We start from the raw sequence: 144,179 nt of genomic DNA, 5'->3' as shown, positions 1-144,179 counted from the left end.
CAAAAAAGAGAAGAAAGAATAACTATATATATGGAAAAAAACAGTCCAGTTAACAGAGCTAAATCACGATAGAAGTCCAGTAGAAAAAAAAAGTGAAAAAATAAAAAGCCAAGCCTCACTGTGACGTTTCCATTTAAAAACAGCCGCTTACTCAGTTCTGTCAAAACTTTTACAGATTTCCCTTTTTTTTAGGGTGTCCTTTAAGTCTCAGAATAATAGTTAAAAAAAAAAGTTCTCACCCAAGCCGACACACTTTCTCTTTCAGTCTCTTCCATTCCAGAGCTGTCCCAACTTCAGCAGCTTAATGGCTGCCTCTCAGCCGCTAGCAAAAGGGCTTCTCCTGGATCAACCAGGGACTTTGCGATGTCCCTGGGATCCACAGGATGTGCCCTTCACTATCACCATCTCTACAGGACAGTTTAGGTCCGTTTGGACCGACCAGGGGCTGAGATATCGGCTGCAATCTTGGAGCTTGATTGCAGACCATACCGCCACGACGCCAGCTCCTCCCCTCTCCCGGGTTGGTTTTGATTTTTGATTTACTGAGGGAAAACCCAGAACTTTCAGATTCGGGTTTTCTCAGATGTGCCAGTATGACTTTTCCAATAAAAAGAAACTTTGAGAAAATGCCTGGCTCAGAGTTGTTGATTGGGATCTGGTTTTGCTGGAATGCTGACATTAACCCAAATCACTAATTGTCAAGCAGCACCCTGAAAGGGTCCAGGGTGCTGAGCCCCAGTACTGACCTGCTCATTGGGCAATGCAAAGACTCAGCAAAGATGGAGAGAAAGAGAAAATCATAGAAGGAGCCATGTAGACAGATACTGGGGGAGCTGATCAAGACCCTGTATTCTCCTTCTGAAGATGTGGTGCAAACCATTGAAGCTGCAGCGATGGCACAAAGGATTGGCACTCAGCCGAAGGAGATGGATTCCTGGAAAAGTTGCCAGTCTGATCCAACTCCAGAGATGGGATGAGTGGAGAGGCCCCCTGAATGTCGTTTCAACTCCAGCCCAGTGAAACCATTCCATGATCCAGAGTGGAGAGATAGAGCACTGGAGTCTGACTGCTTCAGGGACTGGAACCTGTTGCTTCTGTCTCAGAGCCAATCATTGAAAGGTCTCCTGGAGCGTTTGAGTGACTCGAAGAGAGAATGTAGAGGTCTCAACCTTCTCAACTGAGATGGAGCTTAATGCAACCCATGTTCACTTTTCGTGATCCAAGACATGGCAGTGGAGCTAGTGTTACATCAGCCTCTTTATTCTCAGCCAGAGATGACAGAGGAATCAGTCCAGGACAGCAGGGCCAAGCCGTAGATGGGAGACAGCAGATGCAGCCGGCGTTTGGAATGCTGCAACCCCCAGCTGCTTCAACTCACCAACCTGCCTTCATGCTAACTCCCCCCCTCCCCCCACAAATTGTATTTTCCCTGGCTGGGGCTTCTATCCCAGTCACAGATGGGTTCAGTGCCAGTGAATGCCACCACTGTTTCCTGGACCACTATGGGCTCATTTAGTCCCAACAGTCTTGCCGCAAGAGTGGGGTCTGATCCAGCCACCAGATGTAGCACACACACCAGTTGCAACTCAACAACCAACACAACTACAGGTCCCTGCCCCACCACAAGCTGCGATATAGCTGCCAGCTGCAGCACCATAACAGATTCATGCTCAGCCATCAGCTGAGGTCCCGCCACCTGTCACAGTACATTAGCAGGTCCCTGCCCTGCCGCCAGCTGCCGTGCATCAGCAGGTCCCCACCCTACTGCCAGCCACCACACAGAAACAGGTCCCTGCCTGCAGCCAGTCACCATGGCTGTTCTGCCAGCTGTTCAGCCTGCACCCCCAGTAAGGCTACTACTCCACGAGTTAGAGCGACGTTTGATGGAAAACCAGCTTATTTCCTTAGCAGAGTCTGGGCTCTCATAGATCAATTTGGAGAAACAATACAAGACAGATTGTGATCTAGTTTCGGCTATTTCAGAAGTCATGAATGAAGGGGATGCTTCTGACTGGATAGCCCAGCTACACAATGAGGGGGCTGTAGAACTAAATGACACTGATGGATTCGTTGAGCTGATTTGGGCAGATATGAAGACCCTGACCGAGTCAATGAGAATGAAACCACAATAAAAGTGATGAAACAAAGTAATCAACCCATAAAAGATTTTGTGTGGGATTTTAGACAGGTCATGGGGAATCTTGGACATTGGCTGACAGAATCTTTCTGCACTATTTTAAAGAAGCCATTGATCAGGAAGTCAGAACAGCCTGTGGCATCCAAGGGATACTAGAGCAGCTGCAAGACTGGTATACCATGTCTATAGCTCTGGATAGAGAAATTCACCCACATCACAGACCCTCATCCAAAAATCCCCCGAGGAGAGCTTTGGCCAGACCTCCTTTAACTAAGCATGCAGAGGCCGCTTCTGCACAGCCTACAGAAGTCATCAAATGCTATCGTTGTGGTCAAGCAGGTTATTGGTCTTCCGAATGCCTAGCTCCTGCACCAGTTCCTCAACCACAGCCAACTGCAGCTGTCAGAGGCAGAAGGGCTCCACATAAGCCCCTGGATGCCAGCTGATTTGCCAGACAAGCCGTAGAGGTTCCCCTCCCCACAGAAGGAACAAGGTACCTCCGGCCAAAGAAGCTCTTCCCAAAGAGGCTAGTGAGGAAGATGACCTGATGGTGAGTGCAGCCACCACCCCTTTTTACAGTTAAAGTGAAGTTATCAGTGCCTGAGACTGGGGAGCAAGGAGAATTAGAAGCAGTAATAGATGCAGGCTGTACCCGGTGTTTAATTGGTATCCCAATCATTGAACAATTAGGAATAAAATCTAGAAACCTAAAATGGCCAATCAGATTTGAACAGGGGGATGAAACTTTGATTGGTGGGACCCCAGCCACCCAAATTACAAAACTGATTAGATTGGAGATGGGAAGACATTGTGAACTTATATGATTTGTAGTTGTAGGAATCTGTAATATTGGGCCTTGCGTTGCTAGACAAATGGGCCCCTACTATTAAATAGGAGGATGAATCCAGAAAAATCATCATTGGCATTGGCCCGCTGCCCCCAGTCCCTCCTAACAAGAGACTGCTGATAAATAGGGGCCAGCGGCCAGAAACAGCAGCTATCGTTTCAGACTCTTCTCCGGATGAGACCCCTATTCCTAAGGAATATAGAGACTTAGCTAAGACATTTAGTGAGGAGGAATGCAATATCCTGCCCCCACATCGAGCTACTGATTATGCCATCAAATTAGAACCCAAGCAAAATTGCCAAAATCATGTACTCCATGATGCCTGCTGAAATGACTGAGTTGAGGAAGTACATCGATACCACCTTAGCCAGAGGATTCATCGAGATGGCAAAATCTAAAGTGGCAGCCCTGGTATTATTTAAAGAGAAGAAGAATGGGGTTTTAGATTATGTATGGATTTTAGGAGGTGTGTGAATGGGATGTGTGTACAAAATGCATATCCCCTACCCCTAATGAAGGACTTGCTGAATCACCTGTCAAAAGGCAAGGACTTTACCAAGCTAGACCTAATGGAAGCCTATTACCAAGTCTGCATAAAAGAGGGAGATAAGTGGAAAACTGCATTTAACTGCCCGCTGGGGAGCTTCCAATTCCAATTTTGGACTCCAAGGGCCATCACTGTGTTTATGCAGCTGATCAATGAAGTGCTTCATGTGCACCTGTATAAAGGAGTCCTAGTTTACCTGAATGACATTCTTATATTCAGTAAGACTCTGGAAGAGCATGTTAAACTAGTCGGACAAGTACTGAAAAAACTAGCTGCTAAACTTTACGTGAAGCTGTCAAAATGCAAATTCCATAAGGAGTTTTGGACTACTTGGGCTACCAAGTCTCAAATCAGGGGATTGAAATGGACCCTGGAAAGATGAAGGCTGTATTAGATTGGCAACACATAAGCAACTTCAAAGCTTCCTGGGTTTTGCAAATTTTTATAGGCAATTCCTTCCTTCCTTCGCAGAGTTAGTACTCCCTTTAAGAGTTACTGAAAACTGGTCCTTCTCCAACCAAACTGAAACCTAGCCAACCTCTTGCTTGGACAATGGACTGTCAAAAATCCTTTGAAACTCTAAAGCACCTTTTCACGATGGAGCCTTTCCTCCAACATCCTGATCCAAATAAACTCTTCATAGTCCAAGCCGATGCCAGTGATGTGGCTGTAGCAGCTGTGCTACTTGAAAGGAACTTTCAAGATGAGCTGATGCCTTGTGCTTATGTGTCAAAAAAGTTGACACCAAATGCAGATGGGCGATTTGGAAAAAGGAGGCTTTTGCTGTGTGATGGGCTTTCCTATCTTGGGGACATTTTCTGGAGGGAGCTAAGGAGCCCTTCAAGATGTGGACTAATCACAAAAACCTTGAGGGTCTGAAGACTCCTTGGAAACTCAACCCCAAACAAGTTCACTGGGCTCAGTATTTTAAATGCTTTAACTTCAAACTAAAATATATTTGGCTGATGTTTTGTCCAGAAAACCCCAATTTGAGAGCCGACGAGAGGAAATAGTGCATGCCATGATCTCCAAAGCCCAGCCAGCAGCCCAAGCAACCACTAGAGCACAAAACAAGCATTGTTCCGACCTCCCCAAAGACAAATTGATAGAAGATTTAAAAGCTGCACTGTCAAATGATATGTGGTTTAATGAAAACCAAACAGACTTAACTTTGAAGGAAGGATTGGCTTGGAGAGGAAGTAAAATTTATGTGCCTGACAACATGAGACTAATGGTGTTAAAGCAGAGTCATGACTCTTGGCTAGGGATGCATTTTGGATTTCTAAAACCCTCCATCTAGTGGGGAGACAGTTTGGTGGCCAAGGATGAAAACAGACATAGAGGACTATGTAAAAAGTTGCTCGGTTTGTGCAACCATGAAAAATAGACCAGGGAAACCACCTGGGTTTCTCCAACAGGTTGCAGAGCCAACAAAACTCTAGGAGGAGATTGCAATAGACTTTATTGTTGAGCTCCCAGATAGCAGTGGGAATACAGTAATTTGGATGGTCATCGACTTATTCTCCAAGCAGGCACATTTCACTGCTTGCAATGGACTACCTTAGGTGGAGAAGCTGGCAAAACTTTTTGTGAAACATATTTACAGGCTTCATAGAGTTCTGTGGTAAGTAATTTTGGATCGTGGGGTCCAGTTCACTGGTAGGTTCTCGAGGGAGTTCCTAAAGTGCATTGGATCGTCCCAGGGGCTTAGCTCTGTATTCCATCCAGTTATGAATGGATTGGTGGAGTGTGAGAACACCATGGTGGAACAATACATTAGATGTTATGTAAATTATCAACAGGAAAATTGGGCTGACTTGTTACCATTCACAGAGTGGCTTATAATAATGCTGTACACAGTAGTACTGGTTTGACACCTTTTCAAATAACTACTGGCATAGATTTTGTTCTGATGCCTGAATTACCTAGAGAACCACCCAGCTCCATGTCCCTAACAGAATGGATGGACTGGTTAAAGAAAGGACGGGAAAATACAAATAAAGCTTTAGTAGAAGCAGCTGAAGAATTTAAAAAACAAGCAAACATCAATGTCTCCAACCACTTTTCTGTGTGGAAGACAAAGTATATTTGTCAATATAAAAAATACTGTATAAAAAAAACCTATGATTAAGGTTACCAACTAAAAAACTTGTACCGAAATTCCTATAGTGAAAGTAATTAAACCGGTATTGTTCAGCTTAGCCTCCCACGAATACTAGGGAAAATACATCCAGTATTCCACAGCAGCCTATTAAAACCAGCAATAGGTTCTACTTTAAGATCTATACCTGCTGTTCCTCCAAAACCTGTGGTAGTACAAGGTGAAACACATTATGAAGTTTAAAAAATTCTTGACTCTCGACTGCAAAGGGGCCGGTTACAATATTTAGTTCACTGGAAAGGGTAGCCTTTGTCAGAAGCTACTTGGGTGAAAAGTTGGAATGTCAAAGGTGATAGATTAGTTAAACAATTTCATGATAAATTTCCTGACAAGCCAAAAGGTCCTCCTGGGGGATGGGGAAAGAGGGCTAATGTGTTTTGTCTATTTTATTTTCTAGGACATGGTTTTCTCTTCAGAGTGGGGAGCCTGTCAGCTTTGGAAGCATATTAACACCAGAAACTTCCACGCCACCACATTCCTGTGCCTGGGAAATTTGGAGGGGGGATTTTTAAAGTGTTAGTAATTAGTCACAATAGCATTCTTCTTTTTGGTCAAGATCATGTTATTCCTGCACCTGGAGAAGGAGTGGTTGAAGGGATGGCTCAAGTTGGAACAGATGGTGATTGGACCATGTGATGGACTGGTGGGTGTAGGGGTTGGCTTTGATTTTTGATTTACTGAGGTTTTCCGGAACTCTCAGATTCGGGTTTTCCCAGATGTGCCAGTATGACTTTTCCAATAAAAAGAAACTTTGAGAAAATGCTGTCTCAGAGTTGTTGATTGGTATCTGGTTTTTGCTGGAATGCTGACATCCCTCATGTATGCCTTAGTTTTTGCATAGCTGTACAACAATTATGTAAGCAGCCAATATGATGAAAACCAAGATAAATGTGTTCTACAAAGTATGGAAGGAGGATTATTAGCATGAATTGGCATGCATGCTCATAGATGCCATTCTGCCATGGTAAAACCATCATGTTTTCCCAGTCACTACCTCTGCAATCTGTAGGCCAAAGTCATGGCAGAAACACCAGTGGGAGTTATTTTTTATCTTCTCTAGAGCCCTTACAGGATGTCTATGGAGATTCTCAGTCATTCAGGTCATTGTAGTCTCAAAAGTGCTTTTTCAAAAAGGCAATTGGACTATTTTTTCCTTGAGAAGGAAAACTTCATCAGTTGGATAGGTTTTGACAGGATGGTGGAAGGGATAGAAGTGGGGGATGGAAGGATTCTAAGCAGAGGGTGCTTGAATGGAGGGTGCTTGTGCACTCCACTAATGTGTCTCAGCATTCCAGTGAAACTCCCCATTTCATTCAGTACTCAGAAACAAAATTCATCCAAGTAAGAATTTATTGAAGAAGTCATATTGGCACATCTGGGAAAACCCAAATCTGAAAGTTTTGGGTTTTCCCTTCCCAATTGAAAATCAAAACCCACCCCCTGCATCACATAGTCCAATCAACCATCGTTCCAACTGGATACATTCCTCCAGACACTCCTGTCCAGGTGCAGGAAACCTTGTCCTTGACTTTTGAGAAGAATGTTGTTGAATCTAATCTTACTCCTCTCTATGAAATCCTCCCAAATTCCCGGGCACAAAAATGTGGCAGCCTCAAAGTTTCTAAGTAAAATATGGCTTCCAAGGCTGACAATGTGAGCAGTGGGCCCTTGTGGTTGCACAAAGCTCCACACATGTGACCAAAGGGCACTTGTGCTCACACCCGAAGCTCCATTGATGTGAATGGAGCTTTGTGCAAGATCACCCTCCACTTGCGTAAGTGGAGCTTTGCACAAGTCAAGAGCCCATTGCTCGTGCAAGTGGGCTGTGGACTGTAGTGGGTTGGGGATCTCTGTTCTAGGACAGTATGATGTTACCCATCTACTTCCAGAATATCCCATGCACTGGTCCTTGACCAGATTTTGGGATGAGCTAGGGATGGGCTAGGGATGGGCTTTGGCTGGCCACAGCATGTTGACACATCATAGTTTAACTTTCTAGCCTGAATATTTCTTCTCCCCACAGCAAGAAAGCCAAAGATGCAATTTGATGGTGTGTGATATGTGCAATGGTGGCCACCAATATTATTTTTTCTTTTCCATCTTCACATACCTGGGTTGCTCTTTTTTGTTGTTTTGTTATTGCTCTGTTTCTCTGCTCTGCAGACCCCAATTAGAAGTGTCTGAAGCCAACCTTACACATGACATTGTTTATAGATGGAAGGCAGTTGTTTTAGCACATTATGGACATGCAAAATGCTACACCTTACACTCACAGCCATAGTGTCCTCTGCTCTGTTTAGGCTCTATTCAACAAGATTCAGTTCAATGGTGGGAAAAGTAACGTTCTGCAGTTAGGCAAGAAAAACCAAATGCACAAATATAAAGTAAATGGCATCTGCCTCAACAGTAGTAACTGTGATACTACCCGTGTTTCCCTGAAAATAGGACCCTGAAAAAGACACCAAATCTTATTTTCAGGGGATGTCATTCACTGACTCACCTCACTTGTGCTTGTCGCCCCCAGCCTCCTTTTTGCTGTCAGAGGCCTTCAGGAACTTTTCCTTCTGCAGCTGGCAAGGCTTTCCTGAAGGCTTCCGTACCAATAACAGAGCTGCAGCTCTTTCCTTCAGGAAAGCCTTGCTGGCCTTGCCGGCTGAAGAAATGGGCTGGCAAGGCAGAAATGGGCTGGCAAGGCTGCCAGGCCTGGCTGAAACTGTCCAAAGGAAATTAGTATGGCAGCCCCACCCCCAATCCCCACCGTAGCTTAATTTTTACCATGCATCCTGGAGTGGGTAGAGTCTTAATTAGGGCTTATTTGGGGGATAGGGCTTATATTGGGCACATTTGTAAAAATCAAGCTAGGACTTACCTATCGGGTAGTTCATATTTTCAGGGTAACATAGTAGATAGGAAAGCAATGAAAACTCTAGAATGAGGGAGCTGCCCAAAGGGTTGGGAATTTGGGTTATTTTCCTCAGTAAAGCAATGGGCAAACAAAATTTGGTTTATTTGGCAGAATAAATGTCACATTGGTTCAGAAAATAATTTATACCAATTCTGAATTCAGGAGTAAGTAATTCTTGTTTTTATGACAATGAATAGATTTATTTTAGAATCTAACCAAGCAAAAAACAAATAGAGTCAATTCAACTGTAATTTTGGTCCATGCAAAACAATGTGTATAATAATTTTATCCAGAAATCTACTTCTAACTCTATTGTATAGTTTATTTGTCCCAGACTTATTAATTGTATTATTAAAATTTATTTATTTGTGAAAATTTATATGACCACTCAACTCACTTTCATAACTTTGGGCTGTTTGCAAGGATAAAAACCCAAAACAAAAACAACAAGAAAGCAATACCACTTCCCTCCGGTAACAACATTCACATGAACCATTTGACAGGCTCCATCCTACTCTGGGGTCTATGTCTTCATGGCTTTGCAAAAGAGTGTCAAAGTGGGACCAATCTTATATCTGTTGGAATGATGTTTCGTAGGGAGGGAGCCACCACAGAAAAGGCTCTTCTTCTTGGTCCTGCTAGAAGGACCTCCTTAGGAGAAGGGACCCGTAATATTCCCTGCCTTCTTGTTTTTCTAGGTCGGGTAGATGTGCTGGGAAAAGACAGTCCTTTAAATAATCTGGTGTCAAACTATGTAGAGCTTTGAAAGTGACAAACAGCACCTTGAATTATGGCATATTTTAGTAGCAACAAGAACGAATACTTCATGTAATCCAGCTACTGTATTTCATATTTCCACTGTAATATTGTAGATAATCCCCACTTAATTTTAGCAAACATGATCAAATTAGTTAAGCAATAATTGAAAGGAAAAGTATTATACATGAGAAATATACATTCAGGAAAGAACAGTAGGGACAATAAAAATATTGCTGCAACCCAAATGCAAGTTTGATCACACCTTAGAAAAAATACCCCTTCTTGTGGTTAGATGGGACCTGCTCAACTCCACTTTATAAACAATACTCCCAAGTAGTAGAAAATAGCTTATTCGCTTCTCTCAGGGCTATTGCCCTCTTACCAAAAGCTGCAAAGCTTTTGGAGTAGAAGAGAAAATAATAATCACAAAACAGTACAGATAAATAGTTTGCAATCAACACTTCAAATGGATAAGAGTCTGAGAAGAGGCACACATTCTCCGCATGCCATTGCAGTAACATTTGGTTGCTGCTGTCACTTTTGAAAGAAGTGTATTCTCTTCCTTGAGTTAAAGTACCATTCTTCCAGGAAGAAAATACCATGGCTTTTGTATTTAACAAAATCAAGAGAGTGAGAAACTGTTGCTAGAGTATGCACATCTGCAAGGACATTATCATTATTGTGGAAATGATCTGACCAATAGTTTGGAATTTAAATACCAAATCATGAGTTTAGGAAGAGATTAACAGCAAGAAACATAGTTCTTTCAGCAGCTATCAACAGGCTGTGGGGTGGGAATTTTCCCATTGCTTTTTGAACAGTATAATGCTCCAGTGCAATGCAATTGTACTGTATTATAATAGATTAATATTATTATAGTTGGTCACATATTCAACCAGATGTTCAGACTGAATTTGGCATTTTTATCCACCTATCAAGTCCTCCCCAAGGACCTGGGATATGTAGATGTGGATGTTTGATGGTGTTAAAGGTATCTGAAATGTTTGATGGTGTTAAAGGTACCTGAAAACAATATTGAGTGATTATGAGCAGCTAAGCAAGAAAGTAAAGGAATTAGGTACATAAGTAGTTTTTTCATCTGCGCTGTCAATGAAAGATTAACATCCAGTAAGAGAACAAAGGATTCTAGAAGTGGAACCACTGGCTAAAGGGTTGGTGTCACCAAAGGACTTTGGATTTTTTTAAAATAAACTTTATTCAATTTTCCAACAGTTAAAAAAACCATTAAAAAGTACAATTGTATCGACATTGAAGACATCATTTACATTTCTTAATCATATTCTTAATTTTCTATTACATTATTATTATTACTTATTACTTTTCCTATTAATTCATTATTCCTTACTCCTTATATATACCACTTGTTACATAGTACATTTTCTATTAATTCTACATTCAGTATTTATAACTTTATATCCTTTAATTAATTACAGTGTTACTTTTCTTTCTATTCTCAAACCATGTATACCAGGCATACCAGACTGAATAGTATATCAATTTATTTCTATCCTTTAACTCTAAAGTCAGCCTGTCTCCACAGTCTAGAATTTTCCTTATCACTGCTCCCTCTTGTGGTATATCTCCCTGTTTCCAGTGCTGTGCATATGTAATCCTAGCAGCAGTTGTTATGTGTAAAATAATATATCTATCAGTTTTACTATATTTTCCTTTTATTATGCCCAATAGAAACAGTTCTGGTTGAAATTCAATTTTTGGTATTTCTTCTAACCATTTTCAAATATTACTCCAATATTTTTTTTCCTTCTGGGCAGGTCCACTACATATGAAAATGTGTTGTGGCTCCGGGCTTGGATTCAGCTCCTGTGACTGATATGAGTTCAAGTGAGGAGGTCATGGCAGAAAAATATGAGCCGGCATGGCTCAGTGATTGGACTGGTAACCAGGATGAGGAGATGGACGTGACAAAGGATGACAGACCTGATGTATTAGAATTGTCAGGACCTTTGACCTCCTCTGGTTCCTTATCTGATCAACAGCCGGGAATGGCTGACAGGGAAGTTTTGAGAGTCTTCTAGTGGAGGTGAGAACTTGGAATATTTGTGGTTAAATGTAAAAAACAGAAGACATTTGAGAAGGCAAAATCAGCTGGAGCGAATGAGGAGAGCGAGTCAGTAAATTAGCACGTTGCCTCAATGAGTATAAAAGGACACAGCTGGGCTGGTACATTTTGCCAGGAACAAAGTGACTATTTGAGTGAGGACGTTACAGCAAGAAGTTCTGAGACTGGAGATTTATTGCCAGGACTGGTTTGCCAGACAGAGTAAAGATTTATGCTGTGGTTTCTGCCAGCCGTTATCTTGTAAGACTTCTTTCCGTTTGATTTAATTGTAAAACGGCTGCTTTCTGTTTTGTTCGTTTGAATTTTGAAGGGGAGTCATAACATTATTGTTCCTGGCCACAAACAAACCATCTTTAAAGCAAGATAGATTCAAATCAACTGCAGCGTTTGGTAGAGCAGCAACAACAACAAATTAATCAGCTACTGCAAAGCAATGTGACGCTTCAGAATCAGATAACACAATTGCTGAATTATGTTTCCAGCTTACCAAGCCCTGCTGCTGTTCCCCCTGCCCCTCCTGTGAGGAAAAGCCCAGTATCCATGCCGGAGAAATTTTCTGGGCAAATGGACAGGTTCCCGGCATTTATGGGTCAATGCCAATTGTTTATCTCTCTGAGGCCTGAAGACTTCCCAACCGACCGGTCTAAAGTAGGATTTATGATCAGTTTATTAACCGGGCAGGCTGCTAATTGGGCTACTCCCTTGTTAGTTCAAGATAGCCCATTGTTGAACAATTTCCAGGGTTTTCTCCAACAAATGATGATTGAGAACCCAATTAAAATACAAACTGTGGACAGACGGTTACGGGACATTTCCTGACAATTTCGTTTGCTGTGTATGGACTCTAACTGGAACGAACCGGCTCATATGGCTGCATTCCAGGAAGGCTTGTCTAATGCCATCAAGGATGAGCTGGTCCATGCAGAGCCGGCTTTAACTTTGGATGCATTGATAGTTCAGTGCTTACGAATTGAAGCTCGTTTACAGCAACGTGGACGCAAACGGCTCGTTATTGAACCATCTTCGTTTTCTCGTGCACAACCCACGCCACTGAGAGTTTTCCAACCCACGGTTAATGCTGAGGAGCCGATGGAGTTAGGCGCACTCCGCCCTCGCTTAACGGTGTGAGAACGTTCGAGAAGGTTCCAGGAAGGCTTGTGCCTTTATTGCGGGGGTCCGGGACATTTTGCAAATTCCTGCACTCGGAGAAGGACTCGCAGACCTGTGCCTGAAACCACTCCTGGCCCGTCGGGAAACGGGGTAGGCCCGACCTCAGGGAAACCTTAGGTCGGGCACATCCTCCACCCCCATCCCAAATTGCCGAAGTAAATCCTGGTCCTCCTCGGCATTTACTTTTGGACACTTGTATCTTCTTACAGTCCCAGACGGAAGGAATTCCTGCCGTTGCGCTGGTGGATTCAGGGGCTACAACCAGCTTTATGGACTGACATTTTGGAATACCTTTGATTCCTGTGAATCCACCCATTAAGGTGGAAGCTGTAGATGGGCGTGAACTCAAGTCATGACCCGTTCGCTGCGCTACTCAGCCAGTGCGTATGCTTATTGGGGATCATGAGGAGGCGATAAGTTTTTATGTCACCTCGAACCTCCATCTCCCTTTGGTGCTCGGAATGTCCTGGTTGCGTTTGCACGATCTGTTGGTGGCTTGGTCGCAGAACGCCATTTCTTTTCCAAGCCTACAATGTGTGGACCACCCGAGGCATGTTTGCGCTGGCCAAGATATCGCCGCTCCTGCTGTCTCAATTCCTTTGGAGCTGTCGGACTTCTCCGATGTTTTCAGCGAACAGGAGGCAGACTGATTACCCCCACATTGTGCTTATGATTGTCCCGTGGACCTGATACCGGACGCTCCATTGCCAAAGGGGAGATTATACTCCATGTCGGAGCCCGAGTTGGTTGCACTCTGAGAGGTTTTGGATAAAAACTTAGCTCGGGGATTTATTCGACCCTCGTTGTCCCTTCTTTCGGCTCCCGTTCTTTTTGTTAAGAAGAAGTCGGGAGAACTGCGTCTCTGTTGTGATTATAGACAACTGAACTCTATCACCGTGAGGAATAGCTATCCCTTACCGCTCATTCCAGAATTGATGGAGCAGTTGCGGGAGGCTACTATCTTCATTAAATTCGATCTGCGTGGGGCCTACAACCTGGTTTGGATGCGCAAGGGGGATAAGTGGAAGATGGTGTTTGGCACTCGTTATGGTCATTTTGAGTAGACCGTCATGCCATTTGGTCTAACCAACACTCCCGCTGTACTCCAGCATTTGATGAACGACATTTTTCGGGACATGCTGGATCGGTTTGTCGTGGTGTATCTGGATGATATTTTAATCTACTCTCGGTCCAGGGATCACCACCTTCATCAGGTCCGTCAAGTGTTGCAGCGTCTTCGGGAGCATAAGCTCTATGCCAAACTGGAGAAGTGTTTCTTTTTTCAGTTGACGATAGAGTTTTTAGGGCACATCATTTCTCCCGAGGGCATTGCTATGGACCCTTAAAAGGTTGAGGCATTGTGTAGTTGAGAAGCCCCTCGTCGAGTCAAGGACGTCCAACGTCTTTTGGGATTCGCCAACTACTATCGGACTTTTATCCCGGACTTTGCTAAAGTAATGGACCCCATAACTCAGCTCCTCCGTAAGAAGGTCCCGTTTGTGTGGGGGCCCCCGCAACAACAGGCTTTTGACATTTTAAAGAAAACGTTTGTAGCCGAGCCGATATTGAGGCATCCTGATCCGAATCGTCCATTTGTGGTCGAGACAGATGCCTCTAATGTCGCTATCGGAGCGGTACTGTTACAAGCTTTGAAGGATGGCGCGCCTCTTTTCCCATGCGCATACTATTCTAGGAAGCTCACAGCTTCAGAGCGCAACTACACCATCTGGGAAAAGGAGTTGTTGGCCATTAAGGCTGCTTTTGAGACCTGGAGACATCATTTAGAGGGGGCTCGGCACAAGGTAGAGGTTCGGACAGATCACTGAAACTTGGAACATTTGACCACAGCTAAGAAATTGAACCAACGCCAGATTCGGTGGTCGTTGTTTTTTGCCAGGTTCAATTTCTCCGTTACTTATGTTCTGAGTGGACAGAATCGGAGGGCAGACGCATTGTCTCGGAAGCCCAAGCTCCTGAGGATCCTCTTCCTCTACGAATGGTGTTACCACCAGAATCCTTGGCCGTATTGCAAGATCCAGTAGACTTGCGGGCTCGCATACGAGAGGCGCAACGATTGGATGCGTGGACGCAGCAGAGACGGGGGGACGTCGGACCTGATTCTCCATGGTCCATTGAAGAGGACTTGCTCCGACATCGGGGTTTATTATACGTACCTACCAGGTCGTTGAGAGCTCTCATCATGACACAATGTCATGATGACCCCGTTGCTGGCCATTTTGGATTTTATAAAACCTTGCATTTGGTCACCCGGACTTTTTGGTGGCCTCGGGTTCATCACAGATGTGTTCTCTTACGTTGCTTCCTGCGTCCAGTGTAGGCAAGCAAAAGCGGCATCGGGTGTGCCCCCTGGACTCCTCCAACCATTGCCGACTCCGGGCAGACCATGGGGAGCGATCTCCATGGACTTTCTCACGCATTTACCATCCTCGTCGGGCTTCACGACGGTGCTCGTGGTAGTTGATATGCTGACTAAAATGGCTCATTTCATTCCCTGTCGGAGATTACCTTCATCCCGCACTACGGCTCAGCTATTTTTACAGCATATCTTTTGTCTGCAAGGACTGCCAGATAGAGTGGTTTCTGATTGTGGGGTTCAGTTTACTGCGCAGTTTTGGAAACAGTTAATGGCAGCGCTACAAGTTCAGGTGTGCTTAGCGTCAGCGCACCATCCCAAAACTGATGGCGGGACTGAGAAGGTGATTGGCATTCTTACCCAATATTTGAGGTGTTTTGTTAATCAGCGACAAAGCGATTGGGCGAAATACCTCCCATTGGCAGAATTCGCTTTTAATAACTCGCAGCACACCTCCACTCGGGTAACACCATTTTTCGCAAATGTAGGTTATCATCCGCACTTCTTCCCATTAACTTGGATGGATTCACCGGTTCCTGAGACACAAGATTTTCTGGAGGAACTACAAGCGGTCCACTGTTTAGTAAGACAACAACTTGAACGAGCGAAAGAGGACTATAAACGGTTTGTGGACTGGTCACGAGCACTGCCTCCATTAGCTGTGGGTGACAAGGTGTGGTTGTCCATGAAATACCTTTGGATCGATTGCCCAATTAGGAAATTGGACCATCGTTTCATCGGTTCATTCCCAATTGAGGCGTTATCAACCCTGTGGCATACCGGCTCACCTTACGCGCCCATGCGTATTCACCCTGTATTCCATCGCTCTCTTTGGTTCCTGACTCCCGGACTGTCCTCTGCGTGCTCCAGCTGGTACGACTTCCCCATCAACACCCCGTGAGGAGGCGGAGGTTGATGACACGGTGGTCAGCGTTACTGATTCGCGTTGGCTCAAGGGTCGTTTCCAGTATTTAGTTGGGAGGAGAGTGGATGACTCGGAAATTTGCTCATGGATGGATGCGTCTGCAGTTCATGCTCCAGACATCATTCAGGACTTTCATGAATGTTTCCCTTCGAAACCGCATCCGGATCGTCAGACCCGGGGGAAGGGCCCTGCGGTGAGGGATAGTGTTGTGGCTCCAGGCTTGGATTCAGCTCCTGTGACTGATATGAGTTCAAGTGAGGAGGACATGGCAGAAAAATATGAGCCGGCATGGCTCAGTGATTGGACTGGTAACCAGGATGAGGAGATGGACGTGACAAAGGATGACAGACCTGATGTATTAGAATTGTCAGGACCTTTGACCTCCTCTGGTTCCTTATCTGATCAACAGCCGGGAATGGCTGACAGGGAAGTTTTGAGAGAGTCTTCTAGTGGAGATGAGAACTTGGAAAATTTGTGGTTAAATGTAAGGAACAGAAGACGGTTGAGAAGGCAAAATCAGCTGGAGCGAAGGCAGAGAGCGAGTCAGTAAATTAGCACGTTGCCTCAATGAGTATAAAAGGACACAGCTGGGCTGGTACATTTTGCCAGGAACAAAGTGACTATTTGAGTGAGGACGTTACAGCAAGAAGCTCTGAGATTGGAGATTTATTGCCAGGGACTGGTTTGCCGGACAGAGTAAAGATTTATGCTGTGGTTTCTGCCAGCCGTTATCTTGTAAGACTTCTTTCCATTTGATTTAATTGTGAAACAGCTGCTTTCTGTTTTGTTCGTTTGAATTTTGAAGGGGAGTCATAACAAAAATATGTACCCCATTCATTCTTGCATTTCCAGCATTCTGGGTTTTGGTTTACAAACATTTTTACCAATCTGGCGCAGGGTAGTTGCCACCTATAAAACATTTTGTACATATTTTCTCTGTATGCTGTAGATAACATTAGTTTATAATCTCCCCCCCCCCATTATTTCCCAATGTTCCAATTCTATATTATGTCCCACATTTTTCGCCCTTGCTACCATCATTTCTTTAACTACCTCTTCTTCCATTTTAAAGTTCAGGGGAAAAAAAAAATTAGATATCATCTTTTTCTCTGTTCCTTGGATAATTTTATCTAATTGTTGTTTGTCTATATAAAATCCATATTCTTCCTTGTCCTTTCTATACCTTGCCTATACCCCCATATAGGACCACCAGTCAATGTCTATATTTTACTGTTTTAACTCCTGTATTGTTTTTAATCTTCCTTGTTTATTGAGCAAATCCTTGTATTTCCTCATTTTAGCCAGTTCCATTGTGTTTGGGTATATTAATACCTCCATCATTGACAGCCAACTTGATATTTTAGTATAGTGGTTCTTCTTGATTTTATTCCATACCTGGATAAGTGCATCTCTAATTTGGTGTCTTTGAAAGTAGGTGTGTTGTTTGTTTTTCCCTTCCAATAAAAAACTATGTGTGATGACCCAGGGTGGGATACAAAATAAACCCAGCCACAAAAAACAGGTGAAGCCCCTTTTATTCCTTCACTTTGCTTCCAAGCTCCAAATAACCTTGACTGGAGACAAAAAAACTCCCACACAAGCAGTTACAAGAAGGAGGATATGCCATTTAAATTAAAAATGCCGTTTAAATTATAAAGAGTAAAAAACAACACAAACCAGGCAAGATAAGGGCTTGAAAATGTCCATGGATATCAGAACACACACTGGGACAGATGCCAAACTCAGAGATTAACAATAAACTAGAGATACTTCCACACTTTGTTTCTAGCACTCACCAGTATGCATGTCCATCCTCTTATCCAATTGTCACAGCTGCAGCCCATGAAGAGGATCAAGGCCCTCTCCTCCTGAGTTGACCACATCTCTCCCTTATCCTTTCCTTCCTGCATGCCCTAGGATGGAGAGGGGAAGGGCCTGGGTCCTCCTCTGACTGCCCAGCTGGCCTCTGCCCCTCCCCAGCCTCCTCCACAACCTCTGGGGCCACACTTCCACTCCCTGTCAGCTGTTCCTCCTCTCCCTCAGAGTCAGTCTCCACCAGGGGCATGACACTATGCCACCCTCTTTGCAGGTCATGTCCTTCTATTAATAATATCCTTTTATTCTCTAAGTTGATCCAATTTTATCCATACCATAGCTGCTGCCTGATAGTATGTTTCCCAATCTGGAAGTAGGACTTTGGATTTTTAAAAAGTTTGTTTATCAAACATGTACAAGATAACAAGTATAGGTATGAACATCAACATGAACAAAGGAAGTAAATACAGATAAATGGGGACAGTAAGACAGGGATGGTAGGCATCCTGGTGCACTTATGCACTTCATGGACCTCTTAGAAATGGAATCAGATCCATGGTAGACAGTTTGAGATTGAAGCTGAGAGTGTTTGAGGCTGTAACAACAGAGTCGGGTAGAGCATTCCAGGCATTGACCACTCTGTTGCTGAAGTCATATTTTCTGTAATCGAGTTTGAAGCGGTTTACCTTGAGTTTGTATCGATTGTTTGCCCGTGTATTATTGTGGTTGAAGCTGAAGAAGTCATTGACAGGCGAGAAGTTATAGCAGACAATTTTGTGAACTATGCTTAGATCAGACTGCAAGCGATGCAGTTCCAGATTGTCCAGGCCCAAAATTTTGAGCCTGGAGGCATAGGGAATCCCATTGTGAGTGGAGTCGAGTACTTTTCTTGAGAAATACCTTTGAACTCACTCAATTGTGTTAACGTCCGATATACAGTGCATGTTCCAGGCGGATTTGTATTCGAGAATTGGTCTGGCAAAGGTTTTGTATGCCCTAGTTAACAATTCAATGTTGCCTTGCAAAATAAGGTTAACAATTCTTAAAGCCTTTTTGGCAATGCTGTTACAGTGAGTTCTGGGGCTTAGATCGTTTGAGTTAAGTACTCCTAGGTCCTTGACAGAGTGAGGGTCATCAACAAGATTGCTTCTCCTAACTTGTATTTGGTGTTCTGATTTTTTTTTTTTGCCAATGTGTAGGACAGAGTATTTGTTAGTTGAAATTTGGAGTTGCCAATTGCATGACCATTCTGACACATAGTCAAGGTCGCTTTGTAGAGCAGCAGCATTGTCAGTGGTATTAAATAATTTTACGCCATCAGCAAAGAGGATGCAGCTGCTTTTAATGTTGTCACATAGGTTCATTGATGTAAAGTAGAAAGAATGTGGTCCTAAGACATGCCTTGGGGGACACCGCTATTAACTGGTGCTGGATTTGAAAGGGCCTTCTCTATTTTGACCATTGTTGCCTGTTTGATAGGAACATGGCTATCCACGTGCAGGGGTCCGGAGATGCCATAAGAACTAAGTTTCAGCAGTAGTTTGTCATGCAGCACTGAATCAAAAGCTTTGCAGAAGTTATGTAAATTGCATCTATTGCTTTACCCTGGTCTAGATGTGTGGTCCAAATGTTTCTGCAGTGTATGAGTTGAAGATTACTGGACAAATTATTCCTGAAACCAAGCTACTTGTTAGAAAATAGGTTATTTGTTTTACAGGTGATGCAAACAGTGAGATTGGTCTGTAATTTTCTACTAGACTAGGGTCTTCCTTTTTAAAAATAGGTATGAGCGTGGCTAATCACCATAAGTCAGGCAGTTCTGAAAGATACTTCATATTGTGCTTAGAGGTTCAGCTAGCGCAGTGGCAAGGTTTTTCAAAAAGTAGGCACATAATCCATTAGGGCCAATAGATAGGGATGGCTTTAGGTTACATAGTTCTGTTTCAACATTAACTGCTGCAAAGTCACTATGTAGTAATTCTTTACAATTTGTTGTGATGTGACTAGGAAATGGGGGGAAGTAGCCATTGCTGTTGACAAAAAGTGAACTGAAGAATGTATTAAAGAGGTTGGCCTTTACAGCTTTATCATTACAGTCTTCCCCGTTAGGCCCTTTTAGGGGTAGGATAGATTTTGAGTCTTTAAGTTTGGCTTTAATGACATTATGGAAGGCTCAGGAAGGGTTGGAGTTTAACAGTTCTTCCTCTTGCAATGGTGATTGGTACATTTGGTCTTTATCTGGTGGCATAAAGTTTTGTAAAGGTTTGAAAGTTAGCTATGTAGCCAGTTTTGTTTGCTCATTAAAGAGATTTTTTCTTGGATTGTAGATTTCTTATTGATATGGGTAATTTGTTTTTATTTTTGGCTTTAGGGGTTGTTTTTGGTACATATAGATTAATGACTCTATTGACTTTAAGCAAAAAGTGTTATAATGGTTTTCTGCAGTATTACAACCTGTGAACAGGAGGTGCCAATCAAGAGATGTGAAGTCGGCAGCTATGAGATCATAATTGGCTTTTTTATAGTTATAATTTGGAATCCCATCATTATGATCTGTCAGAGTATATTCATGAACTAGAATAGAGCATGGTAACAAGATCAGCCAATGAATAGGCATAGCAACTAAGTCAGCCAATGAGGACTGTTTGAAAACTGAAACTAGAAGTAGTCTAGGTGTGGCTCTATATTAAGCTCTGCAGCTCTGAAGCTATGTTAAGCTCTGAGTCTGTCTATTGAAAATGAAACTGCTTCTCTCCTCTTCTGCGTGACTTGCTTGCTTGCTAAACTAAAGTGCTTTTTAATGTCTGCTAAATTATTTCTTTTTAAGTATGAGTAAATAAGGTTTGACTCTTTTGTTTTCTTGGGAAACAAACCCCTTTTCAGAGCAGGGGTTCCTTTTCTTTCCTTGCCACTTTCCTGGGATTTCTTTGGCACAACTTTATCTTTTCCTCTCCTCTGGGCTTTTTAAAGAACTAACCTCCCTCCCCCCACCTCTCTCTCTCACACACACACATGAACAGTGGTTGGATCTTTCTTCCCTCCTGGCTCATACAGGCAACACCCATGCAAATGACAGAGTTGGCCACGCCCACCCAGTCATGTGACCACCAAGCCATGCCCACCCAGCAAGTCACAATCACCCAGTCACATGACCACCAAGCCACATCCACAAATTAAGCCACACCCACAGAACTGGTTATTAAGAAATTTGAATCCCACCCCAAAAGTTTTTGATACTGTCTTTTATCAGCTTGTTCCTTATGAGCCTGATGAGTATCATCTAATGCTTTACGGGTAACTGGCCAGGTAAGCTGGAGTTGGGTTCCACTCAGTCAATGACAGAACATTGAGTTTCTCTTGTGGAAGTTTGGGTATGGGTACAAAGTCTTGCCCTAAAGCTACTTTAAATGGGGTAAAACCAGTATGACTGTGAACCGAATTGTTATACCCCACCTCTGCAAACGGCAAGTGGTCAGACCAATCATCTTGTTGATAATTTATACAGCATCTAAGCCAGGTATTGTTCCAATACCAAGTTAGTTCTCTCATAAGCCTTATTAGTTGGTGGGTGGGTGGGCAGAGCTTAAACTCTGGGCAGAGCCCAATAGTTTCAGGAATTTATTTGTTCAGGAACACATGTAACCTATAGACATGTAAGATAAACAGTTTAGCTAAGGTTTTTGCAGATGGTATTTTTGCACAATGTATGAAATGTACCTGCTTGGAAAACAAGTCTGTTACTACCCAAATAACTGTGCTTCCCCCACTTTCAGGTAATTCCACTTAATTTAGCAGGAATGCATAAATTTGATGAAGAACTCCAATTTCAAAATTCAACTCATTTTCATGTTCTGCGGGATGGAAAACATTGGATATGTACATGATATTCAAATGCTACCTTTTCCTGAGAAGGTTTCACAAGGCATATCTCAAAATGGAAGTTCAATGTCAATTTAGCAGCAATGTATAACTTTTGAAGAAGCGCTTGGATTTCAAAATTAAGCTCATTTTCATGTTCTGCGGTGTGAGAAACATTCACCATCCACATGATGTTCAGGCGCTTGCCTTTCCTGAGAAGTTTTCACAAGGCATATCTCAAAATGGAAGGTGAAAATCAATTGAGCAGCAATGCATCTTTTAAGGAAGATCTCGGATTTCAAAATTTATCTCATTTTCATGTTCTTCTAGCTGGGAAACAGAGAATATCCAGATGATCTTCAGATGCTAGCTTTTCCTGAGACGATAACACAAGGCATATCTCAAAATGGAAGGTCCAACTCAATATAGCAGCAATGAATAACTTTTGAAGAGGTTCCGATTTCAAAATTGTTCATTTTCATGTTCTGCAAGGTGGAAAACGTTGACCGTCCACATGATACTCCGAGGCTAGCTTTTCCTTAGAAGTTTTCACAAGGCATATCTCAAAATGGAAGGTGAAAATCAATTGAGCAGCAATGCATCTTTTAAGGAAGACCTCGGATTTCAAAATTTACCTCATTTTCATGTTCTGCGGGGTGGGAAACATTGACCATCCACATGATATTTAGACACTTCCTTTTCCTGAGAAGTTTTCACAAGGTATATCTCAAAATGCAAGGTCCAACTCAATTTAACAGCAATGTATAACTTGAAAAAGCATGGATTTCAAAATATACCTCATTTTCATGTTCTACTAGGTCGGAAACATTGAACATCCATACGATGTTCAGAGGCTAGCTTTTCCTTAGAAGTTTTAACAAGGCATATCTCAAAATGGAAGGTGAAAATCAATTGAGCAGCAATGCATCTTTTAAGGAAGACCTCGGATTTCAAAATTTACCTCATTTTCATGTTCTTCTGGGTGGGAAACATTGAACATCCATACGTTGTTCAGAGGCTAGCCTTTCCTTAGAACAGGCTTGTCCAACCCGCGGCCCATGGGCCGCATGTGGCCCAGGTTGCCTAGTAATGCGGCCCAGTGCCCACCCCAACCTTCATGCCAGAGCCAGCGAGGAGGAGGAGAGGCAGGCGCGAGGCGGGGCAAGGCGAACGCCAGGCCAAGCAGCAAGAGAGCTTCACCGCCGTCAGAGCTCCACCTTCTGCTGTTGCCCCCACCGCCACCGCCGCCGCTTCTGCCCCTGCCGTCGCTGCTGCTGCTGCCCCCGCCGCCGCCACTTCTGCCCCCGCTGTCGCTGCCGCTGATGCCCCCGCCACCGCCGCTTCTGCCCCCACTGCCGCTTCTGCCCCCCCACCGCCGCCGCTTCTGCCCCGCTGCCACTTCTGCCCCCACCGCCGCTGCCCCGCCGCTGCTTCTGCCCCCACCGCCACTGCTCCGCCGCCACTTCTGCCCCGCCGCCGCTTCTTCCCCGCCACCGCCACTGCTACTGCCTCGCCGGTGGCAGGGAAGCGATGGTGGGTGGTGGCGGGGCAGCAGCGGTGGTAGGGAAGAAGCGGCGGCGGGGCAGAAGCGGCGGCGGGGGCAGAAGCAGCAGCGGTGGCGGGGGAAGAAGCGGTGGCGCCGGCAGGGGCAGAAGCCACGGCGGGGCAGAAGCAGCAGCGGTGGCGGGGGAAGGCTTCTGTCCTCACTGCTGCTGCTGCTTCTGCCTTCTGGTCCTGCCTCATCCAGCCGGGCCATTTGCAGGAGGAGGGTAGTAGGTGCGAGGCGGGTGAGCTTTCTCCCCGCCCCCCGCCCAAAAAAATTTGGCCAGAAAATAAACCATGATAAAAAACAATGCATAACTTTTGAAGAAGCTCTCCAATTTCAAACAGCTTATTTTCATGTTCAGGGTGGGAAACATTGACCATCCAGATGATATTTGACACTTCCTTCTGAGAAGTTTCAGAAGGCATATCTCAAAAAAGGTCCAACTCAATATAGCAGCAATGAATAACTTTGAAAAAGATTTCAAAATTCTACTCATTTTCATGACTAGGTCGGAAACATTAAACAAACATTGTTCAAGGCTAGCTTTTCCTTAGAAGTTTTCTCTTGAGATTCTGTGATAAAAAAACTCTTTGCAGAAACGCCTCATTGAAAATAGTTATTTTGTTTCTGGCAAAAGGCACCAGCTCATCTAAGGCAACGTGCTAATTAACTGGCTTGCCCTTCATATGAACGTTTCCTGGTTCTGACGTCAATCCACGATCTAACAGTCATCAGATTCAAACCTCTTAACAGGACCAATCCTTCCAATCACAACAGCAATGTATAACTGAAAAAGCACGGATGTTAACACAAAGCACATCTCAAAATGGAAGGTCCAACACAATATAGCAGCAGCATAACCCTAACCCTAACCCTAACCCTAACCCTAACCCTAACCCTAACACAAAGCATATCTCAAAATGGAAGGTCCAACACAATATAGCAGCAATGTATAACCCTAACCCTAACCCTAACCCTAACCCTAACACAAAGCATATCTCAAAATGGAAGGTCCAACACAATATAGCAAGCAATGCATAACTTTTGAAGAAGTGCAGATTTCCAAATTGAGTTCATTTTCATGTTCTTCTACGTGGGAAACATTGAACATCCATATTATGTTCAGAGGCTAGCTTTTCCTTAGGTTTCACTAGGCATAATGGAAGGTCCAAATCAATTTAGCAGGAATGAATAAATTTTGAAAAAGCGGGGATTTCAAAATTGAACTCATTTTCATGTTCTTCTAGGTGGGAAACATTGACCATCCACATGATATTTAGACACTTCGTTTTTCCTGAGAAGTTTTCACAAGGCACATCTCAAAATGGAAAGTCCAACTCAATCAAACAGCAATGTGTTATGTCTCCTCTTGAGATTCAAACGAACAAACACAAAGCAGCCGTTTCACAATCAAATCAAACTGAAGGAAAATAACAAGATAACCACTGCTAGAAACGGTTAAAACTCCTCTTCAAAATTCAAACAAACAGAGCTCTCTTTGCAGAAACGTCCTCATTCAAAATAGTCATTTTGTTTCTGCATTGCTGCTATATTGTGTTGGACCTTCCATTTTGAGATATGCTTTGGTTAACATCCAGTTATACATTGCTGTTGTGATTGATAGGATTGTTCCTGTTAAGAGTTTTGAATCTGATGACTGTTAGATCGTGGATTGACGTCAGAACCAGGAAACGTTAATCTGAAGGGCAAGCCAGTTAATTTACACGTTGCCTTAGTGGGTATAAAAGGACACAGATGAGCTGGTGCCTTTTGCCAGAAACAAAATGACTATTTTGAATGAGGACGTTTCTGCAAAGAGATCTCTGTTCGTATGAATTTTGAAGAGGAGTTCTAACCGTTTCTGCCAGTGGTTATCTTGTTATTTTCCTTCAGTTTGATTTGATTGTGAAACGGCTGCTTTGTGTTTGTTCGTTTGAATCTCCAAGAGGAGACATAACACATTGCTGTTAGATTGAGTTGGACTTTCCATTTTGAGATGTGCCTTGTGAAAACTTCTCAGGAAAAACGAAGTGTCTAAATATCATGTGGATGGTCAATATGTCCAACCTAGAAGAACATGAAAATGAGCTCAATTTTGAAATCCCCGCTTTTTCAAAAGTTATTCATTCCTGCTAAATTGATTTGCACCTTCCATTATGCCTTGTGAAACCTTAGGAAAAGCTAGCCTCTGAACATAATATGGATGTTCAAGGTTTCCCACGTAGAAGAACATGAAAATGAACTCAATTTTGAAATCTGCACTTCTTCAAAAGTTATGCATTGCTGCTATATTGTATTGGACCTTCCATTTTGAGATATGCTTTGTGTTAGGGTTAGATATGCTTTGTGTTAGGGTTAGGGTTAGGGTTAGGGTTAGGGTTAGGGTTAGGGTTAGGGTTATGCATTGCTGCTATATTGTGTTGGACCTTCCATTTTGAGATATGCTTTGTGTTAACATCCGTGCTTTTTCAGTTATACTTTGCTGTTGTGATTGGAAGGATTGGTCCTGCTAAGAGTTTTGAATCTGATGACTGTTAGATCGTGGATTGACGTCAGAACCAGGAAACGTTAATCTGAAGGGCAAGCCAGTTAATTAGCACGTTGCCTTAAAAGGACACAAATGAGCTGGTGCCTTTTGCCAGAAACAAAATGACTCTTTTGAATGAGGACGTTTCTGCAAAGAGATCTCTGTTCGTATGAATTTTGAAGAGGAGTTCTAACCGTTTCTGCCAGTGGTTATCTTGTTATTTTCCTTCAGTTTGATTTGATTGTGAAACGGCTGCTTTGTGTTTGTTCGTTTGAATCTCCAAGAGGAGACATAACACATTGCTGTTAGATTGAGTTGGACTTTCCATTTTGAGATGTGCCTTGTGAAAACTTCTCAGGAAAAACGAAGTGTCTAAATATCATGTGGATGGTCAATGTTTCCCACCTAGAAGAACATGAAAATGAGCTCAATTTTGAAATCCCCGCTTTTTCAAAAGTTATTCATTCCTGCTAAATTGATTTGGACCTTCCATTATGCCTTGTGAAACCTAAGGAAAAGCTAGCCTCTGAACATAATATGGATGTTCAATGTTTCCCACGTAGAAGAACATGAAAATGAACTCAATTTTGAAATCTGCACTTCTTCAAAAGTTATGCATTGCTGCTATATTGTATTGGACCTTCCATTTTGAGATATGCTTTGTGTTAGGTTAGGGTTAGGTTAGGGTTAGGGTTAGGTTAGGTTAGGGTTAGTTGTTAGGTTAGGTTAGGGTTAGGGTTATGCATTGTTGCTATATTGTGTTGGACCTTCCATTTTGAGATATGCTTTGTGTTAGGGTTAGGGTTAGGGTTAGGGTTAGGGTTAGGGTTAGGGTTAGGGTTAGGGTTATGCATTGCTGCTATATTGTGTTGGACCTTCCATTTTGAGATATGCTTTGGGTTAGGGTTAGGGTTAGGGTTAGGGTTAGGGTTAGGGTTAGGGTTAGGGTTAGGGTTAGGGTTATGCATTGCTGCTATATTGTGTTGGACCTTCCATTTTGAGATATGCTTTGTGTTAACATCCGTGCTTTTTCAGTTATACATTGCTGTTGTGATTGGAAGGATTGGTCCTGTTAAGAGTTTTGAATCTGATGACTGTTAGATCGTGGATTGACGTCAGAACCAGGAAACGTTAATCTGAAGGGCAAGCCAGTTAATTAACACGTTGCCTTAGTGGGTATAAAAGGACACAGATGAGCTGGTGCCTTTTGCCAGAAACAAAATGACTATTTTGAATGAGGACGTTTCTGCAAAGAGATCTCTGTTCGTATGAATTTTGAAGAGGAGTTCTAACCGTTTCTGCCAGTGGTTATCTTGTTATTTTCCTTCAGTTTGATTTGATTGTGAAACGGCTGCTTTGTGTTTGTTCGTTTGAATCTCCAAGAGGAGACATAACACATTGCTGTTAGATTGAGTTGGACTTTCCATTTTGAGATGTGCCTTGTGAAAACTTCTCAGGAAAAACGAAGTGTCTAAATATCATGTGGATGGTCAATGTTTCCCACCTAGAAGAACATGAAAATCAGCTCAATTTTGAAATCCCCGCTTTTTCAAAAGTTATTCATTCCTGCTAAATTGATTTGGACCTTCCATTATGCCTTGTGAAACCTAAGGAAAAGCTAGCCTCTGAACATAATATGGATGTTCAATGTTTCCCACGTAGAAGAACATGAAAATGAACTCAATTTTAAAATCTGCACTTCTTCAAAAGTTATGCATTGCTGCTATATTGTGTTGGACCTTCCATTTTGAGATATGCTTTGTGTTAGGGTTAGGGTTAGGGTTAGGGTTAGGGTTAGGGTTAGGGTTAGGGTTAGGGTTAGGGTTAGGGTTAGGGTTAGGGTTATGCATTGTTGCTATATTGTGTTGGACCTTCCATTTTGAGATATGCTTTGTGTTAGGGTTAGGGTTAGGGTTAGGGTTAGGGTTAGGGTTAGGGTTAGGGTTAGGGTTAGGGTTAGGGTTATGCATTGCTGCTATATTGTGTTGGACCTTCCATTTTGAGATATGCTTTGTGTTAGGGTTAGGGTTAGGGTTAGGGTTAGGGTTAGGGTTAGAATTAGGGTTAGGGTTAGGGTTAGGGTTAGGGTTAGGGTTAGGGTTAGGGTTAGGGTTATGCATTGCTGCTATATTGTGTTGGACCTTCCATTTTGAGATATGCTTTGTGTTAACATCCGTGCTTTTTCAGTTATACATTGCTGTTGTGATTGGAAGGATTGGTCCTGTTAAGAGTTTTGAATCTGATGACTGTTAGATCGTGGATTGACGTCAGAACCAGGAAACGTTCATCTGAAGGGCAAGCCAGTTAATTAGCACGTTGCCTTAGTGGGTATAAAAGGACACAGATGAGCTGGTGCCTTTTGCCAGAAACAAAATGACTATTTTGAATGAGGACGTTTCTGCAAAGAGATCTCTGTTTGTTTGAATTTTGAAGAGGAGTTCTAACCGTTTCTGCCAGTGGTTATCTTGTTATTTTCCTTCAGTTTGATTTGATTGTGAAACGGCTGCTTTGTGTTTGTTCGTTTGAATCTCAAGAGGAGACATAACACATTGCTGTTAGATTGAGTTGGACTTTCCATTTTGAGATTTGCCTTGTGAAAACTTCTCAGGAAAAACGAAGTGTCTAAATATCATGTGGATGGTCAATGTTTCCCACCTAGAAGAACATGAAAATGAGCTCAATTTTGAAATCCCCGCTTTTTCAAAAGTTATTCATTCCTGCTAAATTGATTTGGACCTTCCATTATGCCTTGTGAAACCTAAGGAAAAGCTAGCCTCTGAACATAATATGGATGTTCAATGTTTCCCACATGAAGAACATGAAAATGAACTCAATTTTGAAATCTGCACTTCTTCAAAAGTTATGCATTGCTGCTATATTGTGTTGGACCTTCCATTTTGAGATATGCTTTGTGTTAGGGTTAGGGTTAGGGTTAGGGTTAGGTTTAGGGTTAGGAGTTGAGGTTAGGGTTAGGTTAGTTAGGGTTAGGGCTTGTGTTAGGGTTAGGGTTAGGGTTAGGAGGGTTAGGGTTAGGTTAGGGTTAGGGGGTTAGGGTTAGGGTTAGGGTTATGCATTGCTGCTATATTGTGTTGGACCTTCCATTTTGAGATATGCTTTGTGTTAACATCCGTGCTTTTTCAGTTATACATTGCTGTTGTGATTGGAAGGATTGGTCCTGTTAAGAGTTTTGAATCTGATGACTGTTAGATCGTGGATTGACGTCAGAACCAGGAAACGTTAATCTGAAGGGCAAGCCAGTTAATTTACACGTTGCCTTAGTGGGTATAAAAGGACACAGATGAGCTGGTGCCTTTTGCCAGAAACAAAATGACTATTTTGAATGAGGACGTTTCTGCAAAGAGATCTCTGTTTGTTTGAATTTTGAAGAGGAGTTCTAACCGTTTCTGCCAGTGGTTATCTTGTTATTTTCCTTCAGTTTGATTTGATTGTGAAACGGCTGCTTTGTGTTTGTTCGTTTGAATCTCCAAGAGGAGACATAACACATTGCTGTTAGATTGAGTTGGACTTTCCATTTTGAGATGTGCCTTGTGAAAACTTCTCAGGAAAAACGAAGTGTCTAAATATCATGTGGATGGTCAATGTTTCCCACCTAGAAGAACATGAAAATGAGCTCAATTTTGAAATCCCCGCTTTTTCAAAAGTTATTCATTCCTGCTAAATTGATTTGGACCTTCCATTATGCCTTGTGAAACCTAAGGAAAAGCTAGCCTCTGAACATAATATGGATGTTCAATGTTTCCCACGTAGAAGAACATGAAAATGAACTCAATTTTGAAATCTGCACTTCTTCAAAAGTTATGCATTGCTGCTATATTGTGTTGGACCTTCCATTTTGAGATATGCTTTGTGTTAGGGTTAGGGTTAGGGTTAGGGTTAGGGTTAGGGTTATGCATTGCTGCTATATTGTGTTGGACCTTCCATTTTGAGATATGCTTTGTGTTAGGGTTAGGGTTAGGGTTAGGGTTAGGGTTAGGGTTATGCATTGCTGCTATATTGTGTTGGACCTTCCATTTTGAGATATGCTTTGTGTTAGGGTTAGGGTTAGGGTTAGGGTTAGGGTTAGGGTTAGGGTTAGGGTTATGCATTGCTGCTATATTGTGTTGGACCTTCCATTTTGAGATATGCTTTGTGTTAACATCCGTGCTTTTTCAGTTATACATTGCTGTTGTGATTGGAAGGATTGGTCCTGTTAAGAGTTTTGAACCTGATGACTGTTAGATCATGGATTGACGTCAGAACCAGGAAACGTTCATCTGAAGGGCAAGCCAGTTAATTAGCACGTTGCCTTAGTGGGTATAAAAGGACACAGATGAGCTGGTGCCTTTTGCCAGAAACAAAATGACTATTTTGAATGAGGACGTTTCTGCAAAGAGATCTCTGTTTGTTTGAATTTTGAAGAGGAGTTCTAACCGTTTCTGCCAGTGGTTATCTTGTTATTTTCCTTCAGTTTGATTTGATTGTGAAACGGCTGCTTTGTGTTTGTTCGTTTGAATCTCCAAGAGGAGACATAACACATTGCTGTTAGATTGAGTTGGACTTTCCATTTTGAGATTTGCCTTGTGAAAATTTCTCAGGAAAAACGAACTGTCTAAATATCATGTGGATGGTCAATGTTTCCCACCTAGAAGAACATGAAAATGAGTTCAATTTTGAAATCCCCGCTTTTTCAAAAGTTATTCATTCCTGCTAAATTGATTTGGACCTTCCATTATGCCTTGTGAAACCTAAGGAAAAGCTAGCCTCTGAACATAATATGGATGTTCAATGTTTCCCACGTAGAAGAACATGAAAATGAACTCAATTTTAAAATCTGCACTTCTTCAAAAGTTATGCATTGCTGCTATATTGTGTTGGACCTTCCATTTTGAGATATGCTTTGTGTTAGGGTTAGGGGGGTTAGGGTTAGGTTAGGGTTAGGGTTAGGCATTGTTGCTATTGTGTTGGACCTTCCATTTTGAGATATGCTAGGGTAGGGTTAGGGTTAGGGTTAGGAGTTAGGGTTAGGGTTAGGGTTAGGGTTAGGGTTAGGGTTAGGGTATAGGGTTAGGTTAGGAGTTAGGAGTTAGGAGTTCCATTTGTGTTGGACCTTCCATTTGAGATATGCTTTGTGTTAGGTTAGGTTCGGTTCGGTTCAGGGTTAGGGGGTTAGGGTTAGGGGTTAGGGTTAGGGTTAGGGTTAGGGTTAGCTGCTATATTGTGTTGGACCTTCCATTTTGGATATGCTTTTGTGTTAATATCTGCATTAACTTTTTCAGTTATACATTGCTGTTGTGATTGGAAGGATTGGTCCTGTTAAGAGTTTTGAATCTGATGACTGTTAGATCGTGGATTGACGTCAGAACCAGGAAACGTTAATCTGAAGGGCACAATTAGCACGTGAGCTGAGCTGGTGCCTTTTGCCAGAAACAAAATGACTATTTTGAATGAGGACGTTTCTGCAAAGAGATCTCTGTTTGTTTGAATTTTGAAGAGGAGTTCTAACCGTTTCTGCCAGTGGTTATCTTGTTATTTTCCTTCAGTTTGATTTGATTGTGAAACGGCTGCTTTGTGTTTGTTCGTTTGAATCTCCCAGAGGAGACATAACACATTGCTGTTAGATTGAGTTGGACTTTCCATTTTGAGATTTGCCTTGTGAAACTTCTCAGGAAAAGCGAAGTGTCTAAATATCATGTGGATGGTCAATGTTTCCCACCTAGAAGAACATGAAAATGAGCTCAATTTTGAAATCCCGCTTTTCAAAAGTTATTCATTCCTGCTAAATTGATTTGGACCTTCCATTATGCACTGAACATAATATGGATGTTCAATGTTTCCCACGTAGAAGAACATGTTATGCATTGCTGCTATATTGTATTGGACCTTCCATTTTGAGATATGCTTTGTGAAGTTAGGGTTAGGGTTAGGGTTAGGGTTAGGGTTAGGGTTAGGGTTAGGGTTAGGGTTAGGGTTAGGGTTAGGGTTAGGGTTATGCATTGCTGCTATATTGTGTTGGACCTTCCATTTTGAGATATGCTTTGTGTTAACATCCGTGCTTTTTCAGTTATACATTGCTGTTGTGATTGGAAGGATTGGTCCTGTTAAGAGTTTTGAATCTGATGACTGTTAGATCGTGGATTGACGTCAGAACCAGGAAACGTTAATCTGAAGGGCAAGCCAGTTAATTTACACGTTGCCTTAGTGGGTATAAAAGGACACAGATGAGCTGGTGCCTTTTGCCAGAAACAAAATGACTATTTTGAATGAGGACGTTTCTGCAAAGAGATCTCTGTTTGTTTGAATTTTGAAGAGGAGTTCTAACCGTTTCTGCCAGTGGTTATCTTGTTATTTTCCTTCAGTTTGATTTGATTGTGAAACGGCTGCTTTGTGTTTGTTCGTTTGAATCTCCAAGAGGAGACATAACACATTGCTGTTAGATTGAGTTGGACTTTCCATTTTGAGATTTGCCTTGAGAAAACTTCTCAGGAAAAAAGAAGTGTCTAAATATCATGTGGATGGTCAATATGTCCAACCTAGAAGAACATGAAAATGAGCTCAATTTTGAAATCCCCACTTTTTCAAAAGTTATTCATTCCTGCTAAATTGTTTTTCATCTTCCATTATGCCTTGTGAAACCTAAGGAAAAGCTAGCCTCTGAACAAAATATGGATGTTCAATGTTTCCCACGTAGAAGAACATGAAAATGAACTCAATTTTAAAATCTGCACTTCTTCAAAAGTTATGCATTGCTGCTATATTGTGTTGGACCTTCCATTTTGAGATATGCTTTTGTTGTTAGGGTTAGGGTTAGGGTTAGGTTAGGGTTAGGTTATGCATTGCTGCTATATTGTGTTGGACCTTCCATTTTGAGATATGCTTTGTGTTAGGGTTAGGTTAGGGTTAGGGTTAGGGTTAGGGTTAGGGTTAGGGTTAGGGTTAGGGTTAGGGTTAGGGTTAGGGTTAGGGTTAGGGTTAGGGTTATGCATTGCTGCTATATTGTGTTGGACCTTCCATTTTGAGATATGCTTTGTGTTAGGGTTAGGGTTAGGGTTAGGGTTAGGGTTAGGGTTAGGGTTAGGGTTAGGGTTAGGGTTAGGGTTATGCATTGCTGCTATATTGTGTTGGACCTTCCATTTTGAGATATGCTTTGTGTTAACATCCGTGCTTTTTCAGTTATACATTGCTGTTTTGATTGGAAGGATTGGTCCTGTTAAGAGTTTTGAATCTGATGACTGTTAGATCGTGGATTGACGACAGAACCAAGAAACGTTCATCTGAAGGGCAAGCCAGTTAATTAGCACGTTGCCTTAGTGGGTATAAAAGGACACAGATGAGCTGGTGCCTTTTGCCAGAAACAAAATGACTATTTTGAATGAGGACGTTTCTGCAAAGAGATCTCTGTTTGTTTGAATTTTGAAGAGGAGTTCTAACCGTTTCTGCCAGTGGTTATCTTGTTATTTTCCTTCAGTTTGATGTGATTGTGAAACGGCTGCTTTGTGTTTGTTCATTTGAATCTCCAAGAGGAGACATAACACATTGCTTTTAGATTGAGTTGGACTTTCCATTTTGAGATGTGCCTTGTGAAAACTTCTCAGGAAAAACGAAGTGTCTAAATATCATGTGGATGGTCAATGTTTCCCACCTAGAAGAACATGAAAATGAGTTCAATTTTGAAATCCCCGCTTTTTCAAAAGTTATTCATTCCTGCTAAATTGATTTGGACCTTCCATTATGCCTTGTGAAACCTAAGGAAAAGCTAGCCTCTGAACATAATATGGATGTTCAATGTTTCCCACGTAGAAGAACATGAAAATGAACTCAATTTTGAAATCTGCACTTCTTCAAAAGTTATGCATTGCTGCTACATTGTGTTGGACCTTCCATTTTGAGATATGCTTTGTGTTAGGTTAGGGTTAGGTTAGGTTAGGTTAGGTTAGGGTTAGAGTTAGGGTTATGCATTGCTGCTATATTGGGTTGACCTTCCATTTTGAGATATGCTTTGTGTTAGGTTAGGGTTAGGGGTTAGGGTTAGGGTTGAAGGTTAGGGTTAGGGTTAGGGTTAGGGTTGGCATTGCTGCTATATTGTATTGGAACTTCCATTTTGAGATATGCTTTAGTGTTAGGGTTAGGGTTGGGTTAGGGTTAGGGTTAGGGTTAGGGTTAGGGTTAGGGTTAGGGTTAGGTTAGGTTATGCATTGCTGCTATATTGTGTTGACCTTCCATTTTGAGATATGCTTTGTGTTAACATCCGTACTTTTTTTCTGTTATAAATTGCTGTTGTGATTGGAAGGATTGGTCCTGTTAAGAGTTTTGAATCTGATGACTGTTAGATCGTGGATTGACGACAGAACCAAGAAACGTTCATCTGAAGGGCAAGCCAGTTAATTAGCACGTTACCTTAGTGGGTATAAAAGGACACAGATGAGCTGGTGCCTTTTGCCAGAAACAAAATGACTATTTTGAATGAGGACGTTTCTGCAAAGAGATCTCTGTTTGTTTGAATTTTGAAGAGGAGTTCTAACCGTTTCTGCCAGTGGTTATCTTGTTATTTTCCTTCAGTTTGATTTGATTGTGAAACGGCTGCTTTGTGTTTGTTCGTTTGAATCTCCAAGAGGAGACATAACACATTGCTGTTAGATTGAGTTGGACTTTCCATTTTGAGATGTGCCTTGTGAAAACTTCAGAAAAACGAAGTGTCTCAATATCATGTGGATGGTCAATGTTTCCCATCTAGAAGAACATGAAAATTTCTCGCTCAATTGTGAAATCCCGCTTTTTCAAAAGTTATTCATTCCTACTAAATTTATTTGGACCTTCCATTATGCTTGTGAAACTAAGGAAAAGCTAGCCTCTTAAACAGTGCTATGGATTGTTCAATGTTTCCCACGTAGAAGAACATGAAAATGAACTCAATTTTGAAATCTGCACTTCTTCAAAAGTGTTATGCATTGCTGCTACATTGTGTTGGACCTTCCATTTTGAGATATGCTTTGTTGTTGTTAGGGTTAGTTAGGTTAGGGTTAGGGTTAGGGTTAGGGTTAGGGGTTAGGTTAGGTTAGGTTAGGGTTATGTATTGCTGCTATATTGGGTTGGACCTTCCATTTTGAGATATGCTTTGTGTTAGGGTTAGGGTTAGGTTAGGTTAGGGTTAGGGTTAGGGTTAGGGTTAGGGTTATGGTTAGGTTAGGGTTAGGGTTAGGGTTGGGTTAGGTTGGGCTATACTAGGGTGGGTTGGAACTGCATTTTGAGACCTATGCTTTGTGTTAGGGTTAGGTTTATGGTTAGGGTTAGGGTTAGGGTTAGGGTTAGGGTTAGGGTTAGGGTTAGGGTTAGGGTTATGCATTGCTGCTATATTGTGTTGGACCTTCCATTTTGAGATATGCTTTGTGTTAACATCCGTGCTTTTTCAGTTATACATTGCTGTTGTGATTGGAAGGATTGGTCCTGTTAAGAGTTTTGAACCTGATGACTGTTAGATCATGGATTGACGTCAGAACCAGGAAACGTTCATCTGAAGGGCAAGCCAGTTAATTAGCACGTTGCCTTAGTGGGTATAAAAGGACACAGATGAGCTGGTGCCTTTTGCCAGAAACAAAATAACTATTTTGAATGAGGACGTTTCTGCAAAGAGATCTCTGTTTGTTTGAATTTTGAAGAGGAGTTCTAACCGTTTCTGCCAGTGGTTATCTTGTTATTTTCCTTCAGTTTGATTTGATTGTGAAACGGCTGCTTTGTGTTTGTTCGTTTGAATCTCCAAGAGGAGACATAACACATTGCTGTTAGATTGAGTTGGACTTTCCATTTTGAGATTTGCCTTGTGAAAACTTCTCAGGAAAAACGAAGTGTCTAAATATCATGTGGATGGTCAATGTTTCCCACCTAGAAGAACATGAGAATGAGTTCAATTTTGAAATCCCCGCTTTTTCAAAAGTTATTCATTCCTGCTAAATTGATTTGGACCTTCCATTATGCCTTGTGAAACCTAAGGAAAAGCTAGCCTCTGAACATAATATGGATGTTCAATGTTTCCCACGTAGAACATGAAAATGAACTCAATTTTAAAATCTGCACTTCTTCAATAGTTATGCATTGCTGCTATATTGTGTTGGACCTTCCATTTTGAGATATGCTTTGTGTTAGGGTTAGGGTTAGGGTTAGGGTTAGGGTTAGGGTTAGGGTTAGGGTTATGCATTGCTGCTATATTGTGTTGGACCTTCCATTTTGAGATATGCTTTGTGTTAGGGTTAGGGTTAGGGTTAGGTTAGGGTTAGGGTTAGGGTTAGGGTTAGGGTTAGGCTGGGTTAGGTTGGGTTAGGGTTAGGGTTAGGGTTCTGCATTGCTGCTATATATGTGTTTGACCTTCCATTTTGAGATATGCTTTGTGTTAACATCCGTGCTTTTTCAGTTATACATTGCTGTTTTGATTGGAAGGATTGGTCCTGTTAAGAGTTTTGAATCTGATGACTGTTAGATCGTGGATTGACGTCATGAACCAGGAAACGTTCATCTGAAGGGCAAGCCAGTTAATTAGCACGTTGCCTTAGTGGGTATAAAGGACACAGATGAGCTGGTGCCTTTTGCCAGAAACAAAATGACTATTTTGAATGAGGACGTTTCTGCAAAGAGATCTCTGTTTGTTTGAATTTTGAAGAGGAGTTCTAACCGTTTCTGCCAGTGGTTATCTTGTTATTTTCCTTCAGTTTGATTTGATTGTGAAACGGCTGCTTTGTGTTTGTTCGTTTGAATCTCCAAGAGGAGACATAACACATTGCTGTTAGATTGAGTTGGACTTTCCATTTTGAGATGTGCCTTGTGAAAACTTCTCAGGAAAAACTAAGTGTCTAAATATCATGTGGATGGTCAATGTTTCCCACCTAGAAGAACATGAAAATCAGCTCAATTTTGAAATCCCCGCTTTTTCAAAAGTTATTCATTCCTACTAAATTGATTTGGACCTTCCATTATGCCTTGTGAAACCTAAGGAAAAGCTAGCCTCTGAACATAATATGGATGTTCAATGTTTCCCACGTAGAAGAACATGAAAATGAACTCAATTTGGAAATCTGCACTTCTTCAAAAGTTATGCATTGCTGCTATATTGTGTTGGACCTTCCATTTTGAGATATGCTTTGTGTTAGGGTTAGGGTTAGGGTTAGGGTTAGGGTTATGCATTGCTGCTATATTGTGTTGGACCTTCCATTTTGAGATATGCTTTGTGTTAGGGGTTAGGGTTAGGGTAGGGTTAGGGTTAGGGGGTTAGGGTTAGGGTTAGGTTAGGGTTAGGGTTAGGGTTAGGGTTAGGGTTAAGCTCATTAGGGTTTGTTAGATCGTGGATTGACGTCAGAACCAGGAAACGGGGTTATCTGAAGGGCAAGCCAGTTAATTAGCACGTTGCCTTAGTGGGTATAAAAGGACACAGATGAGCTGGTGCCTTTGCCAGAAACAAAATGACTATTTTGAATGAGGACGTTTCTGCAAAGAGATCTCTGTTTGTTTGAATTTTGAAGAGGAGTTCTAACCGTTTCTGCCAGTGGTTATCTTGTTATTTTCCTTCAGTTTGATTTGATTGTGAAACGGCTGCTTTGTGTTTGTTCGTTTGAATCTCCCAGAGGAGACATAACACATTGCTGTTAGATTGAGTTGGACTTTCCATTTTGAGATTTGCCTTGTGAAAACTTCTCAGGAAAAACGAAGTGTCTAAATATCATGTGGATGGTCAATGTTTCACCTTTAGAAGAACATGAAAATGAGCTCAATTTTGAAATCTGCACTTCAAAACTTCTTAACAGGACTGATCCTTCCAATCACAAAAAGCAGCAATGTATAACTGAAAAAGCACGGATGTTAACACAAAGCATATCTCAAAATGGAAGGTCCAACACAATATAGCAGCAATGCATAACTTTTGAAGAAGTGCAGATTTCAAAATTGAGTTCATTTTCATGTTCTTCTACGTGGGAAACATTGAACATCCATATTATGTTCAGAGGCTAGCTTTTCCTTAGGTTTCACAAGGCATAATGGAAGGTCCAAATCAATTTAGCAGGAATGAATAACTTTTGAAGAAGCGGGGATTTCAAAATTGAGCTCATTTTAATGTTCTTCTAGGTGGGAAACATTGACCATCCACATGATATTTAGACACTTCGTTTTTCCTGAGAAGTTTTCACAAGGCAAATCTCAAAATGGAAAGTCCAACTCAATCTAACAGCAATGTGTTATGTCTCCTCTTGGAGATTCAAACGAACAAACACAAAGCAGCCGTTTCACAATCAAATCAAACTGAAGGAAAATAACAAGATAACCACTGGCAGAAACGGATAGAGCTCCTCTTCAATATTCAAACAAACAGAGATCTCTTTGCAGAAACGTCCTCATTCAAAATAGTCATTTTGTTTCTGGCAAAAGGCACCAGCTCATCTGTGTCCTCAATTTTGAAATATGCACTTCTTCAAAAGTTATGCATTGCTGCTACATTGTGTTGGACCTTCCATTTTGAGATATGCTTTGTGTTAGGGTTAGGGTTAGGGTTAGGGTTAGGGTTCTGCATTGCTGCTATATTGTGTTGGACCTTCCATTTTGAGATATGCTTTGTGTTAACATCCGTGCTTTTTCAGTTATACATTGCTGTTTTGATTGGAAGGATTGGTCCTGTTAAGAGTTTTGAATCTGATGACTGTTAGATCGTGGATTGACGACAGAACCAAGAAACGTTCATCTGAAGGGCAAGCCAGTTAATTAGCACTTTGCCTTAGTGGGTATAAAAGGACACAGATGAGCTGGTGCCTTTTGCCAGAAACAAAATGACTATTTTGAATGAGGACGTTTCTGCAAAGAGATCTCTGTTTGTTTGAATTTTGAAGAGGAGTTCTAACCGTTTCTGCCAGTGGTTATCTTGTTATTTTCCTTCAGTTTGATTTGATTGTGAAACGGCTGCTTTGTGTTTGTTCGTTTGAATCTCCAAGAGGAGACATAACACATTGCTGTTAGATTGAGTTGGACTTTCCATTTTGAGATGTGCCTTGTGAAAACTTCTCAGGAAAAACGAAGTGTCTAAATATCATGTGGATGGTCAATGTTTCCCACCTAGAAGAACATGAAAATCAGCTCAATTTTGAAATCCCCGCTTTTTCAAAAGTTATTCATTCCTGCTAAATTGATTTGGACCTTCCATTATGCCTTGTGAAACCTAAGGAAAAGCTAGCCTCTGAACATAATATGGATGTTCAATGTTTCCCACGTAGAAGAACATGAAAATGAACTCAATTTTGAAATATGCACTTCTTCAAAAGTTATGCATTGCTGCTACATTGTGTTGGACCTTCCATTTTGAGATATGCTTTGTGTTAGGGTTAGGGTTAGGGTTAGGGTTAGGGTTAGGGTTAGGGTTAGGGTTATGCATTGCTGCTATATTGTGTTAGACCTTCCATTTTGAGATATACTTTGTGTTAGGGTTAGGGTTAGGGTTAGGGTTAGGGTTAGGGTTAGGGTTAGGGTTAGGGTTCTGCATTGCTGCTATATTGTGTTGGACCTTCCATTTTGAGATATGCTTTGTGTTAACATCCGTGCTTTTTCAGTTATACATTGCTGTTTTGATTGGAAGGATTGGTCCTGTTAAGAGTTTTGAATCTGATGACTGTTAGATCGTGGATTGACGTCAGAACCAGGAAACGGTTATCTGAAGGCCAAGCCAGTTAATTAGCACGTTGCCTTAGTGGGTATAAAAGGACACAGATGAGCTGGTGCCTTTTGCCAGAAACAAAATGACTATTTTGAATGAGGACGTTTCTGCAAAGAGATCTCTGTTTGTTTGAATTTTGAAGAGGAGTTCTAACCGTTTCTGCCAGTGGTTATCTTATTTTCCTTCAGTTTGATTTGATTGTGAAACGGCTGCTTTGTGTTTGTTCGTTTGAATCTCGAAGCGGAGACATAACACATTGCTGTTAGATTGAGTTGGACTTTCCATTTTGAGATTTGCCTTGTGAAAACTTCTCAGGAAAAAAGAAGTGTCTAAATATCATGTGGATGGTCAATATGTCCAACCTAGAAGAACATGAAAATGAGCTCAATTTTGAAATCCCCGCTTTTTCAAAAGTTATTCATTCCTACTAAATTGATTTGGACCTTCCATTATGCCTTGTGAAACCTAAGGAAAATCGAGCCTCTGAACATAATATGGATGTTCAATGTTTCCCACGTAGAAGAACATGAAAATGAACTCAATTTTGAAATATGCACTTCTTCAAAAGTTATGCATTGTTGCTACATTGTGTTGGACCTTCCATTTTGAGATATGCTTTGTGTTAGGGTTAGGGTTAGGGTTAGGGTTATGCATTGCTGCTATATTGTGTTGGACCTTCCATTTTGAGATATGCTTTGTGTTAGGGTTAGGGTTAGGGTTAGGGTTAGGGTTAGGGTTAGGGTTAGCATTGCTGCTATATTGTGTTGGACCTTCCATTATGCCTTGTGAAACCTAAGGAAAAGCATCAGATTCAAAACTCTTAACAGGACCAATCCTTCCAATCACAACAGCAATGTATAACTGAAAAAGCACGGATGTTAACACAAAGCATATCTCAAAATGAAAGGTCCAACACAATATAGCAGCAATGCATAACCCTAACCCTAACCCTAACCTAACCCTAACCCTAACCCTAACCCCAACCCTTACCTTAACCCTAACCCTAACCCTAACCTAACCCTAACCATAACCCTAACCCTAACCTAACACAAAGCATATCTCAAAATGGAAGGTCCAACACAATATAGCAACAATGCATAACCCTAACCTAACCCTAACCCCAACCCTACCTTAACCCTAACCCTAACCTAACCTAACCTAACCCTAACCCTAACCTAACCTAACCTAACCCTAACCCTAACCCTAACCCTAACCTAACCTAACCTAACCTAACCCTAACCCTAACCCTAACCCTAACCCTAACCCTAACCTAACACAAAGCATATCTCAAAATGGAAGGTCCAATACAATATAGCAGCAATGCATAACTTTTGAAGAAGTGCAGATTTCAAAATTGAGTTCATTTTCATGTTCTTCTAGGTGGGAAACATTGACCATCCACATGATATTTAGACCGTTTTTCCTGAGAAGTTTTCACAGGGCACATCTCAAAATGGAAAGTCCAACTCAATCTAACAGCAATGTGTTATGTCTCCTCTGGGAGATTCAAACGAACAAACACAAAGCAGCCGTTTCACAATCAAATCAAACTGAAGGAAAATAACAAGATAACCACTGGCAGAAACGGTTAGAACTCCTCTTCAAAATTCAAACAAACAGAGATCTCTTTGCAGAAACGTCCTCATTCAAAATAGTCATTTTGTTTCTGGCAAAAGGCACCAGCTCATCTGTGTCCTTTTATACCCACTAAGGCAACGTGCTAATTAACTGGCTTGCCCTTCAGATGAACGTTTCCTGGTTCTGACGTCAATCCACGATCTAACAGTCATCAGATTCAAAACTCTTAACAGGACCAATCCTTCCAATCACAACAGCAATGTATAACTGAAAAAGCACGGATGTTAACACAAAGCATATCTCAAAATGGAAGGTCCAACTCAATATAGCAGCAATGCATAACTTTTGAAGAAGTGCAGATTTCAAAATTGAGTTCATTTTCATGTTCTTCTACGTGGAAACATTGAACATCCATATTATGTTCAGAGGCTAGCTTTTCCTTAGGTTTCACAAGGCATAATGGAAGGTCCAAATCAATTTAGCAGGAATGAATAACTTTTGAAGAAGCGGGGATTTCAAAATTGAGCTCATTTTAATGTTCTTCTAGGTGGGAAACATTGACCATCCACATGATATTTAGACACTTCGTTTTTCCTGAGAAGTTTTCACAAGGCAAATCTCAAAATGGAAAGTCCAACTCAATCTAACAGCAATGTGTTATGTCTCCTCTTGAAGATTCAAACGAACAAACACAAAGCAGCCGTTTCACAATCAAATCAAACTGAAGGAAAATAACAAGATAACCACTGGCAGAAACGGATAGAGCTCCTCTTCAATATTCAAACAAACAGAGATCTCTTTGCAGAAACGTCCTCATTCAAAATAGTCATTTTGTTTCTGGCAAAAGGCACCAGCTCATCTGTGTCCTCAATTTTGAAATATGCACTTCTTCAAAAGTTATGCATTGCTGCTACATTGTGTTGGAACTTCCATTTTGAGATATGCTTTGTGTTAGGGTTAGGGTTAGGGTTAGGGTTAGGGTTAGGGTTAGGGTTCTGCATTGCTGCTATATTGTGTTTGACCTTCCATTTTGAGATATGCTTTGTGTTAACATCCGTGCTTTTTCAGTTATACATTGCTGTTTTGATTGGAAGGATTGGTCCTGTTAAGAGTTTTGAATCTGATGACTGTTAGATCGTGGATTGACGACAGAACCAGGAAACGTTCATCTGAAGGGCAAGCCAGTTAATTAGCACGTTGCCTTAGTGGGTATAAAAGGACACAGATGAGCTGGTGCCTTTTGCCAGAAACAAAATGACTATTTTGAATGAGGACGTTTCTGCAAAGAAATCTCTGTTTGTTTGAATTTTGAAGAGGAGTTCTAACCGTTTCTGCCAGTGGTTATCTTGTTATTTTCCTTCAGTTTGATTTGATTGTGAAACGGCTGCTTTGTGTTTGTTCGTTTGAATCTCGAAGCGGAGACATAACACATTGCTGTTAGATTGAGTTGGACTTTCCATTTTGAGATTTGCCTTGTGAAAACTTCTCAGGGAAAAAGAAGTGTCTAAATATCATGTGGATGGTCAATATGTCCAACCTAGAAGAACATGAAAATGAGCTCAATTTTGAAATCCCCGCTTTTTCAAAAGTTATTCATTCCTACTAAATTGATTTGGACCTTCCATTATGCCTTGTGAAACCTAAGGAAAAGCTAGCCTCTGAACATAATATGGATGTTCAATGTTTCCCACGTAGAAGAACATGAAAATGAACTCAATTTTGAAATATGCACTTCTTCAAAAGTTATGCATTGCTGCTAAATTGATTTGGACCTTCCATTATGCCTGTGAAACCTAAGGAAAAGCTAGCATCTGAACATAATATGGATGTTCAATGGTTCCCACGTAGAAGAACATGAAAATGAACTCAATTTGGAAATCTGCACTTCTTCAAAAGTTATGCATTGCTGCTATATTGTGTTGGACCTTCCATTTTGAGATTTGCTTTGTGTTAGGGTTAGGGTTAGGGTTAGGGTTAGGGTTATGCATTGCTGCTATATTGTGTTGGACCTTCCATTTTGAGATATGCTTTGTGTTAACATCCGTGCTTTTTCAGTTATACATTGCTGTTGTGATTGGAAGGATTGGTCCTGTTAAGAGTTTTGAATCTGATGACTGTTAGATCGTGGATTGACGACAGAACCAAGAAACGTTCATCTGAAGGGCAAGCCAGTTAATTAGCACGTTGCCTTAGTGGATATAAAAGGACACAGATGAGCTGGTGCCTTTTGCCAGAAACAAAATGACTATTTTGAATGAGGACGTTTCTGCAAAGAGATCTCTGTTTGTTTGAATTTTGAAGAGGAGTTCTAACCGTTTCTGCCAGTGGTTATCTTGTTATTTTCCTTCAGTTTGATTTGATTGTGAAACGGCTGCTTTGTGTTTGTTCGTTTGAATCTCCAAGAGGAGACATAACACATTGCTTTTAGATTGAGTTGGACTTTCCATTTTGAGATGTGCCTTGTGAAAACTTCTCAGGAAAAACGAAGTGTCTAAATATCATGTGGATGGTCAATGTTTCCCACCTAGAAGAACATGAAAATGAGCTCAATTTTGAAATCCCCGCTTTTTCAAAAGTTATTCATTCCTGCTAAATTGATTTGGACCTTCCATTATGCCTTGTGAAACCTAAGGAAAAGCTAGCCTCTGAACATAATATGGATGTTCAATGTTTCCCACGTAGAAGAACATGAAAATGAACTCAATTTTGAAATATGCACTTCTTCAAAAGTTATGCATTGCTGCTATATTGTGTTGGACCTTCCATTTTGAGATATGCTTTGTGTTAGGGTTAGGGTTAGGGTTAGGGTTAGGGTTAGGGTTAGGGTTATGCATTGCTGCTATATTGTGTTAGACCTTCCATTTTGAGATATACTTTGTGTTAGGGTTAGGGTTAGGGTTAGGGTTAGGGTTAGGGTTAGGGTTAGGGTTAGGGTTAGGGTTAGGGTTAGCGTTCTGCATTGCTGCTATATTGTGTTTGACCTTCCATTTTGAGATATGCTTTGTGTTAACATCTGTGCTTTTTCAGTTATACATTGCTGTTTTGATTGGAAGGATTGGTCCTGTTAAGAGTTTTGAATCTGATGACTGTTAGATCGTGGATTGACGTCAGAACCAGGAAACGTTAATCTGAAGGGCAAGCCAGTTAATTAGCACGTTGCCTTAGTGGGTATAAAAGGACACAGATGAGCTGGTGCCTTTTGCCAGAAACAAAATGACTATTTTGAATGAGGACGTTTCTGCAAAGAGATCTCTGTTTGTTTGAATTTTGAAGAGGAGTTCTAACCGTTTCTGCCAGTGGTTATCTTGTTATTTTCCTTCAGTTTGATTTGATTGTGAAACGGCTGCTTTGTGTTTGTTCGTTTGAATCTCGAAGCGGAGACATAACACATTGCTGTTAGATTGAGTTGGACTTTCCATTTTGAGATTTGCCTTGTGAAAACTTCTCAGGAAAAAAGAAGTGTCTAAATATCATGTGGATGGTCAATGTTTCCCACCTAGAAGAACATGAAAATGAGCTCAATTTTGAAATCCCCGCTTTTTCAAAAGTTATTCATTCCTACTAAATTGATTTGGACCTTCCATTATGCCTTGTGAAACCTAAGGAAAATCGAGCCTCTGAACATAATATGGATGTTCAATGTTTCCCACGTAGAAGAACATGAAAATGAACTCAATTTTGAAATATGCACTTCTTCAAAAGTTATGCATTGCTGCTACATTGTGTTGGACCTTCCATTTTGAGATATGCTTTGTGTTAGGGTTAGGGTTAGGGTTAGGGTTAGGGTTATGCATTGCTGCTATATTGTGTTGGACCTTCCATTTTGAGATATGCTTTGTGTTAGGGTTAGGGTTAGGGTTAGGGTTATGCATTGCTGCTATATTGTGTTGGACCTTCCATTATGCCTTGTGAAACCTAAGGAAAAGCATCAGATTCAAAACTCTTAACAGGACCAATCCTTCCAATCACAACAGCAATGTATAACTGAAAAAGCACGGATGTTAACACAAAGCATATCTCAAAATGGAAGGTCCAACACAATATAGCAGCAATGCATAACCCTAACCCTAACCCTAACCCTAACCCTAACCCTAACCCCAACCCTTACCTTAACCCTAACCCTAACCCTAACCCTAACCCTAACCCTAACCCTAACCCTAACCCTAACCCTAACCCTAACCCTAACCCTAACACAAAGCATATCTCAAAATGGAAGGTCCAACACAATATAGCAACAATGCATAACCCTAACCCTAACCCTAACCCTAACCCTAACACAAAGCATATCTCAAAATGGAAGGTCCAATAAAATATAGCAGCAATGCATAACTTTTGAAGAAGTGCAGATTTCAAAATTGAGCTCATTTTCATGTTCTTCTAGGTGGGAAACATTGACCATCCAGATGATATTTAGACACTTCGTTTTTCCTGAGAAGTTTTCACAAGGCACATCTCAAAATGGAAAGTCCAACTCAATCTAACAGCAATGTGTTATGTCTCCGCTTCGAGATTCAAACGAACAAACACAAAGCAGCCGTTTCACAATCAAATCAAACTGAAGGAAAATAACAAGATAACCACTGGCAGAAACGGTTAGAACTCCTCTTCAAAATTCAAACAAACAGAGATCTCTTTGCAGAAACGTCCTCATTCAAAATAGTCATTTTGTTTCTGGCAAAAGGCACCAGCTCATCTGTGTCCTTTTATACCCACTAAGGCAACGTGCTAATTAACTGGCTTGCCCTTCAGATGAACGTTTTCTGGTTCTGACGTCAATCCACGATCTAACAGTCATCAGATTCAAAACTCTTAACAGGACCGATCCTTCCAATCACAACAGCAATGTATAACTGAAAAAGCACGGATGGAAATGGAAGGTCCAACACAATATAGCAGCAATGCATAACTTTTGAAGAAGTGCAGATTTCAAAATTGAGTTCATTTTCATGTTCTTCTACGTGGGAAACATTGAACATCCATATTATGTTCAGAGGCTAGCTTTTCCTTAGGTTTCACAAGGCATAATGGAAGGTCCAAATCAATTTAGCAGGAATGAATAACTTTTGAAGAAGCGGGGATTTCAAAATTGAGCTCATTTTAATGTTCTTCTAGGTGGGAAACATTGACCATCCACATGATATTTAGACACTTCGTTTTTCCTGAGAAGTTTTCACAAGGCAAATCTCAAAATGGAAAGTCCAACTCAATCTAACAGCAATGTGTTATGTCTCCTCTTGGAGATTCAAACGAACAAACACAAAGCAGCCGTTTCACAATCAAATCAAACTGAAGGAAAATAACAAGATAACCACTGGCAGAAACGGATAGAGCTCCTCTTCAATATTCAAACAAACAGAGATCTCTTTGCAGAAACGTCCTCATTCAAAATAGTCATTTTGTTTCTGGCAAAAGGCACCAGCTCATCTGTGTCCTCAATTTTGAAATATGCACTTCTTCAAAAGTTATGCATTGCTGCTACATTGTGTTGGACCTTCCATTTTGAGATATGCTTTGTGTTAGGGTTAGGGTTAGGGTTAGGGTTCTGCATTGCTGCTATATTGTGTTGGACCTTCCATTTTGAGATATGCTTTGTGTTAACATCCGTGCTTTTTCAGTTATACATTGCTGTTGTGATTGGAAGGATTGGTCCTGTTAAGAGTTTTGAATCTGATGACTGTTAGATCGTGGATTGACGACAGAACCAAGAAACGTTCATCTGAAGGGCAAGCCAGTTAATTAGCACGTTGCCTTAGTGGGTATAAAAGGAAAGAGATGAGCTGGTGCCTTTTGCCAGAAACAAAATGACTATTTTGAATGAGGACTTCTGCAAAGAGATCTCTGTTCGTTTGAATTTTGAAGAGTTCTAACCGTATCTGCCAGTGGTTATCTTGTTATTTTCCTTCAGTTTGATTTGATTGTGAAACGGCTGCTTTGTGTTTGTTCGTTTGAATCTCGAAGCGGAGACATAACACATTGCTGTTAGATTGAGTTGGACTTTCCATTTTGAGATTTGCCTTGTGAAAACTTCTCAGGGAAAAAGAAGTGTCTAAATATCATGTGGATGGTCAATATGTCCAACCTAGAAGAACATGAAAATGAGCTCAATTTTGAAATCCCCGCTTTTTCAAAAGTTATTCATTCCTACTAAATTTATTTGGACCTTCCATTATGCCTTGTGAAACCTAAGGAAAAGCTAGCCTCTGAACATAATATGGATGTTCAATGTTTCCCACGGAGAAGAACATGAGAATGAACTCAATTTTGAAATATGCACTTCTTCAAAAGTTATGCATTGCTGCTACATTGTGTTGGACCTTCCATTTTGAGATATGCTTTGTGTTAGGGTTAGGGTTAGGGTTAGGGTTAGGGTTAGGGTTAGGGTTAGGTTAGGTTAGGGTTAGGTTAGGGTTAGGGTTAGGGTTAGGTTATGCATTGCTGCTATATTGTGTTTGACCTTCCATTTTGAGATATGCTTTGTGTTAGGGTTAGGTAGGGTTAGGGTTAGGGTTAGGGTTAGGGTTAGGGTTAGGGTTAGGGTTAGGGTTAGGGTTAGGGTTAGGGTTAGGGTTAGGGTTAGGGTTAGGGTTAGGGTTATGCATTGTTGCTAAATTGATTTGGACCTTCCATTATGCCTTGTGAAACCTAAGGAAAAGCATCAGATTCAAAACTCTTTACAGGACCAATCCTTCCAATCACAACAGCAATGTATAACTGAAAAAGCACGGATGTTAACACAAAGCATATCTCAAAATGGAAGGTCCAACACAATATAGCAGCAATGCATAACCCTAACCCTAACCCTAACCCTAACCCTTACCCTAACCCTAACCCTAACCCTAACCCTAACCCTAACCCTAACACAAAGCATATCTCAAAATGGAAGGTCCAACACAATATAGCAACAATGCATAACCCTAACCCTAACCCTAACCCTAACACAAAGCATATCTCAAAATGGAAGGTCCAATACAATATAGCAGCAATGCATAACTTTTGAAGAAGTGCAGATTTCAAAATTGAGCTCATTTTCATGTTCTTCTAGGTGGGAAACATTGACCATCCACATGATATTTAGACACTTCGTTTTTCCTGAGAAGTTTTCACAAGGCACATCTCAAAATGGAATGTCCAACTCAATCTAACAGCAATGTGTTATGTCTCCTCTGGGAGATTCAAACGAACAAACACAAAGCAGCCGTTTCACAATCAAATCAAACTGAAGGAAAATAAGATAACCACTGGCAGAAACGGTTAGAACTCCTCTTCAAAATTCAAACAAACAGAGATCTCTTTGCAGAAACGTCCTCATTCAAAATAGTCATTTTGTTTCTGGCAAAAGGCACCAGCTCATCTGTGTCCTTTTATACCCACTAAGGCAACGTGCTAATTAACTGGCTTGCCCCTCAGATGAACGTTTCTTGGTTCTGTCGTCAATCCACGATCTAACAGTCATCAGATTCAAAACTCTTAACAGGACCGATCCTTCCAATCACAACAGCAATGTATAACTGAAAAAGCACGGATGTTAACACAAAGCATATCTCAAAATGGAAGGTCCAACACAATATAGCAGCAGCAATGCATAACTTTTGAAGAAGTGCAGATTTCAAAATTGAGTTCATTTTCATGTTCTTCTACGTGGGAAACATTGAACATCCATATTATGTTCAGAGGCTAGCTTTTCCTTAGGTTTCACAAGGCATAATGGAAGGTCCAAATCAATTTAGCAGGAATGAATAACTTTTGAAAAAGCGGGGATTTCAAAATTGAGCTCATTTTCATGTTCTTCTAGGTGGGAAACATTGACCATCCACATGATATTTAGACACTTCGTTTTTCCTGAGAAGTTTTGACCGCGCCACGGGCAAGATTTGAGGACCCGCTGGCGGAGCTAAAGGCCAGGACACGCTCGGTCTTACTGGAATGGTCATAGAGCCCTTGTTTGGACATACCATGAAGTTGTCTTCCGAGTCAGATTCACTCTCTTCAGGGGAGGTCGGAGGTCCCAGCTCCTGTCTTCCCAGAGGGGCGACCTCTACAACCTCCCCTCTTTAGCGCAGTTTTGCGAGGCTTGGCTGGGGGTTTTCAGGTTTCCTCCTCCTTTTGCGCCCCTTTGGATCCAGCTTGACCCTTCAGTCTGCAATCTGGTGGCCCTCCTTCCCACATCGGAAACAGGCAGTGGATTTGGGTCTTGCCATCACCCTCCCTTCGGGGGCTTTGGGGCCTCTTGGAAATGTGGGCTTGCTCCATTCAGAGCCTTCCCAGCATCTGCTTCGGGTCAAATCTATTTCTTCTTCTGCCAGTAAATACCACATCATTGGTATATAATCATTGGGGTCCCTTCTGGAAATGCACCTCTGGTATATGTCTTCATTTAAACCATCCTTGTATGCTTCTATCAGGGCTCTCTGGGACCAGCCTCGGATATGGCACGCCAGCTGTCTAAACTCTTGGGTGTAGTCGGCCACTGACCTCCTGCCTTGATTTGTGGTTTTCATTCTGATCCTGGCCTTTAGCTCCGCCAGCGGGTCCTCAAATCTTGCCCGTAGCGCGGTCATGAATACGTTATAGTTCAGAATTTCTGCTTTCTTCAGAGTTTCGGCTCAGACCTTTTCCCTCCAAGTAATGTCTAATGTTTTCTTCTGTAACTTCTTCTTGCTCATAAAGCTCGCCAAAATATCTTTGCGCAATTCTCTTTTTCTCCTCCATCTGATAATACACTGTCCCTTCTTCATCCTTCAGTTGCTGGATTAATCTTTTCTCTTTCTCTATTTTTAATTTATGGGACAACCACTTTCCTGGCTTATTTGCTGATTCAAAAAAATAGTGTTTGAGAGTTTTAAGTTGCATATTTTCCACATATATCTCACACTTCATAACAGGTACCAAATAATATCAGTAACAATTGTGTCAAACCATTGAAAAAAATGAAGTATGTCAACAAAATTGCTAAAAACAGTAAGCAAGAAAAATGCCTTTGCTCCTAGCACAATAATTAGCCGTGATAACCACTCATTAAATGCCTAATTCCTTTTTATGGCTGCTTTGGAGTAGCAATGGAGTCAATATGCAATAACTAAAACTGCTGATGCCAGAGAAATCCAGAACTGTAGCTGCCAACACACGAAGAATTACAATCCATCTAATCTTCCAGAGGACTATACCTTACTTCATAAAATAGAAGCTTTCCTTTTTTAACAATAATTACTATGGCCATACTTATTTTCACAGGAGCAGTTCAGTAGCTAAAGAAATATAGAATTGTGTGCAGAGTACTAACCATATTAAAGGAAGTATGGAAAACTTCAGTCTCACTCACTTAAGTGTCATTCTCTTTTATGAAATGGATTGAATAGGACTGACTTCCTGTATCTGGTTGCCAAGCACAACAAACTCTAGATCAGTAATATGGCTTTCCTTGTGTGTCATATTTTATATATGTTAATAAATTTATGGTTGGCATTTGCTACAGTGAGAAGGACACATGATGTGCTGAAGAAATCAAGACAACCTAGAGTTATGTTCAATCTAACCACTCCTTCATAAAATGCTGGTATTCCAGAGCTGAGGAGAGAGAGATTGAAAAGGTGTTAGTCTCCTAGTCCTGGAGAGGAAGCCTCCAGGTTGTGGAACATATTTTCATTACTGGAATCCATTAATTGGCCCACAAAGGCGTTAAAGCTCATTTGAGAAGATTTATGCTTCTCATTCTTGCTTTTTACATAATTTTGTTTTTATCTAAAAAGATAGTATTATCTAATCCTAAAACTCAGACTTTAATATATTGGTTTCACGGTGAGTGTCTTTAGCTGTTTACCTCTTTATACAAATAGCCTGATTATTGACAGCATAAACAGGTATCCTGCTCTTCTGTTCATAACAGAGATCTCTTTGCAGAAACGTCCTCATTCAAAATAGTCATTTTGTTTCTGGCAAAAGGCACCAGCTCATCTGTGTTCTTTTATACCCACTAAGGCAACTTGCTAATTAACTGGCTTGCCCTTCAGATGAACGTTTCCTGGTTCTGACATCAATCCACGATCTAACAGTCATCAGATTCAAAACTCTTAACAGGACCAATCCTTCCAATCACAACAGCAATGTATAACTGAAAAAGCACGGATGTTAACACAAAGCATATCTCAAAATGGAAGGTCCAACACAATATAGCAGCAACCCTAACCCTAACCCTAACCCTAACCCTAACCCTAACCCTAACCCTAACACTAACACTAACACTAACACTAACCCTAACACTAACATATCTAAAAATGGAAGGTCCAACACAATATAGCAGCAATGCATAACTTTTGAAGAAGTGCAGATTTCAAAATTGAGTTCATTTTCATGTTCTTCTACGTGGGAAACATTGAATATCCATATTATGTTCAGAGGCTAGCTTTTCCTTAGGTTTCACAAGGCATAATGGAAGGTCCAAATCAATTTAGCAGGAATGAATAACTTTTGAAAAAGCGGGGATTTCAAAATTGAGCTCATTTTCATGTTCTTCTAGGTGGGAAACATTGACCATTCACATGATATTTAGACACTTAGTTTTACCTGAGAAGTTTTCACAAGGCACATCTCAAAATGGAAAGTCCAACTCTATCTAACAGCAATGTGTTATGTCTCCTCTTGGAGATTCAAACGAACAAACACAAAGCAGCCGTTTCACAATCAAATCAAACTGAAGGAAAATAACAAGATAACCACTGGCAGAAACGGTTAGAACTCCTCTTCAAAATTCAAACAAACAGAGATCTCTTTGCAGAAACGTCCTCATTCAAAATAGTCATTTTGTTTCTGGCAAAAGGCACCAGCTCATCTGTGTCCTTTTATACCCACTAAGGCAACGTGCTAATTAACTGGCTTGCCCTTCAGATGAACGTTTCCTGGTTCTGACGTCAATCCACGATCTAACAGTCATCAGATTCAAAACTCTTAACAGGACCAATCCTTCCAATCACAACAGCAATGTATAACTGAAAAAGCACGGATGTTAACACAAAGCATATCTCAAAATGGAAGGTCCAACACAATATAGCAGCAATGCATAACTTTTGAAGAAGTGCAGATTTCAAAATTGAGTTCATTTTCATGTTCTTCTACGTGGGAAACATTGAACATCCATATTATGTTCAGAGGCTAGCTTTTCCTTAGGTTTCACAAGGCATAATGGAAGGTCCAAATCAATTTAGCAGGAATGAATAACTTTTGAAAAAGCGTTGATTTCAAAATTGAGCTCATTTTCATGTTCTTCTAGGTGGGAAACATTGACCATCCACATGATATTTAGACACTTCGTTTTTCCTGAGAAGTTTTGACCGCGCTACGGGCAAGATTTGAGGACCCGCTGGCGGAGCTAAAGGCCAGGACACGCTCGGTCTTACTGGAATGGTCATAGAGCCCTTGTTTGGACATACCATGAAGTTGTCTTCCGAGTCAGATTCACTCTCTTCAGGGGAGGTCGGAGGTCCCAGCTCCTGTCTTCCCAGAGGGGCGACCTCTACAACCTCCCCCGTCTTTAGCGCAGTTTTGCGAGGCTTGGCTGGGGGGTTTTCAGGTTTCCTCCCTCCTTTTTGCGCCCCCTTTGGATCCAGCTTGACCCTTCAGTCTGCAATCTGGTGGCCCTCCTTCCCACATCGGAAACAGGCAGTGGATTTGGGTCTTGCCATCACTCCTCCCTTCGGGGGCTTTGGGGCCTCTTGGAAATGTGGGCTTGCTCCATTCAGAGCCTTCCCAGCATCTGCTTCGGGTCAAATCTATTTCTTCTTCTGCCAGTAAATACCACATCATTGGTATATAATCATTGGGGTCCCTTCTGGAAATGCACCTCTGGTATATGTCTTCATTTAAACCATCCTTGTATGCTTCTATCAGGGCTCTCTGGGACCAGCCTCGGATATGGCACGCCAGCTGTCTAAACTCTTGGGTGTAGTCGGCCACTGACCTCCTGCCTTGATTTGTGGTTTTCATTCTGATCCTGGCCTTTAGCTCCGCCAGCGGGTCCTCAAATCTTGCCCGTAGCGCGGTCATGAATACGTTATAGTTCAGCAGTTGGGGTGAGTTATCATTATATAAAGTCACCATCCACTCTGCAGCTATTCCCTCTTGGGCTCTGGTTAACACATCTCACTTTGGTTGCTTCAGAGGTGAACTCTTCCCCGTATTCTTCCATATAGCTCCAAACTTGTGCTAGGAAGAAACCCAACTCTTTGGGATTTCCCCCAAATTTCACTTCTAACAGAGACAGCTTGAGAGCTCTGCATGTTCTAGGGATCACACCTCCCGCTGGGCCCCCCGGGGCTGCAGTTGGCTGCTGCGCTGGTGCAGGCTGAATTATGGGGGTGGGGGCAGCTTGGCTGCCTCTGGCTGAACTTGCTCCCCCTTCTCCTTCATACCTTGATGCGGTGTGGGGTTGTCCAAATGCCTCAGCAGATGCCTGGCTTGATCCAGTAACAGTTCTCTCCTTTCCCTCTCTTGCCATGACTCCTCTCTCCCACGCCTTTGGATAGTGGTGATTCCAGGAGGGCGGGGCTCTTCAGGATCCCTCCAGCCAACTCCCAACAACCATCTGGGTTTCTCAGCTGGAACCTCTTCCAGGGTAAGGTCTGCTAGCAATTCAGCTGCTGGCATCTCTGGTATCAGCAAAGATTGCCCCCCCCCACAGCTCCTAGATCCTCCTGATCACTAGCTGAAGATGACATGATATCAAATGCCCTCGGAAGGAAACTGGATATTTTCTCCGGGTGGGCTGGTGATGAGATTCAGAATAATGTCAGTCGGTGCTCCATTCAAAATCCCAGAAAGAAATACTTAGACTCCATAAATTAGAGAAAAGGATTCTTTTACTAAAAAATGAAGTGGTAGCATCAAATAGGATTCTGAATCCGAGAATTTAGGCGCGCAGATCACATATACAAAGTGATGAAATTGTTCCCACCCCCCATAGTTCAAAAGATTCTTCCAATTAAAAGTTCTGAATATGATCATGTGGACATCTTCAGGTGGTGATGTCCGTTGACCTTGGCATATTTTGATAAAGGTTTGCAGCTGCGCAGAGAAAAGAAAGCTAAGCGAGAAATAGAAACCTAAAAGCAGGAATTTAGACAAAAGATGCAAAGTAGTAGTAGAAGATCTTGAAGGCTGACAGTTGACACTAGAAGGACATGACTTGTTGGGTTGGCATGCTTTTTTATGGTATAAAGAAACTAAAACACAGGGCTATTTTAGAAGACATCATATACGGGAGTCCGTGTGGTTAAATTGGGAGAAGATTAAAAGGCAATGTTATTTGAAAATTCCAGTTTGGTTATTGACCATTGAAGCATTTTCCTATCCTATAATATACAAGAAGGAACAAACAGTTAGATATGGGGAAATATTGGGTGAAAAGGGTGAACTTAAATCGATGCAAAATTTAGAGGAACAAGGTATAAAGATGAATTGGTTTTCATATGCGCAAATACATTTAAGGTATGATGAAGATTTTAAAACAGAAGGATTCTATGAAATTGATTTAGATAAGATTCTGACAGGTACTGATGAAAAGGTGATTAAAAAATTATATGGTTATTTATTGGAAATTAAACTAGAGGAAGAACAAGTTAAAGAAACTATGATTGCTTGGGGGAAGAATTTTGGATATGGGATTGAGAGAAATGGCAAAAATTGTGGTCTCAAAATTATAAAATGACAATGTCAACAGCATATAAAGAAAATTTGTATAAGATGTTTTACAGGTGGCATTTCCCCCTGACAAGAATAGCAAGAATGTTCAAGAATAAATCCAAAAAATGTTGGAAATGTCATCAGATACCTGGCTCATATTACCATATGTGGTGGACTTGTGAGGACAGTAAAAAATATTGGACCAAAATCCGCATGTGGTTGGAAAAAATGAGAAAGAAACATATTAGACTTGAAACCAGAGATGTTTTTATTGGGAATTTTACCTGATACATACAGTAAAGATTTAAAATATTTGATTGTAAATGTATTAACAGTGGCTAGGATTGTATTTGCTAAAAACTGGAAAAATGAGAAAATACCATTGCAGGAGGAAATTATTAAGAAAATATTGGAATGTGCTGAAATGAGTAGATTGACATTTGAAATTAGAGAACAAGAGGATAAATAATTTTATAAAATTTGGGATCTTTTCTATCACTGGTTTGATAATAAAATACAATAATAGAGTGCTTAGAATTTTAGAAAATGATGAACATATAAAGATGTATTTTTTTCTTTGTTATCATATCTATAAAATGTTTTTAGGATAGATTTGGGAGGATTATATGAATTGTTATAAAAAACTAAGTAAATTATAGTTATCTCGCAATGTATGAATGAACAAAATTATAGTCAAATGATTGATTAATGGTGATACTAGGGTATTTAATTTTTTATTGATAAGATGAGTTAATATGCAATGTAACAGTAATTGAGACTGTGAAATGGATGCACAAAAAATTTGTAAACCAACTGACACACTTCTTGTACATTTATGAAAGAAAGCTGGATGTTTTTATGTTTTGTTTGTGTTTGTCTTTAAAAACCAATAAAAAATTTTTTTTAAAAAAATGATAAGAAAATACACTGCTCAAAAAAATAAAGGGAACACTTAAACAACACAATGTAACTCCAAGTCAATCACACTTCTGTGAAATCAAACTGCCCACTTAGGTAGCAACACTGACTGACGATCAATTTTACATGCTGTTGTGCAAATGGAATAGACAACAGAAACAGGCAGTTAGCAAGACATCCCCAATAAAGGAGTGGTTCTGCAGGTGGTGACCACAGACCACTTCTCAGTTCCTAGGCTTTCTGGCTGATGGTTTGGTCATTTTTGAATGCTGGCGATGCTTTCACTCTAGTGGTAGCATGAGACGGATTCTACAACCCACACAAATGGCTCAGGTAGTGCAGCTCATCCAGGATGGCACATCAATGCGAGCTGTGGCAAAAAGGTTTGCTGTGTCTGTCAGAGTAGTGTCCAGAGCATGGAGGCGCTACTAGTATATCAGGAGATGTGGAGGAGGCCGTAGGAGGGCAACAACCCAGCATCAGGACCGCTACCTCCACCTTTGTGCAAGGAGGGACAGGAGGAGCACTGCCAGAGTCCTGCAAAATGACCTCCAACGGGCCACAAATGTACATGTGGCTGCTCAAACGGTCAGAAACAGATTCCATGAGGGTGGTATGAGGGCTCGACGTCCACAGGTGGGGGTTGTGCTTACAGGCCAACACTGTGCAGGACGTTTGGTATTTGCCAGATAAAACCAAGATTGGCAAATTCGCCACTGGTGCCCTGTGCTCTTCACAGAAGAAAGCAGGTTCACACTGAGCACATGGGACAGACGTGATAGGGTCTGGAGATGCCGTGGAGAATGCTCTGCTGCCTGCAACATCCTCCAGCATGACTGGTTTGGCAGTGGGTCAGTAATGGTGTGGGGTGGCATTTCTTTAGGGGGGGCGCACAGCCCTCCATGTGCTCGCCAGAGGTAGCCTGACTGCCATTAGATACCGAGACCATCAGACCATATGCTGGTGCAGTTGGCCCTGGGTTCCTCCTAATGCACAACGCTAGACCTCATGTGGCTGGAGTGTGTCAGCAGTTCCTGCAAGATGAAGGCATTGATGCTATGGACTGGCCCGTCCATTCCCCAGACCTGAATCCAATTGAGTACATCTGGGAAATCATGTCTCGCTCCATCCAGCAACGCCACATTGCACCACAGACTGTCCAGGAGTTTGGGGATGCTTTAGTCCAGGTGTGGGAGATCCCTCAGGAGACCATCCGCCACTTCATCAGGAGCATGCCCAGGTGTTGTAGGGAGGCCACACACACTACTGAGCCTCATTTTGAGTTGTTTTAAGGACATTACATCAAAGTTTGATCAGCCTGTAGTGTTTTTTTCCACTTTAATTTTGAGTGTAACTCCAAATTCAGACCTCCGTGGGTTGCTAAATTTGATTTCCATTGATAATTTTTGTGTGATTTTGTTGTCAGCACATTCAACTATGTAATGAACAAAGTATTTAATAAGAATATTTCATTCATTCAGATCTAGGATGTCTTATTTTTGTGTTCTCGTTATTTTTTTGAGCAGTGTATATTGTTATTTGTTAAGTGTTAAACTTGAAAGTGAGCAGGTAAAGGAGACAATGAGTTTGGGCTAAAAATTTTGGATATGCAATAAATGGCAGAAATTGTGGGATAGAAATGTTAAATTGACTATGTTAATTGCATATAAAGAAACTCTGTATAAAAAGTTCTACAGATGGCATTTTGCACCAACAGGACTGGCAAAAATGTATAAAGATAGATCCGCTAAATCAGGACTCAAGGCCAGGGGGGCAGATCTGGCCCACAGGATTGCCCTAGAAACAGCAAAGGACTGGCCCACAGTGCCTCTGCTAGCAAAAATGGAGCTCAGGAGGGCCCTGCACGGCCCTCCCGAGCTCTGTTTTCGGCTGCGCGGTTCTCCTGCTGCCCTCTGCCAGTGTAAATGGAGCTCAGCAGGGTTGAGACCCCTTGAGCTCCTGTTTCACTGGCAGAGGGTGGCAGGAGGCCATTGTAGCTGAAAATGACGTCAAGCTAGCTATGCCCACCCTGGCCATGCTCATCCCGGCCCCCAAGGTCAAACACAACCCTGATGTGGCCCTCAATGAATTCAAGTTCGGCAGCCCTGCGCTAAATGTTGGAAGTGCATCCAAATACCTGATTCATACCCATATGTGGTGGACATGCCCAAAAGCTAAAAAATATTGGATAAAATACATACTTGGTTGGAAAAAATGATAAAGCAGCATATAGACTTGAAACCAGAAATATTTTTATTGGGCATTCTTCCAGAAAAATATGATAAAAGGACTATATATTTGATTTTACATGTATTAACTGCAGCCAGAATTGTATTTGCACAACAATGGAAAATCAATGAGATCCTGACAGATGAGAGTGTAATCAAGAAAATATTAGAATGTGTAGAAATGGGCTAACGCTTACTATTAAGGACAAAGGAGAAACTGAATTTTTTTTTTATATGGGATTTTACCAATGGTTAGATAATAAAAACAGAAATATGTAACTTTTGTTGTCATTATCTAACAATGGTTAGATAATAAAAACAGAATTTAGAAATACATCAAAAGGATAAATGTGAAAAAGGAGATTTGTTAGATAAGTTAAATATTATTATAGTATTAATGTTATTATGATGAATATTATTGTAAACATTTTGATTATGTTTGCCTAAAAACAATTGTACCCAGACAACACACTGTTTGATTGAAATTGAATTTTTATATGTTATTTAAATAAAATAAAAAAAACATGGGGGGGGAAAAGAACTGATAGGTGTTTGGCTTTCAGAATAAAGGAGCATCTTCCAAAATGGGTCCAAACAGCCTTGAATAATCCAACAATAACAGCAAATCATGGCCATAAAATGCCTTCTTCGGCCATTGTGAGACGCTTATATCTATGGGTCATAAGGTGGATCAAAACTCTGCATTTAAAGTTCTACTATGCCATTGGAACTCACATTTCCTGGTTTGCAGTGGCAGTTTGAAGCCCCCCTTGTGTGTGCAGAAACGACTTTAGGTCAATCTATGCTTCCTGTGAGCATAAGCAGGGGTGGGATTCTACCTGGTCAGACCAGTTCTATAGAACAGGTTGTTGTGTTTCTGTGCAGTTCGGAGAATCGGCAAATAGTGCTGCTGGCTGGCCCCACCCCGCCCACTCACCCCTTACCTGGCATGCGTGCCATCCAACTTGCCTGCCTTGTGCCTTCGCCAAATTTTTGGTAAGTTCCTATTTTTCCTTTCCCCCCGACCATCAGCTGTTCCAACTATCAGCTGTGACTGTGACAGGATTTTTAGATTAGCTAGAAAGGAGGAAATGGTTGGATTTCTTGCTTTCTAGCTAATCTAAAAGCAGAGCTGAACCTTCTTTAGGATTGGAGCTTCTATTTTTCAGTGTAGACTCAGGCAATAGATTGCAGAAAGGTAGATCTCTGAGGGAATCTGTGATTCTGTGAGCAATTCAATCTGCCTGCCTGCTTTGGCTGATTTTGGGTAAAAGTTGCTCTTTTTTAAAACGAAAATTCAATATTTATATACATGGTGTGTTGTGAGTTAATTTTGTGAGTTTGCTTGCTAGCAAATGAGTTGGCTTGCAAGCAAATTTTATGTGACAGACACAGATAGCCGATAGCAGAAAGATAGATCTCTGAATCTGTGATTCTGTGAGCAACTCAATCTGCCTGCCTGCTTTGCCTGATTTTGGATAAAAGTTGCTCTTTTTTAAATAAAAAATTCAATATTTACATAAATATTTACAATATTTACATTCAAGCCATGCCCAGCCAGTCACGTGACCACCAAGCCACACCCATGAATTAGGCCACACCCACAGAACCAGTTGTTAAGAAATTTGAATCCCACCCCTGGGTGTAAGGCTTGCCACTTGTTGCTTTCCTGCATACATTATAGCTTAATGAATTAATGCTCTTGCTAGACCTTTTATTTGAGGCTGATTTTATTTTATTTTATATATTTTTATTGAGTTTCTTTTGTTACATTGTAAAACATCATGGTATCAACAGAGCTCTTGGCATTTATACATGTTTTTGCTTTAAATATCCATAATACATTGTTCTGTCTCGCCTTTCCTCTTTCCCAAAAGATGAAAGAGTACAAACTCACACAAACACAGGCACACAAACTTCACAGAGTTAATTCTTTGGAACTGATAATATTCTTGGCATTCCAACACGTCCTGCCTGCCAAGTCCGAACTGATAGTAAATAAATTTTTACTCACAGAAAATCACAAGGCAGTCCACAAAGAAAATCTGAAGTACAAAGTACAAAATCCCGTACAAAGTTTCAGGAGAAAACACACCCACTTTTAATCCCTGTGGGGTGTGGCTCAATGACTCAGCTCACTCTCTGACCCTCCCACGCCTCCTACGTTGCTGCTCACGTTTCCCCCTATGACGCTGCTTAGGACCGAACCAACACTCTTCCTCTTTACTCCCTGTCAGGGGCTCCTCCGAAATGCCTTCCTCCTGATTAATCTCAGACTTGTTTTACTTTCTTAAGGATTATTTCCGTTAGGCTTTTTGTCTGACTTCTTAATTCTGTTTGTTAACCATTTATGCCAATTGTTCCAAATTAATAATAATTCAAGGTCATCTTTTTCTTTCAGTTTCAGTGTTAACATGTTCATCTCAGCACTTTCCGTTACTTTATGTATTATTACCATGTTCCACACAAAATCAGACCAGGCCTTATTTTTTTTTTGACCCCCGAAAAAACGGCTAGGCTGTCTTTTTGGGGGTGACTTAATTCCTCCCTCTTGCATCCTTGGGTGGGCGGGCAGTGACGGCTTGGATGTTGACCTCGGCGTTGGTGGGGCACTTCATATCAGAAGACCTTCCGCCACCATTGCTTTCCCTTCTCCCGTGCTGCCACGGCATTTAGAGCAATGCCATGGTGTTTGGTGCAGCCACATTGCGGCCAGCCAGGGCTCCTCCCTGCAACCAGAGCCTGGCAGAGTCACTCGGCTTCAGGAGCTCCTGTCGCCGCCTTCCCTTTGCCTTTGAAGGTAAAGCCAACCAACGCCCTACTACTGGTATGACAAAGCCTCCCCTGCCCGAGAGGACAGCCCAACCCCATGTGGGGAGGCGAATCTCCTGGGGCTGCAGCGCAGGATTGGCCCACCCCGGGAGAAGCACCCAGCCGCCATCCCTGCCTGGCACCAGGCAGAGTGTGAAGAGCTTCGCCTGGGGTGCCCAGCGCAGCTGAAGGTGGGCCCTCCTGCCCGGCAGCAGAACTCTCACCAAGGCAGCGAGTGCCTCCCTGCCAGACCCTCCGCTCATCCCGCCAGGGCCGCGCCAGAGCCGTGTGGGCTGAACAGAGCCAGGAAAGCGAGCCGCGGGTGCATGCCCACCTGCCAAGCAAAAGAGCCGGGCTGACCTGAGCTTGGCTTCCTTCCCAAGTTCCTCCAGCGCAAACCGAAGGGGCAACCGGGAGAAGCTGCCTAAGGCAGTGATAGCGCCCACCTGTCTGCGGACAGGGAGGTGAAGTGATAGCGCTACTTCCCTGGCCAGTGGGTCTGGCGGAGAGCCCAAAGCTGCCCATCATTTCCACCCCTCGCCCAGCCCGTCCCCGTCCCCATAGATCTCCAAATGCGCTGGCAGCTCCAAATGTTGCAGCGGCACGGGCATCAGCACTGACTCAGCGGGGCTCAGCTTGGAGGACATGGTGCAGGTCATCGCCTTGCCTCCCTGTTCACAGATGGGTGGGCGCTATCACTGCCTCAGGTGGACTCTCCCGATGGCCCCTTCGGGTTCGGGCTGGAGGGATTTGGGAAGGAAGCCAAGCTCGGGGTGGCCCAGCTCTTTTGCTTGGCAGGTGGGCGCGTACCCACAGCTCACTTTCCCGGCTCTGCCCAGCCCGCACGGCTCTGGCACGGCCCTGGCGGGATGAGTGGAGGGCCTGGCAGGGAGGCGCTCGTTGCCTTGGTGAGAGCTCTGCTGCCAGGCAGGAGGGCCCTCCTGTCAGCTGTGCTGGGCACCCCAGGCGAAGCTCTTCACGGTCTGCCTGGCGCCAGGCAGGGATGGCAGCTGGGTGCTTCTCCCAGGGTGGGCCAATCCTGCGCTGCAGCCCCAGGAGATTCGCCTCCCCACATGGGGTTGGGCTGCCCTCTCGGGCAGGGGAGGCTTTGTTGTACCGGTAGTAGGGTGTCATTTTTTAAATAATTGGCTTTGCCTTTGATGGCGAAGGGAAGGCAGCGACAGAAGCGCCTGAAGCCGAGTGTCTCTGACAGGCTCCGGTTGCAGGGAGGAGCCCTGGCTGGCTGCGCTTGGCTGCGCCAAATGCCACGGCGTTGCTCTAAATACCGTGGCAGCATGGGGAGAAGGGGAAGCAATGGTGGAGGAAGGTCTCCTGATACGAAGTGCCCCACCAACACCAAAGTCAATGCAGGGAGCACATATCCGGGTACACAACAGAAGTACTTCCTAACGGCAAGCCCCCCCGCCATTCCCCCCCATTTTGCATGTTTAATATAGGCCTTAATTTGGGGGGAGGGGCTTAATTTCATTTTATGCTGATAAAACATGATGAGCCTTCCTATTGGTGGAGGCCATATTGTTGGAGAAACACGGTAGTTCTTCATTAGTATTTGGGGTTTTCCATACCTGCGCAAAAGCTATTCTGACGGCTGTAGTAATGTGTAGCAATAAATATTTTACTTCTTTCAGTAATCTATTTTTGATGATTCCTAAGAGGAAGGTTTCCGGTCTGAGCTCAATCTGATACCCAGTAATCTCTTGTAACTAATTTTTTATTTGGATCCAGTATGTCCTGGTCTCGGGGCATAACCAACACATGTGGTAAAATGTACCGTCAACTTTTTACACTTCCAACATTTGGGACTCATGTTGGGATAAATTTTTCCCAATCTCATTGGAGCTAAATACCATCTATAAAACATTTTGTACATATTTTCTTTGTATGCTGCGGATACCGTTAACTTATAATTTATGTTCCATATTTTCTCCCATTCCTGTAATTCTATAGTGTATCCAAAATTCTGTGCCCAAGCAATCATTGTACCTTTAATTATTTCCTCTTCCATTTTGAAATCTATAAAATATTTATATATTTTAGTTATAAATTTTTGTTCTGGTCCCATTAAAATTTTATCTAATTGATTCTGCCCTTTGTCAAAGCCAAAATCTTTTAAATCTTTTAAATATTTATTTTGGATTTGCAAATATGGCCACCAATCAATTATGATTCCATTTTCCTTTAGTTCTTGATTTGATTTTAATTTTCCTTGACTATCTAATAATTCCTCATAGATTACCATTTTCCTTAAGTCTAATCTATCTGGATGGATGATGGCTTCCAGGGTTGACAGCATTGTGGGATTTCCATGTAATGCTTACCTTTGATTTTTTTTCCACATTGTGATCAATTATTAATATAAGATCCCTTATTAGATGTTGATTGAAATAGGTATGTACATTACTTTTGTTTTCCCACAGAAATGCATATCAACCTATTAGGAGGTCATGTCCTTCTAATGTTAAGGTTCTCTTGTTCCTTAATTTGACCCAGTCCTTGATCCAATTCAACACTGCCTGATAGTAGAGCTTCCATTCTGCTCCTGTTATCTTGTAATAGTTTCATTTTAATGCGTGGCCTCTTGCCCAACCAGACAAACTTAAAAGTCATTTTATTTAGTTCTATAAAGAAAGGTTTCCCTAATTTAATTGGAATCATTTGGAACAAATATATTAGTTTTTGGTAAAGTATTCATTTTCAACGTTGCTATTCTACCTAATAAGGACAGTTTCAATTTGGCCCATAATTCCAATTCTTTCCTAATTTGCTTAATCAATTTAACGTAATTGTCCTCTTTGAGTGATGAACATCTGGGTGATAGCCAAATTCCCAGGTATTTCACCTATTTGCAGTCCCATTATGTTTTCTAATTCTACTTTGTTTTGTTGTACATTTTTTGACTGTCATCTTAGTTTTGTTTTTATTTATTTTGAATCCTACCACTTCCCCAAATTTTTCTATTTGATGCAACAATATTGGTCCCGAATTCATTGGATCTTCTACTATAAATATGAAATCATTGGCAAATGCCTGATTTTAATTCTTCTAATTTTAATTTAATTTTAATTCCATGAATCTCTGGGTTTTGTCTGGTTGCAGCTAGCAACACTTCTAAAGACAAGATAAATAGCAGAGGTGATAGTGGATATCCTTGTCTTACTCCTTTTGCAAGTTCAAAATCTCCTGTGCGATCTTCATTTAATAATATACTCGCTTTTTGTTTGGATATATTTCTTGTAATGTTTTTTCTATATTGGTGCCAAAGTTCAACTTTTTGATATAACATAAATTTCCAATTGAGATTATCAAATGCCTTTTGAGCATCTAGGAAGATTAAGGCTGCCTGTTTTGCTGTGTGGGCTTCGTATTGTTCTAATATTATTTTTGATTTGTCTATTTGGCAGGAAATCATTCTGGTTTGTATGTATAAGTTCACTCAGAATTGGTTTCATTCTTTCTGCCAATATTGTCATAAATATCTTATAATCCATATTTAGCAATGAGATTGGCTTATAGTTCGCAATTAGTTGTTGATCAGTGCCATCTTTTGCAATTAAGGAGATGTATGCCTCAGACCAGGACCTTGGGAGTCTAGCTTGCATAATGCCTCATTATATAGTTCCAGTAATATTGGTTCAAATATTTCAGATAAATTTTTATATAATTCGCCTGGTAAACCATCTGGACCTGGTGTTTTATTAATTTTTTGTTTTTGTATTGCTTTTTGTAGCTCTGTTAGTGTTATTTCTTTGTTGAGAATTTCTGCTTTCTTCAGAGTTTGGGCTCAGACCTTTTCCCTCCAAGTAATGTCTAATGTTTTCTTCCGTAACTTCTTCTTGCTTATAAAGCTCGCCAAAATATCTTTGCGCAATTCTCTTTTTCTCCTCCATCTGATAATACACTGTCCCTTCTTCATCCTTCAGTTGCTGGATTAATCTTTTCTCTTTCTCTATTTTTAATTTATGGGACAACCACTTTCCTGGCTTATTTGCTGATTCAAAAAAATAGTGTTTGAGAGTTTTAAGTTGCATATTTTCCACATATATCTCACACTTCATAACAGGTACCAAATAATATCAGTAACAATTGTGTCAAACCATTGAAAAAAATGAAGTATGTCAACAAAATTGCTAAAAACAGTAAGCAAGAAAAATGCCTTTGCTCCTAGCACAATAATTAGCCGTGATAACCACTCATTAAATGCCTAATTCCTTTTTATGGCTGCTTTGGAGTAGCAATGGAGTCAATATGCAATAACTAAAGCTGCTGATGCCAGAGAAATCCAGAACTGTAGCTGCCAACACACGAAGAATTACAATCCATCTAATCTTCCAGAGGACTATACCTTACTTCATAAAATAGAAGCTTTCCTTTTTTAACAATATGTAATTACTATGGCCATACTTATTTTCACAGGAGCAGTCAGTAGCTAAAGAAATATAGAATTGTATGCAGAGTACTAACCATATTAAAGGAAGTATGGAAAACTTCAGTCTCACTCACTTAAGTGTCATTCTCTTTTATGAAATGGATTGAATAGGACTGACTTCCTGTATCTGGTTGCCAAGCACAACAAACTCTAGATCAGTAATATGGCTTTCCTTGTGTGTCATATTTTATATATAAGTTAATAAATTTATGGTTGGCATTTTCTTTGCTACAGTGAGAAGGACACATGATGTGCTGAAGAAATCAAGACTTAACCTAGAGTTATGTTCAATCTAACCACTCCTTCATAAAATGCTGGTATTCCAGAGCTGAGGAGAGAGAGATTAAAAAGGTGTTAGTCTCCTAGTCCTGGAGAGGAAGCCTCCAGGTTGTGGAACATATTTTCATTACTGGAATCCATTAATTGGCCCACAAAGGCGTTAAAGCTCATTTGAGAAGATTTATGCTTCTCATTCTTGCTTTTTACATAATTTTGTTTTTATCTAAAAAGATAGTATTATCTAATCCTAAAACTCAGACTTTAATATATTGGTTTCACGGTGAGTGTCTTTAGCTGTTTACCTCTTTATACAAATAGCCTGATTATTGACAGCATAAACAGGTATCCTGCTCTTCTGTTCATAGCATCTACTTTTGGTCTACATTAAAATCATTAAACTCTAACCAAGGGCATTAGAATATGTTAAAACAGTACTGTGAATGCTTGAGGGTAGGAGACAAGGTCTAATAGCAATGTTAACATCTCTTTTTTACATCATTCATTTCTAGGAGATGACCCACCAGCCTAAATTAATTTATTCCATTAGCCGTGGAAGAAATGGATCCATTCATATCTCCAGAAAAAAAAAAGATGGAGAAAGAAAAATAGACCCAACATTTAGTCCAAATCCAGCCAAGCTAAGCAGCAAAACCAAATACTACCAAATCATCATTGCCCAGATCATGGATTCCAGAATTCATCCCAAACTTCACTATTACTTTGGCAACCAACTCTGGCAAGTGCAGTGTAAAACCTATGTACTCAAGTGGCATAGCACACAGGTTTTTCAATCATTTCTTCATATGCTCTGTTGTGGGACTCATTGGGAAATTTATTTGGAAATACTCGACAGTAACAAATAGAATTACTATCAAAAATGTCCTAAGTTCTTCATTTAAATGACTGTGGCAAGAAAAAGCTATTTTTACTCCATATAAAATGAGTATATATATTTGTATACTCCATATAAATAGCTTTAATCTTGTTATTGTGCAATAACAAGACTAAAGCTATTTATATGGAGTATATAAATATGCATAGATACTAGACCTTAGCCACAAATGCTATTCTCAAAGAAAAGGGTACTCCAAGAACGGCATCCTCAGAGACTGAGTTCCAAAGGTACCTTAGTCTTACTGTTGGATTCTTTGGAGGATGGTGCAAAAGTTCATTTATAATGTTAGGATTAGGGAATGGATACATCATCCATTACTATTATGATGATGGTCGGTTGTACAGTCAGTCAGACATTTTTACTGGATTTGGTAATTTTCTCCACCTATCAAGTTATTTCCAAGGACATGGAATAGGCAGATATGATTGTTTCATGGTGGTTAAAGGTACTGCAGCATGTAAGCTGTTCCAAGTACAGATATCTTTTGCTATAATTGTGACTAATGGTGATTCTGTCAAAGTCAACGGTGTTCAAATGGTGCTTCAGATGTATTGAGAATGCGCCCATGGTACCTATTACTATGGGTAGTAACTTTGCTATCTCTTGCCAGTTGTTCTACTTCTGTTTGCAGGTCTTTGTATTTTGTGATTTTCTCCAATTTTTTGTCTTCTATTCTGCTGTCTTCAGGTATTGCAATTTTCACTATCCAGACATTTTTGAGTTTCTTATCAATAACTGTTAAGCCTAGTGTGTTATCTGGCAGGTGCTTGTCTGTTTGAATTCTAAAGTCCCAGAACACTGTAGCTTCTTAATTTTCTATTATTTTGTCTCTTTTGTGGCCCCAGCAATACTTGCTTGCAGGTAAATGGTATTTCTTGTAGATATTCCAATATACCGTTATTACATTTTTTTTATTAGCGTAGCTACCTTACCTTCAAATTGCTATGACTTCAAAATGTAGCCTTGGTCTAACAATAAGATGTGTTTAGCCCAATTCATTTTTTTCTTTGATTATTATTTCCATCAGCATTTAAAAAAAAAACCTATTGGGGATTTACAGACAGAAAATTGGCTCACGAATGGTACAATTTTTTTCTTATTCTCAGTACAAACAGGCCTATACTGCTTCCTAAAAAAAGAAGTCTTTTGTATGATTGAAAACCATTGCCATTCTCTTGAGAACCAAGTCACCCACTTGAGAAAAGGCTTTACAACAGTAGATACTGAAAACATAATAGCAATTCTACTTTACTAGGCCAAAATTTGTCTAATTACCATCTCATTTTCTACTGAAAGAAACTTTCAATACTTGAGAACAAGAGCTGTTCTATATTTAAAGATACATGGTCTTTGTATTTGGAGGCTTCATACAGCCTCCACCATGCCACCGTGACTTGTATACAATGGCCATATGATTTGAAAAGAGGGTGGCACTGGACTTTCTTTTTGAATATGGAAGGGAAGATTGCAAGGCAAGTTTTCTTGTTTCAGGAAGAAGCCAACCTCACAATTTGTAATATATAAAATATAATAATAATGCACCCAAAACTTGATCTCAGTAGCTTGAAACAGTATCAAGTTGTTTGTCCTGAATAGCCATATAGGAATGAAGAGCTTCATTGTGCTTAAAAAACAGAATAGGGGCTGAGTCATCCAAACCTTTGTGTCTGATAAAATAATCTGGAAGCTGACTGCCCATCTTCATGCCCACTGGTATTCTGGCATATGCAGAAAAAGCAAAAGTCCTTGAGTCTCTATGGAAATATGCAGGAATCAGACTCCAATAGGCTTATAAAGAAGAGTGGTGACATACTTCTTCTTGTAGCGATGAGTGGCACTAAGCACCATGACACCATCCTATGGGAGAAAACACAAGAGAGCAGTTAAATAAGTATAACACTTGACAGTAATTATTATAGAGGAAACAGATTAATCCACACAATTTTATTATCTGGGAAATATTTCATATGTGTGATTTCATTTTCTATCTCCTTCCCAAATTTTAAAAATAAAGTGAGTGGAGAATAATAGATACAAGATGCCTCCTTCTAGGAAACCTGAGAGGAAACAATCATGCACCAATGATATGGCACCAATGCAAAACAACCCACAAGAGGGAGAGAAGCTAAAAGCCTCAGGCATTACTGGAATTTCACATTTTGGTTTCTTTACAAACATTTCTATCCTACTTGGAAATCTGAAATGTTGAACTGGACAAGAAGTCAATTTCTTCCATTCTTATGTAGAGAGAGTAGTGTACAGCAAGATGTACAGCAAGATGTGGTAGAGTACGATAAGAACAGACATTAGATTACCTTAATGGAGAGTGCATAGAGGTGGTTTAGCATCACATGGTTTGGCTCTGGCAAGAGGGCAGGGTCACACTGAAAGAAATACAGGACTCTCATCATGCAACTATTTCCTGTTCATTAATTATCTGTCAAAACACCATTTCAATCTGGACATTTATGAAAAATTATTTTACACACATATCACCACAGGTAGGCATAGACTATCTTGTTCCAAGATTCTGATTTGAGAATTTTGTGATCATGAAGTATCGGGGGAAAGACAGGGGTGGAATTCTACCGGTTTGCACCAGTTCTCCAGAATCAGTTGTTAACATCACCGGTAGTTCTAAGAACTGGTAAAATGGATCCCTGGCTGGCCCCGACCCTCTCAGCCGCACCTACGCTCCAAAAACCAGGGTTTTTTATGTATGGATTTTATTTTTAAGAATGATAAAAACAGTAGACCTACTGAAAACCTGCATGCATACATAAATGGAAACAAAATGTTACAATATATTATTATATATTGATACTTGTTTCTGCTTTGCTTTTTCCTATTAGGAAAAAGCACAGGAGAAAGAAACATCAAGATGAATAGTAACATAATTTTATTTATGTATTTATTTATTTAATATCTGTTTTGTTTTTATGATTAATAAAAACAAAAACAGATACTAAAAAAATAAATACATACATAAATAAAAAAGCAACTTACCAAAAATGAGGCAGGCAACTTCTCATTACGTTGTTGTTGTTATACATTATCTGTTTCTGCTTAAATCAATATATAGCAACATCAATGTAACAAAAACTTGCATGCATACATAAATGGATTTTTAAAAAAAACAAAAAGTTTTTTTTTAAAAAAACACAAACATAAACAAAACAAACATAAAACATAAACCATCTTCAGTTACATACAGTGTGTCGGTTGGTACAAATCACTTGTGCACAATCTCTGCAGTCTTTCCCTTCCAATTTGCATTAATCCTTATATCATAAATCCACTATATATATTTATATTATTACTATTATTATTTACTTACTAGACTTTACTAATATTGCATCATTTTATGCGAGTAAATCATCATTTTTACTTAATCTACTTTATAATGTTCATTTCATAATCACTAATCTATTCTATAATATATCCTTTACCTTACCTCTGTAATTCTATTATATTATAAAGTATTATAAAATATTTAATAAATGAAAATTGTTTTGTTATGCTGCTGTTACATATTGATACTTAGGTTTCTGCTTTGCTTTTTCCTAATAGGAAACAAATATCAATAAGTACAGCAGTGTAACAGAAAAATTATTCAAATTCCTTTGTATTGGGTTATTTTTAATTTTGTTAATTATATCAACATGTTTATAATTATCAAACTTCTGTATTTAATTCATATATAGCAATGATCATTCTCCACCTAATTTCTACATCTTATCTCTATCCATTTCTGCACATTGTAATTTTTTAATTTCATTTCATCTATGGGGATCTCTTCTTTTTTCCACTGTTGTGCAAACATAATTCTAGCCGCTGTTAACACGTGTAACATTAAATATGTATTTAATGTTTATTTACGTGGGTACCAACATATATGTTTCTGGTTTTAAAATTTAAATCTATATGTTGTTTTACCTTTTTTGTTAACCTTGACACTACATCCTCTTGAATAGCTACACTAACAGAGCCCAATACTGAATTCATATATTCCAGTTTTTAAAACTAAGGAATAAATTTCAGAAAAAGAATTCAGTATTGCTCTGTGAATGTGCCTATCAATTCCATTCTTAATCTAACTTCTTAGATGATTACCCTTATCTTTTTTTTTGTACTATATATATCTGCATAAGGCTGTAAAAAGCTTCAGTACATTTTTAAGCTGCATTCTGAAAAGGTTAGGCGACCAAACATAGCTTCCCCTGGCTATAGAGAGAGCATTCCATTAGGGACCGTTGGTCCAGGTAAGTAGTCTTGGCTAGGAAAGATTTTTGGGCCACTACTGGCACAAAATAACAAACTCCCTTGGTTTGTTAATATTTCCATTTTAAGTGTTTCTTTTTCAATTAATGAATTGTAATTATGAAAATATCAGCCATTCTTTTATATACACAGTGCAACATCTTTTTTATAGACTGTCATTTTCAAATCCACTTTCAGTTCTGTCTCAGTCTTGTCTGGTGAAACTTGTTCCTCTTCCATAACATCTTTTAAACACTAACACTAGCTATAGTGTCAGGGACTCTTAAAAGTAATTGAATATTACTGATCTCCGTTCCTCACCTGCTTTCTTCACTTGCCACTGCCTTCACCACTCAACTTACAACAATCGAGTCCAAACCTACATTGTTGAATTTTTTTTGCAGCATATTACCAAAATCAAAAGGCAAATGAGTTTGTCTGCTTTCTTCGGCAAGAAAACAAAAGGAGATCCAAAAAAGTCACAACCGCAACCATTGGAGTCTAAGGATAGCGGTGCCAGCACATCATCCACACCATGACCAGAGGAAAGAGCCAGCATATCATCCACATCTCAACCAGGGGAAAGCCAGCACATCATCCACACCGCAACCAGAGGAAAGAGCCAGCACATCATCTACATCGTGACCAGAGGAAAGAGCCAGCACATCATCAGGTACTGGAAGAACTGAATCAGACATTGAAGGGAACCTTCCTGACTGCTGGACACCGCAACAGTACAATAATTTTAGGGAAAAAATTTTTCCCAGAAAAAAATAGGTTGCAAGCATTGCAGAATATTTGAAATTTCGACGAAAGAAAAAGTGTCCATGGAGCTAAGGAGTGGAAGAATTACCAAATTGAACCATCAAGGAAAGAGTAAAGAAATACAACAAGCTTCCTTCAGAAAGAAATTGAAGGAACATTTCTCATCTAAGGCTCACAACATCTGTACAGAGAAGTTGAAGCAATGTGAGCAGGATGTCATAAGCAAAGGACTGGAGAAGATGACTGAGAAATATCTGGGTAGTACACGTAGAGTGTTTACTACAGTGTACAGTGTCAGCCTTCAAAATTTCTTTCCTTTGCTTTGCATCTTTTGGTTCTCATAAGTAACGGGGAAGGAAGGGTGAAATAGTTATGGGAAGCGAGCTGGAGGTTTGAGAGAATAAACTGTATAAGTTTGGGGGGAGAAGCTTCTTGTTTATGCTTCTTTCCTATGCTATGTGCAAGCGCACCTCTTTATCAAAATAGGCCAAGGTCAACGAATAGAAGCCTCATCACCACCTGAAGATGGCCACATGACATCACATATAAATTTAAATTGGATGGACAGTTTGAACAATTGTAGGTGGGACCATTGTATCACTTTGTACATGTGATTTTCGTGCTCATTTCCTCAGATTCAGAATTCCTTTGATGCTACCACTTGATTTCCAGTAAAAGATATCTTTTCTCTAATTAATGGAGTCTGTTTCTTTCTTGGATTTTGAAAGGAGCACCAGCTGACATATAGTCTGGCACAAACGTGCAGAACATTTTCATATATAGAAGATCTGATTGAATTACAAATGAAAAATGGTTTCGATTTGGGAACAGGGTTGCATTCATGTAAAACTGCAGTTGCAATAGTAGATTTCATTGTAAAAGACATCAGGAAACATTTATTTAGCAAAATTATTGAGAAAACTCACAAAATCTGTTTGATAATTGATGAAGCCTCAACAATATCTTCCAAATTCTTATACTGTAATTAAAAGTTGAGGATCCAGCTTTCTCACCAACAATTTTCCTTGAACTAGTAGAATTACAGATACAGAGACGATATGCTGTTCGGTTATAGAAAGTTTAAATAAAGTTGGGTTTAATGGAAACTATCTGGAGAAACATTTAATTGGATTTTGCTCTGATGAAGCCAGTGTTATGCTTGGGAGAAAATCTGGGGTAAGCACTAGGACAGCCAAATAGTTTCCAAATATTATAATATGGCACTGTTTAAACCATCGCCTGCAACTTGTTTTAGATGATTCTATTAGGGAAATAAAGCAAATCAACCATTTTCAAATTTTTATTGATAAAATATATTCTATTTCCCATCAATCGAATAAGAACCTAATTGAACTTAACAAAATTTCCAAACAACTTAAGATTGAAATTATAAAAATTGGTAGAGTTTTTGGACCAAGATGGGCTGCCTGTAGTTGTATGGCAGGCTTATCCAGAGCTACATCAGTTTTTCTGTTCAAATAAAAAATACTCCGGTATGGCTGCCTGTCTTGAAAACACATATTTTCTCACTGATTTGGCCTTGATGATTGATGTGCTAACTGAAATATCTCTTCTTTCTAATGCATTGCAAGTGAGAAATATAGACATTATAAAGGCTGAAAAACTTGTGATAAGATCAATTAGATCATTTGAAATGCTTATAGAGGAAAAGGGTGCATATGAAAAAAAGGTTGATGAATTAATTACTTCAGAAACCTTTAAAAATATAAATTTTATACAAAATCATCGATTTGTGGGACTGCCTCATGAAAAACTTATAGAAAGAATTGTAACTAATTTGAGGAAAAGATTGATGGATTGCAAACATTTAAAAACAGGCTGCCAATTCAAAGACACTGATCGATTAAAATTTCTAAATTATTTGGAGCCAGATTATTGGAACATTGAAGAAGTGGTGGTTCCATGGAGTGTAGCTGAAGAACAATTGGTTGCATTTGGTGAAATTTTCAATTATGAAATCAATATTAATGATTATCATGATTTCATAGAAAATGTACTAAAAGATACAATTCCATGCAGCATTAAAAAGGCTAGAGATATTATTAAAACTATTGCAGTCAGTTCAGCAGAGGCAGAAAGGGGCTTCTCGCAGATGAACATAATTTGTTCAGAGGGCAGAAGTCGCCTTACAGTTTCCAATATTACAAACCTCCTGACCATCACTCTAATTACCTCTGTAAGAATGGGACCCTGTTCCTATAATAAAGAAGTGGTTACAGGCACATCACACAGCTGATGATGCTCGTGTTAAACACAAGAAAACTGTAACTCGGGACAATAATAGAAAAGCAATTTGGCAGTACTTTAAATAAGTGTTATTGCTTTTTGTAAAGTTTTGTTATGTAATAGTTTTTGATTAATATTTTAAAATGTAACAATATAGTTTTGTGTACCTTTTTATTATTTAAGCCTTAAAGGCATGACAAAATAAACTACCTTTTGTTTTGGTATATCTTTTTTAAATACTGAGTCATTAGGACAAAGAAGTGATGTTGACTTTGCCTCGCCCAGCCCTCTGCAGCCCTCCCCGTAGCTCCCTGTAGCTCCCCAGACCTCGCCCAGCCCTCCTTGTAGCTGCCTGGGCATCGCCTTGCCCTCCCCGTAGCTCCTTGTAGCTGCCTGGGCCTCGCCCTGCCCTCTCCAGGGCTCCCCAAGCCTAGGAAACTGGCAAAAAACACTTGCTAAGCAACTGGCCATTAAGCGAGGACCTGGTCATTAAGCGAGGACCACTTACATTTGGTTTGCCAGTCACATGGCCACCTGGCCATGCCCACTCGTTACATGACCACCAAGCCACACCCACAAATTAGGCCACACCCACAGATCTGGTTGTTAAGAAATTTGAATCCCACCCTGGGGAAACATGATTATTATAATTTTATTCTTATGATTAAATTTGTATTTCTCTTGATTCCCAATGACACCTGCCTACTCACAAGTAAAAATATTTTTTTAAAAAAATTACAATTAAAAACAAAAGTAGGAAATAAAAGATAGTAAGATGACAGAGCCAGACTTGAATGGAAAAAATAAAAGAATTCAAGGTGGCTTAACTCACCCTTGTCACAGGCCTGGGAGATAAACTACATCTTCATCCAGGTCACAAGGGGAAGTTTCCAGAGGGCAGGCACTGTGACAGCGAAGGTGCGTTTCCAGGGTCTTGATAGATGGCAATGTTTAATTGAAGTAACCTGGAGCACCCCAACCCTGACACATTGAATTGGTAGAGCTGGTGGAGATAGGCATTTAGGAACTGGTACTCACGGAAATATTAGTATCCTTGTTAAGGATGACTTGAAGAAGATGTGGAGGAAGAATTGGTGGAGATTTAAATCGCTCTTCAGGCCGATATACATACATATCTTGGCCATAAATTCCAGGCGGGGAACCAGAAAGTTCTAAAGAAAATTAAATAGTATTGAGTTAAAGTAACCAGCTCATCATTTTTAATATTCATGCTAGAAATGGAAGAAAAGTCACCTCGATAGGAAGTCTCTGAACTTTCAAGGGAGTCAACTTTTAAAGCATCAAACACTTCAAAATCTGATTTTTTGACATGAAGCAGATTGTTTATTGTTCCCATCTGACTGGTCACTACAGGCTAAAAAATAGAAGACAGAATTAAGAATTTATATAAAATCGAATATCTTCAACAGAGATTTTGCTCACAAAACAAGAACTGTATAAAGGTTGTCCTGATCATGTTCACATTCTAGATCCAACTCCATAATGCTCAATCATTTACATTTCAAACTAGAGTAGAAGGAGGCATACCACCAGTTTTAATTCAGTTCAAATTCTGCTTTACCTGTGAACTCACTTTGGGGACTTTTCTCATTTTCTTCATACCCATGTATGTATACCATGTATGTATGTTTCTCATTTTCTTCATACCCAGGGTCTTATTTTATTTTGGGCTCCAAAATAAGCACAAAATTATTTTTTGGGGGGGGGTGTCTTAATTTTTTCCCATATACAGGAGGCCCACTTCTTCTGCTTGCTCGCAGCAGGGCAGGAGGTTGCATGGTGTGCCAGTGTCGCCACGAGGCAGCAGGGTGGAGCTGCCCCATGCACCCCACTCAGGGCCCTTGCAGCCAGGCCATTCCTGCCTTGCCTCATGGCTGTGGTACTAGCAGCCCCGTCCAGCAGGATCCTGTGTGACTGCCAATCCAATTCTTCTGCTTGCTTGCGGCTGCAATAGAGCAGGAGGGCAAGTGACCTGCTGGTGCTGTGGTCATGAGGTGAGGCAGGGAGAGCTGCCCCATGTGCCCTGCACAGGCTTACCTCAGGGCCCCTGCAGCCAGGCCATTCACACCCCAACACCTGCCTCACCATGCGGCTGCAGCACCAACACACCATTCAGACTCCTGCTCTGTTGCAGCTGTGAGGAAGCAGAAGTGGGCTGGTGGCCACATAGACTACTAGTGCTGCTGCTGTGAAGTGTGGTGTCAGGGCATGGATGGCCTGGCTGCAGGGGCTTTGAGATAAGCCAGTGTGGGGTGCATGAGAGCTCCACCACCACCTTGCCTCACCTCATGGCCATGGCATCACAAGCAACCAAATGGAATGGGTAGCTGATCGGCTGTGCAAGCTCTTAAACAGGGTTTATTTTGGGTGTAGAGCCTATATTAGGCATACACATAAAACTTGCTAGGGCTTATTTTTCGGATAAGTTTTATTATGAACCGCTTTGCTTCTTTCAAACCTATTGCTTTTCAACTTGCCAATGAACTAGGGGAGGGAGATGGCATGTGGAGAATGTATGCAGAGATCATGAGAACTTGGACCCAGCAGAAAGAGATGGGCCATTCTCATATCAAAAGACAACTCATAATTGGACAATGTGATCAACCAGGGATGGGGAGAAGGAGAAGGGTTGTTTAACTGGGCAAGCATTTTCGCAGGAAACCAGAGCTGGTTTTGTTTCTTCAGTACCAGCATGGTGTATTCAAAAAAGTTTTACTTTTGGGAATTCAATTCTCTCAAGAGTGTTTCCTTGGTTCCCGAAGGACATTTGCAGCCTGGAATTCTGGCTTATTTAGATCTGCAAACAGCAGCAACAAACCAATCTTTGTTACTGTCAGACCTGCCCCAATCTGATCCCTTAGAAAAGAAAGACCGTCTCTAAATTTGTTAAAGCAGAGGTTTCTTTTTGGTGTTGGCTGCAGTAAACTCAGGCTAGCTCTGAATTTTCTTGCACTCACTAGATACAGAAAGGTTTGGTTGCAACCCATCCCTCCCCCCATGACCACTATGTTTCCAGCTAATCAGAACTTACCAAAATGCTTTGAGAATACTAAGATAATGCAGGTAATCCACAAATTTTCTCAGGATGCCAGACCTTGTGATGCTAGTACAAACTGGATCCAGGCTGCTCTGTCTTTATCACCTATCATTCCCCACTCTTTATTTCCCATCATGTACATACACAGTTTTATTGCCCTTCCATTCTCCCCCTTCCAGCCTTTAATGACAGAATGCCTGAGAGAATGCCTATACTGCATAGGCTTCCTTGTCCCAAACTGCCCATCTCCACTACATCTCAATTAGGTTTTAAGAAGTGTAGGTTCATGGCTGTAGGACCCCTTGCTCATTTTCCTGCAGAAGCACTGCACCCTCTGTGACATCATGGGCATCAGCCTGAATGACAAAGGTCTGGGTGTTTCAGCACTAGCTCCACTGCAAATAGGTGCTTAAGCTTTTCAAATGCAGCCTGGCACTCCATAGTCCATTTTTGTGGTTGGCTGGGCTTGGATTTTCCCTCCCCTTTTGTCTTTAGAAGATTGGCTATCTGGGCAAACAAGGGAGTGAACTGGCAGTAAAAGTTTGCAAATCCCAGGAAGCTTTGTAGTTGCTTCCGGGTGTGGGAAGGAGCCCACTTTAGCACTGCCTGCACCTTTTGCTTTTCTATCTTCTGCCATGGCTCTCACAGGTGAATGTCACTCCCATCGGTTACTCTTCCCACTCTTTCTTTTTTCCGACCCACCAAGGAAAGGATCTGGGTGGGTTGTCCTCTCCCAGACACTTGGATAAATCCAGCCCTCCAGGAGGGTTTTTTGAGAGGCTTCCATCTCTTCCTGGTCACTTCCTTGAGCTGACTTCATTTGCACAATCCTCATGGTTGAAGTGTTTTCCACTCTGGGTTGACCACAACTGCAGAGCTAGGTTAATGTTAGATTGCCCCAATCTGATCCCTTAGGAAAGAAAGACCCTTGACTCCATTTGGTTAAAACAAAGTGCTCTTTTACTTTAAGGTGTTAGCTGCAGTAAAATGAGACTACCTCTGAATTTTCCCATGCTCACAAAATACAGAAAGGTTTGCCCGCAGCCGATACCATTCCTCATGACCAGTCTGTTTCCAGCCAATATGTTTTGAGAACGCTAATATGTTTGGAGTAATCTCTAGATTTTCTCAGGGTGCCTGGCCTTGGGATGCTGATACAAAACTGGATCTGGGCTGCTCTCGTATTTATCATCTGTCATTCCTCCTCTCTATTTCCCATTATGTACACACACAGCTTTATTGCCTTTCCATCCTCTCCCTGCTTCAGCCTTTGATGGCAGGATGCCTGTGAGGTTCCAAGCCTTACTTCATCCATACTCATGCTCTGCAGGGCATCTCAACCATCAGGGTGAAAACAGATAGAAGAAAACAGAATTACCTCAGAGGGATCATGAACCCACTGGCCATCCACAAAAAACTTGTACTGGTGTTCACCTTCAGGAAGATCCAGAATAGCAACAAAGTCATTATTGCTGAAAGAAGATAGTGATCCACAGTGAGAAACACAGCATATATATATATATATACACACACACACACACACACATATAAGTGGCCTGTCTTGATTCTTTTATCTCGCTTTTATAAAATCAGTAAGACAGACTCAGCCATAGACAAACTCAACCAAAGAAAAAGATGGTTTAAGCAGCTTCAACTATTTCAAAAAGAATGCACACAGCTACTTCACGAAAGTTTCCATGAATGAACCTAAAAGAGACCTACCAAACTGGTGAAAATAGAAATATTCATTTTCTGAACTGTGAGGACAATTATGCAGCGAAGCACCCGCCTCTTGAAGTTATAGGTGCTTTCAAGAAAGGTTTGGGTGGCATTTTTTCCAAGATGGAATGAGGATTACTGCAATGGGCAGGCAGTTCAATTAGATGACCTCCAAGACTTCTTCTAATCCCATGGAGCTGATTTAACAGGGCTGCTCAAGAAATAATCTTTAAAGAGAAAAAGTAATCAAGCAATCTCTTTAGAATGAGACATGAACAGGTCAAAGTCAGTCTGGCCATTCTGGATAAGGGAGGTGTAGATGAGACTGAAAGGTGTCCCTCACTTGGGGATGCTCTAATAACTTGTTTAGCTAATGGCCTATCAGCATTGACCTAGAAATCTCCCAGATGGCCAAGGAGTGCATCTTAACCATCTGAACATCTTCAACCAGAAGGAAGCATGTCTAGACAGTCTTAATCTAAATGGGAGGACTAACATATCCATCACAAAACTTTTTGCCTAATTTTAAGCCACTTCCCATACTTGTACCTCTTTCTCAAATAGTATCAAATAGAGAGTTTGATGGATTTGGGAGCAGGAGGACAGAGCAGATTTTCAGAAAATCAGCATTCATCCTTAATTGCTAAACCTTTACACTTCAGACTTGACTTTTAAAACTAGACTGTCACTCTGTCAACATTTCAAAAATGGGATTCTTCTGGGCAATAGATGATGTTCATCAGTTTCTCCTTCTATAAGTCATGCCGTATTTTTTATTTCTTCATAAAGCAGCATCTTTTTAAAAAGAAAAGGAGTCACATAAGAAAGTTTGAAATGTTACTGTTTAGTAAAAATGATAACACTGTAGAAAATAATTTGAAACTTGGTGTCCATGTTTTTCTTGATTGGGTACTCCACTGTGTCAACTTCAAACTGAAGCACACAATGGCACAAGTGCAATAAGGTAAAAAGTACTGATTTGGATGTTGAAATATTCAGAGAGACATTTCATTTGCTAAATTTCAAACTGTTTCTGGATTTGAAGATAATTTCACCCTCATTTAGTGAAGTTTGAAAGAGCAGACTAAATCACTGCAATATCTATCACTGTTATACTGCATTCTCTATTTAATTCTGAATCTAAAATGCTGTCAAAGTGCCAATCTATACAGAGGCATTTCATTTTTTAGAAAGAATCTGGTGAATATTCTTTTGTTTGTGGAATGGCAATAGCAATAGCACTTAGACTTATATACCACTTCAGTGCTTTATAGCCCTCTCTAAACGGTTTACAGACTCAGCATATTGCCCCCAACAATCTGGATCCCAATTTTACCAATCTTGGAAGGATGGAAGGCTGAGTCAACCTTCAGCCAGTGAGAATCTGGGAAGACACCTGTTTTCTGGCTGTAAGGATTTGCTATCAGGGACACTAAGATGTTTGAAAGGGGGAGAGAATGAAAAAAACTACAGTTGGTCTGTTGAGACAAAATCGGACAAAACGTTCCACACTTTTCACATAGCATTTGTTTTAGAACCAGAAAATTAAGCTGGAGCTTACAAGTACTGCTATGTACTGGTATATTTATGTATTGTAAGCAGCAGTCATGCCTTATAGGGAAATGGGCAGCATAAAAGTATAATAAATGAAATAAAATAAAATGAAATCAACAAATCTGAGTGAAATCCTTTGTGTTGGATAATATAAGTTGTATTTGACTTCATGGAACCTAGTACTATCCTGTAAACAGTGGTAGGATTCAATTTTTTTTACTACCAGTTCTGTGGGTGTGGCTTGGTGGGTGTGATGTGACTTGGTGGGCATGGCAGGGGAAGGATACTGTAAAATCTCCATTCCGATCCCACTCCAGGGGAAGGATACTGTAAAATCTCCATTCCCACCCCACTCTAGGGGAAGGATACTGCAAAACCTCCATTCTCACCCCACTCCAGGGGAAGGATACTATAAAATCTCCATTCCCTCCCCACTCCTTGGGGAAGGTTACTGCAAAATCCCCATACCCTCCCCACTCCTGGGAAGATTACTGCAAAATCTTATTCCCTCCCTATCCCACTAACCTGCTTTCCAGCTCCGTTCTCCTGTGCAGGGCAACAAAAGAAGACTCAGCCGATCAGCTGGGACTTCGGAGGCAGTTAATAGATGGGGGCGGGCCCAGTCAGAGGTGGTATTTGTCGGTTCTCTGAACTACTCAAAATTTCCACTACTGGTTCTCCAGAACTGGTCAGAACCTGCCGAATACCACATCTGCCTGTAAGCCAACAGAAAACTATAACTCTATTTTCCACTTATTCTCAACAAAAATACTGACCTGATCTGAAGTTAAGATGAAATAGATTAAAACCAGGGGTGGGATTCAAAAATCTCAGCAACTGGTTCACTACCCGGTTGCTGGGCCATGGTGGGTGTGGCCTACTGGAACTTCCTGTTTCCGGCTCCCGGTGGGCCTCCAGAGCCCAGGGGAGGCCATTTTCACTCTCCCAGGTTTTTCCAGAAGCCTCTCATGGGCCTCTGGGAGAGCGAAAATGGCCTTCCCCAGGCTCTGGAGGCCCAATGGAAGCTGGAAATAGGCCTGTTTCACGACTTCCAGTTTTTCTGAGACAGACGTCTTTTGCCCTCCCAAGGGTCTGGAGGCCTCTCCTGGGCCTCTGAGAGGACAAAAACGGCCTCCCCTGGGTTCAGGAGGCTCTCCTGAAGCCAGAAACAGGGCCATCCAGACTTCCAGAAAGCCCATTTTTCCTCCTCCCAGAGCCTCCGCACAGACCCTGTACTTATTTCCTTCAAAAATGGGCCATGTGGAGACTCCTGGGAGGGGTGGGTGGGGCCAGCTGGTTGGTTGAAATACCAGTTTGGTGAACTATCCAAACATCTGGTTCTCCCGAATCGGTCCAAACCAGTAGAATCCCACCCCTGGGTACTACTGGTTCTTACCTATTTGCTAGAACGTTGATAATTTTCTAAGCAGTTTGGAGAACTGGTTGTTGGAAGAAATCTCCTTTTGTTTTTTCCCACTTTACAAGGCTAATCCTGTAAGGAAGGCAGGAAGGAAACATTCTGGTGTTGTTTCTAGCCTAATCTTTATTTCCCTGCTTACAGAAACTGCCTCTCCATTAACTCTTATTACATTCTTGGTGGTACGCCTAGACTTCCTATTGCCTAAGCTCTGGAGGTTTTTTTTCCTTTGGTGATACGTTGCTGGGGCTTGACTTTCTTAAAGGGGAAAGCTTTTTACACTGCTGTTGGGAGGAAATATTCCTTGAAATACTTCCAGCCGGGATGCAATTGATCATCACTTTGAAGAAATAATTGAATAACAAAGCAAAGCTGCCGGAAAGGAGCTTTTAATGACAAGGAACCAAGATGAGTGACATTCAGTAAGGTTTCTTGGCTAGCTAGAAAGATTGACATTCAAATGTGAGTTTACATACCCTTTATGAGTTTTGGTCTAAAACTGATTTTTGGTGACGTTTAATTCTGTGCTTGATGACATTTAATCCTGTGTTTATTGATGGGATAATTTTCCCTATTCAGCTTTGTTTGGAAGGAAAAAGGTTAATCTCTGTTCCTGAAAAGAAACTGGATTGAGAAATCTGGCTAGTTCCTGTGTCTATTTGTTTTGTTAATTGGTTTAACAAGTGACAGCTACAGTTGTGATTTAATTATTTGTATTGTGTTTGAATTTTTTTCCTGCCTCATGGTTTCTTCATGGCTTCTAGAGGGGGGGTCTTCCTTCACTGCTTTAGTGGTTCCTGGCACTGTCCTTTTGAGGTGTACTTCCAAGGGGCAGGATGCAAGCTTGGCACTGATTTTTTACTGCCCCTCTGGGTGGCATGTGATCTTTCCTTAAACCTGGATGATTTCCTTAGGATATCTTGTGAGGTGAGTGAGACCAGCTGGCATCTTTAAGTGGTACAAATGAATCTAAGGATTGCTTCTCCTGGGTGTGTTCTTTCTGGAGAGCTTAAATGACTTCTCTGCTAAAGGGTTTTACTTTATGAGCAAGAGTTGGCTACTGATAGTTATCATTGCATTTTACTTATTTTAATTCCTCAGGGTGCTTTGGCACCCTGCCTGATTTGTAACTCCAGCTTGCAGGTATTTTTAATCTAATGATTGGTATTTAGGGCAGCTTTTTGCAAGCAAAGAACCTTTTTGTATTTTTGTACAAGTAATCCTTGATTTACAACATTCATTTAATGACCATTTAAAGTTACAATGGCACTGAAAAAAGTGACTTAAGACCATTTTTTGCACACAACTGTAGCAGCATCTCCATGATCACGAGAGGCCAGGCGAGAAGAGCCCCTTGATGTGACAGATGTCGAGCTGGCGATGCCCACCCAGTCACATGCCCACCCAGCCATGCCTACCCAGCTGGTCATTAGGGCAGAGAACCAGTTGTTAAATTATTTGAATCCCACCACTGATTAAAACTTTATTTCAGTATTTTTTAGAAAAGAGATTGATATATAATTAATGTTCATTATTTGCTGCTTTATAAACTAGCCCAGTCTGGTTCCTGTAAGATTCTTGGAACCGACAATGAGATAACAGTATACAAAGTGATTTAAGCATATTTTTTTATATAGACATGTTTTCATTCAGATCCAGAAGGCTTGGATCAGCTATCATTAAAATAAATGTTATTTTACAGATGTTAAGGAATCCTCTACTTCTGATATCTGATTCATTTCAGAATTTCTACATGAAAACAGCATATTTTAGCCTTAGTTGGGTTTAAAATATTTAACCAATACTTCTTCCCCTGTGTAGAATAAGAGTCAATGCTCCCCCTCCATAAATAATATTGAGCAAAGTTTTTTTAAAGAATCACATATCACCCTGTTTCACCTCTTAATGAGAGGAATCTTAGCACTCCAATTGTTGAAAGAGCCTGAGATGAAAACTTCTTTGCCTCCATCTGTCCAGCGGATGACTGTGGGACGAGCCTGCTGGGATGGTTTAACTGACTCATCCAAGTCATGGTGCCACGATACAAACTCTTTTTCTCCAAGAAGCTGCAAAAAGAAGGCAAGTTATATCTTGTCCAAGTCTTCCTGAAAATTGAAATCTTATTTCCTAGATTTAGGAATAATCCAATGATGAATGAGCACTTTTCCAAGTTATTTTAAGCATTATAAAGGAGAGAAATTGATAGAATTACTTAAGGGCCGTAAAATGGCCAATTATCTCATAAATTAATGTTTAAAAATCATAAAAAAGCATCATCCAAATACTGTACCTTAGATTCATGGGTGCTGAAGATGTTGGGGTCATCAGTGCTGCCAACCATGATCTTGTGTGAATGATCTTTGGCATGGTGGACGGCTCCCTCTGAGCGATGAATCTTGGAACTGTGGCGCTCACCTGACATCCTTTCACTTGTGGTGTTCCCCATAGCTCCACTGCAAGAAGATAGCAAAAGAAAAGAATTAGGGCCAATAACAATTTCACAGACATAATGTAGTCCTCTATTTCCAAAGAAGCTAGAGAGGAGTGCTGCATTTTCTTATAGGTGGTGGGTAGACAATAAGCTTTTTCAGCCATGAGAAAGAATGCGAAAGAAATGCAGCAATCAACAGACTTCCAAAATCAATAGCAGAATTGAAACATTCATAACAATAATAAAGTCACTGAACAGGAAGCTGACTATTAAGTATCCCTGTTTGCTCCAAGGATCCAAATTAAAATATTCCAGAAAGATGTCTAGATTCTCCTTTAAGACACTATATGAAGAGAAGTCCACTATCTCCCAGGATAACTGGTTCTACTGACAAACTGGTCTTACCATTGGGAAATTTTTCTAACATAGGTTGGAAATCCATTCTTCCAATTCATTCAAGATATTTGAAGAATCCTATCATACCCATCATCACTCATCTCATCTCTAGTTTCTTCCTTCTTTCTTCATAAGACATAATTTCTTGATTATATTGGTTGTCCTGCTGTTCAACCTATTGTAAAGGTTCCAACTAACGAACCCAAACAAATAAGAACTCTGAGGTCAAGCACTTCCTCAAAGAACTTCTTTATTGGGTAAATCATATCGGCACACTTCAAAGGAAAGCCAACCCTGACTTTCCCTGTGGTTGCAGTATAGTTAAAACCAGTAATGACCCCCTTCCCCAGTATCATTAATCACGTTGGCCAATTAGGTTAATTACTGGGCTTCTTGTATATTCATCTCGTCCTTCCTCCATCGCCCAGGAGATGACCTTGATTTTCCCAAGAAAGATCTATGTTGGATCTAGCAACGCATTTCAGTCTCCTTCCCCCCTTCCATGCAGTGTGGCAACGTTGAATCAGGAAAATGGCTTCTGTCAGGTTCAGTTTGGAGTTAACAGTTGGCTCCCCTTTGTGTGTGAGGAAACCTGGAAGGTACTGACACAGTTTAATCTTGCTCTATTCACCTCTCCCCTCCCCAAGCATTTCCTTTGGCTTCTGGGGATTCTTTTCATGGAATTTCCTAACCAATCTCTCTACCTTCATGTCCTTACTTTTCACCCAGGTAGCTTCTGACAAAGGATAACCTTTCCATTGTGCTAGGTATTGGAGTCTTCCCTTATGGATTATAGAGTCTAAAATTCTTTTCACCTCATAATGGGTTTCCCCTTCCACTACAATCAGGCACATAGCTGCTTGTTCAACTGGCTGGATGCTGATTTTGTTACTGGCTTCAATAAACTACTGTGGAAAACCGAATGCACTTTCCCTATCAGGCAGGGAAGCTTTAACTCTACTGTGACCAGGTTAATTATTTGTATGATGAGGAAAGATCCTATAAATTTAGGACCCAGTTTCTTTCTTGGCAGCTTTAAATTTTAAGCATTTGGTAGAGAGGTAAACTTTCTCTCTGATGTGGAACAGCCTCGGTGGGGGGGGGGGGAAACCTTCTTTTAAGCCTGTTGCTTTTGTGTTTCACTGGCTTTAGGTAGGACTCGCTTCACATTTCCCCAAGTGTTCTGTAGTGAGTCCACCCATTCTGTTAAGCTCACTGAGGGAGGGAATTCCCGGGGAAGTTCTGGCATGAGAACAAACTACTCCCATAGCTACCTTAAAGGGAGTGAGAACTGTACTGCTATGTACGGCATTATTATAGGCTACTTCGCAAAAGGCAATAGGTCTGCCCAATTTGTTTGTTGATAATTAAATGTAGCACTTCAATACTGCTCTATCATTGCATTAGCTCGTTCTGCTGCCCCATTTGTACTCAGATGAAAAGTTGAGCTAAGCCCCTGGGAGGACCTAATTAGCCTCACAAACTCCCTCCAAAATTTGACCATAAATTGGAGTCCCCCCCCCTCCCGGGTTGGATATGATTCTCCTTAGAATTCCATGTAGTCAGCAGGTATGATTCAGGAACAGTTTGGCTAGTTTCTGCACTGATGGGAGTTCGGAGCAGGATACAAAATGAGCCTGTTTGGAAAACAGGTCAATTCCTGTCCTCGCTGTTTTCCCCCATCTCCAGTAATACTATGAAGTCCATTGTGATCTCCTCCCAGGGTTTGGATGGCTCAGCCACTTGTTGCAACAGTCCAGGAGGCTTCCCAGGCTATTTCTTCATGGCTGCACAAGTGGCACAGCTTTTCATTAGCTTTCAATGTCCTTTTTCATCCCCAGCCACCAGAACTGTCTCCTGGTAAAATGCCATGACTTTAGGAGCCCAAAGTGGCTGGCTTGTTTAGCATTGTGATTCTTTTGAAGCACTTGAATCCAGAGGGTACTGGGGATGTATAATTTGGACCCCTTTCATGCCATTTAATCTCTGAGGGTTAGGAGCTGACTGTTGTCCCTCAGCCTAAGGATCAGACCTTTAAGTTTCTGTGTAAACTCCCCGCCCCCCGGCTTCCCTGACCTTCTCTGAAACTGTCATCTTGTCATCTTGTGCTGCCTTTTGTGTGAGGGGAATGATGGTGTTGATCACTTCCTCTCTCGGTTGCTCTTGTATTGATGCTGTCAGGACAAAGTGTTGGCAAGGAAAATCCCCGCTCCAAATGTTCTTTAGGGAGAAGTCAAAGTGGTTAAAATACTGCACCCATCTGACTTGTTTAGGAGAAAGTTTCTGAGGGGTCCTAAGTGCCTCCAAATTCCTATGATCAGTCAAGACTTCAAATGGCACTTTACTCCCCTCAACAAAGTGACATCATGTTATCAGGGCCCATCAGACAGTGAACACCTCTTTTTCCCACACTGCTCATCGTCTCTCAGGGTAGGTCAGCTTCCTGGAGGTGTATGCACCTGATTGTAGCTTCCCCTCCTGGTTTTTCTGGAGGAGCACTGCCTCCACGGCTACATCACTGCCATCCACCTGGATGACGAACGGTTCTTTGGGGTTCGGGTGCTTAAGGACTGGTTCCTTTGTGAACAGCCACTTGAGCATCTTAAATGCCCTCTGGCATTCCACAGTCCATTCCAGTGGCTGACCGGGTCACAGCTTTGGTCCCCTTTTTCCAGTTTTCAGTAGCTCAGTGATCGGCAGGGCTATTTTGTTGAATGAGGGGATGAATTTCAAGTAGAAGTTTGCAAACTTGAAAGCTCTGCAGCTGTTGGTTGGTCTAAGGGGGTGCCATTCCAAGATGGCTTTCATCTTCCCTGGGTCCATCTCTATCCTCTCACTTGATACTCAATACCCTAGGTAATCTAGGCAGATGTTGTGAAACTCACACTTTGACAGCTTTGCATAGAGGTTTGCCGCAAGGAATATTTTGAGTACCTGGTGGACTAACTGGACATGTTCTTCCATTGTTTTGGTGAAAATGAAAATGTCATCTAAGTATACTACTTGTACTTGATCATGTAATCCTTCATTAATCAACTGCACGAACACAGCCAGAGCCCCTTGGAGGCCAAATGGCATTGCTTTGAATTGGAGCTCCCTAGAAGCAGTTGAACGTGGTGTTCCATTCATCCCCTTCTTTGATTCATACTCTGTATTATGTCTCCCTTAGGTCTAATTTGGTGAAGATCTTTCCTTTCATAAGTGAGCTAGCATGTCCTTTATTAGGATACACATTTTCCATGCATATGGTGTTAATCCCCCTAAAATACAGTCATAATCTCATAGTTCCATCTTTCTTCTCCTTAAACAGTACTGGGGCTGCTATGTGGGACTTGGTGGGCTGGATGAATCCAGCCTCCCTCAATTCCTTCATCTCTTTTGGGGTCATGGAGTACATTTTGGGTTTGGGGAGTTTTACTCCTGGCAGAATCTCGATAGCACAGTCAGTAGGGCAGTAGGAGGCACATTGCACTCCTTTTTATTGAATACTTTTGCCAGGTCATGGCACTCCCTAGGAATAAGTTGGACCTTCAGCCACTTGCTCTTTGAAGATGGGGGCTTGCTGGGTGGTCCCTCCTCAGGGACTATGTTGGAGGGGGGAAGGTCCCCCTCCTAATTTCATATTCCTCCATCCCCCTTCCCACCAGATCGTTGGGCCCCACTTATCATGCCAGGAAAGCCCTAGGTTCACTATCTTTGTCATCGTTGGGACTATTATAAAGTGGATAATCTCCCAATGCTGACCTATGTATAGTCGGACTGGTTCAGTCAGGTGCATTGCAGGGGATCCTATTAGTGATCCACCAACCTGTTCAAACCTTATGGCTTGGGGTAACTTGCATGCTCAAACCCCCAGTCTTAGCACTGTCAGCTGATTAGGCATTGGATGTAGCCTGAGTCTATTAAAGCATGCCTGGCTGGTGCTACAGTCACAGATGTGACTGGGTTGGGAGTAGCCACTGTCTCTCCCTGCATCCATCTTTGGCACCACGATTTTCATGGGCATTGCAAATGGGCGGATGGCTTAATTTACCATTGGATTGTGCTCGCCTTCTTCCTCGCTATCATAGGGCGCAGATTATTGGCCTCTTTCAGTTGGAGTTCTCTTCCCTGCTTGAGGGAGAAGAGACCTCTATAGCTTAGTTTAACTTCTCCCTGGCCTTCCTCTGTGGCTTCCTTGGCTTGGCTGCACCCAATTACTTGCTTCTTTGCTGAGGTGTAGGTGCTAGGCACTCGGCTTCTTGGTGGCCCTGCTGGCCTCACCTGAAGCATTTAATGGGCATTTGGCCTGAGGCAGGAGGGATCTCCACACTGTGGGTGTGACCATCTGCCGCCCAAACTGGCATCTCTCCTGGCTTTTCTTCAGTTTCACCTCAGAAGTTCCCTTCTTGCAATGTGTTAGCTCAAGGTCCAGCACAACTGCCATTCAGTAGCATTCCTGGGTTCAATCAAGGGCTCCTCGATAGACACCAGCCTGGAGCAGCTCACAATCAAGCCCCTCTTTAAACTTGTAAACCAGTTTTTTTTAGCTTTCTGGCCACTCTGCAGAATTCTCAGATACATTCCTTTGTCGGTCTATCCCTTTGCTTCACATCTTGGATCTTCATCTCAGCCTATAGGGCCTGGGATTCATCCCCAAATCTGGCTCTCAGCTCTCCCAGGAAAGCATCAACGATCCCCAGTTTTAGTGTGTCATCATTGTGGAGTTTGGTCACCCACTCTATGGTTTCCCCCTCCAGGTTTGCCTCAGTTCCACAGTCTAGATCTCCATATCGTCGAATCTCATTCTTAGCTACCCGACTGATGGGCTGTAGAAATAGTCAGGTACCTTCATTCCCTCTGGTCATCCCACTCTGCTGTCCTCTTCACTCTCCATCCTGAGAGCAGGTCGGTCAGCAACCAGGAGGACCTCATGGGGAATTCTGCTTCAGTGGCCTTTGGAATCCTTCTGTGAACTGGCCCACCTTCTGCCTGGTAGGAGACAGTGGTAAGGTCATCCTCTCAGACCACCATCTGCTCCATCCAGAGCTTTGGTCTGGTGTCCTGAGCAGAGGCTCTGTTCCCCACCTGACTGGTTGGTGCTACAGTCACAGATGTGACTGGGTTGGAACTAACTGCTGTCTCTCCCTTCCTTCTCCATCTATAAATCTTCCTTGAGTCTTCTGTTTTCCCAGAGCAGCTGGGCAGGTGGCTGGGACTCAGCAACCTGGAGGCTGGCCCTTATCCAGGGCATGTTAAAAGAAGAGTTGGCTTAATGTAAAGGTTCCAACTAACGAACCCAAGCAAATCAGAACACTGAGGTTAAGCACTTTCTCAGATAAATTCTTTATTGGGTAAATCATATTGTCACACTTCGAAGGAATGCCAACTCTGATTTTTACCTGTCTCTCATGCTCCTACACAGACAACAATCACACATGATGTGAACCAGGTCTTCTACCTCTGCCGCTCCACAAATGCAGAGACGTCCATTGTAGGGTAAAATGGAATCTCCCATATCTGACCATTGTGTCAAGCTGTTTGAAACTTGCTTGCATAAATATCTTCCTAAGATCTTTTAGCAGTTGTAACTTCAAATAGCTGTCTATTCGAAAAGTAAGTTTGTATTTGCTCAGCCATTTCAAGTTATCCTCCTTATCAAGGATAGCTATCATTTTGTGTTTCTGTATCCTTAATTTTTTTGGCAGCTCTTTTTTTAAATTGTTCTTATGTTATGCAGGAGACAGGAAGGCCACAGCTTCTTACAAAATTTGTTAGTTTGGTGATCCAGGAGATTTGTGATTATGATTTTATTTGTCCTAGTAGTCATAACTTGGGGAGTCTATCATGTCTCCATTTCATTGACTTTGTGCCAGTAGTTATACGCTCTACTTTTGCATAATGCATGAATAGCATGAATTCCCAATTCAGCTCTAACTGTGGCAGCAGATGTTCTTAGATCTACACCCAAAATACATCTCAAATGCTAGGACTGTTTTTGTTCAAGTACTATAGTTGAGTAACCTTAGCTTTATATACTTTAATTAATAGGACTAGGGACCCTGGGTAACTCTTTAATTTAAGCAGTAAATTCAAATGAGCTTTTGCTTCGTACTCTGTTGATGATGGCAAGCCCAAGATCTGGTCTTGGAAAAAATTATGCCTAAATATACAAAGGTGTTAACCTATTCAATTGGTTCACCATCTAATTACCATTTATGTCTCTAATGATCTTTTCCAAACACCATGATTTTTTATTTAGATTTACTAATGGTTAGGAAGTTATCCTGGCAGTAGGAGCTGAATCTTCTTAATAGCCTACGTAATCCTACTTGTGAATACGATAATAAAATCATATCATCAGCACAGAGCAAACTGTTACAATATGTATTTAGGATCATCAGCATATACCTAGCACATATTTTTGCTACAAAGTCAATCAGACTGACGGGCCTATAATTACTAGGATCCTTTTTATATCTTTTTTTTATCATTGGGGACAACTATTGCCATCTTCTACCCATCTGGTATATGGCAGGTTTTGTTTACATGTGTAAAAAGAGCTACCAATACTGGACCCCACCAATCAGGAAATTTCTTAAGTAATTCTGCTGGTAAAAAATCCTCTATTGCTCTAATCTTTTAATGATAGATTGTATCGGGAAGCCAATAAATCTCTGTTGGCTCATTGGAATATACATATATATGTAAGAGTTGGGATTGAGAAATCAAAATCCTATTATGCCACCTGCCCCTGTTCAGAGGGGTGTTAGCAACTTGGAGTAAGATGCTGTGTCTCTACAAGACCAACTTCTTCACTGCATCCTCTCTGCCCTGAGGCCCTCAGTCCACACAGGCTGGCTAAACATCATGGGTAAGCTTTGGAATGTGAGCTTTGCTGTTTACTTCTTTATCTAACTTATTGATATGTTTTCCCGTTTAGAGACATTAGTTCTTTAGTTCCTCCATTTGCTTCTAGGAGCTGGTCAAATATGGCAGAGACTGTTTGTGCTATTAGTGATAATTTTTGGTGACCAAATCCAAGTTTCCTTTAAAATTTTCCTAATATTATTCTTGTCCCGACTGCCATACTACTATAGCTGGCATTCCCTCCTCCACAAAGAAGCAATCATCCTCTTCCCAATCCAGTAAGGGGCTAGGTTTGTTTTCTTGAAAATCTCCAGTGAAGGGGCACCTACAACTCTGAGAGTAATCTCTTCTACTAATTGCTCTTATTGTCAGTTCCAGGTTGGTTTTTTTTCAATGAACACCCACCCATTGCTTCTTGTCCTACCCTCAGGTCATGTAACCTCTAATGATCCTCTTCATTAGGCTAGGCATAGATAATCTCCTTAACCATTCATTTAGCCTCCAGACTCCTCATCTTTGTTGGTCTTTTCTGCATTTTCTAGGATCTCAACATTTTCTTATTGACCAGAATTGGATATAGTATTCCAGATGTGGCCTCACTAGTGCAGTATTAAGAGGTACTGTCACTTCTCATGATCTTAATGCTATCCCTCTATTGATCAACATTTTGCATCAACAATTTGGCAGTTGTAGCACACTGTTGGCTTATCCCACTAGGACATCCCAATCCCTCTCATAGTTATTACTGTTGACCTAGGTACTGACTATTCTATAACTTTACATTTGGTTTTTCCTGCCTAAGTGCAGGATATTTTCTCACCACCAAGCTGCATCTTATTAGCTAGGGGCCAATCCTCAAGTCTGTCAAGATTTTTCTGATTCTTGAGTCTATCTTGCAAAGTGGTAGCAATTCCCCCCAGCTTTCTGGCATCTGCTAATTTGATGAGCACTTCCTCTATCCCCTCATCTAACTCATTTATGAAGATGTTGAAGAATATTGGTCTCAAGACAGAACTTTGAGAGCACTGCATGTTCCCTCCATGTAGATAGTTCCATTGAACACCACACACTGAGTGCAGTTGGTCAGCCAACTGTGAATCTATCTGTCTATCCTATACAGTTCGATCTTATCTAGAAGCAGACTATGATCTACTTTGTCAAATACCTTAATGAAGTTTAAGTAAACTACTGTATGTCATCAACATACAGTATTGTACAAATCATTTGTTAATTTAGTCACTTTTATCAAACAAGGCAATAAGGTTTGTTTGGCACAGGTTTTTTTTTTATCAATTTTTTGTTGACTTCTATTAATCACGTTGTTCATTTCTAGCTACTTGCAAATCTGCCTATGTTTTTTTCCTAGGATTTTCCCACATATTGATGTCAAGCAGATTAGTTTGTAGCTTCCTGCACCCTTTTCCCCTTTTTTGAAAACTGGAACATACAGGTGAAACTCGAAAAAATAGAATAGCATGCAAAAGTTCATTTATTTCAGTCATGCAACTTAAAAGGTGAAACTAATATATGAGATAGACTCATTACATGCAAAGCAATATAATTCAAGCCGTGATGTGTCATAATTGTGATGATTATGGCTTACAGCTCATGAAAACCCCAAATCCACAATCTCAGAAAATTAGAATATTACATGCAATCAATAAAACAAGGATTGTACATAGAACAATATCGGACATCTGTAAAGTATAAGCATGCGTATGTACTTAGTACTTGGTTTGGGACCCTTTTGCAGCAATTACTGCCTCAATGCGGTGTGGCATGGAAGCTATCAGCCTGTGGCACTGCTGAGGTGTTATAGAAGACTAAGATGCTTCAATAGCGGCCTTCAGCTCTTCTGCATTGTTCGGTCTCATGTCTCTCATCTTTCTCTTGGCAATGCCCCATAGATTCTCTATGGGGTTCAGGTCAGGCGAGTTTGCTGGCCAATCAAGCACAGTAATCCCACGGTCATTGAACCAGGTTTTGGTGCTTTTGGCAGTGTGGGCAGGTGCCAAGTCCTGCTGGAAAATGAAGTCAGCATCCCCATAAAGCTCATCTGCGGAAGGAAGGATGAAGTGCTCCAAAATCTCCTGGTAGATGGCTGCGTTGACCCTGGACTTAATGAAGCACAGTGGACCAACACCAGCAGATGACATGGTTCTCCAAATCAACGCAGACTGTGGAAACTTCACACTGGACTTCAAGCATCTTGCAGTGTGTGCCTCTCCATTCTTCCTCAAGACTATGGGTCCTTGATTTCCAAATGAGATGCAAAAATTGCTCTCATCAGAAAAGAGGACTTTGGACCACTGAGCAACAGACCAATTCTGTTTTTCTTTAGCCCAGGTAAGATGCTTCTGACATTGTTTGTTGTTGAGGAGTGGCTTGACAAGAGGAATACGATATTTGAAGTCCATGTGTGTGGTGGCTCTTGATGCACTGACTCCAGCCTCTGTCCACTCCTTGTGAAAGTTCCCAACACTTTTGAATGGCCATTTCCTGACAATCCTCTCCAGGCTGCAGTCATCCCTGATGCTTGTGCACCTTTTTCTTCCACACTTTTCCCTTCCACGTAACTTTCTGTTAATGTGCCTTGATACTTTGGGAACATCCAACTTCTTTTGCGATTACCTTTTGAGCCTTTCCCTCCTTATGGAGGGTGTCAATGATGGTTTTCTGCACAACTGTCAGGTCAGCAGTCTTTTCCATGATTGTGATTCCTACTGAACCAGACTGAGAGACCATTTAAAGGCCCAGGAACCCTTCGCAGGTGTTATGGCTTAATTACTGATTAGAGTGGGACACTTTGAGCCTAGAATATTGAACCTGTTCACAATATTCTAATTTTCTGAGATTGTGGATTTGGGGTTTTCATGAGCTGTAAGCCATAATCATCTCAATTATGACATATCATGGCTTGAACTATCTTGCTTTGCATGTAATGAGTCTATCTCATATATTAGGTTCACTTTTTAAGCTGCACTACTGAAATAAATGAACTTTTGCACGATATTCTAATTTTTCAAGTTTCACCTGTAATTTCTTTCCCAATCCTCTGGCAGCTTACTCGTGCTCCAGGAGCTCTGAAATATTTTGTTCAGTGATTCCAAGATCACGGTCAACTTTGAATTGAACCTGGCAGAAGCCATTTTTCTATTCCTTAGTTGCCACCCAGATGGGGGACGGGACAGGGCGATGAAATATGTTGTCAGACAAAGCATAGAACTTTATCATTGGACTCAAGGTCATCTCTACAGGTGGTGGATAGAGACTGGGAAGAGTGCCTGGAGAGCCCACTAATTAACTAATTGGCCAACATGACCTATGACTTTTGGGCTGTTATTTCCTCTATTAATTATTCTGAAACCACAGGAAACATTTAGAGTTGGTTTTCCATTTGATCATGCCGATATGATGTACCCAATAAAGACGTTCTTAGAGAAAGACCTCAGCCTTAGAATTCTGATTTGCTTGTGTTTGTTAGTTGGATCATTACATTAAACCAACTCTCCTAAACTTTGCTCTGCAAAAGGAGGGTCCTGAACCCCAGCCACCTACTGGGCGACTCTGGAAGGGGAGAGAACAGTCATGGAAGATTTAAAGATGGAGAAGGGGGAGACTCCTGCCACTCCTGGCACAACTCCAGTCGGTGAAGTGCAACTGGCAAGTCAGGCTGGAGAGAGAATCCCCCTCCCAGCAACCAAATTGAAGGTCTGCACAGAGAAGACTTAGAGGCCACTGGTAAAGGAGAAGCCCTGGCTGCTGAGGACCTCTATCAAGCAGAGGAGAACTCTTGACACAGGAGGACCCTGAAATCCAGTGAAACTCAGGTGCTAGCCACTCCTCTCCTGAGATGAAAAATGAAGAGAATGGCTGAATGGGATGAGCAGAGGGAATGGAGATACCCCCAGCCCATCAGTTGAGCAACTGAGAGAGAGATTCAACCATATGGAGATCCAGGGAGTGGAGCTGATGCACAGGTGGCTTGGGTGGCTCAGCCACCTCCAGTTTGCCAGAGCCCAAATCCAGCTGCAGAAACCCGAGCAGCTAACTTGTCCTCCCAATCAGCAGTGGCAGCAAGTCTGGACACAAGGAGGAACCTCCAGTGGCAGCAGCGAGCCCAGCTGGCCAGCCTTGGGTTCCCCCTGGATGGCCCAGCTACCAACCATCGCCTTATTACCCGGGCCCTGGTTGGTTCCTCAGCCTGCGAACACCTCCCTCTCCACCTCCGATAGACCCTCTGCCAATGAAAACCATGTTTGATAAGGACCCAGAAAACTGTCATTTTTCCTCAACCAGGTATGGGCTCACCTAGACCACTATGCTCTAGCCTACCTATCGAAGGCTGTGATAGTGAACATCATGACCGCTAATCTCAAGGGGGAAGTCGCAGATTAGGTGATAAAACTCCAGGATCAGTGGAGGGCAGAGCTGGCATCGCAGCAGTACAGCGTGCGATCTTGAAGCTCCAAGATCGCCGCTGATATCTCCCTTGCAGGATGGTCCCATTGGACCTAAACCATCCTGTAGAGATGGTGACTGAGGAGGGCACATCCTGTCGATCCCAGGGACATCACAAAATCCCTGGTAGATCCAGGAGAAGCCCTTTTTTCCCATGGCGGAGAGGCAGCCAATAAAGCTGCTGAAGCTGGGACAGCTCCAGAATGGAAGAAAGCTGGAAAGAAACGTGTGTCAGTTTGGTGAGATAAATTTCTACTTACTATTTTCTGGGAAGAACACCCTAAAAGACTAAAAGTAAAATTTAAAAGTGAAGATAAAAGTGGTCAAGCGGCGAGATTAAGAACAAATTAAACCTGAAGGTTTTTTTTCTTTTTATTGGAACTTGGATTTTTGTAAAAGCTTTTCAATTTTTAAACTGGACTGGTCTTTCCTTTTTAACTTTTATTTTTTTCAAATAACTCCTTGGACAAGATTTTTTTCCCCTTCTTTTTTATTTATTCCTGGCTTAAATATTAGAGAAGGGAAAGGGAAGGGAAATAAGTAACACTGCCACCGGGAGGCTACATTGTTTTTCTTTCTTTCTTGGTGATACATTTGGTGTTATATTCAAGGACTCTTGAGTTTTTCACTGAAAAGATAGTGGGAAGAGCATGTAGATTGTTTATGCAGGTGCTCTGTGGAACTACTGATAGCTGGAGTCTGGAGTTGAAATTGAAAGAAAGAAGTTTGAAGTGACCTTGAAAAGAGAACTGGAAATTTTGTTTTTTGATTTAGTAAAGAACCTCGAATACTTAGTGGCAGTGCTTTGCTTACTGACAGAACTGCATTTTATCCCTCCTTTTTTTTTTTTTACTTCCCCTCCAGTTGGATTTTTATATTTGGACTTTAGTCTTTTAATGCAGGAATAAGATTACATTTTTTCTCCCTCCCTCCTCTTTTTGCTCTACCTTTTTATCAAGGGGAATATACAGATTTCTGTCTTTTAATTTTTTTTTATTTTTCATCCTTTCTCCATTTTACATTTTTTTTCTTTTTTCTTTTTCTTTTTACATAATTGGAACCTATTGGATTAAGGTACTCAAGTGCCTGAAGATTTTTTCCCTTCCCATTTTTATTTTTTTATTTTTTGCTTTTACTTTTTATTGGAGTGGCAGTTGTCTGCTCTTGCTTTTTCTTCCCATTTTTCCTATTAAGTATTGTAAGATGAGCAGAAAGATACCAGCCTCAGCTTCTTCAATCCCGACTTCTTCCTCCTCACCATTTGGAGGAAAACGATCAATACAGGTGATGTTGCAACAGGAGAAGGAGAAGGAAGTGACACTGCAGATGCAAGGAATTCAAAAGATACAAGCAAAAACAGATAATATTGAAAAGAGAACAGAACATATTGAAAAAAGAATGGAGAATATCAAGCAAAGAACAGAAAAGACAGATGAGAAAATTGAAAATATCCAACAGATGATGATGCAATATGAGGACAGAATTAAGAAAATTGAAGAACAAGACGTACAAAAAGATAAGAAGATTGGATATATGGATACCCAACTGAGTGAAGTTGAAACAGACAAGAGCAGATCACTGGGATCACTGGGATGGGAAATTTATAGGACAGAATTCTATCTTAGATTCCAAAATATAGAAGAAGAACAGGGTGCAAACCTTGCTGAAATGATGACAGAAATCTTGGCAGAAGCAGAGATAACTAAAGAGAAGATGATGGATGGAATGGACGAGGTTTTTCGTGTCTACCCAAGATATGCAATGAGAAATAAACTACCAAGAGAAGTTCATATCAGATTTATTAAGAAAATAATTAAATCACAAATACTGCAGGTGGCAAGTGAGAAAACACTAAAGTACAAAGATAAAGAAACAGTGGTACTGAAACAGGTTCCGAGAAGAATGAGAGAGAAAAGAAGAGAATATTTATTTTTGACTAAAGAGTTACTCAAGAGAGGAATAAATTACAAATGGCTGATACCAGAAGGTCTCATATTTACCTGTCAGGAACAAAGATACAGAATTGATACAGTTGAAAAAGCTGAGTTATTCTATCTGGAATATTTCACAGGAAAGGAGGAAGATGCAAGAAAAGAAGAGTCGTTAATTGAATTTCAAGAGGAATGTACAGCAGTAAATGAAAAAGAAGAAGGAGCTGTAGGTGGTGTACCCAGAGAGCAACAAGAACCAAGATCTACTAGAGCAACAAATCCTTCTTATAAAGTCTAAAATGGATGAGAGAAAACTGATTACAATTAATATAAATGGACTGAATTCACTTACTAAAAGAAGAAAAATATTTCATAAATTAGAGAAATTAAAATTTGATATAATCTGCTGACAAGAAGTACATATTAAAAAACAATACAAACACATATTGAAACAAAAAAAATTAGGGAAATTATTTACAGCGTTGACACTGTAAAAAGAGAGGAGTGGTATTATACATTAGAGATACAATCCCTGCGGAACAAATATATACAGATGATGATGGAAGGATTTTGATGGTGGAGATAATGGACAATAATCTAAAGACACTTAATTACATATGAAAATAATTGAACTGGACTATGCTAATATTTGTCTGATGGGAGATCTTAATGGAATAATAAATGACAAATTGGATTATAAAACACAGAAAGCAGCAAAGGAAACTAGAAAGACATTGCCAAAATCCTTCTTTCGAATGGTAGATGAGATAAACCTAAAAGATGCATGGAGAGAGAGATGCATAAAATAAACAATATACTTTTATTCAAATAGACATGCATCATGGTCCAGAATAGATATGATATGGATGTCAACAGAATTGCTCTCTAACATACAAGGCATTGAAATAGAAACAAGTACCTGGGCAGATCATAATCCAATAACAGTTGTATGGAAAGGACAAAAAAGATCTAGATGGACTCTAAATAATACAATATTAAAGGAAAAAGATTTTAAACAGAAAATTGAGAGAATTGACTTTCTTCTTTAAAGAAAACACAAAAGACGATACATTATTACAGAACCTCTGGGACACGCCGAAGGCTTATACAAGAGGCTTGATAATGGACTACACAAGGAAAAGAAACATAAAATAGAGAAAAACTTTTAAAACATTGGAAATGACTACAAGAGGCTGGAAAAAGAGCTACAGAAATTTCCACAAAGAAAGACATTAAAATTAAAATGGACATAACTAAACATAAAATGGGGCTATTGGAAAAAGAGGAAATAGCACAAAAAATTAAAAATGCAAAGCAGAACTATTTTGAAGATGCAAATAAACCAGGCAGATGGCTAGCATATAAATTGAGAAAGGAAAGAGGCTCAAGAGGGATAAATCATTTGATAAACGAACAAGGATACGTATGCTATGGAAATGCAGAGAAGAAAAAAATTATTCAAGATTATTATGGAAAATTGTACTATCAAGAGAATGTTCAGGAAGAAAGAATTCAACAGTACCTACAGGAAGCAAATCTGCCCCAGATACCCAAAGATATTGAAATAATGTTAGAAAGTAAAATAACAATGATGGAATTAACAGAAACTTTAAAAAAGCAAAATATTGGGAAAGGTCCGGACGGTTTGGAATTTTACAAGACATTTCAGGAAACATTGAATCTTCACTTATTAGAAGTTATGAATGAAGTTATGACAAGGAAGAGCTTTTCTGACCAAAACATGGTCAGAAGCACATATTACACTTGTACTGAAGGAGGACACAGACCCACAGCAAGTTAAAAATTACAGACCTATATCCCTATTAAACTCAGATTATAAAATTTTTGCTTCAATTCTGGCAGAAAGACTGAAAAGATACTTAAACAATTTTATTCATTCTGATCAAAATAGATTTCTGCCGAAGAGACAAATTAAAGACAATATGAGAATAATTTTAGACACACTGGAATACTATGAGACACATCCCGAAAAACAAATGGCTTTGATGTTTTTAGATGCACAAAAAGCCTTTGATAATGTGAATTGGCATTTTATGCTGCTACAATTGGAACAAATGGGCTTTGGTAAAAAATTTACCCAAGCCATAGAAACGATATATTGTAAACAAACTGCAAAGGTTATGATAAATGGAGAGCTAACAGACTTTATAGATATAAGAAAAGGGACTAGACAAGGCTGTCCACTGTCGCCTCTGTTGTTTGTGTTAACACTGGAAGTGCTGAATAGGAACATCAGAGAAGAAAAAGAAATAAAAGAAATGAAAATTAAAAAAAGAAAAGTATAAATTGCAAGCTTTTGCAGATGACCTGGTATTCATATTAGAGGATCCATTGGAGTCAGCACCTAAACTGATAGAAAAGATAGAAGAGTATGGGAAAGTAGCAGGTCTGAAAATAAAGATAAAACAAAGATTTTAACAAAGAACATATTACCAAGATGAAAGAAAGAATTGGAAGAAGTTTTGGGGATCCAGGTCACAAATAAGATTAAATATTCAGGGATACACATAACACCAAGATGTAGCACACTTAAGGAGGACAATTATCTTAAACTCAAACAACAGATTGCGACAGATTTGACAAAATGGGAAAATTTACAATTATCATTGATTGGGAGAATATCTACAATTAAGATGAATGTATTGCCTAGAATTTTATATTTATTCCAGACAATTCCAATTAGACTAGGAAAAAGAATATTTTGAAGATCTAAATAAAATAGTGCTAAAATACATTTGGCAGGGGAAGAAAGCGAGAATAAAACTGAGTTCCTCCCATTGGAGGACTCCGAAAGGAGCTATAGCTACCCTGTAGGGGTGATGAAGTGGGGTGCCCTGTAGGTCATGGAAAGCACCAACTTTCCTGCCTGACCCAGGGTTTCTTCCCTCTCATCCATGATGAGGAGAAGAGCAGCCATCATGGCTGCCATAAAGCTGGGACAGCTGAGGTAACAAAGAAATGTGCAGGAGTGAGGTAGATAAACAGTGATTGGAGCTGAGTGAGAAGATTTTTTTAAAATTTAGACCCAAACTTTAAAGAAAAAAAAGAAAGAGGAAAATCCAGGAAAAGAGACTCTTAGAACTATTTCTTAAAGCAGCAAACAACCATAGAGAGAAAAATCCTAGACCTGAAAGAAAGGAACAAAGGGGAGAAAAGGTGAAGACCTTTTAAAAAATAGAAAATTGAATTTTTAAACCGGGTAGGCATTGTTTTGGAAAGGCATTATAAAATGCTGGAACTACCTATTTGAATCTATTTGAATAACTGACTTTGCTTCCATAAATTGAAGTAAATTTGGATCAATCAATCTATCAGATTTGAAACAATATTGAAACCTAAGCTGAGGGTGCCATCTACTAGTGAATGGGATATACCATACTTCTACAAGTTTAGAAAAATTTCTGATAAGAGAAATAAACAACATTCATTTGGAGGACTGTGGTGATACTCACTGTCCTATAACTATCTACTTTGTGATTACTGGAGACTCTATTGTGAAAATAAGGAAGACTCTTACATAAAGTAAAGTAACTCCTTTTTTGTCAAGTTTTACATAACATATACATATCAATGTGTGAACAGTGTGACACCTGGGTGCAATACATATTGGTACAAATAAAAATAATATGATTACTCATGATTATTACACTTATCTAGCTTATATATTTCTAATTATAGTACACATTTATAGTAGATTATAATATTTCATTATTTCATATTGTTTAAACATACCTGATACTACCACCATTCAATTTCTCAACCTCCCTCTTGTTGTTACATTTATATTTAATATAATAATATAATATAAAATAATATAAAAATGTATACTGTTATTCCCCTTTTCTTTTATTTCTGTCTCTATTCTAATCCATTAGAACTTTCACTTGCTTTAATACTTTAATTCATATTCATATTTCCCTAATTTAACTTTTCACATCTATCAAATTTCTATTAAAATTTCATCCTTATTTTATTATTCAATGTTTCAATATTCAATTCTGATACCAATCACAATATAAATTATATTAAAATATATTCTGTCATTATTTCGTTATGCTCACTATTTGACTTTATTATTTCACTGCTGATCATACTATTATTTAAGTATATTTAACAGTATCATCGTTCAATCTCTAATTTTCCCTTTTTAAATACTTAATTCTTATTCATATGTCTGTTCTTCACATCTATCTATATTAAAATATTGTTGTCACGTTCGAAATAATGCAATTACCATAAAACAAACTCAGAGGCATTGCAATTTCTCAAAGAACCATTTTATTTAATTACACATCTTGGGACGAACTGATGAAAGCCAGTACTGAAAATTTCCCAGGCTTCCACATCACTATAGCTAGAATTTTCTCATTTTTCCAAAACAATATGTCACATTGTCCAACCAGGAGATGAAATAGTTTTCTGGCAACTTCACTCCTCCTTCCTCTGGCCGAGCAGCAGTTGGAATGCAGCTGATTCAACCACCTCAGTTCTCCCCACCACTCCATTTCTCAAGTGTGTCAAAACCAATTCATACGATTCCATCACCAAACTAAATTCAAGCTTGACAGGATGCCCCCCCAAACTGGAGGAACGTTCTTGCAAGACATAAAGCATAAAGACAATCACTCATGCCACTAATCTCCCCTTCCCCCACCGGGAAGTCCCTTTGGCTTCTGAGGGTACTTGTCAGGGCATTGTTTTATCAACCTATCTGCATTTACCTTCCAACTTTTAGCCGAGGTTGCTTCAGAGAGGGGATATCCCTTCCAATGTATCAAATATTCCAATTGGCCCCCCTGTACCCTCGAGTCCAGGATCCTTTTTATTTCAAAGTGCGTTGGAACCTCAGTCACCAACAGTTTGCGGGGAGCCCAATCCACTGGTCCAATTTGTGAATTTACCAACAGTTTCAATAGACTACTGTGGAATACCGGATGTATTTTCCCTAGTAACCTAGGAAGCTGAGGTTATACTTTAACTGGGTTAATCACTTTAATAATAGAAATGGCCCATATATTTAGGACCAAGCTTTTTTGAGGCCAATTTTAATTTCAGGTATTTTGTGGACAAGTACACCTTGTTTCCCACCCTAAATTCTGGTTGAGGAGATCCATGTTTGTCAGCCTTTTTATAGGCTTCTGCTGTTTCACTCAGGGCCTGGTTGGTATTTTCCAATGTTTTTTTCAGTGACTCCATCCACTCTGTTAGCGACATGGAGGAGGGTGGCTCTCTAAGGAGCTTAGGCATGGGAACAAACTCTACACCGCTGGTCACTTGGAAAGAGGACAGACTGGTATTACTGTGCACTGTATTGTTATATGCTACCTCAGCAAATGGAAACACCTCTGCCCAGTCTGATTGTTAATTTACATAACACCTTAAGTATTGCTCTACCATGGTGTTAGTCCTATCTGTGGCCCCATTAGTACTCGCATGAAATGCTGAGCTAAGCCCCTGTGAGTACCTAATGGCTCTCATGAATTCCTTCCAGAATTTAGCGGTAAATTGAACCCCCACCCCCGATCAGAGATTACTCTACAGGGGGACTCCATGCAACTTTATCAACTATGCTTGATAAATAGGTTAGTCAGTTTTCACTCTGAAAAACAAATGGTGCTGATCATTTTAGATGCACAGAAAGCATTTGACAATGTAAATTGGCAAATTATGATACAACAGCTAGATTGTATGGACTTTGATGAGAAGTTCATAAACATGATTAAGGCAATTTATTCCAAACAAATGGCAAAAGTGATAGAGAATGTGTCAGCCCCCATCCATCTTTCTTCAGATTTGGGGCTGCCAGAAGGGTAACCATGGGAATGAAAGTAAAGTAAGAAAGGAGGATAGCCACAACATTCTTTCACCAGACCCCAAGGCCGAGTCATGGATTGGACCCGACTTGGCGGGAGTTCAGAATGGAAGTGGATTGGAAAGTGTGACTTGAGGGTCATCAGTAAGGGGGCTGGATGTGAGTTTAATATAGCAGGGGGAAATACGGGAATTCAGATTCGGGTTTTCCCAGATATGCCAATATGACTTCTTTAATAAATTCTTACTTGGATGGACTTTATCTCTGAGTGCTGAATTGAAATGGAGAGTTTGGTTGAAACACTGACATTAGCCTGAATCCCCTAAAAAAGAAAATTACAACAGTTTGTGCTTACATGGTACCACTGCACAGGGTCCTGAGCTTAGAAATGCTCTCTACACGCATCAGGAGCATAAAGACCCAGGGAAGATGGAACAAGAACCAGAGACTGGTGAAGGGTCTACTGGACCCATGCAGGATCTGCTGTTACCCTTCGGAAGCAGAAGCGGCGTAGCAGAGGCCATGCAGGCTGAGAACTGGAGTGGAGTTAGACCCAAAGAATCAATCCTTTGGCAAACCCTGCCAACAGAATCAATGGTGTTCTCCTGCCATTAGGAGCACAGTGACCACCAGGAACCGAAGCTGCCAATGAGTGGAGACCACTGCAATCCCTAGAAGCTGGTGGTTCAGGGAAATTTCTGGGACCATACATTTTCTGGCGCCGGAACGTGGAGCTCGAAGGGACCGTTCATCGAGATGGCTGCATTCAGCTCCTCACAAGCTGAACTCCTTGAAGTTCAGTGGCTTTCACTATGGCAAATGGAAGAAACCAGCTGGGACCAGAGGCAAAGTCAAGAGCACTCCTGGAAAATTTTATCCAGTGACTTTGACCTGGTCATTTGCTGGTAGGCTCCGATTCTGCCTATCCTGAACACCCTAAGCGTTATCCCACTGCTCTGAGAACAAGCTACAGGTTGCTAAATAAAGAAAAAGTGGAGATTTAAAGGGACAAAACCTCCCCAGGCCTGGAAATGTGTGTGTGAATGTCTGTGTGTAATCATTTCCAAACCTGGAGGATGAGACCCTCTAATAACAGTACACAAAATTATTTAGAAAATGGAGCTCATTGGCTTGTGAAAAAGCTCCCAGAAAAGAATTGTAAATAATGACTGATTTGCTTTAACCATTTTTTTCTGCTTAGTTGAAACATTGAGCTTTTGCCTGAGAAAGGCGGGGCAACCTGCTTCTGCAGCCTTGCCTTTCACTGTTTTGCATCTGTTTCATATGCACATAGAAAGCTCTGCTGATCTGAATACAATTTTGATTTGATTTGATTTTTTTCTCCTAGAAGTTTTTGAGATCATGATTTTTCTCAGCGCTTCTGCAAACAAAATAACCTTAGATGGCTAAGGTTGGCAGTTTGCCTAGAAACTGTATCTTTGCAGCTGGCTCAGCTCCCAGTTACAATGGAGCTAAGCTTAGCTCAACAAGGGAATCAAAAGTCAAACCAGGCGCACTCTGTATATGCTCTTAATCCATATTTTCCTCAAAGCAGAGATTTGACACTAAAGTATGACTCAAATATATTTTAGAACATTGACTCAAAATACCTCATTTAGATTGTTTTATTTTTGAAGTTCTTCTTACCACCCTCTTTTATGTCTGTGTGCCTTATGGATGCTTAGGAGTCAAGATGCTTCATCCTATGGCATTCTTTGTTTGTTTGTTAGCGACAAAAGTCCTTTTAGGAATTGTTACAGAGATGAGTAAGAGATTACAATATGTAGAATGAGAGAAAATTTCTAGCATTGCCTGGATATTGTAGGTTGAATAAAGACTTGTATGTAAAACCAAAAGCCTAGTGTTACATGTATAAGGGAATGGCTTTTGAGGATTTTAAAATGCTAGATCCTATCTGTCAAGGTTAAAAGGAGTCTTATAGGGAGGATTTGATCTTGAACATTATTGTGTTGGGATAGTTGCATGAAAGTAATAGAAGGAAAAGACGGACCTTTGGTCTAGCTAGCTAGAAAGTTAAGTTGGTCTGCACAGACTTGTGTTGATTTGGATGGCAATGGTAGGAGGAATGTTTAATGTTATGAGAAGGAGTTAGAGAAAGTGGGAGCAATAGAAATTGGAGAATGGAAATGGGTATTGCCTGATGGAAGGTAAATATTGATTTTGGAAGTACTACATCATCAGGGTTCTCATTGGGGGACTAAGGTATGATGTGATTTGTTTTGGAAGCTTATGAATACTGTGGATTGTATACAGTATCTAAACAAATATGTGACTTGTATAGTATGTAAAAGAGTTAGTAAATAAGTCATACTCCTAAAGAAAAGGGAGGGAAACATTTAGCGTGAGACAATTTCAATGCATTCAAATTGATTTTATTGAACTCCCTCAAGTGGGTAGATTTAATTATTTATTGATGATAGTGGATCACTTGACTGGATGGGTTGAGGCTTATCCAACCATGAGAGCCGCTACAGCAGTAATCACCAAAATTATACTGGAACAAATAATACCTAGATATGGGATAGTAGAAAGTATAGACAGCAACTCACTTTTCTGCAAAAGTACTTCAATCAATCATGGAGTGTGGGAATTCAGTGGGAATGTCACATTCCATGGAATGCAAATTCAACTATGCTATAGACCAAATGTTTACCCTTGGCCTTGCTCAGAATTCGAACCTGTCCAAAAAGGGACACTTTACCTTATTAAATGTTTGAATTATCACATTTGGAAATTCCACAATATGAAAGTAAAGATATATATATTTTGTAAAGAGCTGTATACTTGTCCTCTCTTCTTATCTTACCTCAGAAACAAAGGACTACTAGCTCAAACCCTACCTCCCAAATTTGCTGTCCATAAGTTCTAGCACATCCTGGATGTCCTGAACACCAACACTGATGGGTGGCGCAAGATCGCCTTCGCCATCAAGGGATGGGCAGACGCTATGCTCACATGGTGTTGTAGAAAGCAGACATCGACCTGACCAAGCAAGCTGGGGAGCTCACAGAGGATGAGGTCAAGTGGGTCACCACCACAAGATCCCTGACTGGTTCCTCAACAGGCAGAAGGACTGCAAGGATGGCAAGTATAGGCAGGTCTTGCCCAATGGGCTGGACAACAAGCTGTGCAAGGATTTGGAGTGCCTGAAGATCAGGGCCCATCAAGGCCAGCACCACTTCCAGGGCCTCCGTGTCCGTGGCCAGCACACCAAGACTACTGGGAACCACAGCAGAACTGTGGGCGCCTCCAAGATCCCAGAGAAAATTCCAGCCTGGTGATTGGATCCTGATAAAAAGCTGATGTGAGGAAAAACTTAGCCAAACCTGGGACAGGTCCTGCCAAGTTCTGCTTACCACTGAAACAGCAGTCCGAACAAAGACAAAGGGCAGATCCACTACAAGCATGTAAAAGGACCAGTTGATGAACTTAAAGAGTGGAAAGTGGTTCCTGGAGAAGACTAGCTGAGAATAAACATTATCAAAAACTAATGTGGTCATGGTGGTATTAATGGGTTTTGTTTGTGATTTCTTTTTCTCATTGCAGGAGTACAACTTTTTGATTTTTCCTGCCTGAGTGGTGGCCTATGTTATTCCATCTGAAGATCCTAAGTGAAGTTGTGGAACTTTGCACCCTACAGGATGTGTTGGTTCTGTGATTGTAACTGTATCATTGAATGTTTTTTTTTTGAAAATTTCATTTGGGTTTTCACAAAAACAAAATACAAATAAAACATCTTTTTTGAAAATAGCATGGTCCCAGGTTATCACTTCTTCATACAGACACAAAACTCAATTTCATGCTCATTTTTATATTCTATTCCATATCTTATTACCATTTTATATTTTCTACATAATTTTTCCCCTTTTAATTTTCTCAACTTTGTTTTAATTATCTCAATTCAAATCATTATATTTATAATTTTGTCTGTCCTGTTTTAATTTCACATTATCTTTTCTTATTAAGCAAATTTTTCCCTGTAGTTACCAATTAGAGTATGCCACCTTTATATCCTTTAATTTTATCCATTCAAGCTCTTATTTAAGCTTCAATGTATAGCTTTAAGATTATAGCATTCAATATAACACATAACTTCCAATCGAATTCTGCTATTTTTAAAGTAGACACTATATTCTTAAAAAGAAAAAATTATATATATATGTAAATAAAACACATTCCATTCCAATTCAATTCTATCATTAATATGCATTAAAATCTTAATATCTTTAACTTTTCTTTTCAGTTGAATATTATACTTCCTTGGGAACACATATAAACTTTCCATAGTTAATTCTTTTTTTTCCATATTTCTCACTTATATTTTTATAAATCATTACTAATAATTAAAAATGTTCCCTTTTAATTCTCTCAATCATTTTAATTCATTTATTTATTAACAAACATCCCACTGCATTACAATAAATACTTTATCCATCATCATATTTTCTAAAGTTATTTCTATTTGTAATATAACAAAGCTATCTTATGTATCTTTGCAGAATCCCTTTTACAATTAAATTTTCACCCATTATCTCTAAACAAACTTATGGTTACAATTCTTATATCTTTTCCCTCTTTCTCCATTTCTTGTTTCTGTCTTTTACAACTTCTTTTCCTTGCCTTCTTCCCCCTCTTCTTCTCCCTCCCCTTTTTACCCCCTTTTCTCTCTACTTCTAACTCTCTCATCTGTAATCCCCTCTTCTGTTGCTTTCTAATATTATACTTATCTTTCAAATTGTTCTTCTTTTGGGTTGTTTTTTCTAATCTTAAACCTTTCACTCTCTTTCCCCCCTTTTCTTTTTTCCCTCCACTTAAAATTATTTGATCATTAAAGATGGCTTCTTCTTTGTCCCAATCTTCTTGTTCTGCAAGCATTTCTTGTTGCTTCTCATAGTTCCAGATTTCCATTTCTAAGAATTGAAACAAGAAGCCAAAAGAACTTTTCCCTTCTTGTGCGTCTTCTTTCCATTTTTTAAGTTCCGTTTTCAGTTCTTCTAAGAGTGATACCATTTAAAAAACTTTTAAACAACCACCCGGTTAATTTTAGTCATCTAGATGCAAAAACCAAAAATCACCAAGTAATCCAAATAATCCAAGGCTGTTTCTACTTGCTTCTTTTTTCCACTTTCTCTTCCTGGGGTTCTATTATTTTGTTACCAAGTTTCCATTAAAATGTATCTTTGAGGAATCTTGTTAAAATTTCACTGTAAATTCCTTTTAATTACAGTTCCATTCCTTAATTCCAGGCAGTCTCTTCCTTTTTTCCAGATCCTGCCCTTCTATTCTTTTTTGTTTCTCCTTTCCAGCTTTTAAAAACTTTTAAATGTCCAGAAATCTTTATTATCCCTTTGACTTTTATTTTCAGCTTAGATGCCTATTAATGTTAAAGTGGATTGTTTTTTTCAGTTTCTTGCTTAAGTCTCTTAGCTGTCAGCACAAGGAAGGGAAGAAAAAAAACCTAATCCTTTCTCTTCTCTCTCTCCTTCACAGCTTCAAAATCTTCTTTGGGGACAATGTTGTTAAGTTTAAATTCCAGGTACCTTATTTATTGCTTTTGCTGTTTGACCTGGTCAACCAAAACTTTCTCTTATCTTCCTCCTGCACATTCTTTTCCGGTCGAATTCTTCTTTGTGGTGGCCATTTCTGAGCACCGCTACAACTGCCTTCGGGAAAGGGAGTAATGGCCAGCTGGGGAGGAGAGATGCGGCTCTCCTCAACCCTGCAGACAGTCTCCCCCCTCTTCACCACCTCTACGGGGTGGCTTAGCCCCAAAACCAGCCAGCTCAGGGCGCTCCAGTGGTGAGCACGGATCAAAGCCTCGGAGAGATGAGGCTTTGGTCTGTCACCGAAGAAGCTCAAAGCGGAAGACCTGTATCATTTGAATGTTGTTGTTGTTAACATTGTTGTGGTTGTGGACCAGCATGCACTTGTGAAGAACCTTGTGATATAGTAATAGTAGAACAGTGGGTAGACTAAATGTGTAAAAATTGGGGCACTTAACCTGATCAACCTGTCTTGGACACAGTAGTTTTAGGAGATAGATATCATAATTCCTGAAGATATAGGAGGTTTCGATTTGATGCAATGGTTATAATTTTCTTATGGGTAGAACTAATAGGGGGAGAATATAATGGAATGATTAATCTGAAAAACCATACATTACAAACAAAGGACTTTTCTTTGCTTAATGTAACCTTTCAGTTTGGAATTAACCTGACAAAACCTAGTAACTCATTTGAAAATGCACCTAGACTGGGTGGGTTATGGACGGATGTGGGTAATGAAATTCTTAACTGGCATGCTACAGATGGCTTATATGGGATATGTGGAAAGTTTGCTTATGTGCAATTGCCTAGCCATTAGTATGGAGCATGTGTATGTGTGGTTAATAGACTTATAAGGTTACAACTTGTGCTTGAAATAATAGCTAATGAAACTGCTATTGTTTTAACTTTAATGGCTAAATGGCAGCTTAGTTTAAAACAGCTATATAAATGTCAGTATAGACTTGCTTTACACTTTTTGTCAGCAACAGGAGGTATGTGTTGAAAATTTTATCTCACAAATTGTTGTTTACAGAGAGATGGTCCAGAAAAAGTTATGGAGGAGATTGCTACAAGGGTGGGGAAAACTTCTCACATCCCAGTACAGACTTGGACTGGGGCAGTTGACTTCAACTGGTTTGGCAGTATCTTCTCTCACTGGAAATGGATTGGATTTCTAGTGTTTTTAGCCCTTGGAGATCTCCTTCTCTTCCTGTTCCATCCCTCTGATCCAGCATATGGTTACCTCTCCCATCACTGGGAGAGCCTCCTCAGTGTCCATTGACCCGCTCCTCCACCCCTCCTCCCGTTAGACCAGCAAAACACATGGTCCTTAAATGCCCCCCTAGCCACCATTGACAGGAAGCAACCTGTCATAAGAAAAGGGAGGAAAATGAAAGGACATATTGACATGAATCAATCTAACCTTTGCTCTTTGGTTTTGTTAAAGAAGTTGCTTGTACTAAGGATGGGAATCATTTGTAAGGAACAGAATTGTATCCTTTTCTATCTGGTTTCTTGCCTCTGCAATTTGCTTCGGAGCTAGACACATCCTTGGAGACAATTCCCAGGAACATCCTGTTCTGTAGATAAGGTGCGGCTGCCTAGGAACACGAACACACAAGGACAACGGATACTGTGTAAAATAACAAAGTATGGACAGAGCATGGACAAAGAACGGTCCATGCATAAGGAAGGGGGAGGGCATGAGCAAGACATTGCCCATATTAATAATGAACATTTGTCTCTGATTGGATAAACTTGGTTTCTATCAGCGTAAAATGTATATAACACTCTGAGCCATTCTTGCAGGATGTGACTATTCCTTACATGCATTTTGTCTTTATGTTTTGGACATAGTATTCATCCAGACTTTTTGCTTTGGCCAAATAAAAAAAGATGTTATTTTTGCAAGCTTCATCTCGAGTCTCACTCTTTGGCATCTCTGTGGCTCGGGGAAACTTCTGGGACCTTACAGTAGCATATAACAATGCAGTGCACAATAGCACCGGTCTGTCCCCTTTCCAGGTGACCAGCAGTTTGTTCCTATGCCTGAGCTCCCTAGAGAGCCACCCTCCTCCATGTCGCTAACAGAGTAGATACTGTCATTGAAAAAAGCATGGCAAAATACCAAACAGCCCTGAGTAAAGCAGCGGAGTCATATAAAAAGCAGGCTGATAACCACCATGCTCCTCAACCAGGGTTTAAGGTGGGGAACAAGGTGTATTTGTCCACAAAATACTTGAAATTAAAATTGGCCTCAAGAAATCTTGGTCCTAAATATATGGGCTCATTCCATATAGTTAAACTTATTAACCTAGCTATAGTACAACTTCAACTTCCCAGGTTACTCGGGAAAATACATCCGGTATTTCACAGTAAACTGTTGAAACAGGTAGTAAGTTCACAAGTCACACCAGTGGATCGGCTTCCCCCCAAACCGCTGGTGATTGAGGGTCAAACCCACTATGAAATAAAAAAAGATCTTGCACTTGAGAGTACAGAGAGGCCAGTTAGAATATCTGATACAGTAGAAGGGATATTCCTGTGCTGAAACAACCTGGGTTAAAAGTTAAAAGGTAAATGCGGATAGGTTGATAAAACAATTCCATGACAAGTACCTTCAGAAGCTGAAGTGGCCTCCCGGTGAGGGGAGGGGGGAGGTTAGTGGCATAAGTGATTGCCTTATGCTTTATGTCTTGCAGGAACATTCCTCCAGTTGGAGGGGGGCATCCTGTCAAGCCTGAATTTAGTTTGCTGGTGGAATTGCATTAATTCAGTTTGACACAGTTGAGAATGGAAGTGGGGGAGAACTGAGGTGAAGCTCCAGCCAAAACAACATAGCTGGGCAATGAGTCAGCTGCATTCCAATTGCTGTTTGGCCAGAGGAAGGAGGAGCGGAGTTGCCAGGAAACTATTTCATCTCCTAGTTGGACAACATGACATATTGTTTTGGGGAAAAAAGATAAGTTTAACTATAGTGACGTGGAAGCCCGGGAAACTTTCAGTATTGGCTTCCACCAGTTCGTGCCAAGATGTACAATTAAATAAAATAGTTCTTTGAGGAACAGAAATGCCTCTGAGTTCATTTTATAATGTTTGTATTTCTTGGAACCTGGCATATAGGTCTTCACAGAAGCTGACATATGATGTTACAGTATCTGTGACCTTATCTAGGTCTGTAGAGGTATCTTCAAAAACATTCCAACTAGTGCAGTCAAGGCAAGCCTGTAGCTTCAGCTCTGCCTCATCAGTCCAAGTCCTCACTGATTTAATTGTTGGTTTTGTAGTTTTAAGTCTTTGTAGGCAGGTACAAGGTGAATCATGCAGTGATAAGAGTGACCCACAGCTGCTCATGGTAAAGACCTATTAGTATCTTTTAATGTTGTGTAGCAATGGTCTAAAGTATTTTTGCCTCTGGTGGGACAATTGACATGCTGGAAATATTTTGGGAGCTCTTTCCTTAAATTTGCTTGATTCAAATCTCCTAAAATAATGGGAAGGGAATCTGGGTGTTTGGCTTCAGCCTCCATAATTTGATCAGCTAGAGTTTGTAATGTCTTGTTTACACAAGCTTGTGGAAGAACATACACAGCTATTAGGAGAAATGAGGAGAACTCATATGGAGAATAAAATGGCTTGCAGTTGATATGTAAAGACTCTAAATTTTCATCACAGGATTTATATATTATAGTTATATCCTGAGACCAACTGTTGTTGATATATAAACATAATCCTCCACCTTCCTTTTACCTGATGTCTCTTCAATTCTGTCTGAACTAACTATCTGAAATCCTGGGATATTTATGCTGTTATGAATTAAGCCAGGTTTCAAGCAGAGAACTGCTGAGTTATAGAAATCAGAATTGCATCTATTTAAAAGGAGTATTTCATCCATCTTGTTAGCAAGTGAGCGTAAATTACTCAGAAAGATTGAAGGGATAGGGTTCCCCCCATTCCTTAGTCTATTCAAAATTCCCGCTCTTTTACCTCGTCTCCTTTTTTGGTGCTGCCACTTCTTTCCTTTGTTTGTTGTAATCCATAGCACCAGGGAATTTGTTAGAATCTCCTCCGCGTTTGCAAAGAGGGGGGAGTGAGGAATCACAAAGCTGCTCCTTAAAGAAACATTGCCCAATTCTTAGCAGATGGTCTCGTGAGTATAAAATCCATAGTGAATTGCAGAGAATAAGAAACAATAAAGAAACCATTAGAGAGCATTTCACTGAGGCAGCCATCATCGGTGGTGCCATCTTGGGAAAAAAGAAAAATGGTTGAAGGATAACCCCAATCTGACGGCGTGGGATGGTTTAGCCTGGAAGGGTCCCAAATTGTATGCCCTTGCCAGGCTAAGACTGAAACAGCCACAACTCGAGGCTGGCTGGACAATGACTTCCTAAAAACACTCCACCTGACATGGCGTCAAGTCTGGTGCCCAAAGATGAAAGACGATGTAGAAGATTATATCAAAAGCTGCTCCACTTGTGTGGCAATGAAAATATGACCTGGGAAACTGTCAGGACTGCTCAACCTGTAGCTTATCCCAGCTGTCCCTGGGAGGAAATAGCAATGGACTTTCTGGTAGAAAGTGGGGGGGAATACAGTTATCTGGACAGTGGTTGATCTCTTCTGTAAGCAAGCACATTTTACTGCTTGTCCTGTATTACCTTCAGCCAAGAAACTGGCAAAAATGTTCATCAATCAGGTTTACAGATTACATGGAGTGCCACGGCGAATCATCTCGGATTGAGGAGTGCAGTTCACTGCAAAGTACTGGCGGGAGTTCCTATGGTGGGGTCCTCACAAGGGTAGAGTTCGGCTTTTTATCCAAGCATGAATGGGGCTGCAGAATGAACCAACACAATGGTGGAACCTGAAGTGTTATGTGGATTACCAGCAAGATAATTGGGCCGAGCTGATGCCATTTGCTGAGGTGGCTTATAATAATGCAGTCCATAGTAGCACTGGCTTAACCCCATTCCAGATTACCAGTGGAATAGACTTTGTGCCAATGGCTGAACTGCCTAGAGACTCCCACCTTGATGTCCTTGACTGAATGGATGAACTCTTTACAGAAGGAGTGGGAGAATATCAAGTGCGCTCTTGCCCAGGCAGCTGAGTAATACAAACTTCAAGCAGACAAACACTGATCAGGGGGGAGGTTCAAAAATTATCCACCTGGTGGTTAGAAAACAACCTGCACCTGAACATCAGCAAGACAAAGGAAATGGTGTTAAGACTTCCAGAAGGAGAGGAACCTGCCACACTTTACATCGAGGGGAGCTGCATGGAGAGAGTTGTTCTAACCTAGGGTTCCTTAGAAAGTATAAAACACAATCGTAGTCCCGGCAAAACCTCTTTTATTTCCATGGCTGTGAATTACATTCATTCACAGCTTGCAAGTCTTCACAAACAGACTTTCAGGGGATGTTTATAAACACCCACTTTATCACACCTGGAATGCTGCCAGAGAATTATTTGCCAAATGCAGGGCAAGGCAAAACTTGATACAGAGTCAAACAGAACTTTTCAAAGCTTGAATCGACCAGATGAACTAATTGCTTCCTGCAAAAGCTCATGCCCCTTCACTCCTCTTTTATGTCCTATGGGAGGGGCCAATCATCTCTCAGGTGCAGCCTTACTCCTGAGTTGACCCTGTTTTCTCAATTGTTCTTGTCTTTTGATAGCCCTGTGCATGTGCAGGATGGGAACCGATTCCAGAAACTCTCCCACCTCATTGCTGTCTGAGTCTGAAGGCAGCTGATGACTGCCAGCCTGCCCTGGCTCCATCCCTGCCTCCGATGCAGAGCCCTCGTTCGAGCCCTCATCAGCCTCCAAGACTGGCCCAGATTCCTCCCCAATCTCCTCGCAATTGTCTGACCTGCTGCCAGCTCCGTCAGCCACCGCCGGGCCACAATAAGAGTTTTCTCCTTTAAATTCCTGGGAGTTTACCTCAGTGAAGATCTCACCTGGAAAATCAACACAACCCAGGTGGCCAGAAAGGCCCAACAGAGACTCCACTTCCTCAGGGTCTTGCGAAAAAACAAAGTGGAACAACAACTGATGACCTCCTTTTACTGGTCCACAATAGAAAGCTTCCTCACTCACTGCATTACAGTATGGTATGCCGGCTTGACAGCCACAGATAGAAAGACATCACAGAGGGTGGTGAGCACAGCACAATACATTGTGGGCTGTCCCCTGATACCACTAGACAACATCACTAGGGCTTGCTGCCTTAGAAGTGTGAGGAAAATCCTCAGGGATGACACACCTGGTCAGCACTTCTTCCTACCATCAGGAAGGAGATATAGAAGCATAGGCAGCTGCACAAACAGGCTGAAGAACAGTTTTTATCCATGGGCTGTCAGACTCCTGAATGGAAAATAACCTTACAGCAACATAGTATGATTGGCTTGTGGGGCCAGCGTGACATGCAATAAATTCATATAGTGCAATAGGATTGTGTATTTGTTAGTAGGATTCACTGGGCTAGGGATTTTCTGTCTTCACTGAGAGTTGTATTGTGTTGGGGGGTACACGAAGGGAAACTCAGCCAATCTCATTGTACACATGTTGTACTCTGACAATAAAGGTTTGAAATTTAGATCACCTTTCAAAGTGGGCAATAGGGTCTATCTATCGACCACATATCTTAGGCTGAGATTGCCCAGAAAGAAGCTAGGTCCTAAATTCTTAAACCCATTCCCTATAGTGAAAGTTATCAACCCAGTAACTGTTGTGGTTAGCGGGCAGCATGTGCAGATGGCTGAGGAGAGTGAGGACTCTGATGAAGGGCCAAGACCATTAGGGAGTAGACTGCTGCCTTTAGAGATTGTGGGCGCTGGCAGCAGTGATGAGGAGGTTCCCGGAGAGTCTGTGCCAAGTGCACATGCACAAAGGATTGCTCAGAGGAAAGAACAATTACAACAGCACAGGCGACTCGGCAGTAAGGCTGCAAGGTAATGGCCCCTCCCTCAAGAGGATAAAAGCCAGGTTTGGAAAAGCATTCATTGCAGAAAGCAAAGAAGCTCTTAAGCTCAACTGGTGGACATCTTAGTTCGTGAATCTTGTAAATTAGTTTTTATCTCTGGGTTTCTGGCAGCCTTGACAAACAACTTGGCAAGGCTCTTTCTTGTTGGAGCTAATTGTTGGAAAGCAGCCTTTTATCTGTAAAGGAACAGCATTCATGATTAATCTTGAAAGGTGGGGGCTGCTGCCTGTCTGTGTTTGCTCTCTGGGAACCCGGTTGGGTCAGAACAGTAACTGCAGTCGAGTCTCCCTTGCTTGCTTGGGAAAGTGCATCCAGTTTTCCATAGTAGCTTACTAAAGCTGGCTGTTACTTCCCAAGTCAGACCCAGCTGTTCAGACCCAGGCTTAGCAGAACCAAGAAACAGACTCATTCTCCCAAAAAAACTCCTTTTATTTAATTACTGTAGATTCATGGCATTCACAAACAGCAAAATCCCAGCAATAATACTTCTAAGGTTTAAGTGCAAGAACAGACCTTATCAGTCCCTGGATAATTGCCAGGCAGAGAGCTTCCAGTCGCAAAGCTGTAAATTAATTCCTGGCAAGGAGTCTCCAAGGCACGAACCACGATAAGCAAATCTTCATAATAATAAGTGAACTAATTGTCTCCTGCAACCACCACTCCCCCTTTGCTTCTATTTATTCCCCAGGGAGGGGCCATTCAGCATCCATGTGTACCTTTCTTTCAGAGTTGGCCCCTGTTCCTTAGTTGTTCTCCTCTCCTGACAGCTCTGTTCATATGCGCATCTGGAACAGGCTCCAGCTGTTCTTCCCCACTTATCTCTGACTCTGAAGGCAGCTGAGAAATGTCGGACAGCCCTGGCCCTATCTCTGCTTCTGATGCAGAGCATCCATTAGAGCCTTCCCCAGACTCCAGGACTGGTCCAAGTTCCTCCCCAACCTCCTCACTGTCTGAGTCTGCTGCCCGTTCATTATGAGATAAAGAAAATTATTGACTCTAGATTACATAGAGGAAGCTTACAATATTTAATTCAGTGAAAGTGGCACCCTTTGTCTGAAGCCACTTGGGTAAAAAGTTGGGATGTAAAAGCAGATAGTTTAGTAAAACAATTTCATGAAAAATTTCCTGATAAGCCAAAGGGGCCCCCTGGGGGAGGAAGAGGTGGTTAGTTGCAGTATTACTAACCTCGTCACTTGTTTCATTTCAGGACATTATCATTGCTTGAGGGGAGGCAGCCTGTCACCCCCCCATCCATCTTTCTTTGAATTTGGGGCTGCCACAAGGGAGGAAGGGAACCATGGGAATGAAAGTAAAGTGATAAGGGAGGATAGCCACAACATTATTTCACCAGAGCCCAAGGTCAAGTCGCTAGAGTTTGGAGGGGAGTGACTGGACTTGGCAGGAGTTCAGAATGGAAGTGGATTGGAGAGTGTGACTTGAGGGTCATCAGTAAGGGGGCTGGGTGTGAATTTAATATAGCAGGGGAAAATGCAGGAATTCAGATTCAGGTTTTCCAGATGTGCCAATATGAATAAATTCTTACTTTGTCTCCAAGTGCTGAATTGAACTGGAGAGTTTGGTTGGAACACTGACAGAATGGGGAGTCAATGGAGAATTTTAATTTACTTAAATTAATTTAAATAAGAGAATTTTGTAAAGGCACATGATAAGGATGTTTGCTGTCCCCATTATTATTCATATTAACATTGGAAGTATTAGATAGAAGTATTAGACAAGACTCAGAAATAAAAGGTATGGAAATAAAAAGAAAAATATAAACTACAAGCATTTGCAGATGACCTGGTATTTATCTTAGAACCACCATTGGAAATTGGCCCTAAGCTAATGAAAAAAAATAGAATATGGAGAAGTTCTAGGATTGAAAATAAGCGAAGAGAAAACTAAAATACTAGTTAAAAACCTTACAGATAAAAAGAAAAATGAATTGACTTTCAGGCAGTCAAGAAAGTTAAATATTTGGGAGCATGTTTAACAGCAAGATGTGCAACAATTAAAGAAGATAACTATACAAGGTTAATACAACAAATTAAATTGGACTTGGAGAACTGGAAAACCTTACAACTGTCAATGGTAGGAAGAATAGCAACTATAAAAATGAATATCATGCCGAAGGCTCTTTTCTTGTTCCAAATGATCCCTATAAAACTAGAGAAAAAATACTTTGATAAGCTAAATACAATAATCTTGAAATATGTTTGGCAAGGAAAAAGAGCAAGAATACAACTGAAAATGCTGCAAGAATTTAAAAATAATGGGGGCTTTAGATTGCTGGATTGGGAGCTTTATTACCAGGCTTCCACACTAACAGATAAAAGAATGGATAAATCTAAGATGTAGAAGACTACTATTGCTGGAGGGACTGGGATGGCATGCCTTTTTATGCTATGAAAAGAATAAAATACATACAATATTTTCAAAGACACTATATAAGAAACTCTGTTGCTTAAGTTTTTTCTATAAATGAATCCTACTGAATTATTTTCCTGTGTGCTGGTTGGATTGCTGCAAACTCTAACAGGTTATGGGCCCAGAGCACACAGTAAGACTGAACTGTAATTAAGCTGAAGGACAGCCTGTGTAAAAAAAGAGAGAGAGAGAGAGAGAGAACAAGGCTGAGAAAGCTTGCAGGATGGCTTTTGATTTCCAGGAGAGATCTCTGCCCCGATTGGAACAGAAGAATTATATTGTTTGGGCTGCAGAGCAGAGAGAGAAAAGCAACAGACAAGATGTCTGCACATTCCAAAGCAACAGAAAGGATGCCTACAAAGACCAGAGAAAGAGCAAAGAACAGATTACAGCCCAGCAAAGGTTTTCTACAAAGAAAGAAACAGAAGACAGAAAGGTGGTGTTTCTTATGTGGTGATAAGAATCCTTTGAAGAAAGACTGCTTGCAAGGAAGACAACAACTGGTCAAGTTGCTGCTGCAAAAGTTAGCTATTGTAATAGCAGAGACAAATGGTTAATAGACAGTGGGGCTAGTCAAACAATTGTTAATAATTCAAAATTATTTTTCAGAATGGATCCAGCTGGAGGTGATGCAGTGGCAAATGGCCAGAAGGCTAAAGTCACAGGAAAAGGTGGTGTGCTGGTATCATGTCTAAAGGAAAAGTGTAGTAACATATTATGTGTGCATGAAATGGAGCATAATTTACTGAGTGTCTCAAGTTTAGACAAACAAGGTTTTGAGACATTTGTAAATGGGAGAGGTCTCATAAAAAGAAATGGGAGTGTTTGTGCACGGGGCATATAACAAGATAATCTTTCCAAACATTTGGAAATGTGGCACAACATGATTCATGTATTCATCTCTTGCACAGAAAGCTTGACCATGCCAACTTCAGAGTTTTGCAAAAGATGCAACAGTTTGCAGAAGTTTTAAACTTAAAGGGATATAAAGCATTCTTAGAGTGTGCAGTATGTAAATCATCAAAGTCCAATGCATTCCTAGTAAACAAGAGTAGCGCAAGGCAGACAACAAGAGCTCTAGAGCTGGTACATCCAGATTTGGTTGGGCCAATGCCAACCAAAGGAGCAAAGTATGCATTAGTCATGTACAGCAGATTTGGTTTCTGCTATTTACTAAAAAGTAAAATAGAGGTGCTCCAGAAACTTAAACAATGGGTAGGCTTTGTAGAAAAGAAATATAAACAATAGGCATGCCAGCTGCAAACTGACAGAGGTTCAAAATTCATGTCAGCAAGTTTTCAACAGTGGTTGGGACAGTTAGGAATAAAACACAGGCACACTAATCCATACACAACAGCTGAGAATGGTATAGATGAGGGGCAGAATGGAGTCTTACAAATAATGAAGGACTCATTGCTGGAGGGTTCTTGCCTGAGGTCATATTGGGGTGAAGCCATGTTGACTGCTAATTATTTAATCAATCGGCTGTGGAGTTCATCTATTAATGATACTCCATATGCAGTATTATATGGGAGAAAGCCATCTCTCATTCAAGGGTGTTTGGAACAATGCATGGGTGTATATTCCAAAAGCAATCAGGAGAAAAGGTCAATCAAAGGCTAGAAGTTCAGGTTTACGGGATATGAGTCTGGCTCAAAGAGCTATCACTTTAGCAATGGGAGCAAAAGAATAGTGATTTCCAGGTCTGAAGAGCAAAATTGGAACAAAATTGATGCCAATTTTTAGAATGATCCACTTAGTGACAATGATCCACTTAGTGATCATAACTCACTTAGTGACAGTGACAGCGTTCAGGGAGGAGAAGCTAAAAAAGAACAAGGAGCCTGGTGAGATGATGACTCAGAGAGGATTGAAACACAGGAGCAGTCAATGCCATGCAGGTCAGAGCAATAGAACAAGGGAATTCCACCTGACAGGTATTCTGCTAGTGAAGTTAAAGTGTGTAATGTATGGTATGAGCCAAGGAACTATAAGGAAGTATTGGCATTACCTAAAATTGAACAAATGAAGTAGAAAGAAGCCATGGATAAAGAAATGAAATCCATGGGTGAAAATAAACTGTTCCCATCTATAACTTTGCCACAGGGTTGCAAAGCTGTAGGATGTAAATGGGTGTACAAAAAGAAAGTACTATCCAACAATGAGGTACAATATAAGGCAAGATTAGTGGCACAAGGTTTTTCACAAAGGAAAAACGTGCACTATGATGAGATATTCACACCTACAGTAAAGAGTTAAAGCATAAGGTTGGCACTAGCGTTGGCAGCAGCACGTGACCATAAAATTTGGCATTTTGATATAACTACAGCATTCCTCAATGCAGAATTAAAGGAAGAAATTTACATGGTTCAAGTATTAGGATATGAAAATAAAAAGCCTAACACAGTGTATAAATTGAACAAGGCCATTTATGAACTGAAGCAGTCAGCCAGGAATTGGAATATCTGTTTAGATATGGCATTGAAGGGTCTTGGGTTCAAGAGTTGCAAGGTTGATTGGTTGCATATATACTGTAAAGTTACAAGGTGGGGATTGTCAATTATTAGCATTTGTGGATGATCTTGTTTCATTGCAAAAGATGTGTCACAGGTAAAAGAATTTGCTAATCAATTTGGAGAAGTTTGAAAAATTTAGGTGAAATACAAAATTATCTTGGTGTAGAGATACAAAAAACTGAAAAAGGTGGTTATGTTCTCAAAGAAAAATTGAACAGCTGTTGGAGAGACATAACAGGAAAGATTGTAATTCTGCTCCAACACCTATGAGCACAGATTTTTGTAACAATTTAGGTGAGGACAAAAGTGAAGACTATGATCAAGACATATATCAGTCAGCAATAGGGAGCCTGTTATATCTGTCACAATGGTCCAGACCAGACATAGCTTGTGCTGCAAGCATCTTAAGTCACTTTACTGCTGCATAATTGCATTGGAATGGTGTAAAAAAGGATTCTCAAGTATTTGAAGGGAACTGTGAATTTGAGTCTTCAAATACAGATCTTTGAAGAATTAAAGTTGAAATGTTATGTTGATATTGATTATGCCAATAATGTAAAGAAACAAAAAGTCTGGGATTGTGGTATTATTTGGAAGGGCTTTAATTGGTTGGAAGTCCGGAAAACAAACAACTGTAGCCATTTCTACTGTGGAAGAAGAATTTATTACTCTATTTGAACTTTGTACAGAGGTAACTTGGTACGTGCAGCTGTTATAGGATTTAAATGTAAAGGTAAATAAAGCTGTAACAGTGTTTGAAAATAATGCTTCTTGCATTAAAATGGCAACAGCTGACAGAGTAAAAAATAGAAGCAAGCATGTAGATATTAAATATTGTAATGTAAGATAAGCCATCAAATGTAAATTAATTAGCTTGTTCTTCAGAGGACAATCTGGCAGATATAATGATCAAGCCATTGGGTAGAGTGCACCATGGGAAGAATATTAAGTTGTCGGGTTTTGTCTATTCCAGTCATAAAGGGAGGAATGTCAGTATATAAGAATTTAAGAACTGAGAGGCGTGCTGACGTTGGTACGATACGATGTGCTCTCCATAGGGCTCTATGGAGATTCTACGAATTGCTTCTGCCAGAGGGTCCTGATGAACCTAATCCATCCTGGAGGGGTAGTGAAGAAGAGAGGACTCTGCATAGATCACAAGGAGATTGTTAACTCCTTGTTTGATCCAGAGGAAAGCTCTCACATCTGGCAGGAAAAGATGGCCATTGCATCCTGGACCTAAGTTGTGACAGACTGACTGGAGAAGAATGAGAAGGAACAATTTGGCGACAGGGTGAGAATTTTCCAACTTCTGTTGAGGAATTTGCTCCATTTAAAACTGGTCTGAGTGACAGTGGGACTGTAAAAGAAGGGGGTGGATTTATTTATCTGCCATCCCCAAGAATAGTGGCAACAAACACGAAGTCAAAAACAGATCTGGATAAACAAAGTGAACTTTTTGAAATATTCAAGAGAAATAAAGTTAAAAGAAGAAAACTGGACTGGCCAATCTAATGGAATTATTAATTGCAGTTTTACTCTAAAACTTTTTTTAATACAAATTGGACTCTGGAACTCCTAATAAGGGAAAGATTTGGCTTAAGCTAAAAGAAATTAAAGGAGAGGAGCAGAGGAGGAAATAGTGCAACAGTGACATCTGCTGGCTGGAAAAAAATCAATATAGTGAAAATCAAGGAAAGAAAGGGAAAGTGTTGAATGACCTTGTGGTGGTTTATTGAAAGAACATTGTTGTAAGACACAGATAAATTGGCTACATCTGGAGACTTTACAGAGAAAATTGCAGAGAAAGAGAGTGGAAACAGTATAAGTTTTAAGCATATAAAGCTTTCTATTTGGATATGGATTTTATAAACTGAGTAACTGAAACTGGAAAAGAACAGAAATTGTTTATAATGCAATTGAAGATTTATTATTCTTCTGCTGTACTTTTTGGTGATTATAATATGTTTGGTATAAGCCTGATGTTTGGCGGGCCTCTGTGGATTACAATACATTAAAAAAGTAAACAACCTTTTTAAAGAGAATTTAGGACTATGGATATTTTGGCTTTGTGAAACATAACAGCTAAAAGAGCAGTGACTCGAGATCTGAAAAGAAGAACTGGAAAGAATGAACATTGGCTTACCCGAATGTTCCTTTTCTCCTGTGATGTAGAGAGTCCAGAGAGAGTGGGTAGGCTCGAGTCCTCGGCCTATTGGACTGAGTCTGCACATTAATTGAAGCTCTGCCCTGCGCCATGGCCACACCCCAGCTTTTGACAAAGCACTTGGCAGTCTGGATGTGACTGCAGTTTCAAGATTTTTTATACATACATTATCGCTTCCCCCAACCCACACCCAGACCAGACGAATAAGGGTGGGGCTGGACTCTCTATGCCACAGGAGAAAAGGAACATTCAGGTAAGCCAATGTTCATTTTCTTCTCTATGGCTCTGAGAGTCCAGAGAGAGTGGGAGATACCAAAGCTGGACTGTCCCTGAGAGGGCTTGAGTCTGGTCCTACTCACATTGGCGCATATGAACGCTCTGTAGAACCCTCCTACCAAAGGCCACATCAGCCGACACAAAGACATCCAATCGGTAATGTCAGATAAATGGTGATGGTGATGACCATGTAGCTGCTCGGCGGATTTCTTAAATGGGTGTTTGATTGGCCCATGCTGCCATTGTTGCCGCACTTCTGTTAGAGTGGGCCATCACCCCCCAAGGAAGAGACCTACTCTGATAGGCCTTAGATATGCAGGCCTGAATCCATCTACCTACTGTAGACAGAGTCACCTTTTATGTGCCTGGCTGGGAAGGACACAAAAGTGCCTCTGTTGTACAGACTGGAAGTGTTCGCTGGATGTATATTTTCAATGCTCTGCGAACATCCAGAATATGCCACGCCCATTCCAATTATGCGTAGGTGTCATGACCGTTCCAAGTAGAGGATAGGGTACATTTATCTACAAAATACATCAAATTGAGATTAAATAACAGAAAGTTGGGACCCAAATATGTGGGGCCCTTTCCGATAATGAACATTATTAACTGGATCACAGTAAAGTTGAAATTACCATTGTTGTTGGGACGTATCCATCCGGTTTTCCACGTCAGCCTACTGAAGCCTGTTGAATCTGAGGGTGACTCACAGGCAGTGAGCCCTATATTGTCGACAAACGCACACCAATTCAAAATAGATGAAATACTCAATTCCCACATACAAAGAAATAACGTGCAGTACTTAGTGCGCTGGAAAGGATACCCAGAAACAGACGCATCCTGGGTACTTCGTGTGGATATGTGTGCAGGTAGACTATTACAACGCTTCCATACTAAATATCCTGATAAACCTGGGTCCATGTTGAAACCTTTGTCTATACTAACTTACTGTTGTGTTATTTTGCAGAATAGATCCTGGTAGAGGGGGCCGCCTGTCATGACTCCAATACGACTCCTATGCTGGTTCTGTGGAGCCACGACAATGTAGTCCGTGGTCTTACCATGCAGTGGTCTTGCAGCTGCTGAGGGATTGGCGTGCTTGCCGTACTTGGACTAATCCCCTCTGTGGCTGCGATGTCTGATGAACTTAATCGGTGTTTTCCCTATAGTGCAGGCAGGTGAGTGCAGATGGATGCAGCTAGATGACAGCAGTTGCCAACAAGATGTTGGCAGTGGAACGTAGTTTACTGCACAGAACGAGACTCTCCGGGAAAGTGTTAGGTGCTTTGAGTGATGGATGGTGTTGGTGACGGGGATATGGGTGTTAATGGCAGTTAGTACATAACCTGTATATTTCATAGTGAACAATAACATGACAAGAACGTACACAGGTGTGATAGATATTCCAGATAGTTGTGCTCATTGTCTTCATTGGATGCCTTAATTATGTGATTAGTTAATGTATGACATGTATAAATACATCTCTGGCTGCAGATGAAGCCAGAGCTGACTTTAAACTATTATGCTTCATTGTTACCTGATGTTTTGGAATGGAAAAAGAATAAAAGCTCACTACTTGTTCAGCGTGAGTAGTCTTTTTCATCACTAAATCCAGAAGAAGCTGAGAGTAGAATTGGGACAGAAAATTGGCAGTATAAGTTCTTGGGCTCTATGAAACCTCGAATTGATCTTGGGGATGTAAGAGGGGTTTAATCTCAAAACAACTCTATCTAGGTAGAAATTACACAGATCTTCTGTGACTGAAAGAGCAGCCATCTCAGAGATTCTTCTAGCCAAAGTGATGGCTACTAGAAAGGCTACCTTAAGTGATAGTAGATGTAAACTGATGGATCTGAGAGGCTCAAATAGATCACTCATTAAGGCCCTTCACACTTTAAAGAGATCCCAAGTGGGGAACCTATGGACCACAGGTGGTCTAAGGTTTGAAGCTCCTTTTAGGAACTGACAGATAGTTTGTTAAAGAGACAAGGATCCCTTCCTATGAATATACAAGACAACAGAGAGGGCGGCCACCTGTCTACGTAGGTTGATAGCTGAGAGTCCTTGGTCAAGCCCTTCCTTTAGAAATTCCAATAAGTTGCCTACTGAGGCAGAAAAGGGAGTGATCCCAATCTTACTGCACCACTGACAGGAAACCCTCCATGTGGCTTCATAAATGCAGTTAGTGGAGGGACTCCTAGCAGTTAGTGGAGGGTCTCCTAGCTGCTAGTATAGAGTGGAAGACTTTTTCTGATATGTTTTGTTTCCTCAGAGCACTCCGTTCAACCGCCATGTGGTCAGTTGGAACCACTGAGGCTCTGGATGAATTATCTCCCCTTGGTGTAATGAAACTTTGTGAGGAGGAATCCTCCATGGCTGGGCAATTTGAGAGATTTACCAGGTCCGCAAACCAGGGATGTCTGGGCCAGTAAGGAGCCAGAAATATGACCTCTTCCTCCAGTACCTTTCTGATGACCGCTGGTAAAAGAGGAACAGGAGGGAAGGCATAAAGGAGACCTTGAGGCCGCCTGCTTCTGAGGGCACTGGTCCCTTCAGCCCCGTGTCACGAACCTGGTGAAAAACCTGGGGAGTCTGGCATTGTTTGGAGACACGAACAAGTCCACAACCGATAGTCCGAACCATCCTGTCAGCTCCTGAAATAAAAGAGGGGGAATACTCCATTCTGAGGGGTCAATTCTGGCCCTGCTAAGCCAGTCTGCTTGTACATTTTCTACCCCAGAAATATGTTCCACTCTGATGGATAAGAGGTTCCTCTCTGCCCAAAGACCCAGACATTCTGCTTCCAACATTAAAGCCCTGGATCTGGTGCTACCCTGCCTGTTAATACGTGCCTTAGTGGTGACATTATGTCAAAATCAGGGCATGTACATTCTGTATAGTGCTTCTGAATTTCTTGAGAGCCCATCTTACCTCTCTCAACTCTAACCAATTGATATTTTTTCCTTTCACCAAAACAGACCACTGGCCTTGAGCCAATTGTGGCTGCAGGTGAGTCCCCCAGCTGAGGAGACTGGCATCGGTGATGACCAGGTGAGGCGGCTGTTTGAATAAGGGACCTGCATTTATTGCCTGGGAGGACCACCATAGCAATGTCTGCTTGACTGATGTGGGGACTATGACATTAAATGCCAAATGGCTCTTGCCTGCCTTTTGGTAGGGCAAGAGGAACCACTGTAACTTTCTAGAAAGCCACCTAGCCCAAGGCACGATGGATATGCAAGAGATCATCTTGCCTAAGAGTTAGAAGAGAAGGGCCAAAGGAGTTATCCGCTCTTGTGATCTCCCCCACAAGTTTTTGAAGACTATCTTTGTGCTCCTGTGAAAGGAACACCTTACAAGACACAGTGTTAATGTTTGCTCCAAGATGTAATAGACATCTGGTTGGTATGAAATGGCTCATCTTGTCGTTAATTGAGAAACCATGGTCTTGCAAAAGAGAAATTGTCACCTGGAGGTCCTTCAAGGCCCATTCCTGTGAGGATGATTGAATTAAGGTATCATCCAGGTAACACTGCACCCTTACCAGGAAGGTTCTCAAGCAAGCTGCCAATGCAGTCAGAATCTTAGTGCATACCCAAGGGGCAAAAGATAAACCAAAGGGCATAGCCCTATATTGAAAGTAATACCCAGCATAGCTGAAGCGTAGAAACCTGCTGGCAAATCCTGATAAGCCTCTGTACGATCAATTGAGGTGAGGAAGTCACCTTCCCTGACACTTTCCAGAATAGATTTAGTGAATGCATCCTGAAACGTTTGTAACACAAATATTGAGCCTTTTCCGGTCAAAAATAGCTCACCAGCCCCCCCCCCCCGGCTTTAGGAATAACAGACAGGAGTAGAATCCGTTACCCTGCTGACTCAATGGAACTGACTGTATGGTTTGAATATCCAGCAAGTGTTGAATAGCTTGTTCCATGAGTTTTCTACGGGATGCCTCCCTGAAAACAGGGCAAGGCACATAGAACCAGGAGGGTTGAGACCTGAATTCTAAAAAAAGGCTATACCTGAAGGTATTTAGGGCCCAACCGGTGAATGTTGTAGCCTCCCATTGGGCAACAAAACTGGATAATAGACCCCCAATGGGAGAACTACTACCCCAATTAACAGAAGTGACGAAGAAGCAACTTCCTTCCCATGAAAGGGCTGCTTGCCTGAGTATTGAGGCCTATCTCTGGTTGCTCTTTCCTGTGGGCATTCCTGGCAATTAAAAGCCTGCCTCTGTGGTCCTTGAGCCCCAATACTGCCCTCTGCTCTGAAAGATGACCAATGGGAATATGGAACTGCCCTGAAACTTGACTGCCTTGTCAGAGATGAAAGGAACTTCTTGTCTTTGGTCTCTACAAGATGGGAACCTAAGACTTCCCCAAACAATTTGTCCCCCATTATAGGGGCACCTTCCATTTGTGCTGGCCACCAGCCTGCCAGTTTTTCAGCAAGACCTTCTACGAGCAGCCATTGAAGTGGCAATGGTTTTGGTTGCAAATCTGGCACTATTTAAGGTGGCATCTGCTGTAAATTCAGCCGCTGCTACTAGCTTAAGGATGTCCTGATGGACCGGGACATCTGCAGCAGGAATCCTGTCCTGTAGTTAGTGAAGCCAGTGTAAGGAGGCCCTCATGAAGAATGAGGCAGCCGATGCAGCTTTGACTGCCCATGCAGCCACCTGGTGCGTATGCTGGAGGGACTGCTCAATTCTTTTATCCTCCACCTTCAAGGCTTCTTCTGGATCTGCAGGGTTTGATGAAGTCGATACCAAGGCTGCAACCAGACTGTCCACTGATGGCACTTGCAATGAGCTGGTGAGTTCAGGACCCATACTGAAGTAGTGGCATTAGTTAGCTGGCAACACAGCCGCTGTGCCCATTGAATCCAGTTGTTTTTTTATGACATTTAAAAATAATCTAGGGGCCAGTACCTTTTCAGGGCGTACAGTTGGTTCAGCAAAGAATTGGTCTGGAAATGTTATTATATCTCCCTCTATGACCCCAACATCTGCCTTTGGCCCCAATTAAGCCATCTTCCTAGCCTTAAACAGTAATGCCCGGAACTTATGGGATTCAAAGAAACCAGGAAAAGCTGGTCTTAGAAGGCCCATGTCTTCAGCAGTAGAGATGTCAGATTCTCTCGTCTACTTCTAGGGCCCTAGATGGGAGGCTATGTAGGGATGGGTCAGGAAAAGCCCTATTCCTCAAGGACTGTCTACTCCTGGAAAAGATGGAAGGATTCGGCTCTGAATATTCAGATACCACAGATTCAGGTCTTCTCATTGCTTGGAGAATTTCCATAATTCCCTGTCTAATGGCCATATGAGTAGGTAATTCCTGCTCTGCCTTCTCAGGGTCACGTAGGCCTGCAACCATGGGGTTAAAAGTTGTCTCCACTCCTGGTCTAGACCTCTTAGGAGTGGGCTCCCAGGAAACCGCTTGGAAGGTCGTGAGAGAATCCCTTTCGTAATCCTGCCTCCTTCTAGAAACTGAAGGTTGGAGAGCTTCCGGTGGCAGGACAGGGCGAATGGAGGTGAAGAAGACTGTTGCGGTCTTTGAACACCTTTTCTGGCGCCAGGAGCGATCCCCCAGGGATGCACGAACCCCAGAGAGGTTCGTGTCAACATGGAGAACCTTGAGCGGTAGAGTGGGGAAGGCAACCCCCTGACAGCGAAGAGGGAAGCTCCCGAGCCCGGAGCAGAAGAGTAAACTGTCATTCTATGCCACTTGGGTGAATAAGCAAAGCAGTGACAGCCTGCGAGGTCGAGAGTAACAGGAACAGAGAAACGGTTTATAACTTGGAACCTTTGAAGACTGAGCAGAATGACAGAAGAATGACAGTGTAAATTCTTCTCTCCTGGTTATGATTAGCACCTTTCAGAAGTTGGGCGGAAAGCGGCCAGAAAAGCAGCTGGGAAAATGAAAGGATTATAATGGAGAGTGGAAAAGCCTAAGCACAAAAGTGAAAGTGCAGATTTTACCCTGTGAAAGGGAAGCTCTGGGGAAAGAGGGAGATTGTTAAAACCAGGAGATCGGAGGTCCAGAATTTGTGAGGGGCTTCATCTGATTTTCGGACCTTTGTTTTTGACTTTACTTGAGAAAAGGGAGGCGACGGAGGTGAAAGAATACTGGCATTGATCGGGTCCGATGAATCCTCAGATCTGAGTACAACACGACTATCACATCTATTTAATATCGTGGAGAAGACAAACTGAGCATTATATTGGACTTTGGAAGATTTGTATGTTGATTTAAAAGTTGGAAAGCAAAGAAAGAAGAAGAAGCAAGAGGAAGAAGGCAGAGACAAACAGAAGGCTGGGAAAGACAGTTTTGGGACTGCAGATTAGTCAGCACATTACACCATTTGCTGATTGGAATGCTGAAAAGAATCCTCTAGCTGGAAGATGGACTTTTAGCTCACCCAACTTGCTTCCTTTATTACGTGGTACTACTTAATATTACTAGTTTGGCACTACTTTCTCCTTAAGATGACTTCCTTGCTTTTTGTTTGTTGATTTTCTGAAGCTGTGGTAATCTCTCTCCTACCCTTTCTCTTATTGTTTTGCCCCCTGCCTCCCTATTGTATCTCCTAGCTTACATAATTCTACTTATTTGGGGGGGGGAAAGAAAGAGGGGGGGTATACTATTATTATAGAGTTAAGAGATTACTGTTTTAAGTATTAATAGTAAAGAGGGATAAACTCTGTTGATATAAACTATTTATAAATTATTTAGACTACTTAAGACATTTAAGATTAATTCCTTAAAGTGTTAATTGATGTACTATTGCTGACCAATTTTCTTATTACATAGACTAGAATACTGTAGTAGATATCTATTTATAATATAGGGGAAAAGACTGTGGAACGAGATATTAAATTGAAATACGAGAATAGACTTTCAAATACAAGACCCAAACACTGAATGGTGATTTGGGATAATATATCTAAAATTGTGCATCAACAAAAACAAATACTTAGAGAGATGACATCCACGACAACCGTGGCCTTAAAAACAGGAAGGAAGGCTACCCCGACCCTATCGACTACGTTAACACCCACCCCACCAACAACTCAAAAAACTATTGAGGAGTCCTTAACAGGGGAAAAGCAGCCTAATGTCCCCAACATTAATACACAAACTTCCTTATTATCCTTGCAGGAAGCTATATCTAAAATGCAAGAAATGATGATTAAAAATCACAATGAAACTAGAGCAGATATAAGCGAATTGAAAGATGAGATGGGGAAACTGAAGGCTGAAATGAAAGCGGATATATCGAAGGTGGAGGGTAAGATAGGGTCCCTACTGCAGGCCATGGTGAAAAATGAAGTGAAACTAAAAGATATAGAGAGTAGAACAACACTCATGGAGACTAACTTTGAAAGGATGGATGAGGAATTTAAAAATGTACTTAGAGAAACGGAAGACTCACTGGTTCACCTCGAGATGGACAAAGCAATGGCGTATTTAAGGTTCCAGAATGTGGCTGAAGCAAAAAATGAAGAATTGGAACATTTGATGGCAGAAATATTGGCTGAATGGTTAGGAAAAGAAAAAGATGACCTAATTAAAGAGTTTGATGAGGTATATACGGTTAGCACAAGCTAGGCCAGACGCAACAACTGCCCAAGAGAAATCCATATCCGCTTCTCTAGGAGATGTCTGAGAGATTTAATTTTGAAAATGTCTAGGGAGGAAACGATATCATATAAAGGCAGAGAAATTACGATTTTAAAACAAATTCCAAAGAAAGTGAGGATGATAAGACAAGATTATAAATTTCTAGCTAATGAGTTAAATAAAAAAGGAATCCAATTTAAATGGCTAATCCCGGAAGGGATGTTAATTATGTGGAAAGAGAGGAAAATCAAAATAGAATCGATAGAATAGGCCCAAGACTTTTATCAACAGCTCATGGATACGGATGGTCAATCCACTAAAGAAGAACTTAAAAGGAGACCACAGGAGGACCGATATCGTCACAGAACCCAAAAGGAACGACTTTCTCCAATTTCAGGAAGTGATAAACCACAACCTGGGAGAGAAAAGCAAACCTCACAACAACAAGAGAATCGAATCATTACTAGGCAAAAATCTAAGCAGACGTAGATAAATGGTGGCGGGGAAGAAGTTGTTCTCCATCAATATAAATGGATTAAATTCAATATAAAAAAAAGGATATTTTCAAAACTTATTCGACATAACGCAGATATGTCTTCAAGAAACACATATTTCGAAAAATGATGAAAGACATCTAATTTGTCCAAAATTAGGGAAACTTTTTACGGCACCAGCTGATAAACACAAGAAAAAAGGAATTGCAATTTACGTAAAACAAGATGTAAAGGCAGAATTAACCTGGTCAGATCCCGAAGGAAGAACTCTGGTTATACAAGTTTGGATAAACCACATCACATTTTTACTTGTAGCAATCTATGCCCCAAATGAAGACCAAGGGAAATTTTTTAAACACCTCCACCAAAAAATAGTAGGCTTTGAAAAAAGGAACATTTGCTTGATTGGTGATTTAAACTCCATTGCAGACTACCAAAGAGACCATAGTAATATGGGAAAAAACAAGAAGGGGAAAAGGGAACTTTCTGTGGCATGTAAGGAAATGATGAAAGAGTTAAATTTAAAAGATTTATGGAGGGAACAGAACCTGGAAGAGAAACATTTTACATACTATTCCAATCCACATAAGATTTGGACTAGAATAGATATGGCTTGGATGGATTTGGATTTGGCTAATGAAATAAAAGAAATTAAAATCCTACCAAATGAATGGGCTGACCACAATCCAATACAGCTAATTTGGAGAGACAGGAGAGGAATAAAAAAAAGATGGACACTAAATACCCACATAGTAAACGAAGAAGAGTATATCAATAAACTGAAAGAGGAGCTAAACTATTTCCTAAAAGATAATAATAATGAAACAACTTCAAAACAGAATATTTGGGATACTATGAAAGCAATTATAAGAGGTACAACAATTTCCTATAATGCTATGAGAAACAAGAGAACTTATGCCCGACAAAACATATTACAACAACAAATCAAAGACTTAGAAATACCATTACAAAAAACCCCTAAGATCCAAGGAATACAAAACCAGTTAATATTAGCCAAACATAAGCTGAATTTAATTGAACAAGATAAAATAGAAGTTAGTTTGAGAAGGTCCAAACAAAATTATTTTGAACACGCTAATAAACCAGGAAGATGGCTATCTTATAAACTTAAAAAAGAAAAAGAAAAGAGACGGATACACCAACTAATAGATGAGAAAGGCATACCACAACATGAGATTGAGAAGAAAAAAGATATTATATTAAACTATTTTCAAAGATTATATAAAAAGGAAGAAATCAATGAAGACAAAATAAGAACTTATCTGGAGAATACGAATGATAAAACAATAGGGGAAGGAGAGAAAGAATTATTAAATAAGAATATTACATGGTCTGAGTTGAAATCTGCAATGGAGAACCAAAGTAATAATACATCCCCTGGTCCAGATGGGATTCCAGTAGAATTGTACAAAGCTACAATAGAGTTAGTAGGGCCACTGATGCTGGAAGTGTTTAATGAAGTAGTTTTGGCAGCCAAAATGCCAGACTCATGGAGGGGGGCGTTGATTTCGTTAATTCCGAAGGAGGACGTAGATGCCAGATATATCAACAATTATAGACCAATCTCACTTTTAAACGCTGATTATAAATTATTTACCTCAATTATAGTGAATAGAGTAAAACAAGTTTTAAATTTATACATTCATGAAGATCAAAATGGTTTCCTTCTGTCCTGCCAAATCAAAAATAAACTAAGAACCGTTATTGACGTCTTAGAATATTATGAAGTTCATCCAGAGAAACAATTTGCACTCATGTTTTTAGATGCTGAGAAAGCATTTGATAATCTACATTGGCACTTTTTAATACAAAAAATCTATAACATGAGTCTGGGCACTAAATTTGAGAACATTATCACAACAATTTACAACACCCAACAGGCCAACATACTAATTAATGGTGAACAAACAGGCCCATTAAACATTGAAAAGGGCATCAGACAGAGTTGTCACCTCTCACCCCTCCTATTTATACTTGGTTTAGAATCACTGTTAATGCGGATAAGACAAAACTCTGAAATCCAAGGAGTAAGGGTCAAAGCAGAGGAATATAAATTACAGGCGTTCACAGATGATATGGTTTTCTTCCTAGAGGAACCCATGGAAAAAGGACATAACCTAATAAAAGAACTAGAACAATTTGGTTCAGTAGCAGGATTAAAGATCAATAGAAATAAGATAAAATTAATGACTAAAAATCTAACAGAGAATCATAGGAAAGAATTAGAAAAAACCATAGGGATACAGGCAACAAAAAAGGTCAAATATTTAGGCATATGGTTAATACCACATAGTAAATCGCTCAAAGAGAATAATTACAATAAACTATTACAGCAAATTAAGAAAGACCTAGAATCCTGGAATAAGCTGCAGCTTTCTCTACTGGGCAGGATTGCCACGATCAAAATGAACATCCTACCAAAATTCCTTTACTTATTCCAGACAATCCCAATTAAATTACCAATTTTTTTTTTTGAAGATATAAATAAGGTAACACTTAAATTTATTTGGCAAGGGAAAAAAGCTAGAATCAATATTAAGGCTTTACAAGATGCAAAAAGTAGAGGGGGGCTAGCGCTCCCAAATTGGGAATTTCTATGGGAAGTGGGGAAAACTAAACAGTCGTATTTTCATAGACACCTTATTAGAGATTCATTATTAACTAATTTGAAAAAAATATGCAAAAACCATTATTTAAAAATTCCGATTTGGCTTTCAACAATGGAGGCAATGGTTCATCCCAACAATTTGGATATAACAAAAACGATTAAATATAAAGATTTATTAGACCCTCTAGGAAAATTAAGAACTCGACAGGATTTACAGGAACAGGGATTTAAAATTGACCAGTGGTTATATATACAAATCCATAGCAGATACAAACAAGATATCAAAGAGTTTGGAATCTATAGCAAATCACAATATTTAGATAAAATCTTATTAGGATCAAATAAAAAGAATATTTCCAAATTTTATAAATATTTATTGGAAGTAGAATTAGAGGAAGAGATAGTGAAAGGGAACATGATAACGTGGAGTAGGAATATTGGAAGAAGCATTACATTAACAGAATGGGAAAAGATCTGGAATAGAAACATCAAGATTACGAAATCGGTGGCGTACAAAGAAAATATGTATAAAATGTTATATAGATGGCACTTACCACCTTCGAGGTTGGCGAAGATGAACCCTAACATGAGCTCAAGGTGTTGGAAATGCAAAAGCACTGAAGGAACATTTTTCCACACGTGGTGGTCTTGTAAAACTACCCAAAAATTTTGGCAAAAAATCAGAAAATGGTTGGAGGAGATAACTAAAGAACAAATAGACTATAAACCAGAGTTCTTCCTGTTAGGGATCTCTGATAGATATTTATCCAAAAAGACAAAATATGTAATAATCCATATTCTAACTGCGGCTAGATTAGCGTTTGCTCAATGTTGGAAATCACCTCATACACCTTCAGAGCAAATGGTTATTCAGAAAATTTGTGAGTGTGCTGAAATGGATAAACTAACGATAGCGTTAAAAAACAAAGAGTCCTCAATATTTTACGACAACTGGGACTCATGGTATAATTGGCTTACACAGAGACAAATTATGTAAATGATATAGAGTAACTTAAACATAATGGAAAAGAGGAGTAGATTGTATATGACGAAGAGAAATGATCCTTACAGACTGTCACAAAAAGATATCGTTCGTTTTTAATTGTACTTTCTACCCTATTCTTCCCTCTCCCTCTATATCTTTTCTCTTCCCCCCAACCGGCCCTTATCCGGTGTGTTAAGCTGGGTGTTTTCTTTCTTTTCCCCCAGCCGTTTTCTTTCTATTTTGTAAATGTACCATCGATGTGTTTTTAAACTGTAAATTCAATAAAATCTATTTTTTTTTAAAAAAAAAAGAAACTGAAGGTGAGCTGACGCAGATGACTTATCAGAAGACCAGGCCTCAATTTGTAACAATGGAGGTTGAGAGGAAGGAGCTGACTTATCCGGGGGTGGTGATCTGTGGCTCTTCCCCCCAGCAGCATGCAGGCCTTTTAACCTGCTACTCTGCCCTGGAGATCTTTTTAGGTTCAGGAGCCTTTTTCTTTTGCCTGCCCCTAGATCTGTCCTTGGATGTAGAGGGGCTATGGTCACCTTCTTTCTCTGAATCCGCCATTTTAGCTGGTGGGTTAAAGGCTGAGGAACTGCCCGAGGGAATACTGGTTCCTGGTAGGGGAGGGGATGGGGAGTATAATCTCTTACTTACCCCTTGTCAGATCCGTATATCTGCCATTCTTCAATGGAAGAAGAAGGGGGGGGAAAGTTGGTACAAGTAATCCTTTTTGATGTAACCTGAATATATTAAATCTTATATTGAATCTGTATAACTTGTACATGATATACAATTGGAGGACTGGAGACAGATGTCTAGAAACTTGTCACCTCTTGGAGAGATAGCAAGAGGAGAATGGACCATAAAAATTCCAGCTCTGGAAGATACTCCCTGGGAACCTCTTCTAAGATACATTCACAGAAAAGGGGAGGGGGGAATTAACATGTTGGTTCTTTGTTTGACTAAATCCACATCTAAATAAGGGGAGGGGTTCTAACTCCCTTTATCTATTACTGTATGCCTGGAAACATCTTAGATTCTGCTTTGACTAGTGCTGGGGTTCACTCCCTTTCAATAAAGAATTCATTTTGAAGTGCCTGGCTTTCAGAAGTTCATTCTTTTTCAGTTGAAGCAGAAAAGTCCAGTGCTTACATCCTTTGGGCCTCATCTGGATTAAAATTGTTCCTCTTACCTCCTAACCAGCAAAGCAGGCCTTGAAGGCTTATTGCTGGGCTACAGCCATGCCCTGCCAGTCACCACAATCACAGGATCTGCGTTCAGATCTTATGGAGCACCACACATTACCTCAGTGCTGTAACTGGACTCCCAATGTTGGCAACATGGTCAACTGTTGCACCCCCAGCTGTGCCTCAGGTTGTCTCTTGATTAGCAGCAAATGCTTCCTCTGGCCTACCCACTCTCTCTGAACTCTCGGAACCACAGAAACGAAAAGAAAGGAAATTGTTGGACTGCTTTAGGTGTGCTCTTTAAGCAGGGTATTGTGGAGTATTGTATTGTTTGATTATTATTGATTGCTTGAATATTGATTGGCTGGCTATGTTAAATAATTACTTGAAATATTCTATTAGCTAAAATTATTAAAATGGCAAGCAATACAAATTTAAGTAAAGCAGGGAGAAAAATGCAACATCTGCACCATCAACAGCAGCTCCAGCAGCGGCATTGAGCCCCTCGAGCCAAAGCTTGATTGATGTCATGTTGCAGAATGAGAAATTTAATAATTTTTAATCAGAGATTAAAACCATGTTTCAACTACTACAAGAAGCCATGGCCAAGAACCACGATGATTTGGCAGATAGGATGCATAAGATGAAACAAAAGATGGAGGATTAAATAGATAACATTGAGCAAATAATAACAAAAAATGAACAACTGATTCAGAAAATGGAAGAGAAAACAGAGCAAATAGATAAAAAAGAGGACAACATGGATCACAGGCTGATTAAGTAGATACGGATCATGAGTGATCTATAATTACGCTGGAGATGGATAGAGCTGAATATTTCCTGAGATTACAAAATATTGAGGAGGAAAAAGGAGACCTCACTGAAACAATGGCAGAACTGTTGGCAGATGCATTGGACAAGAGTAAACAGGAAGTCCTCTCTAAAATGGGTGAAATATTTAGAATATATATAATTTATGCTAGAAGGAATAAACTTCACAGAGAGGTACATGTGAGATTTACGAAGAAAGCAGTAAAAGCAGAAATACTTCAAAGAGCAAGAAACACATCATTGAAATACAAAGGGGGAAAAATAGCAGTTTTGAAACAAATACCCAGAAAAGTAAGAGATATATGGAAACAGTATCAATTTTGACAAGAGAACTAATAAAACATGATGTAAATTTTAAATGGCTAATAGCAGAGGGACACATTAAAAAACAATATAGTAAACTACTAGAATACCCCCAAATTGGAAAACTATATTTTTCATTAGTGCAGCAAAAGAAAGGGCTGGGTGGTTTTATATATTAAAGAAACAATAAATGCTAGACACATTTTTGCAGATGAAGATAGAAGAATATTGATGGAGGTAACAACGAACCAAAAACAGATATTGTTAATAGCGATATATGCTCCTAATAACAAACGAGATGAGTTTTATGGGAAACTTCATAAGAAAATTATAGAATTGGAATATGAAAATATTTGTATGGTAGGAGACTTTCAACACAATTGTAGATATAGAACTTAACTATAAGGGTAGTAAAAAAAGTTAGAAAAACACTTCCCAAATCTTTTTTTAAAATGACAGAAGAAATAGAAATTCATGATGTGTGGAGAGAAGCGCACCCCCCCAAAAATCAGTATTCATTCTATTCAAATAGGCATAAATAGATCTAGAATAGATCTGGCATGGATGTCTTTAGAATTGAAAATATATGTACAACAGATAGAAATAGAACCCAATATTTGGGCAGATCACACTCCGATAAAACTTGTATGGAAAGGACAAAAAAGAAAAATTGAGATGGACTTTGAACCAAGCAATATTGCAAGATAAAGAATTTATACAAAATATAGAAAAAGAACTGGACTGGTTTTTTTAAATGAGAACAGGAAAGAAGAGACTTCCTCGCAAACTATATGGGATACTGCTAAAGCATATACCTGGGGACTAATTATAACTTACACGGGGAAGAAAAATAATAATAAGAAACAAAATAAGTCTAGATTAGAGGAAGAACACAAAAGATAGAATCAGAATTACAGAAAGAACCATGAAAAAAAGAAATTAAAAAAATCAAATAGATTTGATAGAACACAAAATGAATTTATTGGAAAAAGATGGAACTGGCACAAAAAATTAAAAATGCAAAACAATTTTTTTTTGAAAATGCAAATAAATCAGGAAGATGGTTGGCATATAAATTGAAAAAAGAGAGGTGGAAAAGATACATTGATTAATAGATCAGAAAGGGACCCTTTATTAGCAGAATGAGGATAAAAAATTATAAGAGTATTATGGGAAACTGTATGACCAGGAGAAAGTATCAGAAGATAAAATACAACAATATTTGGAACAATCTGAACTTCCGAAAGTACCTGAAACAGTTAAGAGTAGGGGTTTGAAACCTTTAACTCTCAAAGAGCCATTTGTACCGGTTTCCCACAGGAAAAAACACTGGGAGCCACAAAACTTGGGAGGGCGTGGCCAACTCAATGTCACTCACTGCCACCCAGCCACATGACCCCCTAGCCATGCCTACCCAGCCACAAAGCCCTTCTATGTCTCTCTCCCCCTCCCACTCTCTCTCACTCTCTTCTCTCTGTATCTCCCTCTCCCTCTCTGTATCTCTCTCTGTATGTGTCTCTCTCCCTCTTTTCCTCTCTCCCTCCTCTCCCCCTCTGTATCTCTCTCCCTCTCCCTATCTTCCCCTCTCTCTGTGTGTGTGTGTCTCTCTCACCCTCTAAGCCAATCCTAGGCCCAACCAACAAGCTCTCCTTGGGGCTCTTCGCTACTCTTTTTATTTCTTCCTTTTGGAAATCTGGGCTGGCTGAGGAATGAGCACCAGCCATGGTGGAGGTTTCCCTTCAGGCGACCCTCCTCCTCCCTCTCCTTCTCCTCTCACAACCCCCGGCTGGCTGTGGTGGGGCTGGAAGGGTGCACACACACGGGGACACCCTTCTCAAGCAAGTGCCAGGCTCAGCCAAAGCGCAGTAAAGGTGCGTGTGGGGCAGTGGTCTCTTGCCTTGGGCAGAGGATTGGACTAGAAGACTTGTATGGTCTCTTTCAGCCTTATTATTCTATGATTCTGGATTTAAATGGGATGGACATTGCATGGTGGCCACAAATGCAGATACAATCTTGATATGAGAAAGATGCTAAAATGTATGGTTTTAATAAAGAATTACCAGAATTGGACCAGATACTAACTGGAATAGATGAAAAATTGATAAAAGAAAATATAGTTTAATACCCAATAAATAACAAAATATTTTCTTTATCAATTTTTCATCTGTTCCAGGAAACAATGATTATTTGGACTAAAATTTTTGGATATGCAATAGAACTAGATAAATGGCAGAAACTTTGGGATAGAAATGTTAAACTTACTATGTCAACTGTATTCAAAGAAAATCTGTATAAAATGTTTTATAGATGGCACCAAGATTAGTGAAAATGTATAAGGATAAATCTACTAAATGTTGGAATTATTTTATCAATGGCTAAACAATAAAAACAGAAGTTAGAAAGAAAGGGACATAAAAAGGATAAACGTTAAAATGGAAATTTGTTAAAACGGACGAACAAAATATTGTCATTACAGTATTAATGTTATTGTGATACATATTATTGTAAAACTCTGATTATGATTGCCTAAGAATAATTGTACCCAGACAAACAGTTTGATTGAAATGGAATTTGTATATATTATACCAATAAAACAAATAAAACTTTAAAAAAAAGAATTTATGAAATGGAATAGCCATAACAAGTCAGCCAATGGGAACCGTTTGGTGACTGAGACACAGGATTTGTTGTGAGACATGTCAGGCAGCTCGGAGCCTGGGCATGGCTTAGCTTAACTGTTCTGTTTGTTTGCCCTTACTCCTTGCTTCTAGTTCTAGTCCTTGCTTCTACTTCTTGTCTTCTTGTATTTGCTACTTCTTCTTCTACCATGTTGCAAGAGCTGCATGAGTGTTGTATACATACATGCATCATGTTTTATATTATTGTATATAAAGAAGTTTCTTCTATAAATAAATCCTGCTGAATTGTTTACTTGTGTGCTGGCTGGATAGCTACAAACTCTGACACTCTTGACCATTAGAGATGAGCTGGCCTCAAAAGGGACTAAACTATATGTCCTTAATAGTCTGTGGGTGCAGGTCCTACAAAGGAGCCATGATGCCAGGTAGGCAGGGCACTTTGGGTTCCTGAAAACCCTGCACCTGGTTAGGAGTCAGTTTGGTGGTCCCTGAGGTCCAAAAGGTTGGCGAACCCTGTATTAGATCAATAAGCTATATCCTTGATTCTCACAATACTTTACTGAAAAACTACACTGGCACAGAAGAAGTGACACCAGTTCTGAATTTCCTGCACAAACACAAGCTTACTTATTTCTCCCTTTGCCTCTGGGCCACCCACAACTGTGTCCACCAATCACTTCTGTTCATTTTGTTATGAAAAAACAGCTAGCCATGCTCAGTGTCCTTGGAAACTTCCAGAGATGCCTCAGTTGCCTAGATACCATTTCCCCACCTTTGCATTCCATTCCACCACTGCTTCCTTTTGTTGTGAACAGAGAAAATGTAGGTGAATCCATTATATATCCAGGTATGCATATACTAAAATATATTACTTAGTTAATAACATGTAATTATACTAAACCTCTAGTATCTCTGTTAACAATTATATAAGAAACATATCTAAAAAAAGATTTGACCCTTTTCCTATGCTAAATTAACTTTATGGGAAAACTAAATTTTAAAAATTGGGGAAAATATGATATGGAAACATTAGTCAGAACTGTCGATACTGACTTTGGATCAATTGATAAATGACGAAGATGAATTTCTAACACGTTAAGAGACAATTATCCTCTACCAGATGTAACCCAATGACAACATAGTTATAATATTTGTTAATAACATCGTTTGGACTAGCATTATTCTTAGATTCTGAGACAACTAAGATACTAGAACTTCTTAAATCTTTTGACACTATAAAAAGATTGATCTCTATACTTACTAATAAATTTATGGAAATTCTAAGAAATGAATGGAATAAAGAATTAAAGATTTCTATATTTCCATTTGAGACAGTTGAGTCATGTGATCTCAATTTCTATTTATTACCTCGGACAAAATTCTTGGGAATCCGTTCTTGATCAGGCAAAGCTGAGCTTTTCTTGTCCTAACTCTATTTGTGGAAGAAAGCCAAAATGCACCTTTAACTGCAGAATTTCTCTAAAACGATTTTTAAAGAACGATACAAAAATGATCAACTCCTGCGACCTTCCGAAGAATGCAAGATGTACAAACCAACTACAGTCGCTAGCCTCAATTTCCATTGAACTTGATGGGATTTAAGGAGCTCTCCTCAGGGATTCAATATAGAGCTCACGCGTACTTTTGGTGTCTTATACATATCAGCATCACTCAAGTGAGCGACGGGCAGTCGGCGCTAGATTCTGAGATTGACGTCACTCTGGGACGTGACGCCGGGAGAACACGCAAACAGCTTTTTCGAGCTTGTCGCGGAGAACTGCCTTTCTCTACACTAAAACAGGCCGCCTCAGGCTTGATTTTCACCCATGAAACCAAGAATTTGTAGAATTTTTACCTTTGTTTCTTCCTTGTGCTCGCTGGTTCCTTCCCCTGGAGGGCGCTATCCAAAGAAGTCACCTGAAGAATTACTCCCGACCCACTCCTGTTTATTCAACAGTCGCCTGTTATCAAAATGGCCAAAAATAGAAATCGAAGGGCGGCGCATGCTCAAAGCGCTAGTCTTTTTTTTTTTCTCCACTGCGCCGGACAAAGGGGGATGAGGACAATGGGGAAAGGATGTTGGGAGCTGTTGTGCTTCCTCTTACTAATAGAAATCTCTCCGAGAAAGGAATCTCTCGCCCAGGAAGAAGGAAGGTTGCCATTTAATGTCCTGATTTTTTCAGATACAATCGGGTAAACCTGGGCAAAAGGTAAGTATGGTGTAAGGCTGAAGATTGGGAATACAAAACTGATGGTAAGAAGCATCTTTCGGTAGCGAATTCTGGAATGGAAATTCTTTGTAAAGAGGCACAGCTGAACGAAACTAATGATTCAGTAAAGCAACCAGCCGTTCCTCTTTTTCTGCCTAATGTGTAGAGCACGAAACAGAAAAGCAGGCCATTTCTGTGGTGGATCCTGCACAGAGTAGCGGGGTTGGACTAGACCTCAATGTTTATTCCAACTTGATGATTCTACAGTATCTCTGCAGCTGCATAAATGTAGGGATTAAAACTACTCATACTAAAATCCAATTAATATTTGAATATAGAATTATGCCATCACCAAGCATACTAATTACAGGAAGTCCTCAATTTACAATCACAAGAACTAGAATTATCATTGCTAAGCAAGGCAATCAAGTGAATCACATTTGATTTTACAACCTTTTGGACACAGTTAAGTGAATCACCTACATGAATAACATGGCCATTAAGCAAATCAGGCTTCTGCTAATGGCTGCTGTGTCAGAAGCTAGCTGGAAAGGTCACAAATAGGGATCACATAACCCTGGAATTCTGCAACCAGTTGCAAAGTGCCCAAAGTTTGATCACATGACTGGGAATACTGTGATGATCATAAGTGCAAGGACCAGTTGTAAATTGGTTTGACCGCTGTACATGGTGTTTGAACAGTTGCTAAATAAATGGTTGTAAGTCAAGGACTATGTATACTACTAGAACACAGTCTGATATAAAGTTTTGACAGAATAAGGATGACTGGTTAGCAGTGCAAAATGTTGGTGTGTCACAAATAACTAGTCATTTAACCTCTTTTGTTATAATTTGTTAGAAACAGGAATTTTGGTTGTTAGTAATGAATTGTTACTGTCAAAAGAAAATCGGTATAATTATTCTGAAAATGAGGCACGTTCATAGAATTTAGATATGAATAAATTGACTGTTCCACAAATTGCTATTTAATACAGGTAGCCTTTGACCTAAGACCACAACTGAGCTCAAATTTTCTGTTGCTAAGTAAGACACTTGTTAAATGAATTGCATCCCACTTTACGACATTTTTTTGCCATAGTTGTTAAGTAACTCATTAGGTTGTTAAGCACATCTGGCATTGCTTGTCTGAAGCCAGCTGGGAAGGTTACAAATGATGATCATATGATCCCAGAATACTGCAACTGTTTTAAATACATACCAGTTACCAATGGGAATGCTGCAACCGTTATAAATGTAAAAGAAACTGTCAAAACTCACTTTTTCAGAGCTGTTCTAACTTTGAACAGTTAGTAAATGAATGGTTGTAAATTGAGGGCTACCTGTACTTGTTCGTTACTGAATACAATTTTATTCTCTAAAACTTTTTGATAGTAGAAATAAATCAGTAAATAATATCAGATTTAAAAATCAGAATAACCAGATTCGGTAGAAATTAAAGAAAAGAAATGCACTGCATTTAAACAGCTTTATTAACATCAGTGTGCAAAATATAGTATTCACATATATGCACCCTATGTTAGCTTTCTGTAGATTAGAAAACAGAGCAGGATGAATGAACTTTAGTAGAACCTATACTATCTATGCCAGAGGCTCATTGTTTTCTGAAGCCAATTGTTTCTATACTGTTTTTAAAATACAGTTGCTACTTATATAAACGAATACAATATAACTGTTAGAAATAGAATGGGTTCAAATGCCACATGATTAAAAAGTTGATGTAAAAAGTATGAGGCCCCTTTTGAATTTTTTGAATTGCAGATTTGAAAAGGTATAGTTAAACATTCCTTTCTCTAGGATATATCCATACAGAACTAAATAAAAATGCAAGAAGAGTATTCTGTACACTTCTAATAGGAAAAACCTTCTATGCTAAATTTCTCCCACAGCAATGATTCTGAATGGGCCAATTCAAGATTTGATTGATTTGATCTGAATAATTGGACTTGTACCCCACTGCAATCAAACATTTATTTTTGGATATACCATGCTTCTCATAAAATAAGGCTGGGTCTTATTTTTTTTTTGAGCCCTGAAAAATGGCTAGGATGTCTTTTCAGGGGTGACTTAATTTCCTCCCCCACACGCACCCCACCCTAGAGTGCCCCATGCACACTCACCTCTCCACAAGGCTGCTTCTATTGGCCGATGGAAGCTCCCCGAAGGCAGAGTCACCAGTCGCTTCTATTGGCTGGTAGAAGTGGCGTTGT

The 144,179-nt window shown here is 40.5% G+C and overlaps 1 protein-coding gene, 1 long non-coding RNA gene and 1 pseudogene across 3 annotated transcripts; 2 read left to right on the top strand and 1 right to left on the bottom strand.

Annotated features, from left to right (window-relative positions):
- The first annotated feature begins 58,566 nt into the window (after positions 1-58,566).
- LOC148126258 (uncharacterized) lies at positions 58,567-66,050 on the top strand. Its single transcript, XR_015743371.1, has 2 exons — positions 58,567-58,741; positions 65,792-66,050. It is a non-coding gene; the product is annotated as an uncharacterized LOC148126258 (long non-coding RNA).
- Positions 65,511-141,739, bottom strand: PRKAB2 (protein kinase AMP-activated non-catalytic subunit beta 2). Of its 2 annotated transcripts, XM_087932049.1 has the most exons (9): positions 141,597-141,729; positions 141,110-141,173; positions 83,488-83,650; positions 83,097-83,263; positions 77,886-77,979; positions 74,704-74,824; positions 74,488-74,621; positions 68,493-68,561; positions 65,511-68,034 (listed from the first exon to the last, which is right to left on the bottom strand). In XM_087932049.1, exons 3-9 carry the CDS (start codon positions 83,641-83,643, stop codon positions 67,951-67,953), a joined length of 825 nt encoding a protein of 274 aa, XP_087788175.1. In that variant the 5' UTR covers positions 83,644-83,650; positions 141,110-141,173; positions 141,597-141,729; the 3' UTR covers positions 65,511-67,950. The 2 variants fall into 2 exon arrangements, with proteins under 2 accessions (XP_087788175.1, XP_026559244.1); XM_026703459.2 differs by lacking the exon at positions 141,110-141,173 and having other exon boundaries at positions 141,597-141,739.
- On the top strand, positions 71,265-73,709 carry LOC148126257 (E3 SUMO-protein ligase KIAA1586 pseudogene; annotated as a pseudogene).
- Positions 141,740-144,179: the final 2,440 nt, after the last annotated feature.

The sequence above is a fragment of the Pseudonaja textilis genome, chromosome 3 (genome assembly GCF_049901715.1).
Source record: "Pseudonaja textilis isolate UNSWEBS1 chromosome 3, rPseTex1.2, whole genome shotgun sequence".
Lineage (NCBI taxonomy): Eukaryota > Metazoa > Chordata > Lepidosauria > Squamata > Elapidae > Pseudonaja > Pseudonaja textilis.
Note: the sequence above shows the minus strand (reverse complement) of the source record. Positions and strands in the feature narration are given on the sequence as shown.

Coding starts and splice junctions, on each gene's coding strand:
- PRKAB2 (XM_026703459.2), bottom strand. CDS start 83,643: ATGGGGAACACCACAAGTGAAAGGATGTCAGGTGAGCGCCACAGTTCC. Junction 74,622..74,703: donor TTCAGAGACTTCCTATCGAG/GTGACTTTTCTT, acceptor AATTTTCTTTAG/AACTTTCTGGTTCCCCGCCT. Junction 68,035..68,492: donor TCTATGCACTCTCCATTAAG/GTAATCTAATGT, acceptor TTTCTCCCATAG/GATGGTGTCATGGTGCTTAG.